General features: G+C 43.0%; 2 protein-coding genes across 4 annotated transcripts; one reads left to right on the top strand and one right to left on the bottom strand.

Moving 5' to 3' along the window:
* Positions 1 to 21,850: 21,850 nt before the first annotated feature.
* Positions 21,851 to 35,192, top strand: LOC106581212 (polypeptide N-acetylgalactosaminyltransferase 17). 2 transcript variants are annotated; one of them, XM_045703762.2, is made up of 12 exons: positions 21,851 to 22,528; positions 22,704 to 23,113; positions 23,439 to 23,622; positions 26,889 to 27,055; positions 29,939 to 30,113; positions 30,661 to 30,858; positions 31,023 to 31,140; positions 31,501 to 31,686; positions 32,167 to 32,304; positions 32,508 to 32,603; positions 33,396 to 33,557; positions 34,962 to 35,192. In XM_045703762.2, exons 2-12 carry the CDS (start codon positions 22,876 to 22,878, stop codon positions 35,094 to 35,096), a joined length of 1,797 nt encoding a protein of 598 aa, XP_045559718.1. In that variant the 5' UTR covers positions 21,851 to 22,528; positions 22,704 to 22,875; the 3' UTR covers positions 35,097 to 35,192. The 2 variants fall into 2 exon arrangements, with proteins under 2 accessions (XP_045559718.1, XP_014018597.1); XM_014163122.3 differs by lacking the exon at positions 22,704 to 23,113.
* A 917-nt stretch (positions 35,193 to 36,109) lies between these two features.
* On the bottom strand, positions 36,110 to 127,714 carry LOC106581213 (calcium-binding protein 8). Of its 2 annotated transcripts, XM_045703761.2 has the most exons (5): positions 127,595 to 127,714; positions 116,500 to 116,643; positions 102,726 to 102,838; positions 49,676 to 49,832; positions 36,110 to 42,684 (listed from the first exon to the last, which is right to left on the bottom strand). In XM_045703761.2, the coding sequence occupies exons 1-5, from the start codon at positions 127,710 to 127,712 to the stop codon at positions 42,557 to 42,559; spliced, it is 660 nt and encodes a 219-aa protein (XP_045559717.1). In that variant the 5' UTR covers positions 127,713 to 127,714; the 3' UTR covers positions 36,110 to 42,556. The 2 variants fall into 2 exon arrangements, with proteins under 2 accessions (XP_045559717.1, XP_014018601.1); XM_014163126.3 differs by lacking the exon at positions 36,110 to 42,684 and having other exon boundaries at positions 49,036 to 49,832.
* Between the last annotated feature and the right edge of the window lie 6,968 nt (positions 127,715 to 134,682).

Here is a 134,682-nt window from a genome sequence, read left to right as displayed (position 1 = left end):
TGAAGCCATAAGCTCACCCAAGCCAACAAGGCCATGGAGCAGGGGTCCGACGCCCTGCGAGAGCTTAGTCGTGACCTGCTTGGAGGAACAGGAACCCGGTGAGGGATAAATTACCCAGTACCTCTGCAAAAAACATGGAAGACCCGTGTGGGAAAAGCAGGCAGACAAAAAAAACAGCAACCAGGTAATGGATTTGATTTATCTGTTTTTTGTTTACGCCAACTGCAATATTACCTAGCCGGTTTAATATCCAAGCAGTTAAAACAGCACCATATGATGGAGTAATTCAGTTAAGGAACTCCAAAGTTAATGTCTCAACGTAGTGGAAAGCCCACCACGATATTCTTACACTCTGCAGGGGAAAGAACAAGAAAAAATACCTGCAGGGTAATTAGCAGAGAACCCGCACCTAAGGTGCGGTTAAAGCAATTCACAACACACACATAGAACAAGCCAGTTGGCAAGTTGTGTAAGGTCGTAGTGTAACATTAACGAAACACAAGTACGACAAACCACGGGTGGAAGATACAGATCAACCCTGTGCAGCGAGTGGAGCACTCAAGAGGAGGGGCCAGCTGCTACAGGCTACAAACAGTCAGTGAGTATACTTCCACACATGATATTACACTTACCAGTGACTTACAAAGTGAACTTTCATAAGTTTGTACCTCAAACCATACAGACTTCCGCGAGAAAATAAAGACAACTTGTGTCGCGGCCATGGGGTCTAAATATAGGGGCGGACCCCAGCCATGACACAGGTGTACACGTGAGTAAATCTGTAAATCCTCACCTCGGATGTATCCTTCTGCCATGGAGTGATACCAATATATTGGAGTGATCCAATATAGTGAAACATAAAATGAAACGTAAATGTTAAAATACATCTGTAAACCCTATGTTACGACTATGAATGAACATTTACACGTTAAATTCTTACTTTACGTCTCCCTTTACTCGATTACAATATTTTTTATCTGTGCAAACTTTTGTCAATAATGTGGTATCTGCAAAATATATGAACCGAATGTAACTAGTCGAAGTTAGCTAGTCAATCAAGCAACTCTAGCCAAGATGTTAGAGCTGCTTTGCAGCTTCCGGTTTCAATTCCAAAATAAAAGTCTCGAGCTTGTTTTAGAACTGCATTCAACAACAACGTTATATCAGTAGATAATGTACTGTAGTATATTTAACTTTTTTTTTTTTTTTTAACCTTTACTAAACTAGGCAAGTCAGTTAAGAACAAATTCTTATTTACAACAACGGCCTACACCGGCCAAACCTGGGCCAATTGTGCGCCGCCCTATGGGACACCCAATCCCGGCCGGTTGTGATACAGCCTGGATTTGAACCAGGGTGTTTTTAGTGATGCCTCTAGCACTGAGTTGCAATGCCTTAGACCGCTGTGCAACTTGGGAGCCCTGAAGGCTTGAGCCTTCAGCAAATGACTTGTGTGAGAAGGATAAAGACACAGAAGAGCCTTGTCTAGAATAACCGCCTGAGCTGCCAAATAGAAAGTAAATATGATTTAGGCTATGCCTATTCCACTATCTAAATATGCCATTCTGTTGTGTGTTATTTAATGGCCATATAATTGCATAATTAATTTTTATAGACGCGTGGGTCTATTGTGGTGATCATGTAAACCAATGAATCACACTTTTTCCAGTATTTGGGAAGACGGGCTGTAGGCCTTATATTAGGCATTTTGATGGTTGTATTAATGCATTCCGCTCTGTATGTAGACTTGTTATAGCCATTTGCGTTGCACAACCCCATCACGCAGAGGCTATATCCATATAAATGAATGAGACAAAACAAAATATTGATTAAGTCTTGGCAATAACCTGGCCTGAGCGAAATAGCCAAGGGGTCCCAAATGGTCAAGACTACAGTATCTATAGCCTATTCTTATTACCAGATCTGTTTTCCCTCTCAGCCAGTGCTTCTTCAATTATTTTGTTAAAAATGTATTTAGAAGCTATATTTAGAGACCTGTGAGCTAGGGTCTCTTTTAAGGGGAGCCCTATATTAAAAACGGTTATAAAATACAAATAGATTCCGCAAGACACCAGTACCCAAAATTATAGCCTAAATTGCAATGCCTACAAGTTGAAGGCCTATTTTTTATTTGGATAGGCGTAAATTAAGCATTGAATTATTAAAGTGATAGGCTTAAGAACTTTGGAGAATTTAGATAATTTTGAATTCATTAAAGAAATGGATAAGACATTTTTATTCTCTTTGATTTAGTTCCTATTGCAACTCAGACAAATGACAGAATGGATGACATACTGACTGACTGAACTGAATGAAGGATGAATTAAATGTTCCAAATATGTTGGAATGACGAGTTGCACGGATCATGCACTTTATTTGGCTAGTAGGCAAATAGTCCTACATTAGGGTATTATGATTGCTTGCCTCCAGAAAGGCATCGTCTGAGGCTGAGGGGTGCTTTTCTGAATGCGCGTGGTGCTGCATGGATATTTTTATTTAACCTTTATTTAACTAGGCCAAGTCAGTTAAGAACAAATTATTATTTACAATGATGGCCTACACTGGCCCTCTTGGCTTACACTTGGGATGTTGAAGTAAAGCGCTGGAATTGAAACTCTGGGCCAATCAGTGTATCAAAATGGTGACTGAGATATCACTTGTGACTAACGTATGTACAGTTGACTACTAATTTTGTAAATGCCGGATCAGTATGGCAAGATTCATCATTCACCCAAGTTTCGACAAAATCGGGCTAGTGGTGTCTTAGATATTGCGTGGGTTAGTTAGGGATCCCTAATAAATACAAAATATCCCTGAGCATCTGTGCCAAATTTCATCACTCTAAGTCAAACAGATCAAGAGTGTCACGTCCTGACCCTTGTAAGAGGTCATTTTCTACAGCAGATGGGTCAGGGCGTGACAGGGGGTGTTTGGTTGGTTTTCTGGTTTTCTATTTCTAGGTTTTGTGTTCTAGGTTTTCTATTTGTATGTTGTTGTTTTTTGGGGTTGATCTCCAATTGGAGGCAGCTGGTCCTTGTTGCCTCTGATTGGAGATCATATTTAAGTAGGGTGTTTTTCCTTTTGGGTTTGTGGGTTGTTAATTTGTGAGTAGTGTGTTTTCCTCTCTGCGTCACGGTTTGTTGTTTTTTGTATTTCAGTATTTGGTGTATTGCAACGTTTCACTATAAATAAAAAGATGTGGAACTACAACCATGCTGCACGTTGGTCCGATCATTCTGGCAGCCGTGACAAAGAGATATAAACATGTGCCCATTATAGCGCCACCTTGTGGTCGATATGCATGTTCTTGCATATGTTAAGTCTTGACAGTATTTGCAACATGTGTACCAAATGTTGTTACAATACACAGTGGTGGAAAAAGTACTCAATTGTCATACTTGAGTAAAAGTAAAGATACCTTTAACAGAAAATGACTCAAGTAAAAGTGAGTTAAGTTACCCAGTAAAATACTGCTTCAGTAAAAGTCTAAAAGTATCTGGTTTTAAATGTAATTAAGTACAGTGGTATAAAAAGTACTAAATCGTCATACTTGAGTAAAAGTATGAAGTAAAAGTAAATGCTATACATCAAATTCCTTATATTAAGCAAACTGGACAGCACTATTTTCGTATTATTTTTCATTACGGACAGAAAGGGGCACACTTCAACACTCAGACATAATTAACAAACACAGTAGATGTGTTTTGTGAGTCCGCCAGATCAGAGGCAGTATGGATGACAAAGCGTTATATTGATAGAGTGATGGAAAAAAGTATTTGCTTCCCTGCTGATTTTGTACGTTTGCCCACTGACAAAGAAATTATCAGTCTATAATTTTAATGGTAGGTTTATTTGAACAGTGAGAAACAGAATAACAACAAAAAAATCTAGAAAAACCCATGTCAAAAATGTTATAAATTGATTTGCATTTTAATGAGGGAAATAAGTATTTGACCCCTCTGCAAAACATGACTTAGTACTTGGTGGCAAAACCCTTGTTGGCAATCACAGAGGTCAGACGTTTCTTGTAGTTGGCTACCAGGTTTGCACACATCTCAGGAGGGATTTTGTCCCACTCCTATTTGCAGATCTTCTCCAAGTCATTAAGGTTTCGAGGCTGACGTTTGGCAACTCGAACCTTCAGCGCCCTCCACAGATTTTCTATGGGATTAAGGTCTGGAGACTGGCTAGGCCACTCCAGGACCTTAATGTACTTCTTCATGAGCTACTCCTTTGTTGCCTTGGCCGTGTGTTTTGGGTCATTGTCATGCTGGAATACCCATCCACGACCCATTTTCAATGCCCTGGCTGAGGGAAGGAGGTTCTCACCCAAGATTTGATGGTACATGGCCCTGTCCATCGTCCCTTTGATGCGGTGAAGTTGTCCTGTCCCCTTAGCAGAAAAACACCCCCAAACACGGCGAGTTGAGTTGATGCCAAAGAGCTCCATTTTGGTCTCATCTGACCACAACACTTTCACCCAGTTGTCCTCTGAATCATTCAGATGTTCATTGGCAAACTTCATACGGGCATGTATATGTGCTTTCTTGAGCAGGGGGACCTTGCGGGTGCTGCAGGATTTCATTCCTTCACGGCGTAGTGTGTTACCAATTGTTTTCTTGGTGACTATGGTCCCAGCTGCCTTGAGATCATTGACAAGATCCTCCTGTGTAGTTCTGGGCTGATTCCTCACCGTTCTCATGATCATTGCAACTCCACAAGGTGAGATCTTGCATGGAGCCCCAGGCCGAGGGAGATTGACAGTTCTTTTGTATTTCTTCCATTTGCGAATAATCGCACCAACTGTTGTCACCTTCTCACCAAGCTGCTTGGCGATGGTCTTGTAGCCCATTCCAGCCTTGTGTAGGTCTACAATCTTGTCCCTGACATCCTTGGAGAGCTCTTTGGTCTTGGCCATGGTGGAGAGTTTGGAATCTGATTGATTGATTGCTTCTGTGGACAGGTGTCTTTTATACAGGTAACAAACTGAGATTAGGAGCACTCCCTTTAAGAGTGTGTTCCTAATCTCAGCCCGTTACCCGTATAAAAGACACCTGGGAGCCAGAATTCTTTCTGTTTGAGAGGGGGTCAAATACTTATTTCCTTCATTAAAATGCTAATCAATTTATAACATTTTTGACATGCGTTTTTCTGGATTCTTTTGTTGTTATTCTGTCTTTCACTGTTCAAATAAACCTACCATTAAAATTATAGACTGATCATTTCTTTGTCAGTGGGCAAACGTACAAAATCAGCAGGGGATCAAATGCTTTTTTCCCTCACTGTAGGTGCCATAATTCTGTCCTGCTTGAGCATTCTAAATGTAACTGTACTTTTGTGTCAGGGAAAATGTAAGGAGTAAAAAGTACATTATTTTCTTTAGGAATGTAGTGGAGTAAAAGTAAAAGTGGTCAAAAATATAAATAGTAAAGTAAAGCACAGATACCCCAAAAAGCAACTTAAGTAGTACTTAAAAGTATATTTACTTAATTTACACCACTGACAATACGGATATCCTTGACTGATTTATATGCGTTTATCTGCCAGACCACGCCCACGTGAATGTTTATTGGTCAATAGTGTCCATATTGTTTTAGGTACTAGTCTGGAAAATATAGCGTTGAGAGGCCTTTGTCCATAAATGCCACATATCAAGTTTTGCGCAGATGGGTCATTTGGTTCCAGAATAGTAGCGTTGTAAGTGTTTTTCACAAAATTCTAAATGGTGGAAAATCCATCATGGCAGACCTTATGGGTCACTGAAGCAAATTTGTTCTTTGTAAGGAGAGGGACCTACATTCAGAATTTCGTGATTTTTGGTCAAATGGGGTGAGGGGCGTGACATTTCAAAGTTAGCATTTTCAATCTCTTGTTATAGCGCCACCATCTGGCCAATCAGTGTAATTTAATACGCTTAATTAAAAATATATATATATATATTCACTGCTCAAAAAAATAAAGGGAACACTTAAACAACACAATGTAACTCCAAGTCAATCACACTTCTGTGAAATCAAACTGTCCACTTAGGAAGCAACACTGATTGACAATACATTTCACATGCTGTTGTGCAAATGGAATAGACAACAGGTGGAAATTATAGGCAATTAGCAAGACACCCCCAATAAAGGAGTGGTTCTGCAGGTGGGGACCACAGACCACTTCTCAGTTCCTATGCTTCCTGGCTGATGTTTTGGTCACTTTTGAATGCTGGAGGTGCTTTCACTCTAGTGGTAGTCTACAACCCACACAAGTGGCTCAGGTAGTGCAGCTCATCCAGGATGGCACATCAATGCGAGCTGTTGCAAGAAGGTTTGCTGTGTCTGTCAGCGTAGTGTCCAGAGCATGGAGGCGCTACCAGGAGACAGGCCAGTACATCAGGAGACGTGGAGGAGGCCGTAGGCAACAACCCAGGCAACAACCCAGCAGCAGGACCGCTACCTCCGCCTTTGTGCAAGGAGGAGCAGGAGAAGCACTGCCAGAGCCCATGCAAAATGACCTCCAGCAGGCCACAAATGTGCATGTGTCTGCTCAAACGGTCAGAAACAGACTCCATGAGGGTGGTATGAGGGCCCGACGTCCACAGGTGGGGGTTGTGCTTACAGCCCAACACCGTGCAGGACGTTTGGCATTTGCCAGAGAACACCAAGATTGGCAAATTCGCCACTGGCGCCCTGTGCTCTTCACAGATGAAAGCAGGTTCACACTGAGCACGTGACAGACGTGACAGAGTCTGGAGACGCCGTGGAGAACGTTTTGCTGCCTGCAACATCCTCCAGCATGACCAGTTTGGCGGTGGGTCAGTCATGGTGTGGGGTGGCATATCTTTGGGGGGCCGCATAGCCCTCCATGTCCTCGCCAGAGGTAGCCTGACTGCCATTAGGTATCGAGATGAGATCCTCAGACCCCTTGTGAGACCATATGCTGGTGCGGTTGGCCCTGGGTTCCTCCTAATGCATGACAATGCTAGACCTCATGTGGCTGGAGTGTGTCAGCAGTTCCTGCAAGAGGAAGGCATTGATGCTATGGACTGGCCCGCCCGTTCCCCAGACCTGAATCCAATTGAGCACATCTGGGACATCATGTCTCGCTCCATCCACCAACGCCACGTTGCACCACAGACTGTCCAGGAGTTGGCGGATGCTTTAGTCCAGGTCTGGGAGAAGATCCCTCAGGAGACCATCTGCCACCTCATCAGGAGCATGCCCAGGCGTTGTAGGGAGGTCATTCAGGAACGTGGAGGCCACACACACTACTGAGCCTCATTTTGACTTGTTTTAAGGACATTACATCAAAGTTGGATCAGCCTGTAGTGTTGTTTTCCACTTTAATTTTGAGTGTGACTCCAAATCCAGACCTCCATGGGTTGATAAATTGGATTTCCATTGATTATTTTTGTGTGATTTTGTTGTCAGCACATTCAACTATGTAAAGAAAAAAGTATTTAATAAGATTATTTCTTTCATTCAGATCTAGGATGTGTTGTTTAAGTGTTCCCTTTATTTTTTTGAGCAGTATATATATATATATTTGAGTTGTGCTTGTTGTTCAAATGCGTATCTCCCCTCTCATTGGCTAGAAAGGTCCCACCTGATCTTGCCTCCTCCCTTCTAGTCTGAGTACCAGTCTATTTAGCTAACATTCCACTCCTTGCCACTCCTTCTCATTGCCAAAGAGTCTTTGGCATATGACATGGAGTATAGGGAGTGGATAAGCTAAAGAGACTGGTGCCCAGGCTAACTGCCTTCCATTTTGAAGACATTTATTTTAATTGTAAACTAAATTATCTTACATTCTGCAATAAATAGTTCACCCAACTAAAGATCTACGTCTGGAAAGGCAATTCTATGTGGACGCGTCATGAACTGCTCTCAACCGGTGCCAGTGACCTTTATATAGGGAATCGACAGTACCGTATAATAGACATTTTCAAACACATCCTGCTCTGATAATGGGGCTTTAGGGTGCCTAATAGTATTAATGTATAATGTCAGCTCTAGGCCTACTGAAGTTGAGCTGAGTCTGCTGAGTGCCATGCCATATCATATTTTTTGTGTGCCACCCTGTGGTCCAAATCTATAAGAGCTTTTTATTGACAGTGTTTCATGGAATACTGTACCACATAGTTTTTCATAGACAGGTGTAGGCCATCATCATTATCATCATCAGCATCATCATCATTCTTGCAACTAAGGGATAATTCCAATGAGCTCATTTTATACTTTCTGGTAGTAGTAGTAGTATTTTTGGGCATTTGTTTCATTAGTCCATTGTTGATATTGTCCCAAAATCTTTTGCATGGCAGCAAGAAAGTGAAAAATAAAATGTATAACTTTCAAAATACAGAAATATCATATGATGCAAAATGCATCTCTGGGACTAGAAGTCAGAGGATGCACGTCAAAATGCTGAATTTGTTGCTCCTAGTCTACAGTTAGCAACAGTAGTCCCAGATAGTGTGAAAAATAATGTGAAATATTCTGGCTAATTAAGTCTAAATGCTTGTCAATTTTCCCACCTAATCCAACTCAACAGTTAATCTGCCAGCCAGTGGAGTGGGTGGATCAGAATACGCATGGCACCAGCGACAGCCTGCCTGTCTGCTCCACATTAATCCCAAACTTCTCTCCCTTTGAACATATGTCCTCCAGGCGAGTCGTTAAAAGAATCCCAGCGCTCTGGAGAGAGGAGAGAAGAAGCAGAGTCTGATCTGGCTTTTTTCTCCTGTTTGTTAAAGCCCACAACCTTGTGTCTGCGACTCATCTAATGTGCGGCGTTCACAGTTGGTTTGGTTGCCTTGCCTGCCTTCTCTCACAGAGACAGAGAGAGGAGCAGGAGCTCTTGGATAAAGATTCACCGTAATTACTTTCACTCCACAACTACTGAGAGAGAGAGGGAGCGAGAGAGAGATGGAAGCCAATGTTGCATTAATGACCAGTTTTGCAATGGCAGCAATTATCAAGTGCAACACTGCAATTATGGGCCTGTCCGCCATCATCAGGATTACACAGGCACTTGCATGTATTTCCTGGAGGGAGGGAGAATGGCGTGTCTGTCGCTGTGGAAAATGACCTTTTAGAGATGTCATTATTAATTTATTTGCAGTGCACAGTCTGAGAGCTGTGGGATTGATTCATGGGATTTGCATTGTAAATCAGCTCATTTAGAGATACTGAAATAGTTGTGTTGATGCAACTTCTAACTCGTTCCCACTGTTTGCATGTCCTAGCTTGTAATCCAAACTGATATGTTCTGAAGTAAAAAAATTGTGAAACACACAATCTAAAACACACCACACACATTTTACAGTTACCATCCGTACAACCACAGTAAATGTCCAGTCTGTTTTCCTCAATGCTGCAGTTTATAGTCCACTCACAGACTAATACATCTAGTAAAATAGTACCCCAGCATGGCCCATAGATATCTTTCCTCTCTAATACTCAGGCTACTCCAGACTGCTGCATGGGAACAGACTTCTAAGAGCATCATTGGCTCTCATTACCTTGAAGCCTTCAGGCATGGCAGTAACTAGGGCATGCTATATGATTGAAGAATAGTACATCCGTAGCCCCACACACACAGGCCCAACAGAACCCCCTGCTGTTTCCTCCATTTGTCTTTGAAAGTCTATCTGAACAAGATCTCTGCCCGCTCAACTGTTGAAATGCATATAATATCATATGAAAGGACACAGAAATTAGTGGACCACTGCCACTATACAGTCTTAGAAAAAAGGTTCCAAAAGGGATCTTCGGCTGTCCCCATAGGAGAACCCTTTATGGTCCCAGGTACAACCGTTTTTGGTTCCAGGTAGAACTATTTTGGTTTCCATGTAGAACCTTCTGTGTAAAGGTTTCTACCTGGAACTTAACTTTTTTTTTATATTAACCTTTATTTAACTAGGCAAGTCAGTTAAGAACAAATTCTAATTTACAATGACAGCATACCACGGCCAAACCCTAACCCGGACGACGCTGGGCCAATTGTGCACCGCCCTATGGGAATCCCAATCACAACAGATTGTGATACAGCCTGAAATCGAACCAGGGTCTGTAGTAACGCCTCTAGCACTGAGATGCAGTGCCTTAGACCGCAGTGCCAACTTAAAAGGGTTCTTCAAAGGGTTCTCCTATAGGGACAGCCGAAGAGACGTTTTAAGTTCTAGATAGCAAGAGTGTATGTCTATGTGATGGTTTGTGTACAGCATGTGACTGTACTGACATCAGTTGGAGTTGACAGCTTGCAGAGTTTCAACCCAGCCAGCCAATGGAAGCATGGGAGCAGAGTTGTACACACACACACACACACACACACACACACACACACACACACACACACACACACACACACACACACACACACACACACACACACACACACACACACACACACACACACACACACACACACACACACACACACACTCCAGGCCCTGGCAGCACATGAATGGGGAAGAGGGTGGCTTAGCGTCTGCTCAGAGTGACAGTGACAGGATGGGGACATGACTGGCTGACGCACAACTTAACAGCAGATGCTGTGCTGCATTGAGCTGCAGACTGGTGTGTGTGTGTGTGCGTGTCCATGTGTCGTGCTTGTGTGTGTATTTTGGTGGGAGAATGACATCGTACAGTAATGACCCTCTTTACAAAATCATTCAATTTAATTACCTGAATCTGTCTTCTGTGAACTATGTAAGGAATGAATTAACCATGACTGGGAGGCAGAGGAAGGAGGCTGAGTATTGAATGCTTTTCTGGACGGCAAAACAAAACTGCATAGTGTTTCTGACTCTGAGCTCCACGGAGAACTACTGAGGTCCTCAGAGGCCCCATTCACTGGGGAAAAGATTTAGCTCAATCCAACGTGAAGGTCAATTTGTCTCTGTATCTGCCAAAGCCAACTAAACCTCACTGAATTGTGTGTTTGGATCAGCGCTTAGAGACATACCCTCCCATGGGACTGATACATTTATCATTGCATAAATGAGCAGGCGATTGGTATGAGATGGAACTGGACTTTTGGTTAGACCTCTACTGTAGAATACACAGATCCTCTTCCAATTCCAATTAAGGTTATGGTTGACCAAAATGTCACTACGTGTTTCCAGTGTATGTTTAACATGAAGAGTTGCGCCTTTTATTCTTATGCAGTGACTACAAATCCAATCCATTCACTCACTGAGATGATCCAGTGAGATCCACCCAGAGACAGTATGGCATCATACTCTGAACATTCTGCGGATTGGGGAGAATACAGTATGTTGAGAACCAACTCTACAATACTGCAGTGTTATCACATCAGACTTGTAGACTTGTGTGATGATGAGTCAACAAAGTTTCAGATTTCTACACTAATTATAGGATAATCTCATGCAATCCCTCCCAGCCATGGAGCTAGCCTCCCTCCAGCCCCCTCCTCACACTTCTGATTATCTCCAAGACTTTGTACTTCACTTTCACCGCAGTTCCCTGAGCGCTTGTGTATGTGTATGTGTGTGTGTAATCCACTTTCACTGCGTTTCAGTTCCCTGCCCAATAATGGCACTTCCTGTTTTATCATTTAGATGCTTGTTGTTCAGGCAGGTCACCCGTGATACAAGTCAGTATTCGATGTCCATCCATGTCTGAGGACGTCGGGTGATGACGTGGAAACCGGCCACTAGGGGCAGTTTTGCTAAGGAGTTAACCTTAACCTTTGCCTTTACCTTAACCATTCAGAGTTAATGCCTAACCTTAAGAATTCAGAGTTAATGTCTGAACTTAAGCCTAACATTAAAAATGTGGAGTTAATCCCTAAACGTAACCTTAAACACCACTAAATTTGACATTTGAAACAACTTTGAAGTTTGAAGTTTGAGAAACCTGGTAGAATGTCTAATTCTGACGTGAGACTGTGAGAGCTTGTAGCGTTGTTTCGGCTTTTGGGCGTTGGTGATAGCAAAGTCATCCTGTTCTCATGTCCCGTATATAAGATCATTGTGTATTATATACATGGTCAGATATTTTTGCATTTAAACTAAAGTAAACCAGTTGGCATTTTATACCTTTGACAAAGGCTTCAGGCTGAAACGTCACTGCTAGTGAAAATAGTGAAAATAAGATCATATTTAATGTGTAAATATGTACATGTATACCTATACTTTTAGACATATTTACTGTGCACAACCCTCTGTGTGTTTTTATACAACATTGACTCTGTTTGGATTTTGCATCAGGAATCTTATGGTGGATGTTCTATAATAGTCAACAAATCTGTCATCAGAGGATACGTAGTGCCTTTAGATCTCTAACAACCGACAAAACATTATCTCTTGCTGAAAGATGCTGTAGAATAGATTATCAAGGGGCTTTGATTCATCAACCTCAGCCTGAACTGTAATGACCAGCAAAGGGCCTGAAATCAGGAAGAACACAGAAAAATAGATTGTATCCAGAGAATAAGAGAATAAGATGCCTTTAAGATGAACAAGTCATTGTGATCTTAAAACCCACTTGGATCAAAGTAGGCCTACTGTAGTTGTAAAAGAATATCAGTCCATTCATGTAGTATTACTAAAATTCAACAAAGTGCTCATAACCAGCCTCACGAGGCATATGATGATGTCATTGCTCAAAATGACATTTAGTCTTAGTTCCTTCTGTCTTTTTAAAGTCAGACGATAAATTATTCTCCAGTATCTTGGATTGACGGGGTGACAAGAGCGCTTGAGATTGTTACATCAACCCACTCAGTAAATATTGAGTAGTCTCTCTAAATCCCCCTTTGTTCCTCAATCTATGCTGCCCCTTTCTTTATGTTGGGTTCTTCTGTATCCTTCAGGATCTCTCTCTCTCCCCTCTCTCTCAGACCCTTCTATCTGCACCTCCTCTCTCTCTCTCTCTTTCTCAGACCCTTCTATCTGCACCTCCTCTCTTATCTCTCTCTGTGCCCTTTTTGAATTTCTATCCTCTCTTTCTTTCCATTCTCCCATTCTCCTGTCACTGTCCCTCAGACTCTCTTCCCCCTCCCTCTCTCCCTCCCCCATCTCCCCCAGTCTCTCTCCCACTCTCTGTCTCCCTCCTGCTCTACCCCCTCCTTCTCTCTCCCTTTCTCCCTCTCGCTCCCTCTTCTCTGAGCGCCTACATAGATCAGAGATGGTATGTCTCTCAGTTAGCTGCTCAGTTACCAGACTCCTTGATTCCTCCCAGCTATCTGGGTGACCTATTTCTGCTTATACTCATGGATTTTAATGCTGTGATATTAAGTAAAGCATATTTCAACAGTAACTCAACCATCCACAGTCTAGAGGAGGAGAATAGCTCCCACACTATCTTTAAAGTCTTGTTCCACAGTCATGTTGATGTCTTTTTATGAAGTGACTGTGGATCCGACTTTTCTGGACCCCTCTTCCCGACAGCTAAAGGTCCCGAAGCTTCTGCTCATGCACGATTGTCTACCTTATGCATGGTCTTTGCTCTACTCATAGAGAACATGCTACTCTGGCAAAGGGTGCTTGTTTAATAAAGTTAGATCAAAGCTGAATCAATGTTTGTAAAAAATACGTAATGAGGGTATTTTACATAACATAACTGAATATAATAGCAGTATAACATTACTGTGAGATTTTAGGATTGTGTGAATGGTCATATTTTTCTGTCATGCGGCCAAAATCCAAAATTCAACAGTGAGTGCCACTAGGCTATGTGCTTTGATTGAAACTGAACACAGGTAGGCTATCCTACAGTTTGTTAACACCATCTGCAGTGTTTATAATTCAAAATAGAGGTCTGTGCGGTACTGATTTCTGCATACTGCTCCAGCCTGCTCCCTCAGATTTTCACACCACACCTGCCGCTCTAGCTGGCTTTTTGTCTGAATTCCACCTGCTCCCGCAAGAACTGGTTCCGAACCCAACTGCAGTCCCACAAATGTTATTTTAAAAAGCCAGTGATGCACCTGCTTGGCAGCCATGGTCACAGCAATTTTGCGCCTTATAGGTAATATCAGAATTTGCAAAAATAACCTAAGAAATAGTTTAAATTACCAGAGATTCTCACGTGACCTATTATATTAGGCTAACGTAACAGTATTGCTGGGCTATATTAGCCAATAGGCTAGACATAGTTTGAAGAGAGCGGAGTTGGAGCGAGAGCGGACTCGTGCACTTTCTATCTTTCCTACTTTTTAGGAGCGGGACGATATATGGTGATCAATATTTATTTCCAGGCAATGTAGTAAACTGTAACCCTTATCATATTTAGGAAATTAATGTCCTTGAAAAGATAACTGCCCCATGCTTCTTCACCCATGCATGTAGTCTACTCTATTTAATTGATACCAAATGCACACCTGATCTCACACACCCAACTAGGAGAGGCAAGGTAGGCTACTGAACTTGAGCAGCAAGAATGATGAGACCTGGAGACTTGCACTTTCTCTTGAGCTACATTTTGAATATAGGGTATAGCCTACCTTTTAGGAGCCGGACAATTTGCAGGCAGAGACAAATAAATGGCGCCACTCTAGCTCACAATGGTATGCCCATGTTGCGCCTTTTCCTTTTCAATTATGATATTTTTTTGTGATTGCTGTAATGGCTGTCGTAAGGAATGGACCAAAATGCAGCGAGTAAAGTGCTCATCTTCTTATTTATTAAAGGAAAAAACACTTAAACAAAACAATCGACGAAAACAGTCCAATAAGGTGCACAGACTATACTGGAAACAACCACCCACAAACACAAGTGAAAAACGAACACACTTAAATATGGCCTCCAATTAGAGACAACGACAACCAGCTGTCTCTAATTGGAGGTCATTGAAAAACACAACATAGAAATAGAAAACTAGAATAAATATAGAAATAGAAAATATAGAACATAAATGTAAAAAACGAAACACACAAAACAAACACCCCCTGCCACGCCCTGACCAAACTACAATAACAAATAAACCCTTTTACTGGTCAGGATGTGACAGTACCCCCCCCCCCCCCCCAAAGGTGCAGACCCCGAATGCACCTCAAAACAAAAAACCCACAAAAAATAACCCCAAACTTAAAGGGAGGGAAGGGAGGGTGGCCACCGTCAACGACGGCTCCCGTGCTACACCCCCCCCCCCAATCCTCCAACTACGGAGGTGGCTCCGGCCATAGTCCCCATTCTAACCTGCCCACCCCCGCTGAAGGCTCAGGGCTGTAGACCACTGCTGAAGGCTCTGGGCTGAGGTACATCGCTGGAGACCTCGGGCTGAGGTGCATCGCTGGAGACCTCGGGCTGAGGTGCGTCGCTGGAGACCTCGGGCTGAGGAGCGTCGCTGGAGGCCTCGGGCTGAGGTGCGTCGCTGGAGACCTCGGGCTGAGGTGCGTCGCTGGAGACCTCGGGCTGAGGTGCGTCGCTGGAGACCTCGGGCTGAGGTGCGTCGCTGGAGATCTCGGGCTGAGGTGCGTCGCTGGAGATCTCGGGCTGAGGTGCGTCGCTGGAGACCTCGGGCTGAGGTGCGTCGCTGGAGACATCGGGCTGAGGTGCGTCGCTGGAGACGGACTGTGAGCCGTCTCTGCAGGCTCCGGACTGTGGGCCGTCTCTGCAGGCTCCAGACTGTGGGCCGTCTCTGCAGGCTCCAGACTGTGGGCCGTCTCTGCAGGCTCCGGACTGTGGGCCATTTCTGCAGGCTCCGGACTGTGGGCCGTCTCTGCAGGCTCCGGACTGTGGGCCGTCTCTGCAGGCTCCAGACTATGGGCCGTCTCTGCAGGCTCCGGACTGTAGGCCGTCTCTGACGGTTCCGGACTGTAGGACATCGCCGGAAGCACTGGATAGGGAACTGTCGCCGGAAGCTCTGGACGGGGAACTGTCGCCGGAAGCTCTGGACGGGGAACTGTCGCCGGATGCTCTGGACTGGGACTGCGCACTGAAGGCCTGATGCGTGGGGCTGGCTTAGGAGGCGCCAGACTAGTAACCCGCACCACAGGGCTAGTGTGAGGAGCAGGAACAGGACGTACTGGACTGGGCAGGCGCACTAGAGGCCTGATGCGTGGGGCTGGCTTTGGAGGCGCCAGACTATTGACACGCACCTCAGGGCTAATGCGAGGAGCAGGAGCAGGACGTATTGGACTGGGCAGGCGCACTAGTGAAAAACGAACACACTTAAATATGGCCTCCAATTAGAGACAATGACAACCAGCTTCCTCTAATTGGAGGTCATTGAAAAACACAACATAGAAATAGAAAACTAGAATAAACATATAAATAGAAAATATAGAACATAAATCAAAAACCCCGAAATACACAAAACAAACACCCCCTGCCACACCCTGACCAAACTACAATAACAAATAACCCCTTTTACTGGTCAGGACGTGACAATTGCACCTCGACTCACATCGGTTGAGTGTCCGCCACTTCTTTCCATCGTCAATATTTATTTACAGACACTAGTACCCTAAACTAAATATCAAATCAAATTTTGTTGGTCACATACACATATATGGCAGATGTTATTGCGGGTGTAGCGAAATGCTTGTGTTCCTACTCCAACAGTGCAGTAGTATCTAACAATTCACAACAAAACACAAAAAAAAGTAATGAAATTAAGAACTATATAAATATTAGGATGAGCAATGTCGGAAAGGCATTGACTAAAATACAGTAGGATAGAATACAATATATACATATAGACATTGAGTAAAGCAGTATGTAAACATTATGAAAGTGACAAGTGTTCTATTATTAAAGTGGCCAGTGATTCCATGTCTATGTATATAGGGCAGCAGCCTCTAAGATGGTAGCCGGCTGTCATAATCGTCGTAGTGAGTGGACCACAATGCAGCGGGTATATGTATACTCATCTTCTTTTATTGAAGAAAACAAAAACAAAAACACTTATACTAAACAAACGACGAAAAACAGTCCTGTAAGGTACACTGACAATACATGGAGACAACTACCCACAAAACCCATGGAAAACACCCTTACTAAATAGGACATTCAATTAGAGGCAACGAGGAACAGCTGCCTCCAATTGAAGGTCAACCCAAGAAACTTAAACATAGAAATAGACACACTAGAACAAACATAGAAATATACTAACATAGAACATAAACCAAAAACCCCGAAACGCATAAAACAAACACCCCCTGCCACGCCCTGACCAAACTACAATAACAAATAACCACCTTTACTGGTCAGGACCTGACAGTACCCCCTCCCCCCCAAAGGTGCAGACCTCGTATGCACCTCAAACAAAACACAAAATTAACCCCAAATAAAGGGAGGGAAGGGAGGGTGGCTACCGTCACCGACGGCTTCCATGCTACACCCCCCCTTCCCAAACCTCCCCCCACGGAGGTGGCTCTGGCTCCGGGCTTAATCCCCACTCTAACCTGTCCACCCCTGCTGAAGGCTCAGGGCTGTAGCCCACCGCTGAAGGCTCTGGGCTGAGGGGCGACTGCTGCGCCGGACTGGCGGGCGACTCTGGCTGCGCCGGACTGGCGGGCGACTCTGGCTGCGCCGGACTGGCGGGCGACTCTGTCGGTTCCGGACTGTGGGCCGTCTCTGTCGGTTCCGGACTGTGGGACGTCGCCGGAAGCACTGGACGGGGAACTGTCGCCAGAAGCTCTAGACGGGGCACTGTCGCCGGAAGCTCTAGACGGGGCACTGTCGCCGGAAGCTCTAGACGGGGACTGCGCACTGAAGGCCTGATGCGTGGGACTGGCTTTGGTGGCGCCAGACTAGTGACATGCACCACAGGGCTAGTGCGAGGAGCAGGAACAGGACGTACTGGACTGGGCAGGCGCACTAAAGGCCTGATGTGTGGTGCTGGCTTTGGAGGCGCCAGAACAATAACACGCACCACAGGGCTAGTGCGAGGAGCAGGAACAGGATACACCGGGTCTTGAAAACGCACTGGAGGTCTGGAGCGCACAGCCTGCACAACCCCTACTGGCTGGCTTGTCAGCGTAGCCCTGCAAGGGCGGAGTGCTGGCACAGGGCGAACTGGGCTTTGCTGAGGACTGATAGCTGCCATGCATAGAGCAGGCGCAGGGTAGCCTGGGCCTAGGAGATGCACTGGTGGCCAGATGTGCTGTGCCGGCGCACTTCTCCCTGGCTGGATGCCCACTCTAGCACGGCACTTGCGGGGAACTGGTATCGACCGCACCGGGCTTTGACCGCGTCTGGGCAATACAGTGCGCATTTCCGCATAGCTCGGTGCCTTCTTGATCAGTTGCTCCCCATAATAAGCACGGGGAGTTGGCTCAGGTCTATTGCCTGACTTAGCCAATCTCCCTGTGTGCCCTCCCCCCCAAAAATTTGGGGGCTGCCTCTCAGGCTTCCTTGCCAGCCATGTTCCGGCATAACGTTCCCGGTCCTCTCCAGCCTTCCTCCATGGTCCTTCTCCAGCTAGTATTTCCTCCCATGTCCAGGACTCGAGATAGCTCTCCCGTTGCTCCTTCCTCCGCTGCTTGGTCCTTTTTTGGTGGGTAGTTCTGTCATAATCGTCGTAGTGAGTGGACCAAAACGCAGCGGGTATATGTATGCTCATCTTCTTTTATTGAAGAAAACAAAACCAAAAACACTTATAGCAAACGACGAAAAACAGTCCTTTAAGGTACACTGACAATACATGGAGACAACTACCCACAAAACCCATGGAAAAACACCCCTACTAAATAGGACCTTCAATTAGAGGCAACGAGGAACAGCTGCCTCCAATTGAAGGTCAACCCAAGAAACTTAAACATAGAAATAGACACACTAGAACAAACATAGAAATATACTAACATAGAACATAAACCAAAAACCCAGAAAGACATAAAACATACACCCCCTGCCACGCACTGACAAAACTACAATAACAAATAACCCCCTTTACTGGTCAGGATGTGACAGTACCCCCTCCCCCCCAAAGGTGGTGAATAAAGTACCAAATTGTCATACTTGAGTAAAAGTAAGGATACCTTAATAGAAAATGACTCAATTAAAAGTGAAAGTTACAGGTAAAATACTACTTAAGTAAAAGTATAAAAGTATTTGGTTTTAAATATACTTAAGTATCAAAAGTACATGTAATTGCTAAACTATACTTAAGTATCAAAAGTAAAAGTATAAATAATTTCAAATTCCTTATATTAAGCAAAGCAGCTGGCCACATTTTCTCGTTTTTTATTAATTTACGGATAGCCAGAGGCCTTGTAGGCATCTCGAAAAGACAAGTATCAGTGGTCTAGTGTTTTTCCTAAGCGAGTACTACAGTCAATGTGTTGATAGAACTTTGGTAGCGTTTTCCTCAAATTTGCTTTGTTAAAATCCCCAGCTACAATAAATGCGACCTCAAGATATGTGGTTTCCAGATTGCATAAAGTCCAGGGAAGTTCCTTGATGGATGCCGTGGTATCGGCTTGAGGGGGAATATACACGACTGTGACTATAACCGAAGAGAAATCTCTTGGGAGGTAATACAGTCGGCATTTCATTGTGAGGTATTCTAGGTCGGTTAACAAAAGGACTTGAGTTCCTGTATGTTATCACAATCACACCATGAGTAGTTAATCATGAAACATTCACCCCACCTTTCTTCTTCACGGAGAGTTCTTTATTCCTGTCTGTGCGATGAACTGAGAACCCAGCTGGCTGTATGGACAGGGACAGTATATCCCGAGAGAGCCATCATTCCGTGAAATAGAGGATGTTACAGTCCCTGATGTCTCTCTGGAAGGAGATCCTCGCCCTGAGCTCATCTACTTTATTGTCCAGATATTAGCGAGTAATATACTCGGAAGCGATGGATGGTGTGCCCGCCTCCTGAGTCGGACTCAAGTCCACTACGAATACCTCTGCTCAGCCGGCACCGTCTTGGAGCAGTCTCTGGGATAAGTTAAATTGCCCTGGGGGGTACGAACAAAGGATCCAATTCGGGAAAGTCGTATTCCTGGTAGTAATGCTGGTGAGTTAGCGCTGCTCTGATATCCAAAAGTTATTTCCGGCGGCATGTAATAACACAAAAACGTTCTGGGCTAATAAGGTAAGAAATAACACACAAAAAAACGAAACAATGCAAAGTTGCTTAGGAGCTAGAAGCAGAGCTGCCATTTCTGTCGGCGCCATCTTGCCATTTCAACCATAGCCTAATCATATTTAAGTTAATTTCTTTGTAAAGATAACTGCCACGTGATTATTTGGCTATGCATAGGTAGGCCGTCATTGTAAATAAGAATTTGTTCTTAACTCACTTGGCTAGTTAAATAAAGGTTACACACAAATAAATAAATAAATAAAATAGGCTATAGCCTATAGAAAAGGAAAGGTAGACTAGAACTTGAAGCAGTGAAGGCTGAGAGTGTGTGAATAACGTGACAAAGATGTGCTTTTAATACAATAGGTAGACTAATGCATACAAAGCAGAAAGACGACCATTTCCAAATAATCTGCGAGAAAAAAAAAATGTATCCCAAAATTGTCTGTCTGGTCGAGAAAATGCCAAGAGTGTGCAAAGCTGTCATCAATGAAAAGGGTGGCTACTTTGAAGAATCTCAAATATAAAATATATTTAGATTTGTTTAACAATTTTTTGTTTACGACATGATTCCATATGTGTTATTTCATAGTTTTGACGTCTTCACTATTATTCTACAATGTAGAAAATAGTGAAAATAAAGAAAAACACTTAGATTAAGTGTGTCCAAACATTTGACTGGTACTGTATATCTCAAGAAGATCTAAACGCATCCTCATTAAACTGAGATAAAATGGTTGGTATGCAGATGCTGAATGGACCTTTCACCGCTAAAACTTGAAGATTTATCATTCACAATTTACAGTAGAAATGTGCAGGGAGGTTCTCTACAAGTAGAGCAGACACTGTGTGTAAAGTAGAGAATCCTACACATGCACAGAAGCTTCGGGAACTGTAGCTGTTGGGAAAAGGTGTCCAGAAAAATCCAATCTGCAGCTTCTGCTGTCTTTTTAAGCATGCAATAATTACATTTAAAAAGCAGACTAAAAACGATGTCAATATTCTGATCCGCTTTGTAATTGTAAAATAGTTAGGCCTATGTGTTCATTGAAAGTCTTTGAAAGATAAAAGTGTGGGAAATGGTGTTCATTATAAAATGGGTGGTTTGAGTCCTGGATGCTGATTGGCTGATAGCCGTGGTATACAGTATCAGACCATATACCATGGGTAAAACAAAACATTTATTTTAACTGCTCTAATTATGTTGGTAACTAGTTTATAATAGCAATAAGTCACCCCAGGGGTTTATGGTATATGGCCAATATACCACAATATATAAACAATATATGGCCAATATACCACGGCTAATGGCTGTATCCAGGCACTCCATGTTGAGTCTTGCAAGAACAGCCAGTGGTATATTGGCCATATACCACACCCCCTCGGGCCTTATTGCTTAATTATAAACTGGGTGGTTTGAGTCCTGAATGCTAATTGGCTGATAGCCGTGGAATATCAGACCATATAGCAAGGGTATGACAAAACATTTTATTTTTACTGCTCTAATTACGTTAGTAAACAATAGCAATAAGGCACCTCGTGGGTTTATGGTATATTGGCCATATACCACAAACCCACGAGGTGCCTTATTGCTTAATTATGTCACAGTTTTATGTTATTTCAAATACATTATTTCAACTTTCAACATAGGCTTACTGTTGCCTACAATAATCATGGGAGGACATTTTCAGTCAAAATATGATTTGAATGCAGTATAATTGCAGATAATTGGTGTGAGTCAACTCAACCTACCCACCCGCATCAACGATCTGCTTTATTCACTGTGTGACTGGTTGCTGCACTCACCAGGAACGCTCAAAACGAATCTCTTCCTAGGAATCCCATTCCGTGTTTTCCTGCGCGCCATTATTAAGCGCTATCTAGCGCATAGGAAGAATCTGTCTAAATGAAATAACAGGACATAATAAGAAATCGGCGAAAATAAGGGTACAGGGGAAAAACGTTTAGCATTATTTTGAATAGTCAGAATATGAGAAGACACCTCGGATGGAGTTATTTCAGCCGCATTTCTGTGCTGCATATGAGGTGTCTTTCATTAGCGATGCTGCGTCTGCGGACCGTTATATTTTAGGCTGACTGGTTGTGTAGCAGTCTACTCGTGCAATACACCGCTCAAAACATCTCACAATTATTTTTCCTACACGTGGAGGATCAAAACTGCACAGAGAATGCTTAAACATGGGATAGGCCTATGCGTTTTATGTGGTCAGTATTTATCTGAAACGATTTTGAAGATCCGCGGTCAGAGACAGACAGCGGCTCAGTACGCAGTCCTTCTCAATCGCGTCATAGCCCACTTCTGCTGAATGCAAAGAAAGACAGACTTGAGACTCTTTAAATATTTAAGGATATGGACTCTTCAAAACTGAAGATCTGCTAGTCTCTTTGTCTAACATCTTCTATGCATGATCTTCTATCAATACATTTTAAACAGAGAAGTCACGGATGAGAGCCCATGACCAGGCTCCAAAATTACCCCGAACGAGGACGCAGCCTAAAAATTGCTCCAATACGAAATGGTAGGTGGTTAAAGCTTATTAGTGAAATGTTGTAATTAGTCTACGTTATGTTACAAAACGAGCAATCGAAATATGTTTCAGCTTTGTTTCTCTGTCCAGCAGATAGTAGCTTAGCCTATCAATGCGCACACACAGTTCAGTTTGACCATAGCAATTATCTACTGTTGATTTGCAGCACCAGCTTCTCCAGGTGGAATGTCGTCTACGGTATATATATTTTAAAAATGCCTTCATAAACACAAATCTACATTGAACCTTATTGCGCATCGCAAAGAGGAGGACTCCTGAATTTGTCCTGAATCATTCCAAAAACACTGCTATTTGGATCCCGGACATCAACAACTTTAATGGCTTTTGTGTTCAGACGATGGAGAGTGTTATTGGTGCTGAACGTGATTGCGGTTGCGGGGTTCATGACACTTTGGACCAAGTGCACCCACAACCGAGTGACAAAAACCATCGGTCAGGAAGATGTGAAAAGACAATCACGCTCTAACGGCACGGCTCAAGGTTTGAGCATCAGTCATGAAGTATTACTAAAGAGACTCGGGTCATTGGAGGACGTGGTCTACAGACAGCTTAATGGTAGGCTATGACTCTAGCACTCTAGCCTACCCACCTAAAAACAATGACTATGGCTCATTGGTTATTTTTTATTTGCTGTCACTCAAAATCTACCATGATTGCTGTTATTTACATAGTCTGAGGCTAAGGATCCATCCAAAATGGCACTCTATAATTAGTGTACTACTACTTTTGACCAGGGCCCACAGGGTAGTGCACTATATAGGGAATATGGGACATACGTTTAGTATACAGCTACCGCCTTTGTTAAAAGTCAATGATTTTCAAAACAACTAAGCAAACGTGTTATAGCATAGTGACCTTTTCTTGACTGTGTGAACTACAGGTCTGTCCAAGTCCCTGGGGCTGATTGAGGGTTTCGTGGGGCGAGGTAAAGGGGGCCTCCCCGCCACCCTAGCCCCAAAAGAAGAGGACGACGCAAAAGTACTGAGGGAGAAGTATGGATACAACGCTTACCTCAGCCAAAAGATATCACTGGATCGGTCCATACCAGACTACCGGCCCAGCAAGTAAGTTTTAGGCACCCTATAGTGCATTCTTATTGGCCCGTAATAGCACTCTATTCCTTATATAGTGCAGCATTACTTTTGACCAGGGCCACCCTTACTGTAGCTCAGTTGACAACAGTGTTTCAGTACAATAGACCCACTACAATTTTCATGTGCTTTTATGTTTTTCCAAAGACCAATCCAAGCATTAGTGTGTGCGTGTGTGTGTGTGTGTGTGTGTGTGTGTGTGTGTGTGTGTGTGTGGTGTGTGTGTGTGTGTGTGTGTGTGTGTGTGTGTGTGTGTGTGTGTGTGTGTGTGTGTGTGTGTGTGTGTGTGTACTTTGTATTATTTGATACCCATATCTAGATCTCAGCCATATCTTGGGCTCATGCTCTAATCAGAAATGATAAACATGGTAGTGTATACTTTGCTGTCTTAGTTGTTTCGCTGCTACTGGGTTATTGCCATGGTCAGAGAGACTAATGATTAAAGCTATGTCAGCAGATGTTTATGTTTAGGCACCACTTAGCTTTGTGGTTAAAAATACAATATTCTTAAAACCATCTATTAATATCTCTGTTGCCTAATCCCTCTTTCTTTGTTGTGCTTTTTCTGTGGTCTTATTTGTGTAAAAGTTGCAGTCTAATACACCAATTGACACATGCACACACACACACACACACACACACACACACACACACACACACACACACACACACACACACACACACACACACACACACACACACACACACACACACACACACACACACACACACACACACACACACACACACAAAAGTAAATGCAATTGCTAAAATATAATTAAGTATCAAAAGTAAAAGTATAAATCATTTCAAATTCCTTATATCAAGCAAACCAGACGGAACCATTTTCTTGTTTTTTAAATTACGGATAGCCAGGGGCACACTCCAACACTTAGACAGAATTTACAAATTAAACATTTGTGTTTAGTGAGTCCGCTAGATCAGAGGCAGTAGGGATGACCAGGGTTGTTCTCTTGATAAGTGTGTGAATTGGACCCTTGTCCTGTCCTGCTAAGCATTCAAAATGTAATGAGTACTTTTGAGTGTCATGGAAAATGTAGTGAATGTAGTGAAGTAAAACAAAAAGTAGTCAAAACTATAAATAGTAAAGTAAAGTACACATATATAAAAAAACAACTTAAAACTCCTTCGGGATCAGTGTCCCGTCCACGGGACAGTTGAGCTAACGTAGGCTAATGCGATTAGCATGAAGCTGTAAGTAACAAGAACAGGACATAGTCATATCTGATATTGGCGAAAGCTTAAATTCTTGTTAATCTGACTGCACTGTCCAATGTACAGTAGCTATTACACTGAAAGAATGCCATGCTCTTGTTTGAGGAGTGCACAATTTTGAACATGAAAAGTTTTTAATAAACAAATTAGGCACATTTGGGCAGTCTTGATACAACATTTGGAACAGAAATGCAATGGTTCATTGGACCAGTCTAAAACTTTGCACATACACTGCTGCCATTTAGTGGTCACAATCTAAATTGCACCTGGGCTGGAATAATACTTTATGGCCTTTCTCTTAAATTTCAATGATGATGGTACAAAAGAAATACAAGAGAACGGTTGTTTTTTTCTTTGTATTATCTTTTACCAGATCTATTGTGTTATATTCTCCTACATTCCTTTCACATTTCCACAAACTTCAAAGTGTTTCCTTTCAAATGGTATCAAGCATATGCATATCCTTGCTTCAGGGCCTGAGCTACAGGCAGCTAGTATTGGGTATGTCATTTTAGGCGAAAATTGGAAAAAAAGGGGCGGATCCTTTTTAAATAGTACTTTAAAGTATTTTTACCTAAGTACTTTACACCACACACACACACACACACACACACACACACACACACACACACAAAGACACACATTATGCTTGTACGTGTACACAAACAAGCATAATGTGTGTCTTTGTGTGTGTGTGTGTGTGTTCTTTTAGAAATGTCTCTTTAGAAAGGTCTCGATCCTTTCCCCAATGCTCTGCTGGTTAGCAGGCAGACCCCATTTGAAAGCCCCTGAAGAGAATTCCCTCACCCCAGCTCTGCTCTACCACCAGCTGTGATACACACCCGCCTACAGCCGCAGGGAACGGGAACACTGACACACACACACACACACACACACACACACACACACACACACACACACACACACACACACACACACACACACACACACACACACACACACACACACACCTCACTTGTCATTTTTTAGTTTCTCTGTTTCGAGATCAAAGAAGACCATGATTCATGTTGGGTGTGATATCTCTTTGTGTGGTAACACAGTAGAATGGGAACTTGGTAACAGAACAGTACCGTCTAGCTACCTCCCAGAATGGGAACCTTCTCTCTATTGGGTATCTCTCTCCATGCCATGCAGCAGAAAGAGCTAGGAGTTAGAGCCCTGAATTGTTGTAACATCACCAAATCCTTTCCTTACTTACTGGGATGTACTGTATCACAATTTTTTGGGTGTATCTCAGTCGAAGGTGACTGCTGACTAGCTTACGCTTGCTGACTTGCTCTCACCTGTCCAATTCTTTAAGACCAGCGCAGATGAGGGAAAGGCAATAACGGGAAGGATAGATACCTACACACTGTCGAAGAGTAAACACTCCAAAACAAAAGCCTCTTTGAACTATTAGGATGTAGCCAGCCAAAGATTCCTCACTTCCTCTCATCAAGGCTGGCTCTCGTTATAACGAAAGCTACAATAAAAATAGGCCTCTTATCTCTCTCTCCCACAGTGCACCCACTGTGAGCCTAGGGAGAGGGGGTGTATGGGTACGTTTTTTGAAAAACGGGATTGTGGGGAACAGGAAGAGGCACATGGTTGTCATTTTCAATTGCAAAACAAAAATGTGTGAGCTCATCAACAGGATCATAATGTACAGAAGAGACTTGGAGAAGAAGAATCTTGCATGGTGGTAATGAACTTGGAAACCTACATTAGAATGTTGGGTAGTACCAAAAGGGTGGGCTACATTATATTATATACATATTATTATATAGGGCTACTTAAGACGTTAGCTTTATATAGGAGGGTTCAAGTACCGTATTACTGAACATTGAGTGATGGACTCACCGTTTGCCTTTATCTGTAATATATAAGGATGTATTAGTGTTTGATGTAATTAGTGATGATAGCTAATGATGTGTGTGTCTCTCTGTGTGTGCGTGTGTTTCTGCATATGTCTTTGTGTGTGAGTGTGTGTGTGTGGTCTCCAGGTGTAAAAAGACCAGCTTCCCCAGGGATCTTCCAAACATCTCCCTTATCTTTATCTTTGTCAACGAGGCGTTGTCAGTAATCCTCCGCTCGGTCCACTCAGCTGTCAATCACACACCGGCTCACCTCCTCAAAGAGATCATCTTGGTGGACGACTACAGCGATGATGGTGAGGAGAAATATACACACACGCACGCACGCACGCACGCACGCACGCACGCACGCAGGCAGGCGCGCACGCACACACACACACACACACACACACACACACACACACACACACACACACACACACACACACACACACACACACACACACACACACACACACACACACACACACACACACACACACACACATCTGAAAGAGTGCATTTTGGTGAAGAAATGGTACGAGAACACAAACACATCCAATATACACTACCGTTCAAAAGTTTGGGGTCACTTAGAAATGTCCTTGTTTTTTAAAGAAAAGCTATTTTTTTGTCCATTAAAATAACATAAAATTGATCAGAAATACAGTGTAGATATTGTTAATGTTGTAAATAACTATTGTAGCTGGAAATGGCAGATTTTTTATTTTTTACATAGACGTACAGAGGCCTGTTATCAGCAACCATCACTCCTGTGTTCCAATAGCTAATCCAAGTTTATAATTTTAAAAGGCTAATTGAACATTAGAAAACCCTTTTGCAATTATGTTAGCACAGCTGAAAACTGTTGTCCTGATTAAAGAAGCTATAAAACTGGCCTTCTTTAGACTAGTTGAGTATCTGGAGCATTAGCATTTGTGGGTTTGATTACATGCTCAAAATGTCCAGAAACAAATAACTTTCTTCTGAAACTCGTCAGCCTATTCTTGTTCTGAGAAATTAAGGCTATTCCATGTGAGAAACTGAAGATCTCGTACAATGCTGTGTACTAGTCCCTTCACAGAACAGCGCAAACTGGCTCTAACCAGAATAGAAAGAGGAGTGGGAAGCCTCGGTGTACAACTGAGCAAGAGGACAAATACATTAGAGTGTCTAGTTTGAGAAACAGAGTCACAAGTCCTCAACTGGCAGCTTCATTAAATAGTACCCGCAAAACACCAGTCTCAACGTCAACAGTGAAGTGGCGACTCCGGGATGCTTTTGTTTTTAAAAAACAAGGACATTTCTAAGTGACCCCAAACTTTTGAACAGTAGTGTACATTGATACATATTCATATGATGTACAATTTATTTATGCATTTAATTTAATGATATTATATTCTATGCTTTATAAAGACATCCCTGTCCAACATGCTGTTTTGCTGCACGGACAGAATAGTCAAATCAAGGCAAGAGAACATGTCTGTTTGACAAAATCCATCCAAGGAGGGGGACAGGAAGGGAGGAGAGGGACAGTTGTGAAGAAAGTAAGCAATGGGCAGAGAGAGAGGTGGTTAGAGAGAGGAAGACAGAGACAATGAAAGGTGCATATAGAAATGAAGAGGGAGAGATGTGGGTAGAAGGAGAGAGTGAAAGGGTGGAAGAGAATTTAGTACAAAGTGATGGGCAGAGAGGGAAAGAGAAAAAGGAGATATAGACTGGTCAATTTTCCCAACGTTCCTGGCACGGCAGGATGGCATAGGGCCAGCAATCCATCATGGCGGGGGAAAAATAAGCTATTGCAGTGGTTGAGATGGAGAGGCATGCAAATAAATAACACACACCCTCTTACTGTCTGCATAACTCTTCTCCACTCAGCCACACATCCACTGCACACCCGCCAGCACATTTAGAAGGGTGCAATTGTGGCCTGCAATTCGGGGCATTCTTGCATGTGGGCATTCCTGCATCTGCAGGAACCCCTTTTTATACTTCTATTTGTAAATGTTTAAGCTAGGACAGGCGGGAGGCAGGGACGCTCCAGTACAGTAGGTGGCATTAATGCACAATAATGTTGGATGCCACCCGTCGATAAATCCCACCATAACTTGCTAGCCTTACACCGGTAGACAGTGTCCTTCGCCCCCACCTGTCGGGCACTGTTTTCCCGCAGTTCAGTTAACGACGGCGAGGGCAGGTGTTCGGCAGGTGGGAGCAAAGAACAATGTGTGCTAGCTTAGCCAGCTAGTCCGGTGCACAGCAGGCGGGAGGCGGGGGTGACACAGTGTGCTAGCTAACTAGCAAGATAGCACGCAGTGTCACTAACTCACAAGCTAGCTAGTTAGCTAGCATACAGTCTCCCCCATCCTCCCACCTGCTGTTCTAGTGGTAGGCGGGGGGATACTCCGGTAGAGAGTGTCCTTCTACCCCCCCCGGGCACGGTTTTCTCAGCAGGAGGCTGGGGCGACACCGTGTGCTAGCTAACTAGCAAGCTAGCACACGGTGTTTCTAACAAGCTGGCTAGTTAGGGCTCCCGCCTGTCGGGCACTGTTTTCCCGCAGTTCTGTTAATGACAGTGAGGGCAGGTGTTCGGCAGGTGGGAGCAAAGGACACTGTCTACAGGTGTCACTCCAGCAATCTAGCAAGGAGGACTCCGGGAGATGTGGGTGAAAAAACTCAGATAATACTTTTATTTCCCTTTTGACCCACATTCAAAGTGTCAAGGGCATGAAGATGTCGTGCTGGCTCATGCAGGAACCAATGGGCTGCAGTTGCACACTACTGAGCACATCCACCAGTGTGTGTTTCTGTGAGAGGAGTGGAGGTTCTGAGAGTGTGTCCAGGGGGGAAAAACTGATCAGTTGTGCGAGAGAAAAAAGATAGAGCAGAAGCCATAGCTCAGGAAACACCCAACTCCCCCTGGTGTTGTTGTGAGACTGTTAGAAAGCACTGGAGCGCTGGGGCCCATGAAAACAGATGAATCTCCTCTCTCTCTCTCTCTCTCTCGCTCTCTCTCTGTGTGTCTGTGTGTGTCTCTGTGTGTGCGTGCGTGTGTGCGTACATGCATGCTGGTGTGTGTGTGTGCTCACATGCACTTGAGTGTTTTTCTGAATGTGTTTGTGGGTGTGCTCCTGTGTTTCTGCATGCATATGTTTGTCAGTGGGTATAGCTTTGCTTAGTTGTATTTGGTTGTGTCCTAGAACAACTGAAAGGACCATTGGAGGATTATGTAAACAAGCGTTACCCAGGCCTGGTGAAAATCGTGAGGAACCAGAAGCGTGAGGGACTGATCCGTGCCCGCATCGAGGGCTGGAAGGCAGCCAGTGGTGAGGTGACTGGATTTTTCGATGCCCACGTTGAGTTCACACCCTCCTGGTGAGTGTATGTGTGGGTTTCAACTTGAACCTTGAGTTGTTGGGATCGATGGTTTAACAAACTTTGACTTAAAGGTTGGATCAGAAGGAATACTTGAATTTAGCAGTTGGTCACGCAGCAATGTGAGATTTTCCAGCTGAAGGAATTGCATACTACTACTAACCATCTAGCCATCTAGCATACTGTATCTGCATGACCATATTTGTGATGAAAGTCTAAAGAAGTGAATTGCCATAAGATTTTATAAACTGACGGTTTTAAAAGTATGCCTAATATTCAAGTACTGTCACAGGGTTGGTATGTTCTTTATGTACACGCTAGAGTTGACCAGGGCCCACAGATAAACAGAAGAACTACCCACTACACAGGGAGCTGCTTCTCCCTATGGAGTCGCAACCCTTTGAGTCGACTCAAAAATAAGAACTTAGAAACCTAACTCAGAAGAACTAGGGGGACTGACTTGGAGGCTTAGGGAGGAAGAGGGGGAGGGAGAAGAGAGAAGATCTTAAGAAACCTCAGACCCCATCTGTCAATCTCTCTATGTCAGGGCTGAGCCGGTTCTGACCAGAATCAAAGAGGACCACAAGAGGATCATCCTGCCCTCCATCGATAACATCAAGCATGAGACGTTTGAGCTGGAGCGCTACGAGAACTCTGGCCATGGCTACAACTGGGAGCTGTGGTGCATGTACATCAACCCCCCCAAACAGTGGTGGGATGACGGGGACACCTCCGCACCCATTAGGTAGGCTACAAACATACGGGCACGCATATGCACACAGGAACGGGCACGAGTACACACACGGGCACGCACCTGCACACGCACACACACAACTAAATAAACACTTGAATTTAGAGAACCCCCATTGACAAAATTAGGAAAACAGAATCCCCTCTTTTTCCCCGCAGAACTCCTGCAATGATTGGTTGCTCCTTTGTGGTGAACCGGGAATACTTTGGGCACCTGGGGCTGCTGGACTCTGGCATGGACGTCTACGGAGGAGAGAACATCGAACTGGGGATCAAGGTTTGTGTGGCACCCATTTTTCTGTGAAGACTGAGCATAATTGGGCCCTGGTCAAAAGTAGTGCACTATAAAGGGAATAGGGTGCCATTTGGGATGCAGTCATTGTATGTTAGGGTGGCGAGAGGCAGGGTGACTAGTGTGTGAATAGTGCATTCTGTACCCTGTATTTGTTGTGTGTCTTGTCCTATTTCAGCAAGTACGCAATTGTGGTTCTATGAGTAGAGCTAAGCATTGGATTATGTTTGTTCATGTGTTTGTCTACTTGCCTTCTTATTCATGTTAGTCCTGCAGAACATTTGTTGTGTGTGAAGGTATGTGTTCTGTTCTCATACTATTTTCTCCACCAACATGCACTACCAGGTGTGGCTGTGTGGGGGCAGTATGGAGGTGCTGCCCTGCTCCAGGGTGGCTCACATCGCCAGGATGAAGAAGCCCTACCACAGCAACATAGCCTCCAGCACGCGGCGTAATGCCCTGCGCGTGGCCGAGGTCTGGATGGACCAGTTTAAGTCGCATGTCTACCTGGCCTGGAACATCCCAATGGAGGTGAGTTGCTCCTAAATACTGATTTAAAGTCTGTTTTTTTCAGTTTTTTTGGGCATATGAAAATGTATGTTCAGATGGAACTCTAGGTCAGGGAGTCGGATGAAGTTGCCCCTATACACTGATCTATGACCAGTTTTGAGTACATAAATTCAGATGAAACGCCTATTCCCCTTCCTAGATTTTCACTAGTCTATTAAAATGAATCTATTCATTATCCTAACTACATTATACAGTATACGTACACCATACGTTTCATTGCTAATGTTACATATTTGTAATTGTGACTGTGTCTCAAATAGCACCCCATTCCCCATATAATGCACTACTTTTGACCAGAGCTCTATGAGGTTAGCCTCACGAGCCACCTGGAATTCCGTGCAGCGAACCATTATTGTAAGCTTGCGAGATCAGGATGGCTCGCGAGGCTACTTTAGGGTGCCATTTGGAACACAATCTGTAATCAACCACTCCCTGTTCCAGAACCATGGGATAGACTATGGGGACATCTCTCAGAGGGTAGCATTGAGGAAATCTCTGCAATGTAAGAACTTTGAGTGGTACCTGGACAACGTCTATCCAGAGATGAGGAGGTACAACAACACCGTCTTTTACGGGGAGGTGAGTCTGACTGATGACAGGGCCTACACAAAGTTTTACTAAACACTCATCAAACACTCATAAGATGCTTTTAGCAGCCAAGTAGCTTTCTCCATTCATAAACATTTTCCTACCTGTTCTCTTTGTCTTTTTCTCTTTCTCGCTCTATCCCCTCCATCCCCACCCCCCTCTCTCTCTCTCTCTCTCTTGCTCTTTCCCTGTAGATTCGTAGTAGCAAAGCGACCCATCTGTGTATGGACCAGGGAGAGAAGGTGAACCACACGGCCACCCTGCACCCCTGTCACGGAATGGGACCCCAGGTAACCTATTATACTAGGTATATGTCCCAAATGGCACCTTATTCCTTACTTAGTTCACTACTTTTGACCAAAAGTAGTGAACTATAGGAAATAGGGTGCGATTTGGGACACATTCTAGGTTCACCGGAGATGCACTGTGCCTAAAAGCTGTGAGAGCAAAATCAGCAGGGAAACTTTTTTATACCAGAATGCATTTTTTTTAAATTCCAAATTACATTATGTGGTTCATACACAAACATAGACAAAACGTCAGCAAAACTACCAGAATGTAGCCCTTTGCCCCTGTGACATACAAATGCAGCAGATATCATGACTGGTTCTACAGTCAAAACAGTCTCAAAATCATATTATGTTAATGCTTTAGAGTTTTTTAAAGATCCACTTTGAATGAGAGCAGATATGATATCATATCACAAATCATTTCAATTGATTTCAAAGAATAGAAACAAAAACAACTTGCTCTACAGGAAACACAATACAACAGACTTCAGTGTCTGAAAAGAATGTGTTAGCGTTTGGGAAATACAAATATTTGATCACTTTTTACCGTTTAGCCATGTAACTTGTCTCTGTGTCTTCCTCCCAGTTGAGGAGGACACACCTAATTGTTGTTGATAGCCCTTTACCATCCACCACTTAATGTGGTCTCCCTGTGCCTCTCTCCTACCAGTTGGAACACCAAAGAGGGTCAGTTCTTCCTGGGTGCTCTGGCCAGTACAGGGGAGAACACATATAGTTGTTGTTGATAGCCCTTGACCAGCCATTCACAGTAGTGTCTCCCTGTTCCTTTAGTTGGGTCGGTACACCAAGGAGGGACAGTTTTTCCTTGGCGCTCTGGGCAGTACAGGGGAGGAAACACGCTGTCTGATGGACGACCAGGTCTCCAATTTCCCTCAGCTCCTCAACTGTGACAAAGTCTCGAACACCAGGCTGACCACATGGCACTTCTCTCAGGTCAGACTCATGTTGACATAATTTTTAAATGTTTTATCTATGGCTCATTATTTCCATTTAAGTTGCTCTTATACCGTGTTACTTACTTACTTAGTCACTTACTTACTCGTCTTCGTTTCCTGTAGAGCATAGGGCCGCAACAAGCCCCTGCCATGCCAGACCTGCGTAGGCTAACCCTTGTAGTAACACTGTAATAACACCACATTGTAAGGTCCTGTGCAGGCTAACCCTTGTAGTAACACTGTAATAACACCACATTGTAAGGTCCTGTGCAGGCTAACCCTGTGTAGTAACACTCTAATATAACCATATCGTAAGGTCCTGTGCAGTCTAACCCTGTGTAGTAACACTCTAATATAACCATATCCTAAGGTCCTGTGCAGGCTAACCATGTGTAGTAACACTGTAATAACACCACATTGTAAGGTCCTGTGCAGGCTAACCCTGTGTAGTAACACTCTAATATAACCATATCGTAAGGTCCTGTGCAGTCTAACCCTGTGTAGTAACACTCTAATATAACCATATCCTAAGGTCCTGTGCAGGCTAACCCTGTGTAGTAACACTGTAATAACACCACATTGTAAGGTCCTGTGCAGTCTAACCCTGTGTAGTAACACTCTAATATAACCATATTGTAAGGTCCTGTGCAGGCTAACCCTTGTAGTAACACTGTAATAACACCACATTGTAAGGTCCTGTGCAGGCTAACCTTGTGTAGTAACACTGTAATATAACCACATTGTAAGGTCCTGTGCAGGCTAACCCTGTGTAGTAACACTGTAATAACACCACATTGTAAGGTCCTGTGCAGGCTAACCCTGTGTAGTAACACTGTAATAACACCACATTGTAAGGTCCTGTGCAGTCTAACCCTGTGTAGTAACACTGTAATATAACCACATTGTAAGGTCCTGTGCAGGCTAACCCTGTGTAGTAACACTGTAATAACACCACATTGTAAGGTCCTGTGCAGGCTAACCCTGTGTAGTTACACTGTAATAACATCACATTGTAAGGTCCTGTGCAGGCTAACCCTGTGTAGTTACACTGTAATAACATCACATTGTAAGGTCCTGAGCAGGCTAACCCTGTGTAGTAACACTGTAATAACACCACATTGTAAGGTCCTGTGCAGGCTAACCCTGTGTAGTTACACTGTAATAACATCACATTGTACGGACCTGTGAAGCGGAAATACAAAATGTTAGAAGCTGCCTGGAGGGGACTGTTACTGACACAGTGATCAGGGCTTGTATTCATTAAGCATCTCGGGAGGAGTTTAAAAGGCTAAACTGATCCTAGATCAGCACTTTTAGTCTGAGACTCTTTATGAATACTGTGAGGTCACATGAAGGTAGTAGCCTACTCAATTGAGAACATTTGATTTCCTCTGTCCTTCAGAATGACTCAATCATCAACAGAGCCACGGGCCGCTGTCTGGAGGTGATACAGGCGAACGCTTACTTCGGACACTCGCTGGTGCTTCAGACCTGCTCCGGACAGAAGTGGAACATCAAAAACACAATGAAGCAGTAGCCACAGCATGATGCAGAATTCTTCTTTGACCAAGATAGTGTTATTGTACTGAATTGAATCAGTTGGCATACTGTATTATTAAAATTCTTCAGTTGGTGTTTTCCAAGATTGTCTTCCAATAAACTGCTGGTCTGATGGTTTAAAAAAACAAAACAAAAGACTGTCAGCGGGCTAACCCAGCTGGCTAGCATCAGCGGAGGGTACTTCTAGCAGAGCCATAAGAATGCGGCAGGTGTATGAATAGAACAATCACATTGACTATGTGGAGTGTCTGTGAGGGAAAAAAGGAGGAGGCAGCCATTAAAAACACGAGGAGGCAGTCAAGCAGACCAGGTCCCGTATTCATAAAGCTTCTCAGAGTAGTAGTGCTGATCTAGGATCAGTTTAGCCTATTTAGATCATAACGAAGAAGATTACATGGACTTGATCCCAGATCAGCACTCCTACTTTGAGACGCGTTATGAATACAGGCCCAGGGCCCAGGACCAGGGCCTGGCTTCAGATTAGAAGTGCTGATCAAGAAGTGATGACCATGAAGTCACGCCAGCGCTGACCCCCTAGATCCCTGGTAAGTGAGCCTGCTGTCCTCAGGCCCACACACACACCCAACAAGGTCCACACACTCATACTTCCATGTTAATGAACACACCTAGTCAGGTTACAGAACAATTAGGCAAGCCTAGGGCCCCTAGACCCAGCGAGTATAGTGTAACAGTGGGCTGTATAATCGGTTCACCTAGTAACTAGGATCAGTTTTGCCTTTTAAGGGGGGGGGGGGGGGGGGGGGCTGATCCTAGTCTAGGGGTCCTAGATGCTTTGTAAATATGGGCCCTGATCTATAACTTACAACCAGGTTTACAGCAAAGCTATTTACTGGCTTATACCTCCATCTTGTTGTGTTCTCCTACGCAACACTAGTCCTATCTGATGGAAGACAATGAGAAAAACAACCTTTACCAAAAAAGAGATGTTTTATTGCATAAATGCTTTCCATTTCCTTTTTTTCCCTTTTTTTTATTTTTTTTTTTACAGATTTTAATATTTACATAGACAATATTCAGGCTATTCTTAATATTAACTTAAATCTGGACTAAAAAGCACTTTCAATGGAGATTTAACATTGATCTTGCTTTTTAGTCCAGCACAAGGCTTAATCTGTGTCCAGGAAACAACCCCTACATGTTTTAATGTTGTGCATGAAAAGTTTACATGTGTATGTGTATGTACTGTATATGTATGTATTTTATGTACAGTGTCCATACAGTGCCTTCAGAAAGTATTCAGACCCCTTGACTTTTCCCTCATTTTGTTACGTTACAGCCTTATTCTAAAATTGACTAAATAAATACAAATCCTTAGCAATCTAAACACAATACCCCATAATGACAAAGTGAAAACAGGTTTTTAGAAATGTTTGCAAATGTATTAAAAATAAAAACCGAAATATCTTATTTACAAAGGAATTGTCTGTAGAGCTCTGAGACAGGATTGTGTCGAGACACAGATTTGGTGAAGGGTACCAAAAAATGTCTGCAGCATTTAAGGTCCCCAAGAACACTGTGGCCTCCATCATTCTTAAATGGAAGAAGTTTGGAACCACCAAGACTTTTCCTAGAGCTGTCCGCCCGGTCAAACTGAGCAATCAAGGGAGAAGACCTTGGTCAGGGAGGTGAACAAGAACCTGATGGTCACTCTGACAGAGCTCTAGAGCTCCCCTGTGGAGATAGGAGAACCTTCCAGAAGAACAACCATCTTTGCAGCCCTCCACCAATCAGGCCTTTATGGTAGAGTGGCCAGACGGAAGCCACTCCTCCGTAAAAGACAAATGACATCCCGCTTGGAGTTTGCCAAAAGGCACCTAAAGGACTCAGACCATGAGAAACAAGATTCTCTGGTCTGATGAAACCAAGATTGAACTCTTTGGCCTGAATGCCAAGCATTATATCTGGAGGAAACCTGGCACCATCCCTACGGTGAAGCATGGTGGTGGCAGCATCATGCTGTGGGGATGTCTTTCAGTGGCAGGGACTGGGAGCCTAATCAGGATCATGGCAAAGATTAACTGAGCAAAGAACAAAGAGATCCTTAATGAAAACCTTCTCCAGAGCACTCAGGACCTCAGACTGGGGCGAAGGTTCACCTTCCAACAGGACAACGACCCTAAGCACACAGCCAAGACAAAGCAGGAGTGGCTTCGGGACAAGAATATGAATGTCCTTGAGTGGCCCAGCCAGAGCCCGGACTTGAACTCGATCAAACATCTCTGGAGAGACCTGAAAATAGCTGTGCAGCAACGCTCCCCATCCAACCTGACAGAGCTTGAGAGGAAATGCAGAAAAGAATGGGACAAACTCACCAAATACAGGTGTGCCAAGCTTGTAGCGTCATACCCAAGAAGAATCGAGGCTGTAATTGCTTCCAAAGGTGCTTCAACAAAATACTGAGTAAAGGGTCTGAATACTTATGTAAATGTGATATTGTTTTTTTATTTTTAATAAATTAGCAAAAATGTAAAAAAAACAGTTTTTTCTTTGTCATTATGGGGTATTGTGTGTAGATAGATGACAGAAAAAAAAGATTTGATCAATTTTAGAATAAGGCTGTAACGTAACAAAATGTGGAAAAAGTCAAGGGGTCTGAATACTTTCCGAAGGCAATTCAACCACCATGCTACTGAAGTGAGACTGTGTTAGTTTTCCAGCCTAATTCACCATCACTTTTTATTATTAAGAAATACATTGATTCTGTGAGGGCAGGTACAGCTCCATCACCTGTAACTGTTTAATATACCCAGGCTAGAGCCTTTAATGTGGGCTACTATGTATTTATTTCTTCATAAACATAAGGCTCTGACGATACCCTGGTATTACAGTGTATCGTGGGGTTAGGGCAGGGCTGTGTCCCAAATGACTCACTATTCCCTCTATAGTGCAATACTTTGACCAGAGCCCCATGGGCCCTGGTCAATAGTAGTGCACTACATATGTATTAGGGTACCATTAATGAAGCAGACAAGGGTGACGGCTCAAAACAGCAAAATAAGGAACAAGCTCCAGTTTGACAGAATACATTATACAATGAATGAGGAGAGAATTTGCCACCTATTAGGCTTAAATTGGTGGTCTCAACAATATTAAATCCAGTGTGGCCTGTGCTTTTACTTTGACATCATAAAACAAATATGAAAACTTCACAGAGAAGCCATCCATCCAAGCATGATGTTAAAATGAACGAGGACATTCATTGATCATACTTAAAAGCAAACCCCTTCAATGTGATTAGAAAGGAGATTTTCTGCCATGGGAAAGACATACATAATTGCAATAAATAGACTGCTATGTACAGTTGAAGTCAGAAGTTTACATACACCTTAACCAAATACATTTAAACTCAATTTTTCACAATTCCTGACATTTAATCCTAGTAAAAATTCCCTGTCTTAGGTCAGTTAGGATCAACACTTTATTTTAAGAATGTGAAATGTCAGAATAATAGTTGAGAGAATTATTTCAGCTTTTATTTCTTTCATCACATTCCCAGTGGGTCAGAAGTTCACATACACTCAATTAGTATTTGGAAGCATTGCCTTTAAATTGTTTAACATGGGTCAAACGTTTCGGTTAGCCTTCCACAAGCTTCCCAAAATAAGTTGGGTGAATTTTGGCCCATTTCTTCTGACAGAGCTGGTTTAACTGAGTCAGTTTTGTAGGCCTCCTTGCTCGCACACGCTTTTTCAGTTCTGCCCACAAATTTTCTATAGGATTGAGGTCAGGGCTTTGTGACGGCCACTCCAATACCTTGACTTTGTTGTCCTTAAGCCATTTTGCCACAACTTTGGAAGTATGCTTGGGGTCATTGTCCATTTGAAAGACCCATTTGCAACCAAGCTTTAACTTCCTGACTGATGTCTTGAGATGTTGCTTCAATATATCCACATCATTTTCCTTCCTCATGACGCCATCTATTTTGTGAAGTGCACCGGTCCCTCCTGCAGCAAAGCACCCCCACAACATGATGCTGCCACCCTCGTGCTTCACGGTTGGGATGGTGTTCTTCAGCTTGCAAGCCTCCCCCTTTTTCCTCCAAACATAAGTATGGTCATTATGGCCAAACAGTTCTATTTTTGTTTCATTAGACCAGAGGACATTTCTCCAAAAAGTACGATCTTTGTCCCCATGTGCAGTTGCAAACCGTAGTCTGGCTTTTTTGGCGGTTTTGGAGCAGTGGCTTCTTCCTTGCTGAGCGGCCTTTCAGGTTATGTCAATATAGGACTCGTTTTACTGTGGATATAGATACTGTTGTACCTGTTTCCTCCAGCATCTTCACAAGGTCCTTTGCTGTTGTTCTGGGATTGATTTTAACTTTTTGCACCAAAGTATGCTCATCTGTATGAGACAGAACACGTCTCCTTCCTCAGTGGTATGAAGGCTGTGCGGTCCCATGGTGTTTATACTTGCGTACTGTTGTTTGTACAGATGAACGTGGTACCTTCCGGAGTTTGGAAATTGCTCCCAAGGATGAACCAGACTTGTGGAGGGCTACAATTGTTTTCTGAGGTCTGGCTGATTTATTTTGATTTTCCCATGATGTCAAGCAAAGAGGCACTGAGTTTGAAGGTAGACATTGAAATACATCCACAGGTACACCTCCAATTGACTCAAATTATGTCAATTAGCCTATCAGAAACTTCTAAAGCCATGACATCATTTTCTGGAATTTTCCAAGCTGTTTAAAGGCACAGTCAACTTAGTGTTTGTAAACTTCTGACCCACTGGAATTGTGATACAGTGAATTAGAAGTGAAATAATCTGTCTGTAAACAATTGTTGGAAAAATTACTTGTCATGCACAAAGTAGATGTCCTAACCGACTTGCCAAAACTATAGTTTGTTAACAAGAAATTTGTGGAGTGGTTGAAATACGAGTTTTAATGACTCCAACCTAAGTGTATGTGAACTTCTGACTTCAACTGTATGTTCCACAAACAGTGCAGTTAATCGAACCAACAATTATTTTGGTAGAACATTCATCTTTTCATAAAACTTTCTATACAGATAAGATAGATAAGAATCATAATATTATACTTCAACATTTCATGTTCTGATAATTATACATCTGAATACAAGGGATGAATAATTCAGCTGACATTTCCGCATACCTTTCGTGTAATAAATGACAGCACTACAGTATGCAGAGCGACACCATGTTGGCGGAGCACTAGCTCTGGTCCATGGCATTAGTGCGGCCTGCTAACTCTAGGCTCAGGGTATATTAGGCTCTATATTTCCCTCACTAACTTTAAACATCAGCTATCTGAGCAGCTAACCCATCGCTGCAGCTGTACATAGCCCATCTGTAAATAGCCCATCCAATCTACCTACCTCATCCCCATATTGTTTTAATTTACTTTTCTGCTCTTTTGCACACCAGTATTTCTACTTGCACATCATCATCTGCACATCTATCACTCCAGTGTTAATTTTCTAAATTGTAATTACTTCACTACTATGGCCTATTTATTGCCTTGTATATAGACTTTCTTTTTTTCTATTGTGTTATTGACTGTACGCTTGTTTATTCCATGTGCAACTCTGTGTTGTTGTTTGTGTCGCACTGCTTTGCTTTATCTTGGCCAGGTCGCAGTTGTAAATGAGAACTTGTTCTCAACTGGCCTACCTGGTTAAATAAAGGTGAAATTATCATTATTTTTTTAAAGGGTTTGCAGGCTGCACTGACACCCTGGACCAGAGCTAGGAGAGCACATAAATTCTTACAAAAAATATCAGAATCCTGGAGCCAACCTCTAGATGGGGCTCTTGCACCAGTCTGTGATTCTACTCTCCTTTCTGCTCATGGGGAAAGATGGCAATTATTATAGAGTGCAAAAGGGTGGGTGAAGGAACCCACAAATGATGGACTGTTCCTACCAAAAATACACTTTTGTAACAGAAAACAACAACAGTTTAGTGTTCTTCATTCAGTACATCTCTATTGAGTTCTATGGCTTTGGCCAGAGAGCTGTGTCTCTGTCTGTCTACCTGCCTGTGTATTGTGACGTGGAAGGCATTAGCATCTGGTTTCACAGTGCCCTTTCCTTCCCTCCACCTCTAAATCTGCTAGAGCAGACTGTACCAACAATCATGCACAAAGAACACCATCAACCAATACACTTAGACAACAACAACATGGGTTACATACATATTTACATATCGACGTTGGACTTGATCGCATGCAGTACTGTAGCTATTACAAGCAGTGCTCAGCAAAACTGAAGGTGGTTTCAATATTACCATGAGAGTCAATACAATACAGGAGTTCAGACCTACCTACCTCAAGAGGAATTAGATCATAGGTACATTACAGCCCAGACTTTTCACAGCTATGGTCTTCCAAACACTGTTCTGTTTAGCACTGGAGAACCTTCCACAGAGAAAGTAAGAGTGAGTTATTTTTCAATTTTACATATTGGGAAAATATTGTCCACAAGAATACCAACTGATTTCACTCCTGAACTCCGGATGAAAGCTTCTAGAACAGCTTAAACACCAGCCCTACAGCAGACGACACCATCATGCCTGTCGCATCCAAAGCCTTACTGTATGCTCCAATGATGAGCTGGCTTCCACCTCCCCTCTGGAAACTAGAATAACAGGCCAATTATTTCAGTGTGTGTGTGTGTGTGTGTGTGTGTGTGTGTGTGTGTGTGTGTGTGTGTGTGTGTGTGTGTGTGTGTGTGTGTGTGTGTGTGTGTGTGTGTGTGTGTGTGTGTGTGTGTGTGTGTGTGTGTGTGTGTGTGTGTGTGTGTGTGTGTGTGTGTGTGTGTGTGTGTGTGTGTGTGTGTGTGTGTGTTAGTGCATACATAAGTACGTGTGTGCGTAGCCAGATTGCAGCAGTGCATCCCGTGGCTCATCAAGCTGCAACGCAGGAGGCATAACTCCAATCTCTCTCACACAGATACAATTGAGGATATGTCTCAATCCACAAGGATGCTGCCTTATACAGATACACTGAGGGCCTGTCTCAATCCACCATGAATTTTGCCTTCTGAGGCAAGCAGTTAAAATTGCCTTCTGAAGTACCATCATATGAAGACTCGGGTAGGGAAGGGAAGAGAAGAAGAGTACTGAACTCCTGTACTTGTGTTTTTATTGCATTAGGGAACAGAGACAGCAGAGTAAGCGAAAGTCAGCCCTTGAATGTCCCTGCCAGAGTAAAGGGGTTATGAGGGGTCTCGCTGGACTCCTCATGCTGGCTTCTCAGTGTCGTTGGATGTCGGACTGTCATTCACTCAGAGAAATCTGGTGGTTTATCAGTCAGTGTTTTTTGTTTGTATGTCACCATCAGTGAGGCATTTTTGAAGTCGTTTTTTTCTTCTAAAGAAACAGGAAATGACCTCACCCACTGTCATCATGCACATGCAGGTTTTTTTACCCCGCTCACAGTGGGCGTGGCCGGGTGTGGCTACTCCAGGCCGTTCCGCAGCATTTGATTGGCTGCGATGAGCATGACACTGATGATGAAGGCCATGGCGAAAGCGCAGATCAGACTCTTCCTCACGCACGTCTGCCGGTTCTTATTTTTAGAATGGACTAATAGAAGAGAGAAAGGGGAAAAAGGAGAAAGAGAGATAAAGCCAGAAAGAGAAAGATGCATAGAGGTTTATTACCAAATTCATTTACAGCTGGCACATCACATTACACATCATATGTTTGCCATTTGCCATTCTCTGTTGTAAGAAAGGGAAAAAGAGAAAGCCTAATACCAAGTCATTTTCAGCAGTGTGGTGAGAAATTACTATTGAACAAACTGCACCAGGCTCTCTTCTGAATCATATAGTTTAGGTGTCAGAAAGTGAGTAAGTGAATGAGGGAGGAATGGAAGAAAGAAAGAAAGGAAAGGAGTAAGTGGCAGGGAGAGTGACTCTGGCAGAGAGAAAGCAGAGCACCTAAATCCTTTAGGTGAGGCTCTGCTCTCTGTCAGATGATGTGTTTGTGTTTGTGGCTGCAGCACAGTGGGACCCGAGATGAAAATGGAACTGACACAAATATACAGTACAACTGGACAAATATGCATGCACACACACATGCGGGCACGCAAACATTCACACGCACACGCACACAAACACAAAGACACACACAGACACACACACATCTTGAAAGTCGTAGATACTTGCACCGTTTACCCGCGAAAAAAGATGCCGCCGAAGAACATGGCTGGCGTTTTACATTCTCCCAACAAATTGTGCTATTTTCTTAGTTTTTTGCGTTTTGTATAACTTATTTTTTACAATTATTTTGTACATAATGTTTCTGCTACCGTCTCTTATGACCGAAATAACTTCTTGACATCAGAACAGCGATTAATCACCGCGGACTGGAATAAACTTTTTCCTTTAACGAGTCCGATGAGAAGGTTATCATGCTTTCACTGGAACAGTGAAGAAAAGACGCAGGAAAAGGGGCCACAGATCGAGCTGCCTTCTGAGAATCCGTAGGCGAGCAATCTCCCACTGCCATCCGTTCTTCTTGCTAATGTGCAATCAATGGAAAATAAAATTGATGACCTACAATTAAGATTACCCTACCAACGGGACATTAAAAACTGTAATATCTTATGTTTCATCGAGACGTGGCTGAACAACGATACGGATAATATAGAGCTTGCGGGATTTTCAATGCACCGGCAGAACAGAGAAGCTACGTCTGGTAAGACGAGGTGTGGGGGTGTGTGTCTATTTGTCAATAACAGCTGGTGCGCGATATCTAATATTAAAGAAGTCTTGAAGTATTGCTCGCCTGAGGTAGAGTACCTTATGATAAGCTGTAGAACATACTATCTACCAAGAGAGTTCTCATCTATATTATTCGTAGCCGTCTATTTACCACCACAGAATGAATCTGGCACTAAGACTGCTCTTAACCAACTCTATAAGGCCATAAGCAAAGAAGAAAATGCTCACCCAAAGGCAGCGCTCCTAGTGGCCGGGGACTTTAATGCAGGGAAACATAAATCAGTTTTACCAAATTTGTACCAGCATGTCACATGTGCAACCAGAGGAAAAAAAATCCTAGACCACCTTTACTCCACACACAGAGATGCATACAAAGCTCTCCCCCGCCCTCCATTTGGCAAATATGACCATAATTCTATCCTCCTGATTCCTGCTTACAAGCAAAAACTAAGCAGGAAGTACCAGGGACTCGCTCAATACGGAAGTGGTCAGATGACGCGGATGCAACACTATAGAACTGTTTTGCTAGCACAGACTGGAATATCTTCCGGGATTCATCCAATGGCATTGAGGAGTACACCACCTCAGTCATCGGCTTCATCAATAAGTGCATCGACAACGTCCCCCCCACAGTGAGCGTACGTACATATCCAGACCAGAAACGATGGATTACAGGCAACATGCGCATCGAGCTAAAGGCTAGAGTTGCCGCTTTCAAGGAGCGGGAGAGTAATCCGGACGCTTATAAGAAATCCCGCTATGCCCTCAGATGAACCATCAAACAAGCAAATAGTCAATACAGGATTAACTTCACTAGGGTAGGGGGCAGCATTTGGAATTTTGGATGAAAAGCAAGCCCAAATTAAACTGCCTGCTACTCAGGCCCAGAAGCTAGGATATGCATATAATTGGTAGATTTGGATAGAAAACACTCTAAAGTTTCCAAAACTGTTAAAATGTCTGTGAGTATAACAGAACTGACATGGCAGGCAAAAACCTGAGGAAAATCCATCCAGGAAGTACTATTATTTTGAAAGGCTGTTTTTCCATTGAAAGCCTATCCACCATACAAAGACTTAGGACCCAGTTCACAATCTCTATGGCTTCTTCTACATGTGGCCAGTCTTTAGGCATTGTTTCAGGCTTTTACTCTGAAAAATGAGGGAGATACAGCACTTTCAATGAGTGGACAGTGGAAATTTCCAGACATGAGTCCAGCGCGTGATCGGGAGCGCACCTTTCTTGTTTCTCCTTTTCTATTGACGAAGCTTTTGTCCGGTTGAAATATTATTGATTATTTATGACAAAAACAACCTGAAGATTGATTTTAAACATCTTTTGACATGTTTCTACGAACTTTTATTGTACTTTTTTGACTTTTCATCTGGATGTTGAAAGCGCGCTTTGTGCCTTTGGATTACTGAACTAAACGCACCAACAAAACTGAGTTTTTTTGGACATAAAGAGGGACATTATCGAACAAAACAAACATTTATTGTGTAACATGGAGTCCTGGGAGTGCCACCAGATGAAGATCATCAAAGGTAACTGATTAATTTAATCTTTATTTCTGACTTTTGTGAGTCCTCTCCTTGGCTGGAAAATGTCTGTATGGTGTTTTGTGGCTAGGCGCTGTCCTAACATAATCGCATGGTGTGCTTTCGCCGTAAAGCCCTTTTGAAATCTGACACAGCGGCTGGATTAACAAGACGTTTATCTTTAATCCTCTGTATAACACTTGTATCTTTCATCAATGTTTATGATGAGTATTTCTGTAATTTGATTTGGCTCTCTGCAATTTCACCAGATGTTATTTGAGACAATGCATTACTAAACATAACGCGCCAATTTAAACTGAGGTTTTTGGACATAAAAAGGGACTTTATTGAACAAGACGAACATTTATTGTGTAACATGGAGTCCTGGGAGTGCCACCAGATGAAGATCATCAAAGGTTAGTGATTCATTTAATCGCTATTTCTGATTTTTGTGAGTCCTCTCCTTGGCTGGAAAATCTCTGTAGGGTTTCTTGTGGCTAGGCGCTCTCCTAATATAATCGCATGGTGTGCTTTCACCGTAAAGCCTTTTTGAAATCGGACACTGTGGTTGGATTAACAAGAAGTTTATCTTTAAAATGGTGTATAATACTTGTATGTTTGAGGAATTTTAATTATGGGATTTCTGTTGTTTGAATTTGGCGCTCTGCAATTTCACTGGCTGTTGTCGAGGTGGGACGCTAGCTGATACCGGGGTTAAGATTGAATCCTACTACACCGGCTCTGATGCTTGTCGGATGTGACAGGGCTTGAAACTATTACGGACTACAAAGGGAAATACAGACGCAAGCTGCCCAGTGACGCGAGCCTACCAGATGAGCTAAATGCTTTTAATGCTCGCTTTGAGGCAAGCAACACTGAAGCATGCACGACAGCACCAGCTGTTTTGGATGACTGTGTGATAACGCTCTCGGTAAGCGATGAGAACAAAACCTTGACATTGACATTTTCAACCTCTCCCTGACCGAGTCTGTAATACCTACATGTTTCAAGCAGACCACCATTGTCCCTGTGCCTAAATGATTACAGCCCCATAGCACTCACGTCGGTAGCCATGAAGTGCTTTGAAAGTGTGGTGCCAGGACAACAACCTCTCCCTCAATGTGAGGAAGACAAAGGAGCTGATCATGGAGTACAGGAAAAGGCAGGCTGAACAGGCCCCCATTAACATTGACGGGGCTGTAGTGGAGTGGGTCGAGAGTTTCAAGTTCCTTGGTGTCCACATCACCAACGAACTATCATGGTCCAAACATACCAAGACAGTTGTGAAGAGGGCACAACAAAACCTTTTCCCCCTCAGGAGACTGACAAGATTTGGCATGCGTCCCCAGATCCTCAAAAGGTTCTACAGCTGCATTGAGAGCATCCTGACCGGTTGCATCACCTCCTAGTATGGCAACTGCTCGGCATCTGACAGTAAGGCGCTACAGAGGGTAGTGCGTACGGCCCAGTACATCACTGGGTCCAAGCTTCCGAACATCCAAACTTCCGAACATCCATATAATAGGCGGTGTCAGAGAAAAGCCCATAAAATTGTCAGAGACTCCAGTCACCCAAGTTATGGACTGTTTTCTCTGCTGCAGCATGGCAGGCGGTGCCGGCGCACCAGGTCTGGGACCGAGGGGCTCCTTGACAGCTTCTGACGCAAAGCCATAAGACTGCTGAATAATTAATGAAATCGCCACTAGACTATTTACATTGACCCCCCTCCCTTTTGTATACTGCTGCTGCTCGGTGTTTATTATCTATGCATAGTCACTTCACCCCTACCTACATGTACAAGTTGCCTCGGCTGGCCTGTTTCCCCGCACACTGACTCGGTACCGGTACCCCCGGTGTATAGCCTCGTTATTGTTATTCTTATTGTGTTACCTTTTATTATAATGTTTTACTTTAGTCTATTTGGTAAATATTTTCTTAACTCTTCTTGAACTGCACTGTTGGTTAAGGGCTTATAAGTAAGCACTTCACGGTAAGGTCTACACTTGTTGTATTCCGTGTATGTGACAAATACAGTTTGATTTGATTTGAACTTCAGGCCATGATATCATTATCCGGTTCAGTCTACCTCCGGCATGAAATGGTAAGTCAGCAAATCTCCCTCCCCTGCCCAATCAGTGACCTGGAAACAGCGGAGCTGGTTTACGGGGCCGTGGTAACTGTGGTAATTAGATGGCCTGGGCCAATGACCTGCAGGTACAAAGTCCTGTGTAGGCTGCCCCCGCCTCCCTTTACATCTCACTCTCTCACTCTCACAAGCTATTTACAACTCTGTTGTCAGAAAGCACTGAACAAATCACTTTACTTACACAAAAGTCAACTTTAACAGTTTTTTTTGTTAAAATTAGTAATCAAAATGAGCTATAGATCTGTCATATCTGTATCATGAAGCATTTTACGATAACACAATCAATTGTGCCCTACAGTGACATCAAGTATTTATTTCTATAGGTCAGAACACATTCAAGTGTTCGTCAATAGCGGGTACTGTTCATTTAGACCCTGGAGCCTGATATTCTCTTCCCCTACGTGATTTAGCCCATAGTGGTGCTAACTGTAACTCCCAGTCACAAACCCAGTTGAAACATCCCGTTCGCACAGAGGACACATTGTAATCTCTCAGTCTCACCTTCCGGTTTTAATACTCTGATAAAGCACCTTACAATCCATGTCCAGCCCTGATGTCTGTTGCCACTCTTACTGCAGTAAATCTACCATGACAGGCCATTTCGGCTCAGCTGCATCACACAGCCTTTCCAGTTTCACAAGGAGCAGTGTGTCTCAGACTGCAACAGAGAGAGATTAATAAGGGAATGACCTCTGAGTGTCTATTTTGGCTCTAACCTGAAAGGCTACAGAACCAACAGCTTACTGGGGAAGGAGGTTCTAGTTGTACTCAAAGGATCTCAGGGGAAATGCTACATTTTATGTTTTTAACTATTCACCTGAAAACTGGTCTCCTGCTCCTGACATTCAATTGTTGTATCATCTTCACTACAGACATAATAGGGTCATTCCAATAATTCAGTGCCTTTTGAGAAGTGTAACTTGGTCCAAAAATTATTTTGATTCCACCTAATTTTAACATTCTGTCAAAAACAGCATATGTTCAACTTCATAAAAAACATGTTTTCCCATCTCAAGTGGATACATTTCAAATAGACTTTAGGAAGTGCCTATTGAATTCCAAATAAAGTAACAGGGTTGACCGTAACAGGTTGATGATTTCATCTTAAATCAGCCATAAATCCCTTTGTGAATGAGGGAATGGAAGCTTATTGTGTGCAACAGTGAGTGGTAATTGAATGCAAGCTGCACCAAAACAATTAAATTGCTAAAACATTTCTAGCCTGTCTATCTATGGGTAACAGGGTTGACGTGTTATACTCAACCCACTCAGTTATCCACCACAAAACCAGAAAAAGGCCAAAAAGAGTAGAACCAGCTCACCTGCTTTGACACTATGATTTGACTATTAGATGTTCAATGTTTCTTTTGAAAAAACATTTTAAAAGGAATAGTTTCAACATATTAAAACGAGTGTGATTCACTTAACAGGGTTGATCTTAAAATAAAGGACAGACGTAAATGAATCACTAATCACATTAAATAAATAAAAAGTATTTAAAAATGCCTATGTCAAAGCAACAAAAAATAACTAGGTTTTTACAATGATGGTGAAACTTGGAGACATTTTTGGATTAAGTGGTTTGAAATCTTTCTAGAAGTGACACAGGGCTGATGGAGGCACATGTCAAAATTGTGCATTTTGGCACTTTAGTAAGCCTTTATTCATATAAGAAAATAGGATTTATTAAATTCTCCATGTGGTCTATATTAAAGGGCACTTCCAGTAATATAGCAGGCTTTTAAAATTCTATATTGGTGCAACATTTGTACTTAAAATATCAAAGGGACACAAAAGGCATTATTTTCGTGGAATGACCCGATAACAAACAAAAAATAAAGATTCATATCAACCTAAACACCCTTCCCTGCTGCTATGGTATTCATAACTCCCTGATGACACCTTTTTTCATCATAGCCCAGGTGACCAAATGACTTCCTACACCATGAACACCTTCAATCAATAAATCAGCAGGTGGAGTCTGACGGTTATGGATCCTGATAGGTGGAGTCAGATCCATCCTGAAGGGTGGACGGGCGTGCAGCGCTCTCTGCCCCACCGATGACAGCTAGCAGACTCTCTCTCTCCCACACATCCACCATCCATCTCTCTCTTACATCCACCCTCCATGTCTCTCCACAGGCTACAGAATCTACTCAACTCACTTCCTTCAAAGTCTGCCTGACAGTGTCCCGAGTTCTCGTTGAGGCTCTCCTCCTCGTTGATGATGATGTTCTCGATGTCCTTCATGGTCAGGTGGTCTCTGAAGGCGTGGAACAGGATGTGTTTCAGCTCCTCAAGGGTGATACGCTGCATGTCAAACTGCAGGGGGAGGAAAAGGAAGTAAAAGAGTAGTGAGGGAAAAGTTTTGAAGAGAGGGAAAGCAAACAACCCACTTTAATTTGCTACATTGACACAGGGGGAATAGAATTTAGGTTCCCAAATCAATTGTACATTTCTTATTACTATTTTTCGTTTTTACAAAAGGTGAATTTTCTGTTGTTGTAAAATAGTCATGATTACTCTACTTAGGTACCTTTTGTCTGATGGATACACATCATGCAACTATTTCTGTAACATACTTCAATACAGGAAATCCAGACTATGTCACGTCCTGACCGGTAATAGGGGTTATTTGTTATTGTAGTTTGGTCAGGACGTGGCAGAGGGTATTTGTTTTATGTGGTTCGGGGTGGTTGTGTGTTTAGTGGTGTGTTTGATTTATTATTCTGGGTTTTGGGCACTGGTCTAAGTTAATGTATTTCTAGTTCTTTGTATTTCTATGTTTAGTTATTTGGAGATTGGACTCTCAATTGGAGGCAGGTGTTTTCTAGTTGCCTCTGATTGAGGGTCCTATATATAGGTTTGTGTTTGTGGGAGATTGTGCTGTGTATAGCTCTGTGCCTTACCGGCCTGTTATTAGTCGTTGTGTTTTTGTTGTGTACATGTTTATTTTGGTCTACCTTTGTCCGTTAAATTAAAAAAATTTGAGTGCACATTTCCCCGCTGCGTCTTGGTCCACTTTAACCTACGACAACCGTGACAGACTAGGGACGCTAAAATAAATGTGCTCAAAAGAAAAAAACTCAAATTGAATCTATTTCAAAGTCTGATTGAAGGCCCAAGCAATAAGACAGCACTAGTAGAATACGACACTTGCATTTTTAGCTCCATGTGTTTTCTAGTTCATTCCTCTGTACATTCACTCTAATGAAAGTAGCTACTGCAAGTGACTAGAGTTATAGCCTTAAAGTGATTGATCTCACCTTAGGTGTTGATGAATGGCTGATGCTTTTCAACCATTATCCAAAGCAATCCAATATAACAAGAAATAACACCCAGAGCCACATGCCAAAAGCTTGGAAGATTCCCAAAGTCCTTGGCAATGTTTTGGAGGAGTTTAAAAGTTTGCTTTGCAGGTATTTCTCCAGTTTTTGCCTCCTTACACTGGCTATCTGTGGTATTAAGAATTCATTTCAAACTTATCTTGATCCCCTACAATTAATCTGATGGTTCCAATTCAACAATATGCAAAGATCTATCAAACATGATTGAAAATGTATTTGTAGTGAAAGCCAACAGTGCACAAAGAGACATTGATGCTGCTGACACAAAAGTGAAAGACTAGAATAATTTATCCTTCTTTTAATGAATTTTTATTTAACCTTTATTTATCCAGGTAATCTCATTGAGATATCTATTACAACCAAGACAGCAGCAGGGGAGAACAAAGTTTCAGACAAATCTCCGACATAACAACTTACAGACATAGCCACACCATGAACAAATTATAGACGTAGACACACACACATATCAAATTACATACATAGACATACAAACATCATAGATAAAAATCAATCATATGTACCTGTAATATCCTTGTTAGAACCAAGTATTGAGTTTATTTGTTAATTGGTATTAGATTTAAGAGGTGATTGAATTGCTCCCAAATTGTAATGTTGTTAATGCATTTTTTTTAAAGAAATATTTCTTTAATGTATAAGTGAATAGGTTGGTTTACTTTTAAGTTTAAGTTTTGACCAATAAGGTCACTTGTTAAGCTGTGGCCAATGGGAGTTGACCTGGTTAACGGGAGGCCTGGGAAAATAAGAGAGTGAGAGAGACGTTGAGAAAAGGATGGACATTACATTATGACGTTGGTGAAGAAAAATTATAAAAGAAGACGATAAAAATAGAACAAAACCCATACCTACCGAGTTTTGAAGGGAAATACGATTTTATTTTATAAGAGAGTTGTTATAATTTTGTTAAGAAAGACTTAGTAAAGACTGAAGCTACCGACTCATCGTGGAGGTATTTGACAGCCTTGAGGTTAGCCTAGCATCGTGTGACACCGAGAGAGAATTGCTTGGGAAAGATTAACGAGTTCATATTCCCATGGCATATCGGTTACTGCTAAAGAGTACTGTCTGCATTGATAGCTGTGATTGCTGTGGATCTTGTGAGGAAACCTGCAAGGAACTGCCATACTTCACTGAGGGAATATCTACGAGTAGTGAGTAACCACAACGGTGGGGTGCTTCTAGACTTTATGTGTGTCGTCATTTTTTTTTTAGCTCCAACGCGCGCCAACAGGTTAATTAAGCAAGATTGAAATAATTTAGACATGGGTTGTGCACGACTCATTGGGGTTTATTATTTTTATTTATTTTGATGTGGTGCTTTGAAAATGTAATAATACACATTTTGAACCTTATGTATGTTGCCTTGGTGGAGTCATTTTCTGTTTCAATTTAATTGAATGCATGGGAAAGTATATCCTTATACAATAACAAAAACCGATAATCATTCCATCTGAAGTTAATACCCTATTTGTCATCACCCTAGATTGTTTACAATGGGGATTCTTATTGAAGAAGTCCTTCTCACCTAACATCCCATGCTGTTGAGATGCTCTATGTAAGTTAATATCGTGAGAGTCAAATTCGAGCCTGGTGAGAGGGTTACATACCACTGTATGAAATCCTTAATGACAATCACATTCATCAGTAAGACAAGTCAATCAACCTTTTAAACTCCTCCAAAGAAAAAAGATCCTGGAGTTTCAAACTGGTCTGTAGAGCGTTCTAAGACCACGCAGCCGAGTAACTAAAACACTTTTTAGCCATGGAACTCTTAGGGCACTTTCACAGTTAGTTTGAATGCTTGACTTGCACAAAAGTTGTCAGTTTAGTTTGGAGCTGTGTGAGACATAAACAGTGATTAAATGCTGGCCAAGGATAATAAACTGCTTTGAGACAATAGGTCCTATGAGAGGGTTGGGCTTGGACTTCTAGTGAATTCTGGAGTGCTTGCTATTTTAGTTTAGTGGAGAGCAATCAAGCTCAAGTGGAAAAAAGACAGAAAGGCCCTGAGACAATGGATGTGCTGACAGATACACCAGTTTACATGGAGTAAAGTGTTGGACTGAAAAAACACAACATGAGTATAGCAAGCAACCCAGTAATCTATCCATAGAATCAGATCCTCAGAAAAGGCTACTATTTCCACAGTGGGAATAAAACTGCTTAACCTTTTATTGCAGTGGGCTAAATCAGGGTCACACAGAGTGTTTCTTGGTCGTCTTAAACAAATCTACTTTGAAACAAAAGTATACACCTCACACACACATGGTTATGGGATTAAAAAAAGAAGACACCTGTACCATGTCAGATATAGAGTTGAAATGTATTAAACTTTGAGTTCTCATACCAATATTGCACTTTATATACACTGAGTGTCACGTTTGTCGTAGGAAGGAGACCAAAGCGCAGCGTGGGTATCGTTCCACATCTTTTAATTTAATGTGAAACTTTGCAAGACAAACAATAAACTATAAACAAAACACAAACCGTGACGACAGAGGTGCACCATGCACTAACTCAAAAATAATCCCCCACAAACACAGGTGGGAAAAACAACTACTTAAATATGATCCCCAATTAGAGACAATGATGACCAGCTGCCTCTAATTGGGGATCATACAAAAACCCCAACATAGAAAAAAGAAACTAGCAGCAAACAACATAGAACTAAATAAACTAGATAAACCCCCCCAGTCACGCCCTGACCTACTCTACCATAGAAAATAAGAGCTCTCAATGGTCAGGATGTGACACTGAGTGTACAAAACATTAAGAACACCTGCTCTTTCCATGAAATAGACTGACAAGGTGAATCCAGGTGAAAGCTGTGATATCTTATTGCTGTCACTTGTTAAATCCTCTTCAATTAGTGTAGATGAAGGGGAGGAGACAGGTTAAAGAATGATTTTGAGGCTGTGCTGAGAAGGGTGGGGGGGGGGGGGGGGGTTGGGGGGATGCAATTTAATATTAGGAAGGTGTTCCTAATGTTTGGCATATTTTTTATTTATTTATTTATTTCACCTTTATTTAAACAGGTAGGCCAGTTGAGAACAAGTTCTCATTTGCAACTGTGACCTGGCCAAGATAAAGCATAGCAAAAATACAGTAGAACAAAAGAAAACAAAAAGTCTATATACAGTGAGTGCAAATGAGGTAAGATAAGGCAATAAATAGGCCATCGTGGCGAAGTAATTACAATATAGCAATTAAACACTGGAATGGTAGATGTGCAGAAGATGAATGTGCAAGTAGAGATAGTGGGGTGCAAAGGAGCAAGATGAATAAATAAATACAGTAAAGGGATGAGGTAGGTAGATAGCCCATCTGTAAACAGCCCATCTATGTACAGGTGCAGTGATCTGTGAGCTGCTCTGACAGCTGGTGCTTAAAGTTAGTGAGGGAGATATGAATCTCCAGCTTCAGAGCTTTTTGTAGTTTGTTCCAGTCATTGGCAGCAGAGAACTGGAAGGAAAGACGACCAAAGGAGGAATTGGCTTTGGGGGTAACCAGTGAGATATACCTGCTGGAGCGCGTGCTACGAGTGGGTGCTGCTATGGTGACCAGTGAGCTGAGATAAGGCGGGGCTTTACCTAGCAGAGACTTGTAGATAACCTGTAGCCAGTGGGTTTGGCGATGAGTATGAAGCGAGGGCCAACCAACGAGAGCATACAGGTCGCAATGGTGGGTAGTGTATGGGGCTTTGGTGACAAAACGATGGCACTATGATAGACTGCATCCAGTTTGTTGAGTAGAGTGTTGGAGGCTATTTTATAGATGAGGATCGGTAGGATGGTCAGTTTTACGAGGGTATGTTTGGCAGTATGAGTGAAGGATGCTTTGTTGCGATATAGGAAGCCGATTCTAGATTTAATTTTGGATTGGAGATGCTTAATGTGAGCCTGGAAGGAGAGTTTATAGTCTAACCAGACACCCAGATATTTGTAGTTGTCCACGTATTCTAAGTTTAGAGCCGTCTAGAGTAGTGATGCTGGACGGGCGAGCAGGTGCGGGCAGTGATCGATTGAATAGCATGCATTTAGTTTTACTTGCATTTAAGAGCAGTTGGAGGCCACGGAAGGAGAGTTGTATGGCATTGAAGCTCGTCTGGAGGTTAGTTAACACAGTGTCCAAAGAGGGGCATACTCAGTGTACATCACAGAGGACTGAAATATAACAAAACCAGATTTATGTGGCATTTTGTTTTAAATAATGTTGATTAATTATGAAAAAATATGAATAACATTCCACCCATGAGGCCACTAGAGGGCGATTTGGTCATTTGACTGCAGGAAAGGGGTACCACTTCAACAACGATTAACAATTCTCCAAGACAATGATAATATTTCTATGAACTTCCTGCCTAAGCCTAAATTATTTATCTCTCTCTCTCTCTCTCTCTCTCTCTCTCTCTCTCTCTCTCTCTCTCTTTTGCTGGCTGGCTCGATAATTACATCAATTAAAACATAAAATCAATAACATTTTGTTATCTCACAGACTCAGGGTTGGGTAATGAATAGCCATCCAATCATGCTTCACATTTATATCCTGGTTCATAAAGATTTATTGGCCCGGCTAATTGAAGCTTCTGGATCTCAGTGTTGTTGCTTTGTTTGCAAAGCTGGTAATTTATGAAAAAAAATCAATAGGCAGGTTGAAGTGGTAGTAGAAAGATAAATGAGATGATGCATGACAACAGAGTGATACATCAAAGGCTTTTATGTGTACTGCAAATAAAGGGCTCAAGTAGCGAAGTATGACGGTACTAATTCAATTTTTCAATAGTTTTCTTCTGTAATGAATTAAATGGGGTGCCACACTACACACGCCAGCCAGGGCAGGTGAGAATGAATGTCTAGACTCTAGATTACACTTTAGCGCTTTCAACTAGGAAGGAAACACTACGGTAACTACTGTGGCAATTTTTATGAGACTCATATAGAGTAGGATGAAAAAAACATAATATTTTATGAAAGTCGTACACTACAAAAGCCATCTTAACAAATTGCTTAATCAGTGTTATTCTGCGAGATGAGTGGACTTCAAAAGGACAAGAACTTGAGCTAATGTGTTAGTGTGTTTAATCAACAAACTCTGCTCAAAGTCAGTTGAATTTGAACAAGCTTGTTGAGTAAAATTACAAATTCATCTTTGCTCAAAACAACTACAAACCATGCCCATCATTATCATATTTCCCAGCATGCTCTCTTGCAGATAGATTTTTCAGAATTGTTTGTGCCAATACCTGTGTTTTTGCATATACTTTTATTGGTTGATTAACTTTATGCTACACAAACATGAATAACATATATTTTTCTAAACTAATCCAATCTGTTAGTAGCTGGATTTATTGCATCTGTTGCTGAGATGGCTGTTCCAGTTTAGGTATTTAGGTAGTCTCAATAATGAATCTTCCCTACCCTGGCAATTCTGAGTGCAGGATGCAACCCCAGAATTTTGGGCAACCAATCAACTGTCGTCAAGTCTGACACCTCGAACAAGCTCACGTTTGAAATTATGGAAAGCCAGTGAGGGAAATAAGAATAATTGTTAGCTAGCCACTTAATATAACTTGTTTTGTGTAAATGTATTGGATATATTAGGAATATAACTGTCATCTGCTGTCAAAATCAGCAAAGAATTTGAGAGCACTCTGTGCTTAGTAGCTTTGGTTAGTAGCTTTGACTGCATGCACAGTGCATTCAGAGCCATTCAGTGGCTAGCCACACTACAAACATAATTCACACTACAAACATAATTTTACCAGATTCCTGTGAAGCAATTTTAATGACAGTCCTCCACAATATACCTGAGAATTTGCTGATTAGCAAGGGGTCGTCTATGTTTAATTTAATTTAGTATTAAAAACACAGTTTGAGATCATTTTGAGGGGATTTTGCCAGTGGTTAGAAGGGGGAATTTGGCTTCCCGGGAAAATGTTGTCAAACCGTAATCAAGGGGGGCTTAGTGAAGGGTCAATTATTGTACATCCTCACTCTGGCTGGATTCCAATTGGAATTACACATCACTTTGCAAGCCAGCATTATGTGACTTGCAGGCTTAATGTGGCCTGTAAACCAGGAGTTTCAGACCACTGTGTTAGGGTGTAACTAGGTCCTCAAAGAAGGGCCTTATAATATATGTAGTGCATTGTCATAAAGTTTTTAATTTCATAGATAACATATTCACATATACACTCACTTGGTGAAGGCAACAGTACTGAAAACCATTGAATACAACAACCATGTCTTTGTCGCTAACAAATAGTCATGGGTGGTAACTAGAATTCCCTCGAAAGGCAAGGCACTCTGGGTAATATGCAAATAAGGCAGAATAAATTATCTAGTTGAATTGCATGTTCACTCAACCTTAAATTTAAAGTTGAGTGAATATACAATTCAGTTGAGCATGTGTGTTGGTTCAGCTATATGCCCAAATGCTGAGTAAAGTCACAATCCTATTGCAGCTGGTTGCCTAACAATTGTACGTTAAATTAACATATATATTTTACAGTGTAGGATGACAGAACAGGATATTACATTCCCTAGTTGCCTAATAAATCAGCCACTGTCTGGCTCTCGAGGTCTTTAACTAATCACAGACAATGATACTACAGTATATTGTATCTGTCCTAATAGCCACACAATCATACTACTTAGAATTTAATCTTTGAATCTTAGACTGATTCAATGTATTGGGCTTGCATTTGTAAGCGTGTGCTAGTATATAAAGTGATGACATTGCTGAGGTATTAGTAACATATTAGTATGAGGAGCATGCGACAACAACACCTTTGTAAGGGAAGTGGAGCTCTCAAACCTTTAAACCACTTGACAGAAACAGCGTGACAGTTTCAAATACCCTATTTCACACTCCCAATCAGGTATGTCACACAGCCAGTCACGCAGGCAGTGTTTCAATCCACCTGTTCCAAGATACTGCATTTGGAAAACATGAGTTGTATTAAGTCCATATTACCATTCATGAGCAGCACCAGTCTGAAACAGATGTTATAGAAGTGGCACAGAAAGACACTGCTTGTCTCCTTTCCTCCTCTTTCCTATCCCACTGGCCTGATAGACTAATGGTGTGTGTGTGTGTGTGTGTGTGTGTGTGTGTGTGTGTGTGTGTGTGTGTGTGTGTGTGTGTGTGTGTGTGTCAAAGAATTGTCAAAGACTCCAGCCACCCAAGTCATAGACTGTTCTCTCTGCTACCGCACCGATGCACCATGTCTGGAACCAACAGGACCCTGAAAAGCTTCTATCCCCAAGCTACAAGACTGCTAAATAGTTCAATATTTAACCAAATAGCTACCCAGACTATGCATTTTTTGCACTTTTTTAAAACTCATCACATAATGCTGCTGCTACTTTTTATTATCTGTCCTGTTGACTAGTCACTTTATTCCTAGTTATATGTACATATCTACCTCAATTACCTCATACTTGCACATCGACTCGGTACTGGTACCCCGTGAATATAGCCAAGTTATCGTTCTTCATTGTGTATTTATTATTACTTTTATTATTATGTGTTATTACTTTTCAATTATTCTATTTTTTTTCTCTCTGCATTGTTGGGAAGGGCCCGTAAGTAAACATTTCACTATTATTCTACACCTGTTGATTACGAAGCATGTGACGAATAAAATGTGATTTGATTTGTGTGCGGGCAGATCCACTTGGCTACACTCTGCCACACTAAAAAGAACGCTCTCTCACTGGCTTTGTTTTGCTAGGACTGGTCCCAGATCTGTTTGTGCTAATGATCTCTCTCTCTCTCTCTCTGTCTCTCTGTCTCTCTGTCTGTCTCTCTCTGTCTGTCTCTCTCTGTCTGTATATTTATACGCCACCTGGCAGAGAGTGAGTGACATTTAGGGGTGAGTGGTTACAAGGAAGAAAGAACAAGAGAGAAAGGGGGATGGGAATGGGGTTCTATGCAGTGTGGCCAGTGAAAATATATTGGCACTCTTCAACTGAATCCATTGTCTGGAGCAGAGAGGCTGTGTCAGTCACAGTGCAGTGGCTTATCGATGTACTCTGACCACCTTGCACATCAATCCACTTAAAGGCAATTTGTGACACATTAACCTGATTTCTCCTGCTGGTCTGAACACCACAGGTTCAATACAGCCAGACTAGACAGAGTGAAGTTCACCCTGCACTCCCATGTGTACTGCTTCTACCTTATGCAAGGCACAGGAAGAACCATAAATGAAGTAGCAGCATATAATTAAGCAATATCTCATGAGGGGGTGTGGTATATGGCCAATATACCACGGCTAATGGCTGTTCTTAGGCACGATGCATTGCGGAGTGCCTGGAATCAGCCCTTAAGCGTGTTTAATTGGCCATATACCATAAACCCCCGAGGTGCTTTATTGCGATTATAAATTGGTTACCAACTTAATTAGAGCAGTAAAAATACAAGTTGTGTCATACCTGTAGTATACGGTCTGATATACCACGGCTGTCAGCCAATCAGCATTCAGGGCTCGAACCACCCAGTTTATAATGGGGAATATTCTCCCATTCTTTCACCAAATACAACTATCTTTTTCATATTCTTCCATCAAAATGTTTGCTCGACCTGTCTCCTCTTTCCCCTCCATGGCAATGTTATCTCTAACCTTCAAACTGCAGGTGTTTGAGTGATAGCAAATATGGAAGCTGTACATTTGAATTCTTCAGCCCCTGAGTTCTTCTGTTTCTTTATTTGTCTACTTGCCAGTCCCAGTGTTCTCAGGTCGCAGCAGTAGCTCTGTCACAGTGACTGTTCTGGTACTCCCTGCATTACCTTGGTGATGGTCTCTCTCTGCTGTATATTTCTGCTGGGACACAGACACTGACAGGAATGCAAAGCAGTTACATCTAAAATATGAGCACCTGAGGAGAGGTGGCAGCCTGAACGCAGTGCATTCTCATCATCACAGGCAGATAGGGCGGCTTGGGACCCTAAGTAGGCCAACAGGGGTTTGGCAGTTGTTTAGTTGAGAAAACAAACAAACAGAATCTGTCGGCTGTGTAATTGTGTATTGTCAGGAAGGGATGTAAACAAAGGTTGGTGGAAACTACATATAGTCTTAAATAAGTTTGTCTTACATGTTATAACAAAGTCTAGTCAAGACTCATCATCAAAATGGGTTATACCTGTAGGCTATAAGTAAAGTATTACTAATTTCCAAGCCATTAGAAAGGCCTCCAATCCTCAGGGCCAGACTGTTTCTTATCTAATTCCCAGAACCCATTAAGCAGGGGACACTGCATCACTGTTCCATTATCACCACGGTTACCCAACCATCAGTGTGCCATTATCACCACAGTTACCCAACCATCAGTGTGCCATTATCACCACGGTTACCCAACCATCAGTGTGCCATTATCACCACGGTTACCCAACCAGAACTGGAAATATAGGAACCCTGTGAGCTGCTTCTCCAAAGTGTTATGACAATACCTGTTACAAAAATAACATTGTTTTACAGCTCAGTAAAATGTTAATATGGATGTCGGAAGGATGTGCTGCCCATCTTTAAGGTTTAGTAATATTTTGGTATTTTTCCCAATTAGACGCTGTCAATGCAACGGCTACTCTTCCTGGGCTCCAGGAACAGGTACTAAACTGAACAGACAGTTTGGTACCTTCAACACATCAACACCTCGCACAAAGACCAAAAGTGATGCAGTCAATCTCTCTTCAACTTTGAGCCAGGAGAGATTGACGTGCATGTTACTGACATTAGCCCTCCATGTACATCTAAATGCAATACGCGCTGAACTGTTCTGGGTCAACTGCAATTGACCTGTCCCTCTTTGCCGCACATGACCACACAACTGGGCCTGACCTGGCTGGTCGTCTGAGATGTCAAGAAAGTAGAGCAGCGCCTTATCATGGACAGATCTCTTCCCATTTTAGCAACCATTGAGTCTATATGTTTTGATAATGACAGCTTGCTATCTAGGGTTACACCCAACAATTTAGTCTCCTCAACTTGCTCTATCGCCACCTCATTCAATAATAGATCTAGATGAGGTTTAGGGTTGAGCAAATTCTTTTAGTTTGAGATATTTAGCACCAGCCTATTAGTAGTTACTCATTCTAAAACTGACTGGAGCTCTATGTTAATGGTGCCAGTTATTTATTTTACTGTGGTATGTACACTGTTGAGTCATCAGAATGCATAGCTACACAGGGTTTATTCAAGGTGATTGGAAGGTCATTAGTAAAAACAGAAAACAAATATTGGCAATTTGTCACGGCTGTCTGAAGAATGGGACCAAAGCGCAGCGTGTGTATCGTTCCACATTTTATTATAACTGTGAAACTATGCAAGACATACAAATAAACTAATGAACAAAACAACAAACTGTGACGAAGAGGTGCAACATACACTTACTCAAAATTATCTCCCACAAACCCAGGTGGGAAAACAACCACTTAAATATGATCCCCAATTAGAGACAACGATGACCAGCTGCCTCTAATTGGAGATCATCCCCCCCAAAAAAACATAGAAATGCAACAACTAGAACCCCACATAGAAATACATAAACTAGACAAAACCACCAACATAGAAAAAGTACCGCCGTTGAAGGCTCTGGGCTGCAGACCGCCTTTGAAGACTCCGGGCTGGAAAGCGTCGCCGGAGGCTCCGGACTGAGGAGCGTCGCCGGAGGCTCCGGACTGAGGAGCGTCGCCGGAGGCTCCGGACTGAGGAGCGTCGCCGGAGGCTCCGGACTGAGGAGCGTCGCCGGAGGCTCCGGACTGAGGAGCGTCGTTGCAGGCTCCATGCCTTGGATCATCAATACAGGTTCCGTGCCATGGATCATCACTGGAGGCTTCGTGCCATGGATCATCTCTACAGGTGCCGGGCCATGGATTATCCCTACAGGCTTCGTGCCATGGATTATCCCTATAGGCTCTGGGCCATCACTAGAGGCTTCGTGCCATGGATCATCTCTTCAGGCTTCGGACCATAGATTATCACTGGAGGCTTTATTCGTGGAGCTGGAACAGGTCTCACCGGACTGGGGAGACGCACTGAGGACCGAGTGCTCAAAGCAGGCACCGGCCGTACTGAGCTATGGAGGCGTACTGGAGGAAGAGTGCGAGAAGCAGGCACAGGACGCACTGGGCTATGGTGGTGCACTGGAGGGAGAGTGCGCGGAGCAGGCACAGGACGTACTGGGCTCTGGAGGCGCACTGGAAGGAGAGTGCGAGGAGCAGGCACAGGACGTACTGGGCTATGGAGGCGCACTGGAGGTCTGGAGCTTAGGGCTGGCACACCCCGTCAAGGCTGGATGGTTATTGTCGCCCAGCAAGGGCGGAGCACTGGTACAGGACGAACTGTGCTGCGCTGGTGAACGGGGGGTACCGTGCGTAGAGCAGGCGCAGGATAACCTGGGCCGAAGAGACGCACTGGAGACCAGATACGCTGAGCCGGCGCACTTCTTCCTGGCTGACGGACAACTCTAGCACGGCAACGGTGAGGAGCTTGTACCGAGCGCACCGGGCTGTGAGTGCGCATGGGCGACACAGTGCGCATCACCGCATACCACGGTGCTTGTTCAGTCACTCGCTCCCCACGGTAAGCAGGGGGAGTTGGCTCAGGTCTTAAAACCGCCTTAGCCAATCTACCCGTGTGCCCCCCCCAAATTCTTTTGGGGGCGCTGCCTCTCGGGCCTCCGTTGTTGCCTTGCCTGTCGATCTCGTCGCTGTACCTCCCTCGCTGCTTCCACCTGTTCCCATGGGAGGCGATCTCCTCCCACGTCCAGGATCCTTTGCCATTCAGGTTGTCCTCCCATGTCCAGTCATCCTGCCCACGCTGCTTGGTCCTTTGGCGGTGGGATCTTCTGTAATGACCGTCCAAAGGAGTAGACCAAGGTGCAGCGTGGTGAGTGTTCATCTTAATTTATTATAAACCAGAACACTTTAAACAAAATCATAAACAACTGACAGTCACGTCTTGCAGGCTATAACAAGCAGTACAAAAATAAGATCCCACAACTACAGGTGGGGAAAGGCTGCCTAAGTATGATTCCTAATCAGAGACAACGATAGACAGCTGCCTCTGATTAGGAACCATACTCTGCTCAACACAAAGAAATAGACACCATAGAATGCCCACCCCACATCCTGACCTAACCACATAGAGAAACAAACCGTCTCTCTCAGGTCAGGGCGTGACATAACGTTAAAGAAGAGGCCTGACGAGCACTGACTGACTGCACAAGAATAGATGCACAAGAATAGATGTCATGATGATGTAGCTTTACAAGCCTTACAATATGTAGAATATCTATGCAGGTTTCTGATCTTTCAAACCAATCTTTTCAGTCATTATGCAAGATTACAATCTCAACTGAAATTATTTCTACGCTCCAACCTGAAGAAGACTCATGTTTATTGATTCTGTTCTGACAGCTTGCTATTTCTAGCCATAGGTTTATGTCCGAAATGTGGTAGTTGATGTGGTAGTTGCTATTATTAAAACAGCAGCTCAGCAACAGTATCGATCTGAGCCTCTAAATAGCATATCCCCAGTAAAACGTGTTCCTTTAGAAGATATGTATGTCTTCATTATCACAGCTCAATGGACAAAAAAATGTAACATTAGCTTGCGCTAACAATGACAATGGCACACAAGAAAATGAACTGAGACAGCTAGGTCTGAACCAATTAATTTTATTTAACTAAGCAAGTCAGTTAAGAACAAATTGTTATTTACAATGACGGCCTACCCCAGCCAACTCTGGGCCAATTGTGCGCCGCCCAATCACGGCCAGTTGTGATACAGCCTTAATCGAACAAGGGTCTGTAGTGATGCTTCTAGCACTGAAATGCAGTGCTTTAGACCGCTGCACCAGTCGGGAGACCAATAATTAGACTACAACAGAGGGTGTTGACTGTGTGTGTGTGTGTGTGTGTGTGTGTGTGTGTGTGTGTGTGTGTGTGTGTGTGTGTGTGTGTGTGTGTGTGTGTGTGTGTGTGTGTGTGTGTGTGTGTGTGTGCCTGGTGTGTGTGTGTGTGCCTGGTGTGTGTGTGTGTGTGTGTGTGCCTGGTGTATTCCTAAAAGTGCTGACTGTGCCTGATTGGGCCATTGGCCAGGTTCCATACAGGGTGTGAGAAAGACAATGGGTCCATGATCCACCAGGGGCACAGAGTATACGATGACAAGCCGATACAACACTGGACACTATTGGCGGTCCAGAATGATCCGTAATAGGGTATTAGGGCAACAACTCTCGAGTCCAAAATGTCAGGAAGCCTTGCAGGTCCTAGGGGTGAAGTGAGGTTCCTGTAGTGATGTAAAGAAGTTTGAACCCAGTCAGTTACATCAGGAGGTTTGGAAATGGACAGGAATGACAGATGGCTTTAGGTGACGAGGACAGCAGTCTGTCACATTACAAAGTGTCCAGATTTATTAACCAGGTTGAGCCATCGCAGGCCTCCCCTCTGTGCAGATCTCCCTTTCTCCCTCTCTCTGAATATGTCAAGAAAGTTCACGCCAGTCACGTGATTTCTCTCTAAAATATTATGGCTGAGACTCCTCTGATGTTGACCAGACAGCTAACAGACAATACCTTTATACAGTCCTGTTCCCTCTGATAAACAAGTGTAATGACTCCAATAACCTACCCTGGGTTATTGATTAGAGGAACCACACGTCTAAATATACTCATACTTGCATAATCTCAGTGTATGGGTGGTGTGGGACTGGGACTTGCTCTTCCCTAATCCAGTGAGATCGTAAACTAACTTTTTGATTTGACCATTTTATTCAACAGCAAATATAAACAGTACATATTATTTGGACCACAAAGAGTAGACAACACAACTACAGTGAGACAGTGACAAAGGCCGGGATTCAATTCAAAGAGCAGCACACTGGACAGCTGACAATATGGCTTTTAAAGGCATTTTCTCCGACGTTCACGGAGGTCACATTCACGGTAACTGCTGTGCATGTCGGCTCAATCAGAAATTCTCTTTAAATGTCAAGCAGGCTATAATGTATATCTAGCGCAGATTGTATTGAATCCCAGCCTAACACTAACATAGTCACAAACACGGTTATGTTCCGTCTTCTTAGAACACCTGTGGACTGCACAGCACAGGCATAGCTGTGATTATCAAGCAGCCTCAGATAAAAATACTTGGATCTCACTAGGTATTAACTAATGTGAGGAAACCTGACAGGGAGCCATCGATAAACATTACAAGAAGCATTCAACACGCTCCATTTCCAGAGGCCAATTAAATACCAATTCCATTCACTTTCAATTTGCAGCCAGGAGATTTTACTGACACAATGCCTTTGTCACAGAGTACATTCATTCACAAAGGACACCAGACCTCAATTATCTAAAAAAGCAAGCCAAGGGTGAAGAAGGTAAGGAAACAGACCGATAACCTGCGGGCATGGCGTCAGCTATCAATAGGCAATTACTGCTGTATGATTAATCAAGGGGAGATTAGTTCCATTAACCCCAGTAGAAGAGAGGGCTGCCTGGGGGGAAAGGAGCTGGTTGGTTGGGGCTACCTGGGACTCACCACCCTCATTACTAGGGTTCAGTGGATCTATAACATGCCTGGTGTTAGTCATTTCCTCTACCACAACAGGGAGAGGGAAGATAAGCTGAGATAAGATGAGAGGATAGATAATATAATAATAATAATAATATACTGTATATGCCATAGATAGAGATAGAGGAAACAGGAAGAGGAGCAGATGATAGAGGAAGAGAGGGATGGAGGTGAAGTAAGATAATCAAATCAAACCTGTAGTAACTGAGTATGTGAGTATAATTGAGTCACATACAGTAGGGGAGAGTGGGTCTGGTTCTCACAATTTTAATTGTCTTTTATGAGTACTGTGACAAGCTTCCCCTGTCCCGAACTAACCCAGCCCAGCTCTCAGCTACATTGATACAGTGTCTCTGCTATCCAGCCTATCTGAGCCTCATACCCTTCGAAGAACTGACACACAAGATGAAACTGATGCATATGGCAAAACCTCACAGGAGGCTTTGTCTCTTCCTTCTCTCCTCTCTGCTCTCTCTGGGGATGGCTGGTTATTGTGCCAGGCCTAAAAACAACAGCCTACACAGGAACAGACTCGACAGGAGGGGAGCGCTACATCACCACGTTTGGCTCCCACCCTATTCCCATATCTGAAATTAAAATGATCTCCACTGAAACATCACATAAAGCACTGCATTTAAATATGCATGCTCTGTTATCCAGGACTGCATTCCTAGTGTGCTCTCTTTATTTTGGGATTCCACCCCTGTAAACATAATCTCTTTAATGACGCTCTCGTTCTAAAAATATCAGCCGAAATTGTTGCAACCCCTATTACTAGTCTGTTCAACCTCTCTTTCATATCGTCTGAGATCCCCAAAGATTGGAAAGCTGCCGCGGTCATCCCCCTCTTCAAAGGGGGAGACACTCTAGACCCAAACTGCTACAGACCTATATCTATCCTACCCTGCCTTTCTAAGGTCTTCGAAAGCCAAGTTAACAAACAGATCACCGACCATTTCGAATCCCATCATACCTTCTCCTCTATGCGATCTGGTTTCCGAGCTGGTCATGGGTGCACCTCAGCCACGCTCAAGGTCCGAAACGATATCATAACCACCATTGATAAGAGACAATACTGTGTAGCTGTATTCATCGACCTGGCCAAGGCTTTCGACTCAGTCAATCACCACATTCTTATCGGCAGACTCAACAGCCTGGGTTTCTCAAATTACTGCCTCACCTGGATCACCAACTACTTCTCAGACAGAGTTCAGTGTGTCAAATTGGAGGGCCTGTTGTCCGGACCTCTGGCAGACCTCTGGGGGTGCCACAGGGTTCAATTCTCGGGCTGACTCTTTCCTCTGTATACATCATTGATGTCGCTCTTGCTGCTGGTGATTCTCTGATCCACCTCTACGCAGACGACACAATTCTGTATACTTCCGGCACTTCTTTGGACACTGTGTTAACTAACCTCCAGACGAGCTTCAATGCCATACAACTCTCCTTCCGTGGCCTCCAACTGCTCTTAAATGCAAGTAAAACTAAATGCATGCTCTTCAACCGATCGCTGCCCGCACCTGCCCGCCCGTCCAGCATCACTACTCTGGACGGTTCTGACTTAGAATATGTGGACAACTACAAATACCTAGGTGTCTGGTTAGACTGTAAACTCTCCTTCCAGACTCACATTAAGCATCTCCAATCCAAAATTAAATCTAGAATCGGCTTCCGATTTCGCAACAAAGCCTCCTTCACTCATGCTGCCAAACATACCCTCGTAAAACTGACTATGCTGCCGATTCTTGACTTCGGCGATGTCATTTACAAAAAAGCCTCCAACACTCTACTCAGCAAATTGGATGTAGTCTATCACAGTGCCATCCGTTTTGTCACCAAAGCCCCATATACTACCCACCACTGCGACCTGTATGCTCTTGTTGGCTGGCCCTTGCTACATATTCGTCGCCAAACCCACTGGCTCCAGGTCATCTATAAGTCTTTGCTAGGTAAAGCCCCGCCTTATCTCAGCTCACTGGTCACCATAGCAGCACCCACCCGTAGCACGCTCTCCAGCAGGTATATTTCACTGGTCACCCCCAAATCCAATTCCTACTTTGGCCGCCTTTCCTTCCAGTTCTCTGCTGCCAATGACTGGAACGAATTGCAAAAATCACTGAAGCTGGAGACTCATATCTCCCTCACTAACTTTAAGCACCAACTGTCAGAGCAGCTCACAGATCACTGCACCTGTACATAGCCCATCTGTAAATAGCCCATCCAACTACCTCATCCCCATACTGTTATTTTTTCTTCTTCTTCTTTGCACCCCAGTATCTCTACTTGCACATTCATCTTCTGCACATCTATCACTCCAGTGTTTAATTGCTAAATTGTAATTATTTCGCCACTATGGCCTATGTATTGCCTTACCTCCCTTATCTTACCTCATTTGCACACACTGTATATATACTTTTTTTCTATTGTGTTATTGACTGTATGTTTGTTTATTCCATGTGTAACTCTGTGTTGCTGTTTGTCGCACTGCTTTATCTTGGACAGGTCGCAGTTGTAAATGAGAACTTGTTCTCAACTAGCCTACCTGGTTAAATAAAGGTAAAATAAAATAAAACAATTATAATAATTTGCCTGATGACACGTGAGTGGAGAAGGAAACCCACATAAAACAATACTACAGTTTGCTAAGGAATACCACAGTACTTACTATAGAATTCTGTAGTAAACTGTAGTATACTGTAGAATAGTATACTACACACTGTAGTATCCCTTGAGCACGTGTAGTATTTACGATAGAATGTTGTAGTATACTGTAGAATACTATAGTAATCACTGCAGTATTATCCACACAAAAAATACTGTAGTAAATACTACAGAAATGTCCACAAAAACATTACAGTCTTCAAAAAAAACATTTATTTTAATTATAGTAAATATTAGAGTATTTAATTAGCATATAACCTGCCCATTTCCCTCCCCCATGTCCCAATTTGTGCCACCCGTAAGTAAGAAATCTACATGCCAAGTATAGACGATATATTGTGTTTCTTTACAGGCTAAAGAAAAAGGCAGAAGCGCTGAATTCTTCTGTCAGAACGCAGTCCTACCTACAATACCTACAGGTTATGGAAAATCTGCTCTTTGATTATTTCTACAGTAGGTTTCCTCAAGGAGAAAGCCCCGCACTTCTATGTCAAACATAGATAAACAAAAACACTTTAGTAAATACTACAGTAATGTCCCCCCAAAACACTACAGTAAATACTACAGTATATACTACTCTTTTTTACTACAGTATTTATACTATAGTAAACTGTAAATACTACAGTATACTACAGTAGATACTACAGTATTCACTGTAATGTTTTTTACCGACTTTTTTTAAATTTAGGACTTCAATACAGTGAATACTACACTAAAGTCTGCAAAAACACTACAATACATACTATAGTATTCCTACCATAGTATACACTATAGTATTTTTTTCATGTGGGGAATCATTTCATACAAACACATTTTTTTCTCCAAGTTTCCTCTCCTTGCGTTCACAACTCGATTATCTTTGACCTTTTTCAAAAAGAGGCGAGGAGGGGATGGAGGACGGAGGATAGGAGGTGTGCAAAACCAATTGAGATTCTCCCATACAGACTTCTTTCTTCTCGCCAGCTCCAGCACTGATGGAACTTTGAGTACAGCAGTGAGTGAAAAGTTGGACCATCTCTCCAAAGAGGAGGCAATGATAACATGGAGGACTCTCCCTGTCAAAAGAAACGTGTACTACGGTGACCTTAAAGCAAATGTTAACACCATAAACCATGATGAAAAATGTCATTTAATTTCAATGCCATATATCATTTCAAGAGTCTCTACCACAAGAAATGTCATGCAAATTCAGTTTTTAACATCCATCTTACAGTTATAAATGGGATGTGTTTAGTGTGTAAGAACTGATGAAATACCCCAGCAATAAATCCAGAATCTCTGCCATAAAACATGTATAAATAAATGTATGAGACATCCAGATTGATTGATAAGCATAGCATTAAGGTTTGGTTCACTTTATATATTAGCACACACTTAGAAATGCAAGCCAGTCCGTCTTTGATTCAATGATTTCATTCTAAGTAGTATGATTCAATTGTGGATATTGGGACAGAGACTACAATATACAGTAATGTCAATAATGTCATTGTCTGCCATTAGTTAAAGACCTCCAGAGCCAGACAGTGGCTGTGTGCAAACTATGAGAGTCATCATGCCTTGCAGTTGCTCTGATTTATTAGGCAACTAGCGAATATAATATCCTGTTCTGTCATCCTACAACTCTCATAAAATATTCAGTTTTTGTCATCCTACGACTCATAAAATAACCAGTTTTTTGTCATCTTAAAATATTTTGTTTTTGTCATTCTATATGACTCATCAAAATGTCCACATGCTACAGTAGTTACAGTAGTATTGATTTCCTAGCTGAAAGCATTAAAGTGTAATCCAGAGTCTCCAATTTATTCCTCACCTGCCTTGGCTGGGCGTGTGCAGTGTGGCACCCCCATTTCATTCACTACAGAAAAATACTAGTGAAAAATGGAATTAGTACCTTCATACTCACTTACTTGAGCACTTAATTTACAGTACACATAAAAGTATTTGATTTATTCACCAGTTGCCATTTTCTTTAAATCAATTAGCAGCTTTGCAAACAAAGCAACAACACTGAGATCCAGGAGCTTCAATTAGCCGGGCCAATAAATCTTTATGACGTGTGATAAATATTTGAAGCATGATTGGATGACTATTCATTAGATTACCCTGAGATAACAAAATGTTATTGATTTTAAGCTGTTGAGAGAGAGAGAGAGACGAGAGAGAGAGAGAGAGAGGAGAGATGAGAGAGAGAGAGAGAGAGAGAGAGAGAGAGAGAGAGAGAGAGAGAGAGAAGAGAGAGAGAGAGACGAGAGAGAGGAGAGAGAGAGAGAAGAGAGAGAGAGAGAGAGACACGCTGTTTCCTTCTCTCTCTTCGTTGGAAAAAGTTTATTAAAAAGAAATATCACATCTCAAGCTGAGTGCTTTTGAGTGTGTGATAGTGCTGCTTCTCAGCAGGAGGTGGACGTTCTATCAAACATTGGAACCTCTGATCTGAGCAATGGGAGAAGGAACAGTATTCAAATACAGTACAATGTTACTAAACCATGTTTCCAGTTCTGCAGACATACTAGTTCTTCCCACAGAAAACTGTGTTCATGTTAACTTTATATATAATAACAACAGAACTAAGTCACATCTTTTATGGCACATGTTGAGGAGTTTCTTGTGTCTGTCTCAAAGGATCATTAGTTAAATGGATACTCACTCAGTGTGTCAAACTCAGTTTCACACACAGTTACACAGCTGCACATCAATCTCTTGCAGAGCTCACACGAAGTGATTATGATTATTCAGCATCTGACTGTGTGAAATTGTCTCTTCCATCAGCAGTAGCTAAAGACTTCCCACATGTTCTCTACCTCATGCTATTATCTTATTTCATTAATGAATATTACAGTCCGTTCCCTATTGCGGTCTGTGTTTCAGAAAGTTAACTGTCCATCCAGAGGTTATTGTCTGTACAATATAATCCTGACAAAGTGCGGGAAAATGACAAGAGGGAATCTAGAATGCCACGGTGCCACAACCAGGGACTTGACTTTCGTAATGTCTCAAATGTGTGTGTGTTGGTATGTGTGTGCCTGCCTCTCTTTTTTCAGAGGAACTGTAATGATGACAGTTAGCTGGGTTTGGAGTGATTAAGACAAATTGAGTCATTTTTACAGCAATAAGAAGCCTGTAATCCAGACTCCTGACCTTTACCACTAGCTGGAACCAAGAGATGAGATGAGAACATTACACTACTGTTACTCAAAGTTGATTAGACTTGTTTAAAGGAGGGTGATTATGGATATGGGGGGTTGTGTGTGTGGGTGTGTGTGTGTGTGTGTGTGTGTGTGTGTGTGTAGTCGATTAGCTGGCTATGTCTGCTGTGACGCTGTCTCTTCCTCCATTGGTATGCAGAGACACGTCGTTTGTCATGGAGGAATATTACGAAGATTTTTCTCTCCTCTATTTTTTCTCTCTCCTTAGGCAGAGCAGGCAGGCACGTGGGATGACGCCCCCACAGTGCATTAACATCCTCGAAGACATCAGAGACACAGTGGAGGCGAGTGTCATTAACTGTCGCAGTGTGTCAGTCAGCACTGGAGAGAGAGTCAGAGAGAGGGGTAGACTGTGGAGACATATGGACCGGATTCACAAATAGGCAGTTGTCCCAAATGGGACCCTGTTCTCTAGTCAAAAGTAGTGCACTATAGGGAATATGATGCCATTAGGGACAAAGTCATAGTCTTCAAGTAGGAGTGTTGATATACTGAAGGGTCCATTTGGACTGAAGATCAGCACTCCTACTCTTAGATGCTTTTTAAAATATGGGCCCAGGTCTTCCTTCCCTGACCACTCGCTCTCTCTCTTTAGACCCAGCATCATTTATAATCCCTCTCTTTATACCCAGCATCATTTCACAGCTGTATGGTGAGAGATGGTCTAAGGTTGAGATATTGATTTACAAAGTGCTTTGTTCAGACTGTGTTTGACCTCTAGGAATACATTTTTATTTATTTAATTAGGCAAGTCAGTTAAGAACAAATTGTTATTTACAATGACAGCCTAGGAACAGTTGGTTAACTGCCTTGTTCAGGGGCAGCACAACAGAATCTTTACTTTGTCAGCTCGGGGATTCGATCTAGCAACCTTTCGGTTACTGGCCCAACAGTCTAACCGCTAGGCTATACATCTTTTTAGTTTTAAATGTTTTATATTTCACCTTTATTTAACCAGGTAGGCCAGTTGAAAACAAGTTCTCATTTACAACTGCAACCTGGCCAAGATAAAGCAAAGCAGTGGGACAAAACCAACAACACAGAGTTACACGAGATAAACAAACAAACAGTCAATAACACAATAGTAAAATCTATGTACAGTGTGTGCAAATGTAGTAAGATTTGGGAGGTAAGGCAATAAATAGGCCATAGTGGCGAAATAATTACAATTTGGCATTAACACTGGAGTGATAGATGTGCAGATGATGATGTGCAAGTAGAGATACTGGGGTGCAAAAGACTGGGGTGCTGTCATTGGCAGCAGAGAACTGGAAGGAATGGCAGCCAAAGGGGGTGTTGGCTTTGGGGATTACCAGTGAAATGTACCTGTTGGAGCGCGTACTACGGGTGGGTGTCGCTGTGGTGACCAGTGAGCTGAGATAAGGCAGGGCCTTACCTAGCAAAGACTTATAGATGACCTGGAGCCAGTGGGTTTGGCGATGAATATGTAGCGAGGGCCAGCCAACGAGAGCATACAGGTCGCAGTGGTGGGTAGTATATGGGGCTTTGGTGACAAAACGGATGGCACTGTGATAAACTACATCCAGTTTGCTGAGTAGAGTGTTGGAGGCTATTTTGCAAATTGCCGAAGTCAAGGATCGGTAAGATAGTCAGTTTTACGAGGGTATGTTTGGTAGCATGAGTAAAGGAGGCTTTGTTGCGAAATAGGAAGCCGATTCTAGAATTAATTTTGGATTGGAGATGCTTAATGTGAGTCTAGAAGGAGAGTTTACAGTCTAACCAAACACCTAGGTATTTGTAGTTGTCCACATATTCTGAGTCAGAACGTCCAGGGTAGTGATGCTAGTCGGGTGGGCAGGTGCGGGCAGCGATCAGTTGAAGAGCATGCATTTAGTTTTACTAGCATTTAAGAGCAGTTGGAGGCCACGGAAGGAGTGTTGTATGGCATTGAAGCTTGTTTGGAGGTTTGTTAACACAGTGTCCAAAGAAAGGCCAGATGTATACAGAATGGTGTCGTCTGCGTAGAGGTGGATCAGAGAATCACCAGCAGCAAGAGCGACATCATTGATATATACAGAGAAAAGAGTCGACCCGGGAATTGAACCCTGTGGCACCCCCATAGAGACTGCCAGAGGTCCGGACAACAGGCCCTCCGATTTGACACACTGAACTCTATCTGAGAAGTAGTTGGTGAACCAGGCGAGGCAGTCATTTGAGAAACCAAGGCTATTGAGTCTGCCGATAAGAATGCGGTGATCGACCGAGTCGAAAGCCTTGGCCAGGTCGATGAAGACGGCTGCACAGTACTGTCTTTTATCGATGGTGGTTATGATATCGTTTAGGACCTTGAGCGTGGCTGAGGTGCACCCATGACCAGCTCGGAAAGCAGATTGCATTGCGGAGAAGGTAGGGTGGGATTCGAAATGGTTGGTGATCTGTTTGTTAACTTGGCTTTCGAAGACTTTAGAAAGGCAGGGCAGGATGGATATACGTAGGTCTATAACAGTTTGGGTCTAGAGTGCCTCCCCCTTTGAAGAGGGGGATGCCTGTGGCCAGGGGCGAAAATCTGATATCAACTTTGGGGGGGACAATTACATGACATTTTCTCAAGAGCAATTCCTGAGGGGGACACCAAAAGTAGTGCTGTAACACATAGCCTACATTGTAATATGGTAAATGTATATTGAGGAACCAAAGAAATAAGGTGTTTGCCGTACTCCTAACTACCGGTACCCAAAACTACACAACTACTCACAACAGCAATACCATTGCCTTTAACAAATCTTAGTTCAGTCACCAGTTTAAGTTGAGAGTGGGGGTATCCATGGCATTTTCCAATTATGTTCCTATTTTACAAGTCAAAAAAATTGAGAACCTTTCATAATGTTGCCAAACAAAGACTCAACAAACTTACCTGAGACTCCGTCTCTGCCAGTCTGTCCCTGCATATCTGTCCCCAACTCTGCTGTCTGTGTGCCATCTGTTGCCTGCTCTGCCTAATGACATCATTGTGAATCATTTCCATTAGAATTTCATTTCTTTCTTATGAACATTTTATCAACTAGTCTTTGAGATATTAGGCTAAGTTTTCCAAGCTTTGGGGATCTCAGACAATACAAAACAGAGGTTGAACAGGCTACTGGGATATTGTGTGTAACTAACTATTGTGATTCCCCGACTTGGATCCTAAAGGGTCACAGTTTACTATTGTTGGCAAACTAACTTTTTTGGAACTTCAAAACCCTAGCAGTATATCTGCTCCAACCTGTACCTCAGACACTATCTGTACCTCAGACACTATCTGTACCTCAGAGACTATCTGCACCTTAGAGACCATTTGCACTGACTCACCACTCATCCAATTCACACACTCACTCACACGCGCACACACACACACACACACACACACACACACACACACACACACACACACACACACACACACACACACACACACACACACACACACACACACACACACACACACACACACAATGCTGCTGTTTTATTCTATACAGATCTACTATCTTAATTTTATCACTCTGTCATCTCAGATAATTTTTTTGCGCAGCAGGAAATGAAAATTGTAGCGCATTCAAGGTTTAAAAACACTTCTAAAGTTTGTAATTTCCACTTAAAAAAGGTCAGACTTGATTTGCTGTCACGGTTGTCGTAGGGTAGAGACCAAGACGCAGTGGGAAAATGTACACTCATCTTCTTTTATTAAAGTGAAGAAGGAAAAACACCAAAAACGTATACAAAACATAAAACGAACTTGACAGTCTTGTCAGGCACACATAGCTAAACAAGAACAATCTCCCACAAAATACTAACACAAACACATACCTATTTATAGGACCCTCAATCAGAGGCAACTAGAAAACACCTGCCTAAAATTGAGAGTCCAACCCCCAATAAACTAAACATAGAAACACAAAATAACTACACTAAACATAGAAATACATTAACATAGAACAGTGCCCAAAACCCGGAATAATAAATCAAACACCCAACTACTAACACAACCAGCCCGAACCACATAAAACAAATACCCCCTGCCACGTCCTGACCAAACTACAATAACAAATAACCCCTTTTACTGGCCAGGACGTGACATTTTCCCTATAAAAAATGTATCAATCCTTACAAAAATGTCCATTAATTATAATCCACATAATAATTCCCATTTCCTGTTGCTGCAGGATTATTTTCCTGCTGTGAGAAGCAGAGTCAAATTAAGGTAATGCATCTGTACTATTTATTCAACTGCTCAACCAAGACACTATGCACTATTTGTAAATATGTCATACTTGACATAGCACATTCATAATCTATACTGAATATCATATTGCGTACATATCATTTTATTATTATGCATATTACCTTAAACTAATTACCTGTTATTTTTATTTGACATTGATTATCATTTATTTTGATTATTGTACAGTAATATTTCACTGCACCTTTTATACCTGCTGTAAACTGTGTATGTGTCACGTCCTGACCATATACTTAGGTTTTTTTGTATTATATTTGGTCAGGACGTGGCAGTTATGTTTGGTTATGGTATAGTGGGGTTGTGAGTGTTGGGGTAGGTTCTAGGTTAGGTATTTCTATGTGGAGTTTAGTGAGTGTATGTTTGTTTGGTTAATTGGGGTTGGGACTCTCAGTTGAAGGCAGGTGTTGTCTATCTGCCTTTGATTGAGAGTCCCATATAGTGGGGTGTGTTTGTTTGATTTTTGGTGGGTAATTGTAATTTTGCACTGTGTTTCGTTTCACCTGTGAAACTGTCACCTTTCTCCTCTGAGTGTTTATTTTGTTTTGTCGTTTCCATCTAAAATAAAGATGATGTGGAACAGTCAACCTGCTGCGTATTGGTCATCGAGTGATTTCGACATATCTTCCGATGAGGGAGAATACGAGGAACGTGACAGAATTACCCACCGACAACGGACCAAGCAGCAGAGGAAGGAGCAGCACAAGGAGAGGCACCAGGAGAAAGGCTATCTGGAATCATGGACTTGGGAGGAAATCCTGGACGGGAAAGGACCATGGACTCAAGCTGGGGATTATCGCCGCCCACAGTGGGAGATCGAGGCGGCGAGAGCTGAGAGGCGCTGGTATGAGGAGGGAGCGCAACGGACACGGGAGGCAGCCCCACAATTTTTTTGGGGGGGGGCACACGGGGAGATTGGCGGAGTCAGGTGGTAGACCTAAGCCAACTCCCCGTGCTTACCGGAAGCAGCGTGGTACTGGTAAGACACCGTGTTATGCTGTGGAGCGCACGGTGTCCCCAGTGCACGTTCAAAGCCCGGTGCGCTACATACCAGCCCCCCGCAAGTGCCATGCGAGTGCAGGCATCGAGCCAGGGCGGATGGTGCCAGCTCAGCGCGTCTGGTCTCCAGTGCGCCTCCTCGGTCCAGGTTATCCTGCGCCGGCGTTGCGCACTGTGTCTCCAGAGCGCTGGGAGGGTCCAGTTCGCCCAATGCCTGCTCTCCGCCCGTGCCGGGCCAAAGTGGGCATTCAGCCTGGAGTGTGGGTAAAGAGTGTCCGTACCAGAACTCCAGTGCTCCCCCACAGCCCGGTTTATCCTGTGCCTCCTCCTCGGACCAGGCCTCCAGTGGGTCTCCCCATCCTGGTTCATCCTGTGCCACCTCCCAGGACCAGGCCTTCAGTGGGTCTCCCCATCCTGGTTCATCCTGTGCCACCTCCCAGGACCAGGCCTCCAGTGGGTCTCCCCATCCTGGTCCGTCCTGTGCCACCTCCTCGGACCAGGCCTCCAGTGGGTCTCCCCATCCTGGTTCATCCTGTGCCACCTCCCAGGACCAGGCCTTCAGTGGGTCTCCCCATCCTGGTTCATCCTGTGCCACCTCCCAGGACCAGGCCTCCAGTGGGTCTCCCCATCCTGGTCCGTCCTGTGCCACCTCCTCGGACCAGGCCTCCAGTGGGTCTCCCCATCCTGGTTCATCCTGTGCCACCTCCCAGGACCAGGCCTTCAGTGGGTCTCCCCAGCCTGGTGAGTCCTGTGCCTGTGCCCAGGGCCAGGCATCCATCATGTCTCCCCAGCCTGGTGAATCCTGGGTCAGGGCCGTCGGAGGATCCGACACCGGGGTGCGGCCCAGAGGATCCGACACCGGGGTGCGGACCAGAGTATCCGACAACCTCTTGCGACCCGGGACTGAGGGGAGCTGCCTGTGACCCAGAACCGGGTGAGTCTGGTCACAATTCTAAAATAAAGTTGATTAACTATGACTGTGATGATTCTGCCTACAACCCAGAACCGAAGGAGTCTGCTTACAGCCTGGGACCGACGGAGTCGGCCCACGAACCAGAACCAAAGAAGTCTGCCTACTGTCCTAAGCCCAACAGGTCTGTCTACGGTCTGTTGGACAGTAGGCCAGAACCGGAGCCACCTCCAATAGAGGTGGGTTGGGGAGGGGGGGTGTAGCACTGTGCCGTCGTTGACGGCAGCCACCCTCCCTTCCCTCCCTTTAGTTAGGAGGTTAATTGTGTGTTGTTTTTTTTTTTGTTTTGTTTTTTTCTGTTGGTTTTGTGCATTCAGTGTATGCACCTTTAGGGGGGGGGTAATGTCACGTCCTGACCATATACTTAGGTTTTTTTGTATTATATTTGGTCAGGACGTGGCAGTTATGTTTGGTTATGGTATAGTGGGGTTGTGAGTGTTGGGGTAGGTTCTAGGTTAGGTATTTCTATGTGGAGTTTAGTGAGTGTATGTTTGTTTGGTTAATTGGGGTTGGGACTCTCAGTTGAAGGCAGGTGTTGTCTATCTGCCTTTGATTGAGAGTCCCATATAGTGGGGTGTGTTTGTTTGATTTTTGGTGGGTAATTGTAATTTTGCACTGTGTTTCGTTTCACCTGTGAAACTGTCACCTTTCTCCTCTGAGTGTTTATTTTGTTTTGTCGTTTCCATCTAAAATAAAGATGATGTGGAACAGTCAACCTGCTGCGTATTGGTCATCGAGTGATTTCGACATATCTTCCGATGAGGGAGAATACGAGGAACGTGACAGTATGTGACAAAAACTATTTGATTTGATTTTGTGAGTCGGTCAGTTTTTAAAGCAACATCTCAATAGGACATGAAATACTGTACAGTATTTTCTGAACCTGTAACGGTTGTCGTCGGATAAAGCGGACCAAGACGCAGCGGGGAAATGTGCACTCATCTTCTTTTTTATTTAGTTGGCAAAGAAGGTGAACCAAAAATAAACACATACACAAAAAGAAACAATGACGAATAACAGTCCTGTAAGGCTTGAGTCTATACACAGAAACAATCTCCCACAAAACACAAACAAAACACATACCTATATATAGGACTCTCAATCAAAGGCAACTACAAACACCTGCCTCCAATTGAGAGTCCAACACCCAATTACCTAACATAGAAATACTAAACTAGAGAGAACATAGAAATACAAAAAACATAGAACATAACCCAAAACCCGGAAATAATAAAACAAACACCCTTCTAAACAAACCACCACCCCGAACCACATAAAACAAATATCCTCTGCCACGTCCTGACCAAACTACAATCACAAATAACCCCTATACTGGTCAGGACATGACAGAACCAATAGTCTAATTTCAATGGCATAATTCTATCCTGAGAGATCTAGAGGATATGTTTATTGATGCACAATATCAGATCATGTTTTATAACTTTATCGTTTTAGTTGCCCCGAGCAAATCGTTTTATGAGTCTGTCTTTCTTCCCAAAGGTTGTAGGCTACCTTTCCTATCCCTCTTCGTGTGAAGAAATAGGAAATAAATTAATGTAATATCGAAAAGGACAACTCTGAGCCACTGATGTTCAGGTTTTCAAATTATAGTCCATCTGTCACCAGAGAGAATATGGCAGACATGCAGACTAACAAGGAATAGCTGTGGGCACTTGTGGGGCTCTTCTCATAGCAAGGAAATTACTGCCATTCAATGTCCTGTCCATTTCTACATCACTATCAGTGCTGTGAGAGAAGCCTGTTAAATTATCTCCCTTCTGGCCTATAACAAATCATAACCAGAGAAGCAATTATTATTAGTTAATAATTAACTCACCCAGTTAAAACATCCACTGTGTAACTGATGAGGCCCGGAATAAAAACAAAAAAAAGTATTTCTCTCTCTCTCTCTGTCTGTCTGTCTGTCTGTCTCTCTCTGTCTCTCTCTCTCCATCTCTCCTCTCTCTCTTCACTACAGAAATATTCTTATGGTCCATGTATTATTCATCATATTTGATTTGCTTCAAAAAGAGATACCCCTGCACAAAGGGAAGGAAAATGAAAGATTAATGGAAGTGATTTATGATGAGAGTAAAATATATTAAGCAGAGTGCCGGCTTACGCACAACACATCTTAAACTGTCTGAATACGGCTGGGATCAGAATAAGAAAACCTAGCTATAGGCCTAGATTAGATACAGCACAAGATTCTTATTTTAAGGGAAAATAAGGGAAAACAAATCTACAAACAATGTATAGCTTCAGAATGTGTTAAAAACCACAATGGATTGTCAGTTCAATCATAGCTCAATGAATTGGAGAGTGGTACATTTCCCCAGCTTCATCCCTCAGCTTTATAGCCATTCGGCTGCAACACAATTCACAACTGTGGCTGAGGGAAAACAACAAACAACAAATTGTGTGAATTTGAAATCACTTAATCTTACTGCTTTGTGCGTTTCAGAGATTAATTTCGTACAAGGGAAATAGGAAATGCATTTCCGTAGAAAAAGTTTTGAACCTTCCTGACTGTAATAATAAGCACTGTTACAGACTGGTGTGGAAGAAGAAGAAGAAGAAGAAGAAGAAAATGAAAAAAAAATCAGTATGTGAGGTTGTGTGAATAATTAGAAAGTTTCAACCTCTTAATAACAGTCTTACCCATGCTGTGCTCTGTCAAAGCTTCTCTAGGCAGGTCCTAATCAGTCATCTCACCTGGCTGTCAATTATCTCAGCTACAGGAAAAGGTCTTGTTATGTTAGGCACAAGCCAAAAAAAGACAAAATATACTTTATTTCACAATATCTGGAGATGACGCAGACAGACATTCTGTTTAACATTAGGTTAGTAAAAGTACTGCTGCCTGCCCCTCAGCCCATTTAACATCGGACAGATCAGGTAACTTGACCTGTCCCACTGGGCACAGAAAACCATTCAACATCTATTCCACATCGGTTCAATGTAATTTCATTGAAATGACATGGAAACAACGTTGATTCAACCAGTGTGTGCCAGTAGGGTGCTAATTATTCAAAACAAGTAGGAGTTTCCAGAATAACATAAAACTGAAATCCAGGGCCCATATTTATAAAGTATCTCAGAGTAGGATTGCTGTGCCCCATTGTCCATGTAATCGTACTCATTATGACCTAAAAGACAAGACAAATCCTATCTCAGCACATACTCTGAGAATAGTTTTGTATATGGGCCCTGGGGGTGAGATGATCTGAAACGAGAAGGGTTTAGGTGACTTTGTAGGGTAGGCTAATGTAAACTGAACTGTTCCAGGGGTAATACATGTCATCTTTAAGATGGAAGCATTATGGAAACTTTATGAGGCCAAGGTCTGTGAGTTCATGACCAATCAGTCTGGCTTGATCTGTATTCAAGAATTATTACATTTTCAGAACAGCCAAAACTCTGGTGTGAGGGAAAGAGCAACCTTTTACATTTTTAATAGGAATGAAATGAATCCCAACTTGTGTTTTCCTCTCAGACAGGCTGACTCTGAATTCATCACAGTAAACATTGTCTCTCTCTCCCTCTCTTTTTAAGAATTCAATTGACTTAACATAAATGCCCGAAGATACATTTTTTATTTTTTTGTACATTTTAGTCATTTAGCAGACGCTCTTATCCAGAGCGACTTACAGTAGTGAATGCATACATTTCATACATTTTTTTCTGTGCTGGCCCCCCGTGGGAATCGAACCCACAACCCTGGCGTTGCAAACACCATGCTCTACCAACTGAGCTACAGTGTTTGTTTAAAAATGTCAGGATGTATAACAGTCCAGCAAAATGTCATGCCTAAATAATGAGTAGTGATTTGCAGGCGTTGTTTATTTTGAGAGAGAGAGAAAGAGAGACACTGACTGACTGACTGACTGTGGACTGTGAGAATAATGCAATGGTAATGTCTCGTACACAGATTCCATTCACTGAGGCTGTATGAAAGCAGCAGCTCATATAAAGGTTTGGTAATGTGTTCTGGTAATATGAAATAAATGAGTAGAATGGTAATGTGTCTAGAGTTCATTAAGGTTTCACAAGCTATGAAGCCCAGAGAGAAAGACCAGCATTTTTTATCATTAAAGAGACTGCATATTGTGAATATGTAACAGATGGGGATCTGTGAAACTCACTCCTCAGCCTGACGTGTCAGGATGTTTGCGAGGCAGAGGTCCCGAGTTTGATTCTCGGTATGAGGTGTATCGGGGAAGAGGTACAGCTAAGCCAGCACAGTGAAGTATTTTAAAATGGTGAGCTGAACCACTGGGTTTGTTGTGGAGTACGTTTGGGGAGTGAATGTCGTAGATGGGGATCTGTGAAACTCATTCCTCAGCATGAAGTATTGCCACTTGTGCTACTGATTTGTGGCCTTTTTCAGTAGCGTGATTGGTTAGGATGCTTCAGAAGGGTGGTCACGTTTGTTTGCAAGGCAGACGTCCCAAATTCTCGGTGTGAGCTGGATCGGGGCTAAGCAAGCAGTGTGACGTCCTTTACATATAATCATTTCAAATATGGATTTAGAAAAGTAACTTGAGGTATAATCTATCGTGGACAGATATATGTGCGTAACCATAGAATATGTCGCGAAGGGATGGGATGCGTGGGACAATGAGCAGTGAGTCACTGGTAATTTTGACTTATCAAAATTGGGCGAATGCGGTGCTTAAAGTACTTTGCTCGCCTGCTTCACACATGTGCCCACATGGGCTTTGGTTAAGAGTTTCATTTTGCATGGGTGGAGACCTCGCAAACCAGAACTCTCAATTTCTAACCTATAGACCCAGAATTGAATCATGCAGCTGACCAAATTATGCAAGATTTTAGTTCTGGGTTAACCAAGATTACTTGAGGTACCGTGGTTGTATAATGTGATGAATATGCACACGCATATGATCTGGTCAATGGTTGCTAGGGGCTTATAAAAAAAACTGAAGAGGACAAACAGGTTGCATATTGACACTAGGGTTGTAACAGTTCACCAAACTGTTCAGTATGTATTGCAGTTTTGGGGTCACGGTTCGGTTCAGTTTCGGTACAGCAGGAAAATGTATTTCTATTCACAATGTTCCTTGCATTGTCTGTTGTGACCGGATTGTTATGTTGGGTCTCTCAAGTTTCCACTCTAATGCTGCCTTTTCAACTGTGTGGGAGATGGTACCGACAGACATGGCAGCTCTGTTCCTAACATGGCAGCTCTGTCCCTAGCTCCTAAGCAACTTTGCAGTATTCCATTTTTTGTGTGTTATTTCTTACACTATTAGCCAAGAACGTTTTTTGTGTTATTACATACAGCCGGAAATACGTTTTGTTTATCAGAGAGGCGGTAACTCACCAGCACTATGACCAGGAATACAACTTTCATGAATTGGATCTAAGAACGGACAATCTGACAAAGCTCTGATTTCACGAACGCCCAGAGCACACTCTGGCACTCCAGATAAAATTTACGAACACACCCGTAGTATAAACCAGCCTTTATTCTTGAAATCTTTGGTTGTTTAGTACATAGCCTCACATGTGAATCCTTAAAGACATTGGTGGGGCTAAAGCTTAAGAGGGTGTGAACTATGCTGAATGGGTGTAGACAAAGAAGAGCTCTCCACTAGGTACCAACATTTTCAAGGGCCACTTTCTCAAAAGTGAGGTTACAAGTTTATCAACTTTCAAAGCAGAATTACTTTCCAATTGCTCCTCAACTGTAGTGTATGATATACCATTTTCTAGCTCTGAGTCTCTACTTTCATCCAATGTAAAAAACACAATTTCAAATGTTGCTACATAAGACCGAATCAAGACGATCGGTCACATATGAACTGATACAAAAAACAACACTTGATTCAACACTTAGAGTTTTTCAATTTAAATTATTATACAACATTCTTGCCACCAACATAATGCTATATATATGGAGCATACAACAATCTCAGCTCTGTAGATTTTGCTGCGAAGAGACAAAATCACAAAATCATTTATTTTGGTATTGCCCCTATGTAGCTTGTTTCTGGTCACTGGTTCAGGAATGGTTAAATAATCACAACATTAACTTAAAATTAACCTTACAAATAGCAGTGTTGTGCGATTTGGAAAACCATAGTCAATCAATTAATAATATAATAATACTCGTAGGAAAGGTTTTCATCTTTAGCTCACTATCTGTGGATACTATGCAATTACTTTTCTAAATTGTTACCAAGATGGCGTAGCAGTCAGACATCTTTGTCCTTCGTCTTGTTGTGTCCCATGTATATATCTTTTTATATCTTTTTTTCTTCGCATACCTTTTTTTCAATATTTTTCTAAACCTCTACCTAAAAATACTCTCCTGCAACCCACCTCACCCAATGTGGTGTGGATTTGCTTTTTTCTAAAGTATCTTTCTTTACTTCTGAACCGGAATTCCCCAACAGAAGCTAGCCAGTTAACTAGCTATTAGCTAGTAGTCAGCTAACCACTGCTAGCGGTCATCAGCTAACCTTTAGCTCGGAAAACTTTCGCCAGTTTTCACAACGCGATTCAAACCAGAGCATACCGGACCTATTTTTCTCTCCATATCCCCGGATTCCTACCGCAAGCTCTGAACCTTTTCACCTGGATCATCGCAATTAGCTAGCTGCAATCCGAGTGGCTACTCCTGGCTAACGTCTCTGTCCCGAAGCAAGCACCAATTAGCCTGGAGCTAGCCCATGCTAGGCCCATCTCCCGGCTAGCTGAAGAGGTCCATCAGCCACTGCTGGGCTACAATACCTATTTTGCCAACTGGCCTGGACACCTTTTACTGCCGGTATGGGGTACAGAGCCCCGCCGATCTTTCACGACTGAACTACCGATGTAATCTGCTCGAGGGGGCTACTCAACTGGCTCCTACGTTGCGACGTCCCCTGAATGCCCATCTGCTAGCCTGCTAGCCGCGGCCCGCTAGCTGTCTAGAGCATATTGAACTATTAGCTGAATAGATCCATCGGCTAATTTCTTGGGCCACTATACCTATTTTGCCAATTGGACTGGACCCCTTTGCTACATGGAACCCTACTAATCCATCACGACTGGTCTACCGAAGCAACCAAACGAGAAGGATATAACAGACTTCCTCTGTTGCAATGTCCCTCCAAGGCCCTTCTGCTAGCATGCTAGCCCTGGCCTGCTAGCTGTCTGAATCGCCGTCTCTCCAGCCAGCCTAATCTACTCACTGGACCCCTATGATCACTCAGCTAAACATGCCTCTCCCTAATGTCAATATGCCTTGTCCATTGCTGCTTTGGTTAGTGATTATTGTCTTATTTCACTGTAGAGCCTCTAGCCCTGCTCAATATGCCTTAGCCAACCATTTAGTTCCACCTCCCACACATGCGGTGACATCACCTGGTTTAAATGTGTCTAGAGACAATATCTCTCTCATCATCACTCATTGCCTAGGTTTACCTCCAATCTACTTACATCTTACCATACCTTTGTCTGTACATTATGCCTTGAATCTATTCTATCGCGCCCAGACACCTGCTCCTTTCACTCTCTGTTCCGAATGTACTAGATGACCAGTTCTTATAGCCTTTAGCTGTACCCTTATCCTACTCCTCCTCTGTTCCTCTGGTGATGTAAAGGTTAATCCAGGACCTGCAGTGCCTAGCTCCGCACCTATTCCCCAGGTGCTCTCATTTGTTGACTTCTGTAATCGTAAAAGCCTTGGTTTCATGCATGTTAACATTAGAAGCCTCCTCCCTAAGTTTGTTTTATTCACTGCTTTAGCACACTCTGCCAGCCCGGATGTCTTAGCCGTGTCTGAATCCTGGCTTAGGAAAACCACCAAAAATCCTGAAATTTCCATCCCTAACTATAACATTTTCCGACAAGATAGAACTGCCAAAGGGGGCGGAGTTGCAATCTACTGCAGAGATAGCCTGCAGAGTTCTGTCTTACTATCTAGGTCTGTACCCAAACAATTCAAGCTTCTACTTTTAAAAATCCACCTTTCCAGAAACAAGTCTCTCATCGTTGCCGCTTGATATAGACCACCCTCTGCCCCCAGCTGTGCCCTGGACACCATATGTGAATTGATTGCCCCCCATCTATCTTCAGAGCTCGTGCTGCTAGGTGACCTAAACTGGGACACGCTTAATACCCCGGTCATCCTACAATCTAAGCTTGATGCCCTCAATCTCACACAAATTATCAATGAACCTACCAGGTCTTTCTAAAATTATCTGCAGAAATTGTTGCAACCCCTATTACTAGCCTGTTCAACCTCTCTTTCGTATCGTCTGAGATTCCCAAAGATTGGAAAGCTGCCGCGATCATCCCCCTCTTCAAAGTGTGAGACACTCTAGACCCAAACTGCTACAGACCTATATCTATCCTACCCTGCCTTTCTAAGGTCTTTGAAAGCCAAGTTAACTAACAGACTACTGACCATTTCGAATCCCACCCTACCTTCTCTGCTATGCAATCTGGTTTCAGAGCTGGTCATTGGTGCACCTCAGCCATGCTCAAGGTCCTAAACAATATCATAACCGCCATCGATAAGAGAGATTACTGTGCAGCGGTATTCATCAACCTGGCCAAGGCTTTCGACTCGGTCAATCACCACATTTTTATCGGCAGACTCAACAGCCTTGGTTTCTCAAATGACTGCCTTGCCTGGTTCACCAACTACTTCTCTGATAGAGTTCAGTGTGTCAAATCGGAGGGCCTGTTGTCCGGACCTCTGGCAGTCTCTATGGGGGTGCCACAGGGTTCAATTCTCTGGCCGACTCTCTTCTCTGTATACATCAATGATGTCACTCTTGCTGCTGGTGATTCTCTGATCCACCTCTACGCAGACGACACCATTCTGTATACATCTGGCTCTTCTTTGGACACTGTGTCAACTAACCTCCAGACGAGCTTCAATGCCATACAACTCTCCTTCCGTGGCCTCCAACTGCTCTTAAATGCAAGTAAAACTAAATGCATGCTCTTCAACCGATCGCTGCCTGCACCTGCCCGCCGGTCCAGCATCACTACTCTGGAAAGTTCTGACTTAGAATATGTGGACAACTACAAATACCTAGGTGTCTGGTTAGCACTGTAAACTCTCCTTCCAGACTCACATTAAGCATCTCCTATCCAAAATTAAATCTAGAATTGGCTTCCTATTTCACAACAAAGCATCCTTCACTCATGCTGCCAAACATACCTTCGTAAAACTGACCATCCTACCGATCATCGACTTCGGTGATGTCATTTACAAAATAGCCTCCAACACTCTACTCAACAAATTGGATGCAGTCTATCACAGTGCCATCCGTTTTGTCACCAAAGTCCCATATACTACCCACCACTGCGACCTGTACGCTCTCGTTGGCCGGCCCTCGCTTCACACTCGTCGCCAAACCCACTGGCTACAGGTCATCTACAAGTCTTTTCTAGATAAAGCCCCGCCTTATCTCAGCTCACTGGTCACCATAGCAGCACCCACCCGTAGCACGCGCTTCAGCAGGTATATTTCACTGGTCACCCCCTAAGCCAATTCCTCCTTTGGCCGCATTTCCTTCCAGTTCTCTGCTGCCAATGACTGGAACGAACTGCAAAAATCACTGAAGCTGGAGACTCACATCTCCCTCACTAGCTTTAAGCACCAGTTGTCAGAGCAGCTCACAGATCACTGCACCTGTACATAGCCCATCTGTAAATAGCCCATCCAACTACCTCATCCCCTTACTGTATTTATTTATTTATTTATCTTGCTCCTTTGCACCCCAGTATCTCTACTTGCACATTCATCTTCTGCACATCAATCACTCCAGTGTTTAATTGGTATATTGTAATTACTTAGCCACTATGGCCTATTTATTGCCTTACCTCCCTTATCTTACCTCATATGCACACACTGTATATAGACTTTTTCTACTGTATTATTGACTTGTATGTTTGTTTATTCCACGTGTAAGTCTGTGTTGTTGTTTGTGTCAAACTGCTTTGCTTTATCTTAGCCAGGTCGCAGTTGTAAATGAGAACTTGTTCTCAACTAGCCTACCTGGTTAAATAAAGGTGAAATATAAAACATGTAAAAATAAAATAAAGGTTCAAAATGAATGTAAAACTTCATAGCACAATAAAAAATATATACGGCATATGGAAACCAAAAGAGAATGGTCTATTGTGATAGGTGGGATGGGCTGAGAGTGGCTGAGGGAGGGGATGGATTAAGAGCATATGTTCCGTAATGTATTATTGTAATGTATATAAAAGTACCATGTATGTCAAATGTATATGTAAAATGTATGTACATGTAGCAGAAAAGCTGTAAAAACAAAAAAAGGTATGTGTCCTCTGAAGAGCGGGGTGGGTTAGTAAAATAATAATAATACATTCAACATTCACAAGACAGGGACATCAAGGGAACTGTATACTTCGGTTCAGATGGGTTAAATGGAAACTGAAATCTGAACACTGACTGTGGGTCGATAACCTCTCACAAAGCCATAATATTAACTCCTGCAGAATTAAGCATTTCTTGCAGTAACATGAAAATGATACACCAAATGTAGGCAAAATCTTTACTCAGGAACAGGAGTGGAGAAATATGATTTCTTTCTTTCAGTATCTTAAGAGAATGTGAACGCGCAGTTACATACTCTCTGTTGAGGTGCTATTTATGTCATCATCATAAAAGCTGATAGTATTTCAACCACATAAAATATGCATCTTAGCCAAACTGAAATTTTATCAGAAACATGTTGGGTCGTTTTCACAGCTTTCTATTTCCTTACAACCGGTCAAACTGATGTCATTTAGAAAAAAAATGTACACAGAAAATCTTTCCTCTTTTGTTTAGTTATTGCATTTTCTCCCCGTTCCCTAAACATCTTCGCACCGCAAAAGAAGCAGAGGTGACAGACAACTTTACTAATGTCAAATAGATTGAAGAATTCATTCTATTGATTTATGACAATATTCTGGTGAGCAAGGGTTTATTTAGTCTTCTACGTCAACATTTAATGACAGAAGAGAAGCTGCACGTATCTAATCAGACAGTACCGGTCAAAAGTTTGGACACGCCTAATCATTCAAGGGTTTTTCTTTATTTTTACTATTTTCTACATTGTAGAATAATAGTGAAGACATCAAAACGATGAAATAACATATATGGAATCATGTAGTAACCAAAGAAGTGTTATCTTCTTTGGGATAGGGGGCAGTATTTTCACGGCCGGATAAGAAACGTACCCGATTTAATCTGGTTACTACTCCTGCCCAGAAACTAGAATATGCATATAATTAGTAGATTTAGATAGAAAACACTCTAAAGTTTCTAAAACTGTTTGAATGGTGTCTGTGAGTATAACAGAACTCATATGGCAGGCCAAAACCTGAGAAGATTCCATACAGGAAGTGCCCTGTCTGACAATTTCTTGTCCTTCTGTTGCATCTCTATCGACATTACAGCATCTGTGCTGTAACGTGACACTTTCTAAGGCTTCAATTGGCTCTCTAAAGCCGCCAGAAAGTGGAATGGGGTGTCTGCTATCTCTGGGCAAAGTACAGCAGCAGAGTTTGTAAGTGGTCAGCCTGGGGACAGTGAGACTGAGATGCGCATTCACGAGACTTCTCCATTTTTTTCTTTCAGCCTTTGAATGAATACAACGTTGCCCTGTTGGAATATTATCGCTATTTTACGAGAAAAATAGCATAAAAATTGATTTTAAACAGCGTTTGACATGCTTCTAAATATGATAATGGAATATTTTGCATTTTTCTGTCACGAAATGCACTCGCGCGTTACCCTTCGGATAGTGACCTGAACGCACGAACAAAACGGAGGTATTTGGATATAACTATGGATTATTTGGAACCAAAACAACATTTGTTGTTGAACTAGAAGTCCTGGGAGTGCATTCTGATGAAGAACAGCAAAGGTAATCCAATTTTTCTAATAGTAATTCTGAGTTTAGTGAGCCCCAAACTCGGTGGGTGTCAAATTAGCTAGCCTGTGATGGCCGAGCTACGTACTCAGAATATTGCAAAATGTGCTTTCGCCGAAAAGCTATTTTAAAATCTGACACAGCGTTTGCATAAAGGAGTTCTGTATCTATAATTCTTAAAATAATTATGTATTTTGTCAACGTTTATCATGAGTAATTTAGTAAATTCACCGGAAGTTTTCGGTGGGTATGCTAGTTCTGAACATCACATGCTAATGTAAAAAGCTGGTTTTTGATATAAATATGAACTTGATTGAACAAAACATGCATGTATTATATAACATAATGTCCTAGGAGTGTCATCTGATGAAGATTATCAAAGGTTAGTGCTGCATTTAGCTGTGGTTTGGGTTTATGTGACATATATGCTTGCTTGGAAAATGGCTGTGTGATTATTTGTGTCCATGTACTCTCCTAACATAATCTAATGTTTTGCTTTCGCTGTAAAGCCTTTTTGAAATCGGACAATGTGGTTAGATTAACGAGAGTCTTATCGTTAAAATGGTGTAAAATAGTTGATTGTTTGAGAAAATTGAATTGTGGTATTTTAGTTGTTTTTGTATTTCGCGCCATGCGATGCCATTGGCTAGGGGTTCCGCAGACGGAACGTCTGTCCTCAACAGGTTAAACAAATCAAATATATTGTATATTTTAGATTCTTCAAAGTATCCACCCTTTGCCTTGATGACAGTGTTGCACACTCTTGGCATTATCTCAACCAGCTTCATGAGGTAGTCACCTGGAATGCTTTTCCAACAGTCTTGAAAGAGTACCCACATATGCTGAGCACTTGTTGACTGCTTTCCCTTCACTCTGCGGTCCAACTCATCCCAAACCATCTCAATTGAGTTGAGGTCGGGTGATTGTGGAGGCCAGGTCATCTGATGCAGAATTCCATCCCTCTCCTTCTTGGTCAAATATCCCTTACACAGCCTGGAGGTGTGTTTTGGGTCATTGTCCTGTTGAAAAACAAATGATAGTCCCACTAAACGCAAACCAGACGGGATGGTGTATCGTTGCAGAATGCTGTGGTAGCCATGCTGGTTAAGTGTGCCTTGAATTCTAAATAAATCACTGACAGTGTCACCAGTAATGCACCCCCACACCATCACACCACCTCCTCCATGCTTCACGGTGAGAACCACACATGTGGAGATCATCTGTTCACCTACTCTGCGTCTCATAAAGACACGGCAGTTGGAACCAAAAATCTCAAATTTGAACTCATCGGACCAAAGGACAGGTTCCACCAGTCTAATGTCCATTTCTCATGTTTCTTGGCCCAAGCAAGTCTCTTCTTATTTTCAGTGTCCTTTAGTAGTGGTTTCTTTGTAGCAATTCGAACATGAAGGCCTGATTCACACAGTCTCCTCTGAACAGTTGATGTTGAGATGTGTCTGTTACTTGAACTCTGTGAAGCATTTATTTGCGCTGCAATCTGAGGTGCAGTATATTTCCCATTTCTGAGGCTGATAACTCTAATCAACTTATCCTCTTCAGCAGAGGTAACTCTTGAATGGTTCTGTAGTTGACTAACAAATAGCCTACCAAAAGGTCGGAAATTAATTATTCCACCATCTCTGGCTATAGCCTACAGATTCTTTTTTATATTAGTACATTTGTGTCTGGTGCGGGCCTTAGATTTGAACTTTATCACATATAGTCGTGGTTGCGGATGGGTTATTAGCAATTGTGGGTGGGTGAACAAACACCTGACCCGTGCACCACTAATGTGTACTGTTACACCCCTAATTGACACTGTGTGAGATTAAACTTTATTTAGTTCTGTAGAAAAACTATTAAAAAACGATTTGTCAAAAACAAACAAAAACTTTTTCCAACGGTATATTTGTTGCTCTTACATAGGCCTATATAATGCAAATAACATTGTCTTATCACGTAAGTGGGCCTACACTTGTTAAGAAACCCCTGTGGCCGTAGGGAGGAGAATAAGACTGAAGTGTAGATAGAACATGCTGTGACTTTGATGCTTCTAATATTCTCCTCATGTCTGATTCAGGGCTGCAGTTGATCTATCATTAGCCTACCGAGCTTGTTGGGGTCTGAGAGAGAGAGCAAGAGAGCGAGAGATAGAGAGTGTGGTAAAAGTGTTGCTCCTCTTCCCTCCACTTCTCTGCTCGGGGACTAATTAATATAATCATTTGTCAGTAATGGTGAAAGTAGCAAGAGCCTTGCATTAGATGAGGAAAACATATTTTTACTGTTCTGTTGTGCAAGTCACCCACACCCACCTACAATTGTTAAAGACACCTGCCAGACTATAGCCTATGTGATAAAGTTTCTGAGAAAAAGTTTATCTGAGAAAAAACCCAAAATGTAGTCTATAGATAAAAATTGCACAAGAATGTTACATTTATGGATTTTTTAAGGTACTGTTTTCTCTTTATTCAACCCGCCCGCCACTCACCCGCCCTTCATCCACACAATATTCAATGACCCTAAACCCACCCGTGGTGACCGCGGGTTATGAGACAACCCTTTCATCACTATTCTGTTGACAGTCTTTTGTATTCTGCAGTACTAATGAGAAACAGAGTATAAGAAGTAACACATGAAGCTCTCATAACGCTTGTTTAATTTGGATCCTCACTATCTTTGTGTGCTGGTCAGAGACAGGGAGAGGAAGAGGGAAAGGATGAGGGAGAGTAATGCCTTTTATGCTCTCAGGAATACTGATGGAGACTCTTACTCAGAGTGTAGAGAATATCAAAGCAATGACACTCAAAACCCCAAACCACATGAAAAGCTGATGAGGTGCACTTGTAATTGTGGTATCATTAGAGAAACCCTCTGAAAGCGAGAGGCAGATGATTAACATTACCATCAACACGAACATGAGATGTTTCTGTTGTTTAATTACATGCACATATTCACCCCAATGGGATAATTAGGTACATTAAGAACTGCTACAGCACAGGTGAGTGAGTAGGTAGGTAAGAGCCATGACAGAATGTTAAATAATTTCTTACTGAACCAACCAGCCTCCTACTGGGAAGGATGTGAGTGTGACATCATCACCCCGACATAAGTAGATTTAATTGTTTATCTACCCAGCGAATCATAAACTTAAATTTAAGGTGCATTTTCACTTACTCCATTGACGTCAATGTATGACTAAGTTAAAATTTGACTTGAGGAAATTCACTTAGATTGAGTGTTACAGTATGTCATAGGGTTTTGTAGTCAACTGCTAAAAAGTTAGTTGACTGAGTAGCTTTCAGATAACAGAAAAACAGGACTTAGAAATGGCACTGGTCTTAAGAACTCTTCTGCTGCTGCACCAGTTACAGAACCGCTGAAGACCTCTAAAGTCTGAAGTGTCTAATAATGCCTTCTTCAGCTTGCGTCTGAGCTGAGGAACCTTATTTATTTATTTTTTATTAATTTTTTTATTTAACCTTTATTTAACCAGGTAGGCCTGTTGTGAACAAGTTCTCATTTACAATAACACAATACAAAAAAATATATATATACAGTGTGTGCAAATGTCGAAGAGTAGGGAGGTAAGGCAATAAATAGGCCATAGAGGCAAAATAATTACAATTTAACATTAACACTGGAGTGATAGATGTGCAGATGATGATGTGCAGGTAGAGATACTGGGGTGCAAAGGAGCAAGAAGATACATAACAATATGGGGATGAGGGAGTTGGGTGTGCTATTTACAGATTGGCTGTGTACAGGTACAGTGATCGGTAAGCTGCTCTGACAGCTGGTACTTAAAGTTAGAGAGAAGTCTCCAGCTTCAGTGATTTTTGCAATTCGTTCCAGTCATTGGCAGCAGAGAACTGGAAAGAAAGGTGGCCAAAGGGGGTGTTGGCTTTGGGGATGACCAGTGAAATATACCTGCTGGAGCGCGTGCTACGGGTGGGTGTCGCTGTGGTGACCAGTGAGCTGAGATAAGGCAGGGCCTTACCTAGCAAAGACTTATAGATGACCTGGAGCCAGTGGGTTTGGCGATGAATATGTAGCGAGGGCCAGCCAACAAGAGCATACAGGTCGCAGTGGTGGGTAGTATATGGGGCTTTGGTGGCAAAACGGATGGCACTGTGATAGACTACATCCAGTTTGCTGAGAGGCTATTTTGTAAATTGCCGAAGTCAAAGATCGGTAGGATAGTCAGTTTTACGAGGGTATGTTTGGCAGCATGAGTGAAGGAAGCTTTGTTGCGAAATAGGAAGCCGATTCTATATTTAATTTTGGATTGGAGATGCTTAATGTGAGTCTGGAAGGAGAGTTTACAGTCTAACCAGACACCTAGGTATTTGTAGTTGTCCACATATTCTAAGTCAGAACCGTCCAGAGTAGTGATGCTAGTCGGGTGGGCGGGTGCGGGCAGCAATTGGTTGAAGAGCATGCATTTAGTTTTACTAGCATTTAAAAGCAGTTGGAGGCCACGGAAGGAGTGTTGTATGGCATTGAAGCTCGTTTGTAGGTTTGTCAACACAGTGTCCATAGAAGTATACAGAACGGTGTCGTCTGGGTAGAGATGGATTGGAGAATCACCAGCTGCAAGAGCGACATCATTGATGTATACAGAGAAAAGAGTCGGCCCGATAATTGAACCCTGTGGCACCCCCATAGAGACTGCCAGAGGTCGGACAACAGGCCCTCCAATTTGACACACTGAACTCTATCAGAGAAGTAGTTGGTGAACCAGGCGAGGCAGTCATTTGAGAAACCAAGGCTATTCAGTCTGCCGATAAGAATGCGGTGATCGACCGAGTCGAAAGCCTTGGCCAGGTCGATGAAGACGGCTGCACAGTACTGTCTTTTATCAATGGCGGTTATGATATCGTTTAGGACCTTGAGCGTGGCTGAGGTGCACCCATGACCAGCTCGGAAACCAGATTGCATAGCGGAGAAGGTATGGTGGGATTCGAAATGGTCAGTGATCTGTTTGTTAACTTGGCTTTTGAAGATTTTAGAAAGGCAGGGCAGGATGGATATAGGTCTTTAACAGTTTGGGTCTAGAGTGTCTCCCCCTTTGAAGAGGGGGATGACCGTGGCAGCTTTCCAATCTTTGGGGATCTCCGACGATACGAAAGAGAGGTTGAACAGGCTAGTAAAAGGGGTTGCAACAATTTTGGCTAATAATTTTATAAAGAGAGGGTCCAGATTGTCTAGCCCAGCTGATTTGTAGGGATCCAGATGTTGCAGCTCTTTCAGAACATCAGCGATCTGGATTTGGGTGAAGGAGAAGCGGCGGGGGGCTTCAGCAAGTTGCTGTGGGGGGTTTAGAGCTGTTGGCCGGGGTAGGGGTAGCCAGGTGGAAAGCATGACCAGCCGTAGAAAAATGCTTATTGAAATCATCGATTATCAGAAATGTATTGGTGGTGACAGTGTTTCCTAGCCTCAGTGCAGTGGGCAGCTGGGAGGAGGTGCTCTTATTCTCCATGGACTTTACAGTGTCCCAAAACTTTTTGGAATTAGTGCTACAGGATGCAAATTTCTCTTTGAAAAAGCTAGCCTTAGCTTTCCTAACTGACTGTGACACACACGCACGAACACAAACACCAGCCTGGTGTCTCTCAGAGAGACTGAGCTGAGGAGCCCTGCACCTGCTTGGTGACACACATAGCCCCTGATGGAGAAAGACCCTGACACAAGATGCCACAGAGAATAAAAAACAGCACTGTCCTCATCCTCCATCCTCCCCTCCGAGGCATAAGAGATTTATAAAATTCCAGTGGAAGCATTGACAGCCAGGTACTTTCGTAAGGTTACTCTCCTCATCTCCCAGCTAATGCTTTCAGTGTCGCAGAATTGTTGTGTGTCTGGCCCATCATCCTGATTCATGTATGGGACAAGTTGGCTATTCAAATCTATTCAGATTTCACCTCGGATGTGTTCTGCCAAGAGGCACAGTCAAAACGCTGTGATGTGAAAGCTTTGCCAGTCTTGTTTGATGATGGCCCTTACAGCACTTTATTACTTTGTTCTTGTTCATCATAGCCACTTTCTGGTTTTCATTCCATCAATCAATCAAATAAAAGTATTTATATAAAGCTATTTTTACATCAACAAAGTGCTTTACAGATGTAGTAAATGTCCACTGGGCACAAACTGGTTGAATCAATGTTGTTTCCATGTAATTTCAACGACAAAAAATAAATGTGATTATTTTGAATCAACATGGAAAACTGATTGGATTTGCTAAAAGTCAACAACGTAAAGGAATTTCTGAAATGTTTGTATTTTTTTCACCCAACTTTTATCCTAAAGACAACAACATGCTTCAAATGTTTGTTGATTTCATGTTGAATTCATATTAGTTGACAACTCAATCAAATATAAATCAAAACTGGACATTGAAATGAGGTCTGTGTCTAGCGGGTAGAGAGTACTATATTCATTAAGGTTAAGTGTTTGTACTCTATTTACTGTAACTGAAACACATCAATATGGAATGGAAGTTGGGATAGCACCCATATGGTTGTTGTTTGCATTTACCATGAATGATAATAAGCTGTACTTTTACCCTTTGATTGGCAAAAAAGCAACATTTCAGGTTGTTTTTTGATGCAGTCTTAACTTAGCCTGGGTACCAGTCTCTTTAGCTAATCCACTCCCTGTACTCCATGTGCCAAAGAGACTGGCCTTTCTGCCATTTTCAAATATGAATGTTCTATCATTAATGAGCTCAAGAAGAGCAGAAGATTTGATCCTGTTTCGATCACCCTCACAGCTATCCTCCAATCACAACGATTACGCAAATATTGGAACTCTATGACTTTTTATTCTCTCCACAGAACAACTTGTTATCCGGTTGTTAAGCAACTGTTTTTTTTTTTTATTGTCCAGATGAAACCAGTCTGTCAAATGTTGCTAGCTCACATCTAAATTCTCAAACTAAATAAATACTGCAATTCCAACCACAAAATGTCTTAGTTTTATTTTAAGCCTCAAAATACAAAAACGTTCCTAGCTAACAGCTAAATGTTTGTTTTTGACTTACTAATTCTATTTCAGGCTCCACATTTTCATGCCATGGAAAATATTTCCAACAAACAATGAGCAACTCCATGGTAAATCCAGCGCATATTGAAAGAGCCTCTTTGGCAATGACAAGGAGTGGCAAGGAGTGGAATGTTAGCTAAAGAGACTGATACTCAGACTAGTCTTAACTACAGGACATGCTGGTTCAGCATTCTTCTCTCTAACTCTTTCTCTCCACCTACTTAATTGGAGGATTCCTCTGAAGAGGAGACTTTTTAGAGCCTATAATATCTGCTTAGTGGTCTGGTTAGGAAAACACTTGTCTGAAAACACAGTGTTGCAAGTTCAAATCCCAAAGAGTACCTCTGTTTTTACACCTCCCAACAAGCCCCTTAACGTAAATTGCTATGTAGTCTAAGTAAATATAGATTAAGTTAATTTAATTAACAATTCAAGTTACTGAGAAGCAAAGAAAATAGAAAAGTCTGTTTTTTGTTCGACTTGAATGCAGAGACGTTAAAGTAAAAAATATATAAAAATGATTCTGTCAAACTCATTCAGAGAACAGGGAGCTCAGGTGAATGAATAGTCAGCTCTCAATTCAGAAAGAGACCAAATACTACACACAAAAGGTTTCTGACTCAGAGAGACAAGCTACTGTACGTAAATAAGAACCAGTAAACAGGAAATGGGCAGGAGAACCATTGAGCAACAAAAACAGGTGTCACACACACACACTTTTATGCAAGTTAACGCAGGAAGCCGGACATCAAAATGTAAAACTGTAGGCTACAATACATCGACCATGAAGAATGAGGAGGGATTATCAGGATGGAATCACATTAAAATACTTTTTTTCTGAAGAGCAAAGATATATACTGTATATCCTCACAAATAAAATTAGATTAGCAAGATTATCAACCAAGCGCCTCTGGATATTCATTTATCAAACAGTGATAAATGTGAGCATGAATGTGAGGGAATCAATTCCTCCAGAGACACAAAACCAACTCTAGCCCCCCTCTTTGGAGGACAGCTGTAGACACAATTTTGAAAGTAGTAGCTAGAAATCATCTGAGCAACTCCAATTCCCTGATTTCCCCCTTTTTTGTTGTTGAAATATAACACTTTTCAGACAACCACACGCTCTGGTCTCCATCCTCTCTTCTCATATCAGCAAGCCAAGGTCAGAGCAGCTAGTCTCAGTCAAACAGGGTTGGCACGGAGACCACAGTGTCTGCACCTGCAGCACCAGAGAGCATGTCCTCACAATGTAAACCAAGAGCTCCTGCTCACCAGAGACAAACTGGGTCACAGCCATGATAGCATCAGAGAGAGAAACCTGCCAAGTGTGCTCCACAGAGCCAAATGTCCCTCTCTTTCTCTTTCCCTCCTAGAATGTTGTGCTCTCGCTTTCTCTTTCTTTCTCTTTCTCTCTCTTTTTCTTTCTTTCTCTCTCTTTCTCTCTCTTTCTCTCTTTCTCCCTCTTTCTCTCTCTCCCCCCTAGAGTGTTGCTCTCATAGGGGTGCTGTGATTTTCTTGTCATGGTGGGTGAAAAAAATAAATAAATTATATATTGGTCCGCTAATACAGGGCTAGTAAAGGCCCAGCGCACTACTTTTTTGAAAATGTATTTTTTCAAAACATATACAGTACCAGTCAAAAGTTTGGACACACCTACTCATTTAAGGGTTTTTCTTTATTTTTACTATTTTCTACATTGTAGAATAATAGTGAAGATATCAAAACTATGAAATAACACATAAATTATGTAGCAACCTAAAAAGTGTTAAAAAATCAAAATATATTTTAGATTTTTTTTAAAGTAGCCACCCTTTGCCTTGATGACAGTATTGCACACTCTTGGCATTCTCTCAACCAGCTTCACCTGGAATGCTTTTCCAACAGTCTTGAAGTAGTTTCCACATATGCTGAGCACTTGTTGGCTGCTTTTTCTTCACTCTGCGGTCCAACTCATCCCTAACCATCTCAATTGGGTTGAGGTCGGGTGATAGTGGAGGCCAGGTCATCTGATGCAGTACTCCATCACTCTCCTTCTTGGTCAAATAGCCCTTACACAGCCTGGAGGTGTGTTTTGGGTCACTGTCCTGTTGAAAAACAAATGATAGTCCCATTAAGCGCAAACCAGATGGGATGGCGTATCGCTGCAGAATGCTGATGTAGCCATGCTGGTTAAGTGTGCCTTGAATTCTAAATAAATCACCGACAGTGTCACCAGCAAAAGCACCCCCACACCATCACACCTCCTCCTCCATGCTCCATGGTGGGAACCACATGTGGAGATCATCCGTTCACCTACTCTGCGTGTCACAAAGACACAGCGGTTGGAACCAGAAATCTGAAATTAGGACTCATCAGACCAAGGGACAGATTTCCACCAGTCTAATGTCCATTGATCGTGTTTCTTGGCCCAAAGAAGTCGCTTCTTATTATTGGTGTCCTTTAGTAGTGGTTTCTTTGCAGCAAATCGACCATGAAGGCCTGTATCACGCAGTCTCCTATGAACAGTTGATGTTGAGATGTGTCTGTTACTTTAACTTTATTTGGGATGCAATCTGAGGTGCAGTTAACTCTAATGAACTTATCCTCTGCAGCAGAGGTAACTCTGGATCTTCCTTTCCTGTGGCGGTCCTCATGAGAGCCAGTTTCATCATAGCGCATGATGGTTTTTGCGACTGCACTTGAAGAAACTTTCAAAGTTCTTGAAATTTTCCGGATTGACAGACCTTCATGTCTTTAAAATAATGATGGACTATAGTTTCTCTTTGCTTATTTGAGCTGTTCTTGCCATATATGGACTTGGTCTTTTACCAAATAGGGATATCTTCTGTATACCACCCCTACCTTGTCACAACACAACTGATTGGCTCAAACGCATTAAGAAGGAAATACATTCCACAAACTTCACTTTTAACAAGGCACACCTGTTAATTGAAATCAATTCTAGGTGACTACCTCATCAAATCAAAATGTATTAGTCACATGCGCCGAATACAATAGGTGTAGACCTTACAGTGAAATGCTTACTTATGAGCCCCTAACCAACAATGCAGTAAAAAAAAAAAAAATATGAATAAGAAAAAAAAGTAACAAGTAATTAAAGAGCAGCAGTAAAATAACAATAGCGAGACTATATACAGGGGGGGTACCGGTACAGAGTCAATGTGCGGTTAGACGAGGTAATTGAGGTAATATGTACATGTGGGTAGAGTTACTAAAATGACTATGCATAGATGATAACAACAGAGAGCGATGTAAAAGACGGTTGGGGGGGGGGCAATGCAAATAGTCTGCGTAGCCATTTGATTAGACGTTCAGGAGTCTTATGGCTTGGGGGTAGAAGCTGTTTTGAAACCTCTTGGACCTAGACTTGGTGCTCTGGTACTGCTTGCCAAGGGGTAGCAGAGAGAACAGTCTATGACTAGGGTGGCTGGAGTCTTTGACAATTTTTAGGGCCTCCCTCTGACACCGCCTGGTATAGACGTCCTGGATGGCAGGAAGCTTGACCTCAGTGATGTACTGGGCCGTACGCACTACCTTCTGTAGTGCTTTGCAGTCGGAGGCCGAGCAGTTGCCACTGCAGGCAGTGAGGCAACCAGTCAGGATGCTCTCGATGGTGCAGCTGTAGAACCTTTTGAGGATCTGAGGACCCATGCCAAATCTTTTCAGTCTCCTGAAGGGGATTAGGTTTTGTTGTGCCCTCTTCACGACTGTCTTGGTGTGCTTGGACCATGTTAGTTTGTTGGTGATGTGGACACCAAGGAACTTGAAGCTCTCAACCTGCTCCACTACAGCCCCGTCAATAAGAATGGGGGCGTGCTCGGTCCTCTTTTTCCTGTAGTCCACAATCATCTCTTTTGTCTTGATCACGTTGAGGGATCTCTGACCTCCTCCCTATAAACTGTTTCATCGTTGTCGGTGATCATGCCTACCACTGTTGTGTCATCGGCAAACTTAATGATGGTGTTGGAGTTGTTTCTGGCTGTGCAGTCATGAGTGACCAGGGAGTAAAGGAGGGGACTGAGCACATACCCATGAGGGGGCCCTGTGTTGAGGATCAGCGTGTGCAATAGAGATTGCATAATCTGTGGATATGTTAGGGCGGTATGCAAATTGGAGTGTTTCTGGGATAATGGTGTTGATGTGAGCCATGACCAGCCTTTCAAAGCACTTCATGGCTACAGAAGTGAGTGCTACGGGTCGGTAGTCATTTAGGCAGGTCACCTTGGTGTTCTTGGGCACAGGGACTATGGTGGTCTGCTTAGAACATGTCGGTATTACAGACTCAGACAGGGAGAGGTTGAAAATGTCAGTGAAGACACTTGCCAGTTGGTCAGTGCATGCTCGCAGTACACGTCCTGGTAATCCGTTTGGCCCTGCGGCCTTGTGAATGTTGACCTGTTTAAAGGTCTTACTCACATCGGCTGCGGAGAGCATTATCACACAGACGTCAGGAACAGCTGGTGCTCTCATGTGTGTTTCAGTGTTATTTGCCTCGAAGTGAGCATAGAAGAAGTTTAGCTCATCTGGTATGCTCGTGTCATTGGGCAGCTCTCGGCTGTGCTTCACTTTGAAGTCTGTAATGGTTTGCAAGCCCTGCCACATCCAACGAGCATCAGAGCCGGTGTAGTACGATTCGAACTTAGTCCTGTATTGACGCTTTGCCTGTTTGATGGTTTGTCGGAGGGATTTCTTATAAGCTTCCGGGTTAGAGTCTCGCTCCTTGAAAGCGGCAGCTCTAGCCTTTAGCTCAGTGCGGATGTTGCCTATAATCCATGGCTTCTGGTTGGGGTATGTACAGTACGTACGGTCACTGTTGGAGCGACGTCATCAATGCACTTATTGATGAAGCCAATGGCTGATGTGGTGTACTCCTCAATGCCATCTGAGGAATCCCGGAACATATTCCAGTCTGTGGTAGCAAAACAGTCCTGTAGCTTAGCATCTCCTTCATCTGACCAACTTTTAATTGATCGTGGTGCTTCCTGCTTTCATTTTTGCTTGTAAGCAGGAATGAGGAGGATAGAATTATGGTCAGATTTGCCAAATGGAGGGTGAGGGAGAGCTTTGTATGCGTCTCTGTGTGTGGATTAAAGGTGGTCTAGAGTTACATTTAAAGGTGGTCTAGTGCACATTTAACATGCTGATAGAAATTTGGTAAGACGGATTTAAGTTTGATTGCACATTAGCAAGAAGAACGGATGGCAGTGGGAGCTTAGGCAGCCCGATCTGCGGCCCCTTTTATAGGGATCTGGGCCTGTTCCAGTGAAAGCAGCATATCCTTCTTGTTGGATTCGTTAAAGGAAAAAGTTAATCTTCCGCGTAGGTCAGAGATTTTATTTTCCTCATGAAGCTGGTTGAGAGAATGCCAAGAGTGTGCAAAGCTGTCATCAAGGCAAAGGGTGGCTACTTTGAAGAATCTCAAATATAAAATATATTTAGATTTGTTTAACACTTTTTTGGTTACTACATGATGCCATATGTGTTATTTCATAGTTTTGATGTCTTCACTATTATTCTACAATGTAGAAAATAGTAAAAAAAGAAAAACTGTATATTTATTTTGTAGAAAATAAAAATAAAAATCAGATTTTTCAGGTGCTGCTGCAGCACCCTCATTACCCTTACTTCCCGTGGCTATGGTTGTTCTCTCTCTCTCCCTTACACTCTAACTCATTCACTCTAACTCATACACTCTTTCATTCATTCGCTTTCACCCCCCACTTCTTTCACTTGCTCGAATCTTCTCACCTTGTCACTTCCAGTCACTCTGTTACTTCTCTCTCTCACACACACACACACACACACACACACACACACACACACACACACACACACACACACACACACACACTATAATTGTGTTCCCCTCTATTACACAATCATGCCATCTTAGTCATCCACTCACTACTCTGACTCCCTCGCTAGCTATCATCCTCTCCCCCCTCCATTATGGTTCAGTGCAGGAACATCTGGCCAAATGGCACATAGATTATGTCCTGCCAGCATCTCCAAGGCAGGAGGCATTGCCACCAGACAAGACAACATCTGTCCATCAGGAACTGACACACTACACTCTTTGCTGCCTCTACACCGATCGTCATTGTGCAAATCAAGATGAATAAATGTCTTCGATTTCACTGCCAGCTATTGCACAACTTGGCCATGGCTGCAGCTATTGCAGGCCACTGCTTGGTAAAGGAAAGGTGATAGAAGACAGAGGTGAAAAGAGAGAAGTCCTTACCTGCCAGAATATGCTGTCTATCGTGCTCCCAAGGAAGCCCTCCCTGGCTTCAGACGACAGGAGCTTGGGTCCTAGGATCGTCATGAACTCATCGAAGTCTACCTGCCCGTCTCCTAAGAAACACAGTCAGACACACAGTATGACATGTCTTACTCACAAAAAAGTTTTATTTCAAATCAGTAAAAAGGACAATAACTGTATTTTATACCAAGTCTTCATTTGAGTATGTGTTCTTTCCTTCAATACATATTCTCCTTCCTCTTCCTAATTTCCCTGCAGAAGAGGTTGTGTGCTGCCCATGCAGGGCAACTCAATCTGCCCCTTCACTCCTCCTCTCCTCCCTCTCCCCTGACGGGGGTGAACTCCTTAGTCACGCTGGCACTGTCACGTTTGATGCCATCGATTGTCCCTCTCTGTGCCCTGCATATGCAGAGTGGCATCCTGCCTCATCACTGGGGACAGTCAGGCAGTGCAGCCAGTGTAGTCAGGGCCCCTGAACTATCGTGATGGCGGATGGATGTGATTTAAACCAAAAACACTTCCTAACAAAAGCAGCTGATCCCAGGCATCATGTTGTCACATTTTTGATAGGGCAAATGTCCCGTCCTGACCAGTAAAAGGGGTTATTTGTTATTGTAGTTTGGTCAGGACGTGGCAGGGGGTATTTGTTTTCTGTGGTTCGGGCTGGTTGTGTTAGTTGTAGGGTGTTTGATTTAGTATTCCGGGTTTTGGGCACTGTTCTATGTTTATGTATTTCTATGTTCAGTCTAGTTATTTGTATTTCTATGTTTAGTTAATTGGGGGTTGAACCCTCAATTGGAGGCAGGTGTTTTCTCGTTGCCTCTGATTGAGGGTTCTATAAATAGGTATGTGTTTGTTTTAGTATTTGTGGGAGATTGTGCTGGGTATAGCTTTGTTGCCTTACCGGCCTGTTATTAGTCGTTGTGTTTTTATTGTGTACGTGTTTGTTTTGGTTCACCTTCTTGTCCATTTAATAAAGAAGATGAGTGCACATTTCCCCGGTGCGTCTTGGTCCACTTTACCCTACGACAACCGTGACAGAATCTCCCACCAACCAAGGACCAAGCAGCGGGGTAAGGAGCAACGGGATAATTATATGGACTATCGGGAGTTTTGGACCTGGGAGGGAGATTTTGGCCGGAGAGGGCCCATGGAGGAAGTCTGGTGAGGACTGGGAACGCTACCGGGGAAGCCGGAGAGGCAGCCCCAATCATTTTTTGGGGGGGGCACACGGGTAGGTTGGCTAGGCCAGGCAGTGGACCTAAGCCAGCTCCCCGTGCTTTTTATGGGGAACAGGTGGAGAAGAGAGCGCCGGAATATGTGGAAGTGCGCACGATTTCGCCCATGCGCACGCACAGTCCGGTGCGAGTGATCCCAGCCCCTCGCAAGTGCCGTGCTAGAGTGGGCAGCCAGTCTGGAAGGAGGATGCCTGCGCAGCGCATCTGGCCACCGGCGCGCCTCCTAGGCTACCCTACGCCCACTCTATGCACGGCAACCATCAGGCCCCTGCACAGCCCAGTTCGCCCTGTACCAGCGCTCGTACAGGGCTACTAGTTCCATCCAGCCAGGACGGGTTGTGCAGGAGGTGCGATCAAGACCACCTGTGTGCCTCCACAGTCCGGTATATCCACAGCCAGCATCACGCACCAGGCCTCCAGTGCATCAGCCCAGTCCAACTCGGCCTGTTCCCGCTCCCCGCACTAGCCCTGAGGTGCGTGTCCCCAAACTGTCACATCCAGTGCGTCAGCCCAGTCCAACTCGGTCGGTTCCTGCTCCCTGCACTAGCCCTGAGGTGCGTGTCCCCAGGCTGGTACCTCCACTACCAGCCCCACGCATCAGGCTTCCAGTGCGTCAGCCCAGTCCCGAGTGTCCGGCAACAGTGTCTAGTCCGGAACCGAGTGAGACGGCCTACTGTCCGGAACCGAGTGAGACGGCCTACTGTCCGGAACCGAGTGAGACGGCCTACAGTCCGGCACCGAGTGAGACGGCCTACAGTCCGGCACCGAGTGAGACGGCCTACAGTCCGGCACCGAGTGAGACGGCCTACAGTCCGGCACCGAGTGAGACGGCCTACAGTCCGGCACCGAGTGAGACGGCCTACAGTCCGGCACCGAGTGAGACGGCCTACAGTCCGGCACCGAGTGAGACGGCCTACAGTCCGGCACCGAGTGAGACGGCCTACAGTCCGGCACCGAGTGAGACGGCCTACAGTCCGGCACCGAGTGAGACGGCCTACAGTCCGGCACCGAGTGAGACGGCCTACAGTCTGGAGCTTCCAGAGTCGGCTTACAGTCCGGAGCTCCCAGAGACGCTCTACAGCCCTGAGTATTCAGCAGGGGTGGACAGGTTGGGTGGGGGTAATAGACCTGAGCCTGAGCCACCTCCAGTATAGGTTGGTTGGGGAGGGGGGAGGGGGGGGGGGTGTAGCACAGGAGCCGTCGTTGACGGCAGCCACCCTCCCTTCCTTCCCTTTAGTTTAGGGGATTTATTTTGTTTTGGGGTTATTTTGTTTATTTGTGTGAGGTGCATCCGGGTTCTGCACCTTTGGGGGGGGGTGGGGTACTGTGTTTCCCCGCTGCGTCTTGGTCCACTTTACCCTACGACAACCGTGACACGTGTATTATGAACATAACACCCCTATATAAAGCAACGGGAGCAATTGCAATACTGAGATCTCCAACAAAGACCACAAGCTTCTAAGCAATCCACCAAGGGCATTCTGCTGAGCTGGATAACAATCTGAGGGATCGTTCTGACAGTGGAACAGATTATCAGATCAACTCAATGAATCCATCCATATCTTATAGAGATCAGCTGGACTGTTGCAGCTGCTACTCAAAGAGAAAGAATCAATGGCCATCCGTGAATGTGTCACGTGTCTCTAATTCACCTTGCTGCTAGCTTGGCAAAGGCACAATAAACACCCTCAAATCCCATTCATCTGGTAATGTACCTGGCTATGGATACCTCCTCCATTTGATCACCATGATCTTTTGTGTTGTATCTATAGTCAAGAAAATGAAACGAGATTGAGGCAAATTGCTTTGAACAGAACACAAATTGATGTTTTGAAAACATCTCTCACTGTAATGACAGAGATGTAATAGCAACAACAATCCAGCCAACCCTTCTTATCTTGGCCAGGGTGTCCTCATTCAGTCACAGCAAGTCAAATCAACTGACAATTTCAAAGACATCACAGATGACAAATGCTCCTCCAGTCCTCCCCTTCCACCAAACCAACAGGAACTCATACATTGATTGCTGTCACACCTCAGAGTGTACAAGCAATATCTATAACAAATATGACAGATAGGTGCTCCTAGATGTTCTAACTTGTCAAAGCAGGAGACGAAAGCGTTATATCAAGCAAACCTTCAATTTGACAGCAGGTATACTTTAATAGTAGGGAGGATAAATCGTTTCACTAATCATTCTTATCTGGAGTGGAGAGGCAATAGGAAGCAGGCCACAACCTTGAGCATTCAGTTATGACTTTTTGATCTTCCTCTGAGACCAGTCCACTACAGTTTTTCTAGCAATTCTTCCCCCCAAAAACAAAACAAACAAACAACAAACATTTGAGTGGAGAATACAAGCTATAAAAGAGACTAACAGGTGAAAAACGTTTTGAAAATGTCTCCAATTATCCAGTGTTTTGACACATCTAATGATTCCACAGAAGGTTTATTTCCAAAACGTTTTATCCACCAATTTTTCAAATGTTTTCATCAAAACTGATTGCTTATGGTAACTTCATGTGTACCCATGTGTTATTGTTTTCAGTAATTGGAATTGCAGTAGGCATTAACATATTGTTGCTTCAGGTTTAATTGAAGAGTTTGACAGAGATTTTAGATATGTATGAAAATGTGTTGTTAGCAAAACGCTAGCCCATTTTCATTGTTTAGCTGGAATGGAATGTTTGTATCCTGTATACTTGACTGTGGTATGTGGTTGTCTCACCTAGCTATCTTAAGATGAATGCACTAATACTGTAAATTTCTCTGGATAAGAGCACCTGCTAAATGACTAAAATGTCACATGTACAGTTCAAGTCGGAAGTTCACATACACTTAGGTTGGAGTAATTAAAACTCGTTTTTCAACCACTCCACAAATTTCTTGTTAACAAACTATAGTTTTGGCAAGTCGGTTAGGACATCTACTTTGTGCATGACACAAGTCATTTTTTCAACAATTGTTTACAGACAGATTATTTCACTTATAATTCACTGTATCACAATTCCAGTGGGTCAGAAGTTTACATACACTAAGTTGACTGTGCCTTTAAACAGCTTGGAAAATTCCAGAAAATGATGTCATGGCTTTAAACACTTCTGATAGGCTAATTGACATCATTTGAGTCAATTGGAGGTGTACCTGTGGATGTATTTCAAGGCCTACCTTCAAACTCAGGGCCTCTTTGCTTGACATCATGGGAAAATCTAAAGAAATCAGCCAGACCTCAGAAAAAATGGTAGACCTCCACAAGTCTGGTTCATCCTTGGGAGCAATTTCCAAACGCCATGAAGGTACCCCGTTCATCTGTACAAACAACAGTACCCAAGTATAAACACCATGGGACCACGCAGCCGTCATATCGCTCAGGAAGGAGACGCGTTCTCTCTCCTAGAGATGAACGTACTTTGGCGCGAAAAGTGCAAATCAATCCCAGAACAACAGCAAAAGACCTTGTGAAGATGCTGGAGGAAACAGGTACAAAAGTATCTATATCCACAGTAAAACGAGTCCTATATCAACATAACCTGAAAGGCCGCTCAGCAAGAAAGAAGCCACTGCTCTTAAACTGCCATAAGAAAGCCAGACTACGGTTTGCAACTGCACATGGGGACAAAGATCGTACTTTTTGGAGAAATGTCCTCTGGTCTGATGAAACAAAAATAGAACTGTTTGGCCATAATGACCATTGTTATGTTTGGAGGAAAAAGGGGGAGGCTTGCAAGTCGAAGAACACCATCCAAACCGTGAAGCACGGGGGTGGCAGCATCATGTTGTGGCGGTGCTTTGCTGCAGGAGGTGGACTTCACAAAATAGATGGCATCATGAGGGACGAAAATTATGTGGATATATTGAAGCAACATCTCAAGACATCAGTCAGGAAGTTAAAGCTTGGTCGCAAATGGGTCTTCCAAATGGACAATGACCCCAAGCATGCTTCCAAAGTTGTGGCAAAATGGCTTAAGGACAACAAAGTCAAGGTATTGGAGTGGCCATCACAAAGCCCTGACCTCAATCCTATAGAAAATATGTGGGCAGAACTGGAAAAGCGTGTGCAAGCTAGGAGGCCTACAAACCTGACTCAGTTACACCATCTCTGTCAGAAGAAATGTGCCAAAATTCACCCAACTTGTAATCATGTGTGTTGTGTGTATTTGTTTGTGTGTGTACGTGTGTGTTTGTGCGCGTGCATGTGTGTGTGTGTGTGTTAATATGTGCAATACAGTTCATTAAGATGAAAGGGAGCAAGGGACCACAGCCAACATTTTACACAGACAGCTTAGAGACAGATATTGCTACAATGGGACTATGGGATGTGTTAAGTTATCTTCCGGTGTGTTTGGATAGTAGGATCCTTCATGCTTATTGACATTTTAAAGTGGAGGTTGTGATATGAAAGTATGGTGCGAATGAGTGCACATTACTGTGTCCATGTAATGTACTGTATGTACATGCAAATGTGTGAGCATAATGGTGAATGAGCACTCATGCCAATGTATTTATTATGTTTGTGATTATGTTGTCATACTGTGCCTTCGGAAAGTATTCATTATCCTTGACTTTTTCCACATTTTGTTAGGTTACTAATTTATTCTAAAATTGATTAAGTCGTTTTTTTCCCCCTGATCAATCTACACACGATACCCCATAATGACAAAGTAAAAACAGGTTTTTAGACATTTTTGTAAAAGTATTACAAATAAAAACTGAAATATCACATTTACATAAGTATTCAGACCCTTTACTCAACACTTTGTTGAAGCACCTTTGGCAGCGATTACAGCCTTGAGTCTTCTTGGGTATGACACTACAAGCTTGGCACACGTGTATTTGGGGAGCTTGTCCCATTCTTCTCTGCAGATCCTCTCAAGCTCTGTCAGGTTGGATGGCGCCAGAGGAGATGGCTGCCGTGTTGCGGGCTCCTTACCAATTGTGCTATTGTGTGTGTTTGCGTTATTTGAAACATATTTTGTACATAATGTGTCTGCCACTGTCTCTTATGACCAAAAAGAGCTTCTGGATATCAGGACAGCGATTACTCTTTACCATCAGCTGCTGCTCGCTGTTTGTTTGTTACCAATGCATAGTCACTTCGCCCCCACCTACATGTACAGATTACCTCAACTAGCCTGTACCCCCGCACACTGACTCGGTACCGGTGCCCCCTGTATATAGCCTCGTTATTGTTATTCTATTTGTGTTACTTTTATTATTACTTTTTATTTTAGTCTACTTGGTAAATAACAGTTGGTGCACGAAATCTAATATTAAGGAAGTCTTGAGGTTTTGCTCGCCTGAGGTTCTCATGATAAGCTGTAGACCACACTATTTACCAAGAGAGTTTTAATCTAGATTTTTCGTAGCTAACTATTTACCACCACAAACTGATGCTGGCACTAACACGGCACAAAACGTGCTGCATATGGCCATAAGCAAACAAGAAAATCCTCATCCAGAGGCAACGCTCCTAGTGGCCAGGGACTTTAATGCAGGGAAACTTAAATCTGTTTTACCTCGTTTCTATAAGCATGTTACATGTGCAACAAGAGGTAAAAAACTCTAGACCACCTTTACTCCACACACAGAGACGCATACAAAGCTCTCCCTCGCCCTCCGTTTGGCAAATCTGACCATAACTCTATCCTCCTGATTCCTGCTTACAAGCAAAAATTAAAGCAGGAAGTACCAGCGACTCGCTCAATAAGGAAGTGGTCAGATGACAAAGATGCTAAGCTACAGGACTGTTTTGCTACCACAGACTGGAATATGTTCTGGGATTCTTCAGATGGCATTGAAGAGTACACCACATCAGTCACTGGCTTCATCAATAAGTGCATTGATGATGTAGTCCGCACAGTGACCGTACGTACATACCCCAACCAGAAGCCATGGATTACAGGCAACATCCACACTGAGCTAAAGGGTAGAGGTGCCGCTTTCAAGGAGCGAGACTCTAACCCGGAAGCTCACAAGAATTCTCACCATGCCCTCCAATGAACTATCAAACAGGCAAAGCGTCAATACAGGACTAAGATTGAATCGTACTACACCAGCGCTGACGCTCGTCGGATGTGGCAGGGCTTGCAAACTATTACGGACTACAAAGGGAAGCACAGCTGCAAGCTGCTCAGTGAAACAAGCCTATGCTCGCTTTGAGGCAAGAAACACTGAAGCATGCATGAGAACATCAGCTGTTCCAGACGACTGTGTGTTCATGCTCTCAGTAGCCGATGTGAGTAAGACCTTTAAACAGGTCAACATTCACAAGGCCGCAGGGCCAGACAGATTACCAGAACGTGTACTCCGACCATGCACTGACCAACTGGCAAGTGTTTTCACTGACATTTTCAACCTTATCTTTGACCGAAACTGTAATACCAACATCTTTCCAGCAGACCACCATAGTCCCTGTACCCAAGTGCACTAAGGTAACCTACCTAAATGACTACCGACCCGTAGCACTCACGTCTGTAGCCATGAAGTGCTTTGAAACGCTGGTCATGGCTCACATCAACACCATTATCCCAGAAACCCTAGACCCACTCCAATTTGCATACCTCCCCAACAGATCCACAGATGATGCAATCTCTATTGCACTCCACACTGCCCTTTCCCACCTGGACAAAAGGAACACCTATGTGAGAATGTTATTCATTGACTATAGCTCGGACCCTGGGACTAAACACCTAACTGCAACTGGATCCTGAACTTCCTGACGGGCCGCCCCCAGGTGGTAAGGGTAGGTAAAAACACATCTGCCACACTGATCCTCAACACAGGGGCCCCTCAGGGGTGCGTGCTCAGTCCCCTCCTGTACTCCCTGTTCACACTTGACTGCATGGCCAAGCATGACTCCAACACCATCATTAAGTTTGCCGACGACACAACAGTGTCAGCCTGATCACCAACAACGATGAGACAGCCTATAGGGAGGAGGTCAGAGACCTGACAGTGTGGTGCCAGGACAACAACCTCTCCCTCAACGTGATCAAGACAAAGGATCTAACTATCATGGTCCAAATGTAACCGATGTGAAATGGCTAGTAGTTAGCGGTGGTGAGCGCTAATAGCGTTTCAATCAGTGACGTCACTCGCTCTGAGACCTGAAGTAGGGTTTCCCCTTGCGTTGCAAGGGCCGTGGCTTTTGTGGCGCGATGGGTAACGATGCTTCGTGGGTGTCAGTTGTTGATGTGTGCAAGGGTCCCTGGTTCGAGCCCGGGTTGGGGTGAAGCGAGGGACGGAACCTACACTGTTACATTGATGCTGTTGACCCGGATCATTGGTTGCTGCGGAAAAGGAGGAGGTCAAAAGGGGGGTGAGTGTAACCGATGTGAAATGGCTAGTAGTTAGCGGTGGTGCGCGCTAATAGTGTTACAATCGGTGACGTCACTCGCTCTGAGACCTGAAGTAGGGTTTCCCCTTGCGTTGCAAGGGCCGCGGCTTTTGTGGCGCGATGGGTAACGATGCTTCGTGGGTGTCAGTTGTTGATGTGTGCAAGGGTCCCTGGTTCGAGCCCAGGTTGGGGCGAAGAGAGGGACGGAACCTACACTGTTACACAAACACACCAAGACAGTCGTGAAGAGGGGACGACAACGCCTATTACCCCCTCAGGAGACTGAAAAGATTTGGCATGGGTCCTCAGATCCTCAAAAAGTTCTACAGCTGCACCATCAAGAGCATCCTCACCGGTTGTATAACCGCCTGGTATGGCAACTGCTTGTCCTCTGACCACAAGGCTCCACAGATGGTAGTGTGTACGGCCCAGTACATCACTGGGGCCAAGCTTCCTGCCATCCAGGACCTTTATTGCCAAAGACTCCAGCCACCCTAGTCATAGACTGTTCTCTCTGCTACCACACGGCAAGCAGTACTGGAGCGCGAAGTCAAGGTCCAAAAGGCTTCTTCACGCCTTCTTCCCCTAAGCCATAAGACTCCTGAACAGCTAATAAAATGGCTACCCGGACTATTTGCATTGTCCCCCCACCTCCATTTTTACGCTGCTTCTACTCTCTTTATTATCCATTCATAGTCACTTTACCTCTACCTACATGTACATATTACCTCAACTAACCTGTGCCCCTGCACATTGACTCTGTACCGGTACCCCCTGTATATAGCCTCGCTACTGTTAGATTCTTCTAAAAAACTGTTTTACTTCACTTTAATAAATACTTTCTTAACACTTACTTTTCTTTAAACTGCATTGTTGTTTAAGGGCTTGTTAATAATCATTTCACTGTAAGGTCTAGACCTTTTGTATTTGGCGCATTTGACAAATACAATTTGATTTGAGAGTTGTTGCACAGCTATTTTCAGGTCTCTCCAGAGATGTTCCGAATCCCTTTGGCCCTGCAGTCTAAGGGGAATGGAAACGAGACCCGTTACATAACTTATGCAAATTATGAGAGAGAGAGAGAGAGAGAGAGAGAGAGAGAGAGAGAGAGAGAGAGAGAGAGAGAGAGAGAGAGAGAGAGAGAGAGAGAGAGAGAGAGAGAGAGAGAGAGAGAGAGAGAGAGAGAGAGAGAGAGAGAGAGAGAGAGAGAGAGAGAGAGAGAGAGAGAAAACCAAGGGAAAGGGGCTGTGATAGGGTAAGTGAAAAGGTGATTGGTGACTGATGATTGTCACCTGTGAGGGGAGAAGGAGAGAAAAGAAACACACACAGGATACCTGTATCCGTAACTCTCCCACCCTTAAAAGAGCAACCCTAGGGGGGATTGCAAACAAAGTATTTACAATGAATACTCAAAATTAACACAAACAAAGTCAACCTTACAAAAAGCATAATTTTACACACGAGACAAAGCATCTGCTAACACATTTTCAGAACCCTTTTTGTGGCGGATCTCCAAATTATAATTTTACACAATAAGCGCCCAACGCATAAGGCACTGGTTCTGGTTGTACATCCGGTGGAGAAACACTAAGGGGTTATGATCAGTGTATACTATCACAGGTAGGGCACTAGAACCAATATACATTTCAAAGTATTGCAGAGTGAATAACAAAGCTAGAGCTTCTTGCTCAATGGTTGCATATTTTGTCTGACATTTGTTAAATTTTCGTTAAAAATAACACACAGGATGATCCACTCCACTCTTGTCCTGCTGTAGTAGAATAGCACCAGCACCACTGGCGCTAGCATCTACTTCAAGTTTAAACGGTTGTTCAAAATCCGGAGCAGCAAGTACAGGGGTATTACATAAGAGTGCTTTAGCAGTATCAAAAGCTACCTTACAATCCGGGGACCACTCAAACGATCTTGCCGGACTGAGCAAATCGGTCAAGGGAGCAACTACCGCAGAGAAGTTTTTACAGAAACTATGGTAGTAGCCAACCATCCCTAAAAAGCGGCGTAGCTCTCGTCTGGTGGTAGGTGAAGGGAATGCAGTTATAGCCAAGACCTTGGCAACAACAGGGCGCACCTGTCCATGGCCGACCACTTTACCGAGATAGGTAACAGTAGCCTTCCCAAACTCGCACTTTGCCAAGTTCAGGGTTAAAGAAGCATCTGCCAAACGTTCACATACTACCCTTAGAGATTTAACATGATCTGACCACTCAGATGAATAAATCACTAGATCATCAAGGTATGCACTACAATTGGGAACGCCAGCTAATACGGCGTTAACCAGTCGTTGGAAAGTGGCTGGTGCATTCCGCATCCCAAAAGCCATGACTGAGTATTGTAGGAAGTTGTCTGGGGTCACAAAGGCAGAAATCTCAGAAGCACGTGAGGTTAACGGAACCTGCCAATAACCTTTTAAGAGGTCCAACTTTGTTACATAAGTAGCAGCACCAACAGTGTCGATACAGTCGTCCAGTCTGGGTAACGGGAAAGAATCTGGCACTGTGACAGAATTTACCTTTCGATAATACGTACATAACCTGGACGTACCATCAGGTTTAGGAACCAGAATGCAAGGAGAACTCCAAGGGCTTGAACTTGGCATCGCTAGGTCATTCTCCAACAAATATCTCACCTCATCCCTCATTATCTTCCTCTTAGAAGCATTGACACGATATGGGTGTTGCTTGATAGGGGCAGCATTTCCAACATTAATGTCATGTTCCAACACGTTTGTGCGAGTAGGAACATCATTAAAGAGACATGGAAAACTGTGTAGTAGCCTCAGAATATTGTCGGCCTGTCCGTCCGTTAAATGAACCAGACCTGAATGGAGAGACAGCAGCATTTCTGAGTTGGGCAAGCTAACGCACTGCTGCTGAGTATTGCGCAACTTTAATCCATCTCCATCAACATCATTAATATGACAGTCCACTATCATAGCAGTAGAAGCAGAAGAGACAGCAGTACCTTCCGCTGTTTTTGAACTATCTACCTGGGTGATGGGTCAGGTGTGGTATGCTTTCAACATGTTAATGTGGCACACATGAGATTGGCGTTTTCTATCAGGCGTTTGAAGCACATAATCATTTTCACTTAATTTATTTTCAATGAAATAAGGACCAGAGAAACGAGCTGACAGTGAAGATCCTGGAACAGGCAATAACACCAGTACTTGGTCACCTGGCTGTAGTGGACGAGAAACAGCCTGTTTATCATTGTGTCTTTTCATACTCCTCTGTGAGGAAGACAGAGCTTCCTTAGCGAGAGCACAGGCTTGGTGTAGGCGCTCACGAAAGCGACTAACGTAGTCCAACACATTCTCATCTCCAGTACACAACTCTTGGGACAAAAACTGTTCTTTAAGGACTTTCATTGGTCCTCTCACTGTGTGGCCAAACACTAGTTTAGCCGGGCTGAACCCTAGGGACTCCTGTACAGTTTCACGAGCAGCAAACAAAACTAGAGGAACTCCCTCATCCCAATCTTTCTCAGATTCCAAACAATATTTGCGTAGCATAGACTTCAGTGTCTGATGCCAACGTTCAGACACTGAAGACTCTGGGTGATATGTGCTTGCCACATGGTGCGTAATTGACAAGGATTTTAACACCTGCTTGAAGAGCTTTGATAGGAAATTTGTACCTTGATCAGTTGGTACCACCTTAGGTAACCCAAATGTCGTGAAGAATTTATTTAAGGCTTTTTAAGGTTCAAGTCCGGGCTCTGGCTCAGCCACTCAAGGACATTCAGAGACTTGTCCCAAAGCCACTCCTGCGTTTTCTTGGCTGTATGCTTATGGTCGTTGTCTTGTTGGAAGGTCAACCTTCGCCCCAGTCTGAGGTTCTGAGGGCTCTGGAGCAGGTTTCCATCAAGCATCTCTCTGTACATTGCTCAGTTCATCTTTCCCTTGATCCTGAATAGTCTCCCAGTCCCTGCTGCTGAAAAACATCTCCACAGCATGATGCTGCCACCACCATGCTTCACCGTAGGGTTTCCTTCAGACGTGACACTTTGCATTCAGGCCAAAGAGTTAAATCTTGGCTTCATCAGACCAGAGAATCTTGTTACTCATGGTCTGAGAGTCTTTTGGTGCCTTTTAGCAAACTCCAAGCGGGCTGTCATGTGCCTTTTACTAAGGAGTGGCTTCAGCCTGGCCATTCTACCATAAAGGCCTGATTGGTGGAGTGCTGCAGAGATGGTTGTCCTTCTGGAAAGTTCTCCCATCTCCACAGAGGAACTCTAGAGCTCTGTCAGAGTGACCATCAGGTTCTTGTTCACCTCCCTGACCAAGGCCCTTCTCCCCCGATTACTCAGTTTGGCCAGGCGTCCAGGTCTAGGAAGAGTCTTGGTGGTTCCAAACTTTTTCCATTTAGGAATGATGGAGGCCACTGTGTTGTTGGGGACCTTCAATGCTGCAGACATTTTTTGGTACCCTTCCCCAGATCTGTGCCTAACAAAATGTTGTCTCGGAGCTCTATGGACAATTCCTTCGACCTCATGGCTTGGTTTTTGCTCTGACATGCACTGTCAATTGTGGGACCTTATATAGACAGGTGTGTCCCTTTCCAAATTATGTTCAATCAATTGAATTTACCACAGGTGCACTCCAATCAAATTGTAGAAACATCTTAAGGATGATCAATGGAAACAGGATGTACCTGAGCTCAATTCTCATAGCAAAGGGTTTGAATACTTATGTAAATAAGGCATGTGTTTTTTATTTGTAATACATTTGCTAAAATGTCAAAAAAACGTATTTTCGCTTTGTCATTATGTGTATTGTGTGTAGATTGAGGAGGATTTTTATTTAATACATTTTAGAATAAGGCTGTAAAGTAACAAAATGTGGAAAAAGTCAAGGGGTCTGAATACTTTCTGTAGGAACATGTGTATGAATGTGTAAAAAAGGAAGAGCGGGATCTATTTATGTTTATGAGTGTTTCTGACAGTGTGTATATGGCGATGTCCATGTCTTTGTGTAGGCGTGATCGTGGTGTGTAAACAGGAGGGAAGGGATCTCTTCATGTTTAAATATGTGTGTGTGCGTGTAACAGAGTGGGTTCCTGTCTCTCACTGGACTCAAACATGGGACCTTCTGTTACATGTGCAACTGCATGTGTCTGTGTACTGTAAATGTGTGAAATGGGTACTGAAGGTGACTCACCATCCATGTCTAGTCTCTGCATGATGATGGCCAGCTCCACCTCACTGGGCATGTATCCCAGGGACCTCATGGCCATGCCCAGCTCCTGCTTGGAGATGAACCCGTTCCCATCCCGGTCCAGCACTCTGAATGCCTCCCGGATCTCTGTCAACACAAGGAGGAGAGGAGAGGAGAGGATCCACCATGGTTAGGAATTATTTTAACTCTGTGCCTTAGCTCAAGAACAATGCAAATGACATCTGCAATAACCTGCAGGCAACTTAGATGGTGGTGACAAATAAGCTTGCTCTGTGTGTACGACAAGCCGCTGTACTGTGTCTGTGCTACTCCTTCCCTTCAGTTTGAAAGATACCCATCAGCGTCAAGCCTAAAAGTCAGCAGGCTCCTCTGTGTTTTCATGAATTAATATTTTATTAGTGTGTCTACAGAGAAAATTGGGCTCATGGCAGGGAGGCAGTGAGCAGGGAGAGAGAGACAGAGACAGAGAGAGAGAGAGAACTAGAGAGAGAAATAGAGAGAGAGAGGGGGATAGAAGGAAAGAGAGAGAGAGGGGAAAGAGAGAGATGCAGCGGGATTGTAAGAGAGAGAGAGAGGCAGCCAAGGATGTTTTTAAATAAATCAAATACAATTTTATTGGTCACATACACATGGTAAGCAGATGTTATTGCGAGTGTAGCGAAATGCTTGTGCTTCTAGTTCCAACAGTGCAGTAATATCTAACAAGTAATCTAACAATTCCACAACAACTACCTAATACACACAAATTAAATTAAAGGAATGGAATAAGAATATATATATATAAATACATGGATAAGCAATGACCAAACGGCATAGGCAAGATGCAGTAGATGGTATAAAATACAGTATATACATATGAGATGAGTAATGCAAGATATGTAAACAGTATTAAAGTGGCATTATTAAAGTGACTAGTGATCCATTTATTAAAGTGGCCAATGATTTCAAGTCTGTATGTAGGCAGCAGCCTCTCTATGTTAGTGATGGCTATTTAACAGTCTGATGGCCTTGAGATAGAAGCTATTTTTCAGTCTCTCGGTCCCAGCTTTGATGCACCTGTACTGACCTCGCCTTCTGGATGGTAGCGGGGTGAACAGGCAGTGGCTCGGGTGGTTGTTGTCCTTGATAATCTTTTTTGGCCTTACTGTGACATTTGGTTTTTGGTATTTGTTTTTTTATTAGGATCCCCATTAGTTGTTGCAAAAGCAGAAGATACTCTTCTGGGGTCCACACAAAACAAGAAACATGACATAATACAGAACATCAATAGACAAGAACAGCTCATGGACAGAACTACATCATATTATTTTAAAGGCACACGTAGCCTACATATCAATGCATACGCACAAACTATCTAGGTCAAATAGGGGAGAGGTGTCGAGGAGTCTTCCCTGTGGCTCAGTTGGTAGAGCATGGTGGTTGCAACGCCAGCATGGTGTGTGCAACGCCAGGGTTGTGGGTTTGATTCCTACAGGGGGCCAGTACCAAAACCAAATGCATGAAATGAAATGTATGCATTCACTACTGTAAGGAGCTCTGAATAAGAGCGTTTACGTAAATGTAAAAATGTGTTGTGCCGTAAGGTGTTGCTTCATCTGTTTTTTTTTAACCAGGTGTGCTGTTTATTTGAGCAATATGAGATGGATGGAAGTTCCATGCAATAAGGGCTCTATATAATACTCTATGCTTTCTTGAATTTGTTATGGATTTGGGGACTGTGAAAAGACCCCTGGTGGCATGTCTGGTGGGGTAAGTGTGTGTGTCAGAGCTGTGTGTAAGTTGACTATGCAAACAATTTGGGATTTCCAACACGTTTGTTCTAATGTTTCTATTAAAAAGAAGAAGTGATGCAGTCAGTCTCTCCTCAACTCTTAGCCAAGAGAGACTGGCATGCATAGTATTTATATCAGCCCTCTGATTACAATGAAGAGCAAAATGTGTCGCTCTGTTCTGGGCCAGCTGCAGCTTAACTAGGTCTTTCCTTGCAGCACTGGACCACACGACAGGACAATAATCAAGATTAGACAAAACTAGAGACTACAGAACTTGCTTTTTGGAGTGTGGTGTCAAAAACGCAGAGCATCTCTTTATTATGGACAGACCTCTCCCCATCTTTACAACCATTGAATCTATATGTTTTAACCATGACAGTTTACAATCTAAGGTAACGCCAAGTAATTTAGTCTCCTCAACTTGTTCAACAGCCACACCATTCATTACCAGATTCAGCTGAGGTCTAGCACTTAAGGAATGATTTGTACCAAAACAGACTGCAACTCTTTGTTAAGGGTTTCAGTGACTTCATTAGCTGTGGTTGCTGATGCGTATATGGTTGAATTATCAGCATACATGGACACACATGCTTTGTTTAATTCCAGTGGCAGGTCATTGGTAAAAATAGAAAAGAGTAGAGTGCCTAGAGACTGCCCTGCAGTACACCACACTTTACACGTTTGATATTAGAGAAGCTTCCATTAAAGAAAACCCTTTGAGTTATATTAGATAGATAGCTCTGAATCCACGATATGGCAGAGGTTGAAAAGCCATAACACATGTTTTTTCAACAACAGCTTATGGTAAATAATATCAAAAGCTGCACTGAAATCTAACAGTACCCTCCCACAATCTTCTCATTATCAAGTTATTTCAACCAATCATCAGTCATTTGTGTCTGTGGAGTACATGTTGAGTGTCCTTCTCTATAAGCATGCTGAAAGTCTGCTGTTAATTTGTTTACAGAGAAATAGCATTGTATTTGGTCAAACACATTTTTTTCCAACAGTTTGCTTAGAGCTGGCAGCAAGCTTATAGGTCTACTGTTAGAACCAGTAAAGGCCGCTTTACCACTCTTGGGTAGCGGAATTACTTTGGCTTCCCTCCAGGCCTGAGGACAAAGACTTTCCTCTAGGCTCAGATTGAAAATAGGACAGATAGGAGTGGATATAGAGTCAGCTACCATCCTCAGTAGCTTTCCATCTAAGTTGTCAATGCCTGGAGGTTTGTCATTATTGATTGCTAACAATAATTTTTGCACATCTCCCACAGTAAATTTACAAAATTTAAACTTGCAATGCTTTTCATTAATTATTCATTTTTTATGCATGAATACAATTGCTCACTGTTCATTGTTGGCATTTCCTCCTTAATTTTGCCCACTTTACCAATTAAGTAATCATTCAAATGATTGGCAACATTGGCAATGGTTTTGTGATGCCATCTGATTCGATGAAAGATGGAGTTGAATTTGTCTTTCTGCCCATAATTTAATTTAAACTACTCCAAAGTAGTTTTTCCATCATTTTTTATATCATTGATCTTGGCTTCATAATACAGCCAGTCAGATGTGCAGCCATACTTATTAGCCACTCCTTTTACCCCATCTCTTTCAACCATACAGTTTTTCAATTCCTCATCAATCCATGGAGCCTTAACAGTTCTAACAGTCAGTTACTTAACAGGTGCATGTTAATCAATGATTGGAAGAAGCAATTTCATAAATTAATCAAGTGCAGCATCTGGATGATCCTCATTAATCACATCTGAACAACAAATATTTTTAACATCATCCACATAAGAGTCACAGCAAAATATTTTGTATGATCTCTTATACACTATTTAAGGCCCAGCTGTTGGAACTTTGGCTTCCTGGATATAGCCACTATATTGTGATCACTGCATCCAATGGGTACGGATCCAGCTTTAGAACAAAGTTCTACAGTATTAGTAAAAATGTGATCGATACATGTGGATGATCTTGTTCCTGTAGTGTTTGTAAACACCCTGGTAGGTTGATTAATAACCTGAACCAGATTACAAGCACTGGTTACAGTAAGAAGCTTCCTCTTGAGTGAACAGTGTGACGATCGTCGTAAGGAGTAGACCAAGGTGCAGCGTGTTGAGTGCTCATGATAAATATTTATTATTATACTCAGAACACTATACAAAACAATAAACAAAGAAACACGAACATCACGTTCTGCAGGCTGAGCTGAGCTGTACAAAAGCAAGATCCCACAACTAAAGGTGGAAAAAAGGGCTGCCTAAGTATGATTCCTAATCAGAGACAACGATAAACAGCTGCCTCTGATTAGGAACCATACTCGGCTCAACACAAAGAAAGAGAAAACATAGAAAGACAGACTGCCCACCACACATCACACCCTGACCTAACCCAAAAAATATAAAATAAACGGCAATCTAAGGTCAGGGCGTGAAAGACAGCTTGATGAAAACCAGTCAATATTCAGGTCCCCAAGAAAGTAGACCTCTTTGTTTACATCACATACACTATCAAGTATTTCACACATATTATTTAGATACTGACCAACCACAACACTTCAATAACACTTGACATAAGATATTCTCTAAGCATTACAGGGATATGGCTCTGAATATATATAGCAACACCTCCCCCATAAGCATTTCTGTCTCTTCTATAGATGTTACATCCTTGTATTGCTACTACTGTATCATCAAATGAATTATATATTAGAAATGGCTAATATATGAATGTTAGCAAGTTATTGATTTCATTAACCTTATTTATAAGGCTACATGTATTAATATGGGCTATTTTCAGCCCTTTCCTGGGTAGCTTATCAGAGATAGACATAATACTGAAAATAGCAAACAAAGCAAGAGAAAAAATATATACATTCAGCAGTCCATAAATCAATTGGTGTGTGTGTGCTGCGGGGTTGAAGCTACGAACCTATAGGCTTGGCTCTCTCATCCCTTCCAGGCATCTGGGAGAGAGGGTGGACAATGAGCCTGTCATAGCGGATGTAAGCAATGTCCTCACGCGTGCTGGCAGCTTTTATGGCTGGGATCAGATCTTTCCTCACTGGCGCACAGCTTCAGGATAGTCCTCGCTAAGGAAGATATACGTTCCTCTCAAGTTCGTGGCTCTTTCCAGAACGGCTATCTTGTCCTTGAACCTCAGGAACTTGACCACTATCGGCCTGGGCCTATCACCTGGGCCGGTGGTGGGTTTTCTAGTCCTGTAGACGCGCTCCACCTCAATCTTCTTGTGGTCCATCTTCAATATTTCAGAGATCATTTCCCTCACCTTGTCCTCAGACTCCGTCTAGGTCTCATGTGGAGATTCTGCAATTCCGTCCACAACCATGTTGTTCTGCCTTGATTGTCCCTCGAGATTTATCCATCGTTGTTATCATGGATTCACACACTGAACTGATGTCCTCTCTCAATGACTTACAGATTGCTGTCATGTTGCCGTTCTCCTGTTTCAACTCATCGATTTGGCCCTGTGAGAACTGAAAACTGTTCTTCAGGTCCTGGACCTCTCTGGTCAGGTCGTCCATTCTTTTATTAGTAGAATCCACAAGTATTTGGACAAAACACTTGAAGCTATTTTCTTGTTGTTGTAACAACTGATTGTAGGACTCTTTAAGTTTGTTTAAAAGATTGTTCACATGTGATAGAGAGACACCACTGTCCTCAACGGTACTTCCGCCGGCTTTGGTCTTTGTCATGGTAGCTAGCAACGTAAGGTTACGCTGTTACTCCTCACAGTTCCAGATAGGGCAGGTCACAGGGAAGACTGAAAACAACAAACAGCAGGGATCTAGACAGCCACAAACCCGGGACAATCCGCGGTCCCAGCCACAATGGCTAACCGCGTCGCGGGCTGTGTTCAAGAAAACCCAGCTAGCTTGATATGCAGCTAGCTAGCAGCTAGGCTAGGGTACTATGGAGGGTACTATGGTGTTAAATACTGAGCTGTAATCAATGAACAACATTCTTACATAGGTATTCCTCTTGTCCAGATAGGGCAGTGTGCAGTGTGATGGCGATTGCATTGTCTGTGGAACTATTGGGGCGGTACGCAAATTGAAGTGGGTCTTGGGTGACAGGTAAGGTGGAGGTGATATGATCCTTGACCAGTCTCTCAAAGCACTTCATGATGACAGAAGTGAGTGCTACGGGGCAATAGTCATTTAGTTCAGTTACCTTTGGCTTCTTGGGTACAGGAACAATGGTGACCATCTTAAAGCATGTAATAGAGATGGAATGTCAGATCTCTAAATAACACTATGATTGCATGGTATGCTTCAGCTCACTGCTGAAAACTGAATAGTTTGAGGCTGGGTACTACTGGAATACATAGATTTAACTCACCAGGCCCAGGGAGACAGAGAGGACACCTTGTGGCCTTGCAACAATGCAACAATGTATTAGACAGGACTGCCCCTCACCCAAGACCTAGGCTAACTCAAACATTAACTAATTCCAAACGTGTCCCAGATATGGGATAGAATGTCATACACCTTTTGAGAATACATGTGCTAACAAGAAAATGAATCTTACGGGTCCAGTCTTGAAAAGACCATGTCAATAAACAAAACATAGTAGTGGTAGAGTTCTTCAAAGAAACCATAAGTAGGAGCAAACAACAGGTTAACTGATACTTATTTTAGTCCAAAGATAACCCAAGCGTGAAGTAAAGTTTCATGCTAGAGGAGGCCTGCCCATGCTGCCAATCTTTAACCTATCCTTGGTCAATCACCTGTCAATCATGTGCTGAGAAGCTGTCATTTATTCATAGCCAGTCAGGATTAGTAGGAGTGATTTGGTGCTCTGAGCTGCAAGGAGGACAATGGTGTGTAAATGTAATGGTTTTTCTCTGTATTTAAATCACCTCGTAAAATCTGAAATGATATTTCGGATCATAAAAGCACTCAGATGTTACCGAGGGTTCAGGTTAGTTGTTGTACTAGCCTCTGAAAAGTATTTTGTCCTTCCCTGCATCCCAAAACATCTGGCCCGAGCAAACACACTCAGCCATTATCATTCATAACAGAGTACAAAAGCTTGTTCTAACCAGAGACACTCGTTTTAGCAATGTGTTTGTGAAAGAGAACACACACACACACAGCACAACAAAACAGAGAAAAAAACAAGCACATCAAAGGTGTATGGATTTATTTTGGTACATTGAAATTAGCGCCTCATGAATAAATGCATCAGGAGGATCACAGCAGAACAGAACAGTGAGTGACTCAGGCCTTTGTAGAGTAGGTTCCTGTGTGAGGGCTCGGGCCCATTTGAACACACCAACAACATTCAGACCACAGGTCTTATATTCATACAGCTCCCTCCCGCTATTTCTCTATTTCACGCACAACTGCTCCCATATCCATCAGGTGCTCTGATGCTCTGAAAACCAAAGCTTTACAGGGGAGAATAATTTAACATCCTGTATGACAAACTAATACCAAAGGAACAGGAATACCCAAGGAAAAAAATCAGACGGAGAAATGAATCAGAGTAAAAAAGACTTGAATTTAGAGTCACTTTAACAGCACCCTACTTTGCAATCTAGGCCAAGTGCATACGCACTCATGTTCAGTAGGGCACACCATAGTAAAACGTTTTGCAACGTAAAACTTCAATATTTGTTTTAATTGGACAACTTCAAGTAGTAACTCCTGGTTAGAAAATAGTGTCTCCCTACTGAACACTACTTATCCCTACTTTCTCAGTGTATCAAATGTGTGATATGTGCTTTGTGATATGAAGTTAGTGCTGTCGGTGCTGTATGTGTCTATAAATTACAATCTCATATCCACATCTTGCCTGACCTTTCAGACATAGCAGCAGAAGCAGTAGCAGCACAGATCGGCCTCGACGGAGGCAAGACTACCTGGTACACAAAGATCTCTATTCACACCAACATCTATTCTACGTGCTGCAGCGCTCAGAGCACTACACACACACACACACACATACCAACCACACACAAATCAAACAGTCCAAACCACGCAAGTAGAATAAGACACAAAAGGAAACTACATCCCCTCTCCAACAGGCTGAGAGGTTAACAATGTGTACCTGTACTAAAGCTGACTGATGAAAACGTGCTGTATGCGGTGAGTCAGCTAGTTCAACGCAGTACAGTTACATTGTTTCACTTTAATGGCCATAGATAAAGACACTTACAGGTAGCTACACTAAATTTCCTCAGTAAATATCCCCATGGTAGAAATGGTGAACATGGTTGAAAAATGGTAGCTGCCTGCATATGCTACTATGGATAAATTAATAAGCCAAGGAGATGATTGCTAATCATTACTGTAGTGTAGTGTGTTTACAGTGCATTCGGAAAGTATTCAGACCCCTTCTCTTTTTCCACATTTTGTTACGTTACGCTCCCGATTGGCGCAGTGGTCCAAGGCACTGCATCTCAGTGCAAGAGGTGTCACTACAATCCCTGGTTTGAATCCAGGCTGTATTGGCCTAGCGTCGTCCGGGTTTGGCCAGGATAGGCCGTTATTGTAAATAAGAATTTGTTCTTAACTGACTTGCCTAGTTAAATAAAGGTTACATTTTTTTAAAATAAATATTCTAAAACGGATTAGATAGTTTTTTTCCCCTCATTAATCTACACAAAATACCCCATAATGGCAAAGCGAAAACAGGTTTTTAGAAATATTTGCAAATGTACTGAACATAAAAAACATAAATACCTTATTTACATAAGTATTCTGACCCTTTAATCAGTACTTTGCTGAAGCACCTTTGGCAGCGTGTCACGCCCTGACCATAGACAGCCTTTTATTCTCTATGTTGGTTAGGTCGGGGTGTGACTAGGGTGGGTAATCTAGGTTGTTTTATTTCTATGTTTGCCTGGTATGGTTCCCAATCAGAGGCAGCCGTTTATCATTGTCTGTGATTGGGGATCATATTTAGGCAGCCATTTCCCCACTGTGTTTTGTGGTATCTTGTTTTGTTTTTGTGTAGTTGCCTGTGAGCACTCCAGAACGTCACGTTTCGTTTGTTAGTTTATAGTTTTGTATTTGCTGAAGTTTCACTTTATAATAAAGAGGTGGAACGCTACGTACGCTGCGCCTTGGTCCAGTTCTTACGTCGATCGTGACACAGCGATTACAGCCTTGAGTCTTCTTGGTTATGACGCCACAAGCTTTGCACACCTGTATTTGGGGAGTTTCTCCCATTTTTCTCTGCAGATCCTCCCAAGCTCTGTCAGGTTGGACCGGGAGCGTCACTGCACATCTATTTTCAGGTCTCTCCAGAGATATTCGATCAGGTTCAAGTCTGGTCTCTGGCTGGGCCACTCAAGGACATTCAGAGACTTGTCCCGAAGCCACTCCTGCGTTGTCTTGGCTGTGTGCTTAGGGTCGTTGTCCTGTTGGAAGGTGAACCTTCGCGACAGTCTGAGGTCCGGAGTGCTCTGGAGCAGGTTTTCATCAAGGATCCCTCTCTGCTTTGGCCCGCTCCTCTTTCCCTCCATCCTGAGTAGTCTTCCATTCCCTGCAGCTGAAAAACATCTCCACAGCGTGATGCTGCCACCACCATGCTTCACCGTAGGGATGATGCCAAGTTTCCTCTAGACGTGACACTTGGCATTCAGGCCAAAGAGTTCAATCTTGGCTTCATCAGACCAGAGAATCTTGTTTCTCATGGTCTGAGAGTCTTTAGGTGCCAAACTCCAAGCAGGCTGTCATGTGCCTTTCACTAAGGAGTGGCTTCCGTCTGGCCACTCTACCATAAAGGCCTGATTGGTGGAGTGCTGCAGAGATGGTTGTCCTTCTGGAAGGTTCTCCCATCTCCCCAGAGGAACTCTAGAGCTCTGTCAGAGTGACCATTCGGTTCTTGGTCACCTCCCTGATCAAGGCCCTTCTCCCCCGATTGCTGAGTTTGGCCGGGCTGCAAGCTCTAGGAAGAACATTGGTGGCTCCAAACTTCTTCCATTTAAGAATGATGGAGGCCACTGTGTTCTTGGGGACCTTCAATGCTCCAGGAATGTTTTGGTACATTTCCCCAGATCTGTGCCTCGACATAATCCTGTCTCGGAGCTCTACGGACAATTCCTTCAAATTCATGGCTTGGTTTTTGCTCTGACATGCACTGTCAGCTGTGGGACCTTATGTGGACAGTTGTGTGCCTTTCCAAATCATGTCCAATCAATTGAATTTATCAAAGGTGGACTCCAATCAAGTTGTAGAAACATCTCAAGATGATCAATGGAAAGGCACACAACACAAAGTCAATTTTAAGTCTCATAGCAAAGGGTCTGAATACTTATTTAAAAAAGCTATTTCTATTTTTTTATTTTTAATACATTTGCCCAAATTTCTAAAAACCTGTTTTCGCTTTGTCATTATGAAGTATTTTATGAAGTATATATATATTTGATCAATTTTACAATAAGGCTGTAATGTAACAAAGTACCAAATATAAAATGCATCAGAAATGCATCATACGATGATGATTTCTGTATTTTGAAACTTACACATCTTGACAACTGGATTGCTGACAAGCAAAACATTTTGGGACTATTTCAACAATGGACAATTGAAACAAATACCAAAAGATAGTTTAGGAGTGGAATTTTCCTTTAATGTGGCATCATTGTATTAATACAGTATTTGTGGTCTGAGAGCAGCTAGTGTAGTTGATCCCCCCTCCACTATGAGCACTGTGATGATGTTGTCGTTTCCAGCAGAGGATAGAATAATATTGATCAGTCCTGGGTTCCACCGCCGGCCTGGCCAGTGGGGTGATTAGTTTCAGAACAACGTACAGAACACATTCACTCACACACACACACACACACACACACACACACACACACACACACATTAGCAGAGCCCATGAATCAAATTCTACTTGTGCGATAAGTGATAAGAACATTTTGTCATAGTTGATAAAGCCAACGCTTTGTTGGCTCCAGCAACAGGGGCAAGTGGTGTTTGTAAATACATGTTTTGACTGGTCCAACCTCTGTGATTCATGGCTCAGAATACTGTCTTACCACTTATTCCATATCTAGCCTACTATTTATCCTGCCCATATCAAACACGCAAACCTCGGCCTAAACTCAATCTCTCTCTATGACCCTCACCAGCCAAATCCACAGTCCCAGTCCTAATCTCTATCCCCTCTCACCAGAAACAACCAAGCCCAACCCAACCAAACCAAACCAAGCCCAACCCAACCAAACCAAGCCCAACCCAACCCAACCAAACCAAGCCCAACCCAACCAAACCAACCTAGCCCCAGTAGTACCAGCCCAAGCCCTGAGGAGACTCACCATCTAGCTCCTCCACAGAAATGCTGGCCAGCTGGTTACTGTCGTTGTCCTCAGACAGAGAATGACTCAGGTAGTTCCCCTTGTACAGCAGTCCTGCCGTCACATGGTGGAACGGCATCTTGTCCCTGTGAGAGAGAAAGGGTGGGCTGATTAGTTTAGGATCAGTGAGATCTGAACATGACAGAGAGAGAGAGAGAGAGAGAGAGAGAGAGAGAGAGAGAGAGAGAGCAATCAGGGGAGTGATTGAAAAAGCTTCTTCCACTTTCTCCAACGCACAAGTGGTTATCTCCACCCTGCTACCATGAAAATACTTTCACCCTGTCACCATACAGCGGGTGAATGCAAGCATTTCGCGAGACTGTGTCTCAAAACCTAATGTATACCCGGCCCACCACTCCACCCTGCCTTTACAACCAGGACCACCTCTACAAGGCAGCAATCTCAACTTTTTCCAGGACCCTGAAGGAGGTCACCCTCAACTGTAGCCCCAGCACCTCACACAGGAGCAACAGAGCAACGTACACCCCACCCAGACCAGTGAGACACCCTCCCAGACCTGCAAGACCCCTCCCGAAGGACCTGCATCGAGAGAACCCACACCAAGAGGACCTACACCCAGACCACAGCATCACCAGCCACACCCCAAACAGCTAAGACCACCCCAAGCAACCCCCCCCCCGTCCCCCCGTCCCTGGGGCAAGGATCTCAACATGACAGCAGGACATATGCCCAAGCCATGAGAAGAGCAACAGGGCTAACCCCCACTATTACACCTGCCCAAGCCACATCATGCAATCTAAGAGGTATGTATCAGATGCTCAACATGCTCTGCTCACACCTACTTTGATGGTCCGAGCCTAAACCACGTAGAAACAACACTAGACACTATGGAACACAAAGCTTTTACTATCACATCCTGGAATATACAAGGTCTGAGGTCATCTGCCTTTGGCCTAAAGAGCAGGAACCCATACTTCATCAAAGAAATTGGAAATACAGACATTGTCATCCTACAAGAAACATGGTATAAAGGAGACGGACCCACTGGTTGCCCTCTAGGTTACAGAGAGCTGGTAGTCTCATCCACCAAACTGCCAGGTGTGAAACAGGGGGTATGCTAATTTGGTATAGAGCAGACCTAACCCACTCTGTTGAATTAGTCAAAACAGGAACATTTTACATCTGGCTAGAAATTAATAAAGAAATTATCTCAACAGAGAAAAAATTCCTTGTGTGCTACCTATGTCCCCCCAATAAAATCCCCATACTTTGACGATGACAGCTTCTCCATCCTAGAGGAGATCAACAATTTCCATGCTCAGGGACATGTACTAGTCTGTGGCGATCTAAATACCAGAACTGGACAATAACCGGACACCCTCAGCACATAGGGGGACAAACACCTACCTGGAGGTGACAGCATTCCCTCCCCCATATGCCCCCATAGAGACAACTATGACCAACAAAAACGGGTCACAGCTCCTGCAGCTCTGTCGGACGCTGGGTATGTACATAATCAATGGTAGGCTTCGAGGGGACTCCTTTGGGAGGTACACCTATAGCTCATCTCTTGGCAGTAGTACTGTAGACTACTTTATCAGTGACCTCAACCCAGAGTCTCTTAGAGCGTTCACAGTCAGTCCACTGACACCCCTATCAGATCACAGCAAAATCACACTCTACATGAACAGAGCTATGCTCATTCATGAGGCATCAAAGCCAAAGGAAGTAAATAATATTAAGAAATGCTGTAGATGGAAGGAAATTAGTGTGGAAATCTACCAAAAAACTATTAGGCAACAAGAAATTCAATCCCTTCTAGACAAGTTCCTGTTAAAAAGGGTTTCACTGTAATAATGAAGGTGTAAACTTGGCAGAGGAAAACCTAAACAGTATATTTGACCTCTCAGCTTCCCTATCAAATCAAAAAAATTCAAGCAGACAACCTAAGAAAATTAACAACTTTGACAAATGGATTGATGAAGAATGCAAAAACCTAAGAAAGAAATTGAGAAACCTATCCAACCAAAAACATAGAGATCCTGAAAACCTGAGCCTACGCCTTCACTATGGTGAATCACTAAAACAATACAGAAATATACTACGGAAAAAGAAGGAACAAGCACGCCAGAAATCAGCTCAATGTAATTGAAGAATCCATAGAATCGAACCATTTCTGGGAAAATGTGAAAACTCGAAACAAACAACAACACGAAGAGTTATCTATCCAAAACAGAGATGTATGGATAAACCACTTCTCCAATCTTTTTGGCTCTATAACAAAGAACAAACAGCAAAAGCATATACATGATCAAATACAAATCTTAGAATCAACTTTTTAAAGACTACCAGAACCTACTGTATTCTCCAATTACATTGAATGAACTAGACAAAATACAAACCCTCCAACCCAAAAAGACCTGTGGGGTTGATGGTATCAATGATAAAATATACAGACCACAAATTCCAATTGACTATACTTAAACTCTTTAACATCATCCTCAGCTCTGGCATCTTCTCCAATATTTGGAACCAAGGACTGATCACCCCAAGACAAATTTGACCCCAATAACTACCGGGGGATATGCATCAACAGCAACCTTGGGAAAATCCTCTGCATTATCATTAACAGCAGACTCATACATTTCCTCAGCAAAAACAATGTACTGAGCAAATGTCAAATTGTCTTTTTACCAAATTACCGTACGACAGACCACATAATTTACCCTGCACACCCAAATTGACAAACAAACAAACCAAAACAAAGGCAAACAAAGACATGCTTTGTTGATTTCAAAAAAGCTTTCATTTCAATTTGGCTTGAGGGTCTGCTACACAAATTGAGGGAAAGTGGTGTTGGGGGAAAAACATATGACATTATAAAATCCATGTACACAAACAACAAGTTTGCGGTTAAAATGGGCAAAAAACACACTTTTCTTTCCACAGGGCCGGGGGTTGAGACAGGGATGCAGCTTAAGCCCCACCCTCTTCAACATATATATCAACAAATTGGCAAGGGCACTAGAACAGTCTGCAGCACCCGGCTTCACCCTACTAGAATCTGAAGTCAAATGTCTTCTGTTTGCTGATGATCTGGTGCTTCTGTCCCCTACCAAGGAGGGCCTACAGCAGCACCTAGATCTTCTGCACAGATTCTGTCAGACCTGAGACCTGACAGTAAATCTCAGTAAGACAAAAATAATAGTTTATATTATTAGTTACTATGCTGTTACTAAGCAGTAATGTATTACGGCAGTGTTATCTTACTACACCTAAAAGGAAATGCACATGCGCACTATTGGGCCGGGGCTGAATAACACAAGAGGTTTTGACTAAGCGAAACAAACTGTATTCCCGTCTCCTGCCTGGTCATTTCTCCACAACACAAATTCTACACCCACCTAAAAGGAAGCGATTCTCAAACCTTTCATAACATAGCTATCACCTACAGAGAAATTAACTTGGAGAATAGCCCCCTAAGCATGCTGGTCCTGGGGCTCTGTTCACAAACACAAACATACCCCACAGAGACCCAGGACCGCAACACAATTAGACCCAACCAAATCATGAGAGAGAAAAAAAATAATTGACACATTGGAAAGAAATTACAAAAAAACAGTGCAAACTAGAATGCTATTTGGCCCTAAACAGAGAGTACAGTGGTATAATACCTGACCACTGTGACTGACCCAAAATGAAGGAAATCTTTGACTATGTATAGACTCAGTTAGCATAGCCTTGCTATTGAGAAAGGCCGCCGAGGGCAGACCTAGCTCTCAAGAGAATAAAGGTTATGTGCACACTGCCCACAAAATGAGGTGGACACTGAACTGCACTTCCTAACCTCCTGCCAAATGTATGACTATATTAGAGACACATATTTCCCTCAGATTACACAGACCCACAAAGAATTCGAAAACAAATCCAATTTTGATAAACTCCCATATCTATTGGGTGAAATACCACAGTGTGCAATCACAGCAGCAAGATTTGTGGCCTGTTGCCACATGAAAAGGGCAACCAGTGAAGAACAAACACCATTGTAAATGCAACCTATATTTACGTTTATTTATATTCCCTTTTGTACTTTAACTATTTGCACATCATTACAACACTGTATATAGACATAATATGACATTTGAAATGTCTTAATTCTTTTGGAACTTTTGTGAGTGTAATGTTCACTGTACATTTTTTATTGTTTATTTAACTTTTGCTTATTATCTATTTCACTTGCTTTGTCAATGTAAACATATGTTTCCCTTGCCAATAAAGCCCCTTAAATTGAATTGAATTGAATTGAGAGAGAGAGAAAAATGTAATGTTATGTGTCACATGCTTTGTAAAACAACAGGTGTAAACTAACAGTGAAACGCTTACTTACGGGCCCTTCCCGACAATGCAGAGAAAAATAGAAAAATAATTTAAAAAATAATAACACAATGAATAAATATACAATGAGTAATGGTAACTTGGGTAATTGAGGTAAATATGTACATACAGGTAGGGACTAGGCGACATGATGCAGATAGTCCGGGTAGCTATTTCGTTAACTACACCGAACAAAAATATAAACACAACATGCAACAATTTCAAAGGTTTTCCTGAGTTCATACAAGGAAATCAGTATGAAGTTACGGGTTTGGATCAGAAAACCAGTCATTACCTGGTGTGACCACCATTTGCCTCATGCAGCGTGACACATCTCTTTCACATAGAGTTGATCAGGCTGTTGATTATGGCCTGTGGAATGTTGTCCCACTCCTCTTAAATGGCTGTGGGAAGTTGCTGGATATTGGCTGGAACAGGGACACGCTGTCGTACACGTTGATCCAGAGCATCCCAAACATGCTCAATGGGTAACACGTCGGGTGAGTATGCAGGCCATGGAAGAACTGGGACATTTTCAGCTTCCAGGAATTGTGTACAGATCCTTATGACATAGAGCTTTTCATGCTGAAATATGAGGTGATAGCACCAGATGAATAGCACGACAACAGGAAAATTCCTTTCGATAAAATGCAATTGTGTTCATAGTCCACAGCTTATGCCTGCTCATACCATAACCATAACACCATCATGGGGCATTCTGTTCACAACGCTGACATCAGCAAACCGCTCGCACACACGACACCATACACATGGTCTGCGGTTGTGAGGCCAGTTGGATGTACTGCCAATTGCACGCTCCCTCAAAATTTGAGACATCTGTGGCATTGTGTTGTGTGACAAAACGGCACATTTTAGAGTGGCCTTTTTATTGTCCCCAGCACAAGGTGCACCTGTGTAATGTGCATGCTGTTTAATCCGTTTCTTGATATGCCACCACTGTCAGGTGGATGGATTATCTTGGCAAAGGAGAAATGCTCACCAACAGGGATGTAAACAAATGTGTGCACAAAATTTGAGATAAATAAGATTTTGTGCGTATGGAACATTTTGGGATCTTTTATTTCAGCTCATGAAACATGGGACCAACACTTTCCATGTTGCGTTTATAATTTTGTTCAGTATATTTAACCAACTATTTAGCAGTGTCATGGCTTTGGGTAGAAGCTGTTTAGGGTCCTGTTGGTTCCAGACTTCATTCACTTCATTCACGCTTGCAGTGCGGTAGCAGAGAGAACAGTCTATGACTTTGGTGGCTGGAGTCTTTGACAATTTTTGGGCCATTCCTCTGACAACACCTGGTATGGAGGTCCTGGATGGCAGGGAGATTGGCCCCTGTGATGTACTGGGCCGTACACACTGCTCTCTGTAACGGCTTACAGTCAGATTCCAAGCAGTTGCCATACCAAGCGGTGATGCAGCCAGTCAAGATGCTAATGGTGCAGCTGTAGCAATTTTTGAGGATCTGAGAGCCCATGATAAATATATTGAGCCTCTTGAGGGGGAAAAGGTGTTGTCGTGCCTACTTCACTACTGTGTTGGTGTGTTTGGACCATGATAATTCCTTAGTGATGTGGACACTGAGGAACTTGAAGCTCTCGACCCGCTCCACTACAGCCCTGTCGATGTGGATGGGGGGCGTGCTCAGCTCTCCGTTTCCTGTAGACCACGATCAGCTCCTTTGTCTTGCACCACTGAGGGGCCTCCGTGTTGAGATAGAGAGTGAAGAACAACAGAGAGACAGGAAAGAAAGGAAATGAGAGAGAGAGAAAAGAGAGTGCAGTCATTAGACTAGAGCTCCTGTCTGTCTGCCTGAGTGCCCAAACAACAAGCTGTAACCCAAACATGGCTGACCTCTATCATTAGCCTGCAGTACATGGTGCTGAACGTGATGGAGAGGGAACACTGGCACTGCCAGTTCATCTGAATAGCAGTAATTATAGCAGGTTAGGGGGAGTGAGGGCTGGAGTTACTGAGGCTTCTCTGAGCCTGCACCTTCTACATCAGATAGTCTGTGAGCTTAGAGACTCAGAGTTCTATATGCTGCTGCTCACACAAGCCCACAAGTCTTCAACAGTGAGTTAGTGGGATATGTTACTCTTTGAAAACGAATGGGGAAATGACATGAACATGAGACCCTTACATAATCCTTACATAATGTATGTCCATACAGTAATTATGCACATTTGGAATACCTTTATAATAGAAAGATAAACAACATGCTGAGTCAAAAGTTGACCCTTAATTGGAGACTGAGAACTACCTTGAGTTATCTTTTTCCCATGTGATATAATCAAAAAACACAATACAAACCAAACAAACAGAAAGTGACGATGTCCATATTTTCAGATCCCAAAGTAGTAGTTACACTCTCCCACTTGGTCGCAGGTTCAGGAATGGCTGAAGAATTGCAACATTTACCTGGAGCTAACTCTGCAGATAGCACTGCTGGGTGATTTGAAAAGCCATAGTCAATCGATTAATAATATTATAATAATCTTAGCAAAAATGTTTATCTTCAATTTACAATCTGTAGAAACTATGAGAATAGAAAAATTCAGAACTTTTGTGAAACATCACAGCACAATTGAAAAATATATGGCAATTAGAAATCAAAACTGGATGGTTTTCAGAGGAAGATGGAAGGGGTTGAGGGTAGCTAACAAAAAAAAAAAAAAAAAAAAAGATTACTAATG

The sequence above is a fragment of the Salmo salar genome, chromosome 20 (assembly GCF_965601325.2).
Source record: "Salmo salar chromosome 20, fSalSal1, whole genome shotgun sequence".
Taxonomy (NCBI): Eukaryota; Metazoa; Chordata; class Actinopteri; order Salmoniformes; family Salmonidae; genus Salmo; species Salmo salar.
This window is presented reverse-complemented; position numbering and strand designations above follow the sequence as displayed.

Bases quoted from the DNA above. Each gene is read 5' to 3' on its own strand.
- LOC106581212 (XM_045703762.2), top strand. From the start codon at position 22,876: ATGGCTTTTGTGTTCAGACGATGGAGAGTGTTATTGGTGCTGAACGTG. The intron at 27,056-29,938 runs GTGAGGAGAAAT...GTTGTGTCCTAG, and splicing joins GGACGACTACAGCGATGATG to AACAACTGAAAGGACCATTG. The intron at 30,114-30,660 runs GTGAGTGTATGT...TCTCTATGTCAG, and splicing joins GTTGAGTTCACACCCTCCTG to GGCTGAGCCGGTTCTGACCA.
- LOC106581213 (XM_014163126.3), bottom strand. From the start codon at position 127,712: ATGCCGTTCCACCATGTGACGGCAGGACTGCTGTACAAGGGGAACTAC. The intron at 116,644-127,594 runs GTGAGTCTCCTC...TTGTGTTGACAG, and splicing joins TTCTGTGGAGGAGCTAGATG to AGATCCGGGAGGCATTCAGA. The intron at 49,833-102,725 runs GTAAGGACTTCT...CTCCCCCTGCAG, and splicing joins TAGACAGCATATTCTGGCAG to TTTGACATGCAGCGTATCAC.